General features: G+C 47.0%; 1 protein-coding gene across 1 annotated transcript; it reads right to left on the bottom strand.

Annotated features, from left to right (window-relative positions):
* Positions 1-32,208: 32,208 nt before the first annotated feature.
* Positions 32,209-136,978, bottom strand: LOC144683186 (cyclic nucleotide-gated channel alpha-2-like). The gene is made up of 7 exons (XM_078546148.1): positions 136,884-136,978; positions 135,348-135,458; positions 72,876-73,050; positions 64,255-64,265; positions 59,706-59,810; positions 37,413-37,519; positions 32,209-33,629 (listed from the first exon to the last, which is right to left on the bottom strand). The coding sequence occupies exons 1-7, from the start codon at positions 136,976-136,978 to the stop codon at positions 32,209-32,211; spliced, it is 2,025 nt and encodes a 674-aa protein (XP_078402274.1).
* Between the last annotated feature and the right edge of the window lie 7,201 nt (positions 136,979-144,179).

The raw sequence follows: 144,179 nt of genomic DNA, 5'->3' as shown, positions 1-144,179 counted from the left end.
AGAAGGTGGTCTCTGGTCACAGAGAACGAGGAGGGGGGCCTCTCATCACGGAGAGCGAGGGGGGTCTCTGATCACAGACAGCGAGAGGGGAGGGGGTTCCCCGATCACAGAGACTGAGGGAGGTCTCTGATCATAGAGAGCAGGAGGTGGTATCTGATCACAGAGAGCAGTGGGGTTCCCTCATCACGGAGACCGAGGGGGCGCCTCTGATCGCAGGGAGCAAGGGGGGGGTCGCTGATCAGTTAGAGTGAGGTGGAATTTCTCTGATCACAGTGACTGAGGGAGGGGTCCCTGATCACAGAAAGTGATGGGATGTCTCTGATCACAGAGAGCGAGGGGAAGCTCTCTGATCATAGAAAGTGGGGGGGGGTCTCTGATCACAGAAAGTGAGGGGATGGGTTCCCCGATCACAGAGAGTGAGGGGGGTCTCTGATCAGTTAGAGTGATGGGGGCTTCTCTGATCACAGAGAGTGAGGGATGGGTCCCTGATCACAGAGAGTGAGGGGTGTCTCTTATCGCAAAGAGCGATGGGGGGTCTCTGATCACTGAAATGGAAGGGAAGGTCTCTGATCACAGAGAGCGAGGGGGATGGGTTCCCCGATCACAGAGTGAGGGGTGTCTCTTATCGCAAAGAGCGATGGGGGGTCTCTGATCACTGAAATGGAAGGGAGGGTCTCTGATCACAGAGAGCGAGGGAGATGGGTTCCCCGATCACAGAGAGTGAGGGTGGCGTCCCTGATCACAGAAAGTGAGGGGTTTCTCAGATTGCAGAGAGTAGGGGGCCTCTCTCATTACAGAGAGCTAATCGGCGCTTTGATCACAGAGAGCGAGGAGGGGTCTCTGATGACGTAGAGCGAGGGGAGGTCTCTGATCAAAGAGAGCGAGGGGGGGTCTCTGATCAAAGAGAGCGAGGGGGGGTCTCTGATCACGGAGAGCGAGGGGGGGTCTCTGATCAGTTCGAGTGAGGGGGGTCTCTGATCACAGAGAGTGAAGGGTGGTCTCTGATCACAGAAAGTGTGGGGGTGTCTCTGATCAGTTCGAGTGAGGGGGGTCTCTGATCACAGAGAGTGAAGGGTGGTCTCTGATCACAGAAAGTGTGGGGGTGTCTCTGATCAGTTAGAGTGAGGGGGGTCTCTGATCACAGAAAGTGAGGGGGGTCTCTGATCACAGAAAGTGAGGGGTGTCTCTGATCACAAAGAGCGAGGGTGGGGTCTCTGATCATTGAAAGTGAAGGGAGGGTTTCGGATCGCAGAGAGCGAGGGCGGTCTCTGATCACATAAAGCGAATGGGGGTCTCTGATCAATTCGAGTGAGGGGAGGCTCTCTGATCACAGAGAGTGAAGGGTGGTCTCTGATCACAGAAAGTGTGGGGGGGTTTCTGAATGTAGAAAGTGAGGGGGGGTCTCTGATCACAGAAAGTGAGGGGGGGTCTCTGATCACAGAAAGTGAGGGGGGGTCTCTGATCACAGAAAGTGAGGGGGGGTCTCTGATCACAGAAAGTGAGGGGGGGTCTCTGATCACAGAAAGTGAGGGGGGGTCTCTGATCACAGAAAGCAGGAGGTGGACTCTGATCACAGAAAGTGAGGGGTGATCCTGATCACAAAAAGCGAGCGGGGGAGTCTCTGATCTGAAAGGGAAGGGAGGTTCTCTGATCACAGAGAGCGAGTGGGGTCTCTGATCACAGAGAGCAGAAGGTAGTCTCTGGTCAGGGAGAGCGAGGTGGAGTGGTCTCTGATCATAGAGAGCAGGAGGTGGTCTCTGGTCACGGAGAGTGAGATTGGGTGTCTGATCACAGAAAGCCAGGGGGGTCACTGGTCATGGAGAGCGAGTGGGCCTCTCTCTTCACGGAGAATGAAGGGGGTCTCTAATCACAGAGAGTGAGGGGGGTCTATGATCAGTTAGAGTGAGTGGGGGGGGCTTCTGTGATCACAGAGAGTGAGGGAGGGGTCTCTGATCACAGAGAGCAATGGGGGGTCTCTAATCACAGAAAGTGAGGGAAGGTCTCTGACCACAGAAAATGAGGGGGTCTCTGATCAGTTAGAGCAAGGGGGGGCTTCTCTGATCACAGAGAGTTAGGAGAGGCCTCTGATCACAGAGAGTTAGGGGAGGCCTCTGATCACAGAGAACGAAAGGTGGGGTCTCTGATCAATTAGAGCGAGGGGGGGCTTCTCTGATCACAGAGAGTTAGGGGAGGCCTCTGATCACAGAGTAAGGAGAGGCCTCTGATCACAGAGAGTTAGGGGAGGCCTCTGATCACAGAGTAAGGAGAGGCCTCTGATCACAGAGAGTTAGGGGAGGCCTCTGATCACAGAGAACGAGGGGGTGGGGTCTCTGATCATTTATAGTGAGGGGAGCCCTCTGATCACAGAGAGCGAGGGGGGTCTGATCACAGAGTGAGGGGAGCCCTCTGATCAAAGAGAGCGAGGGGGGGTCTCTGATCACAGAGAGTAAGGGGGGGTCTCTGCTCAGTTAAATTGGGGGGCTTCTCTGATCACAGAAAGTGAGGGCGGTCTCTGATCACAGAATGTGAGGGGGGTCTCTGATCACAGAATGTGAGGTAGGTCTCTGATCACAGAGTGTGAGGGGGGTCTCTGATCACAGAAAGTGTGGGGGGTCTCTGATCACAGAAAGCAGGAGGTGGACTCTGATCACAGAAAGTGAGAGGTGTCTCTGATCATAAAGAGTGAGGGGGGGTCTCTGATCACTGAAAGTGAAGGGAGGGTTTCTGATCACAGAGAGCAAGGGGGGGTCTCTAATCACAGAGAGCAAAGGGGGTCTTTGATCCCAGGCAGTGACTGCGGTCTGGGATCACAGAACGTGAAGGGAGATCTCTGATCACGGAAAGTGAGGGTAGGTCTCTGGTCACAGAGAGCAGATGGTCTTTGAGCAGTTAGAGTGACGGGGGGCTTCTCTGATCATAGAGAGTGAGGGGGGTCCCTGACCCCAGAGAGTGATGGGAGGCCTCTGATCACAAAGAGCGACAGGAGGGTTTCTGATCAGTTAGAGTGAAGGGGGCTTCTCTGATCATAGAGAGTGAGGGGAGGGCTCTGATCACAGAGAACAAGGGGGGGGTCTCTGATCAGTTAGAGTGAGGCGGGCCTTAACTCATCACAGAGAGCGAGAGGGGTCTCTGATCACAGAGAGCGAGGGGGGAGGGGGTTCCCCGATCACAGATAGTGAGGGGGGTCTCTGATTAGAGAGAGCAGTGGGGTTCCCTCATCACGGAGAGCGAGGGGGCGCCTCTGATCGCAGGGAGCGAGGTGGCGGTCTCTGATCAGTTAGAGTGAGGGGGGGCTTCTCTGATCACAGAAACTGAGGGTGATCTCTGATCACAGATAGCAAGAGGTGGTCTCTGATTAAAGGCGGTGAGTGCAGGACCTCTGGCCACAGCTAGTGAGGTTGGGTGGTCTCTGATCATAGAGAGGTGGTCCTTGGTCACGGAGAGCGAGGGTGGGTCTCTGATCACAGAGAGCGAGGGGGGTCTCTGATCATAGACAGCAGAAGGTAGTCTCTGGTCACGGAGAGTGAGATTGGGTCTCTGATCACAGAGAGCGAGGGGGGCACTGGTCATGGAGAGCGCGTGGGGCTCTCTCTTCACGGAGAGTGAAGGGGGTCTCTAATCACAGAGAGTGAGGGGGGTCTCTGATCAGTTAGAGTGAGTGGGGGGGGGGCTTCTGTGATCACAGAGAGTGAGGGAGGGGTCTCTGATCACAGAGAGAAATGGGGGGTCTCTAATCACAGAAAGTGAGGGGAGGTCTCTGATCACAGTAAGTGAGGGGGTCTCTGATCAGTTAGAGCGAGGGGGGGCTTCTCTGATCACAGAGAGTTAGGAGAGGCCTCTGATCACAGAGAGTTATGGGAGGCCTCTGATCGCAGAGAACGAAAGGGGGGGTCTCTGATCAATTAGAGCAAGGGGGGCTTCTCTGATCACAGAGAGTAAGGAGAGGCCTCTGATCACAAAGAATGAAAGGGGGGGTCTCTGACCAATTAGAGCAAGGGGGGGCTTCTCTGATCATTTAGAGTGAGGGGAGCCCTCTGATCACAGAGAGTAAGGAGAGGCCTCTGATCACAGAGAACGAGGGGGTGGGGTCTCTGATCATTTAGAGTGAGGGGAGCCCTCTGATCACAGAGAGCGAGGGGGGTCTGATCACAGAGTGAGGGGAGCCCTCTGATCAAAGAGAGCGAGGGGGGGTCTCTGATCACAGAGAGTAAGGGGGGGTCTCTGCTCAGTTAGATTGGGGGGGCTTCTCTGATCACAGAAAGTGAGGGTGGTCTCTGATCACAGAAAGCGAAGGGGGGTTGGTATCTGATCAGTTCGAGTGAGGGGGGTCTCTGATCACAGAGAGTGAAGGGTGGTCTCTGATCACAGAAAGTGTGGGGGGGTTTCTGAACGCAGAAAGTGAGGGGGGGTCTCTGATCACAGAAAGTGAGGGGGGTCTCTGTTCACATAAAGTGAGGGGGGGTCTCTGATCACAGAAAGTGAGGGGGGGTCTCTGATCACAGAAAGTGAGGGGTGGTCTGTGATCACAGAAAGCAGGAGGTGGACTCTGATCACAGAAAGTGAGGGGTGTCTCTGATCAGAGAGAGCGAGCGGGCGGGTCTCTGATCGCAGGCAGTGAGGGCGGCCTCTGGTCACAGAGAGTGAGTGGAGGGTCTCTGGCCACAGAGCGTGAGGGGGAGGGGGTCTCTGATCATAGAGAGCAGAAGGTAGTCTCTGGTCACGGAGAGCAAGGGGGGGTTCTCTCATCACAGAGAGCGAGGGGGGTCTCTGATCACAGAGAGCAAGGTGGGGTCTCTGCTCAGTTAGATTGGGGAGGCTTCTCTGATCACAGAAAGTGAGGGGGGTCTCTGATCACAGAATGTGAGGGGGGTCTCTGATCACAGAATGTGAGGGGGGTCTCTGATCACAGAATGTGAGGTAGGTCTCTGATTACAGAGAGCGAGGGGGGTCTCTGATCACAGAAAGTGAGGGGGGGTCTCTGATCACAGAAAGCAGGAGATGGACTCTGATCACAGAAAGTGAGGGGTGTCTCTGATCATAAAGAGTGAGGGGGGTGGTCTCTGATCACTGAAAGTGAAGGGAGGGTTTCTGATCACAGAGAGCAAGGTGGGGTCTCTAATCACAGAGAGCGAAGGGGGTCTTTGATCCCAGGCAGTGACTGCGGTCTGGGATCACAGAACGTGAAGGGAGATCTCTGATCACGTAAAGTAAGGTTAAGTCTCTGGTCACAGAGAGCGGGTGGTCTCTGATCAGTTAGAGTGACGGGGGGCTTCTCTGATCATAGAGAGTGAGGGGGGTCCCTGACCCCAGAGAGTGATGGGAGGCCTCTGATCACAAAGAGTGACGGGAGGGTTTCTGATCAGTTAGAGTGAAGGGGGCTTCTCTGATCATAGAGAGTGAGGGGAGGGCTCTGATCACAGAGAACAAGGGGAGTCTCTGATCCGTTAGAGTGAGGATGGGCTCTCTGATCACAGAAAGTGAGGGGGGTCTCTGATCACAGAGGGAAGGAGGGGGTCTCTGATCACAGAGAGCGAGGGGGGTCTCTGATCACAGATAGTGAAGGGGGGTTTCTGATCACAGCGAGTTGGGAGGGGGTCTCTGATCGTAGAGAGCGAGGGGGGTCTCTAATCGCAGAGAGCAAGGCAGGGGTCCCTGATCAGTTAGAGTGAGGGGGGGGCTTCTCTGAACACGGAGAGCAAGAGGGGGGGGGTCTCTGATCAGTTAGAATGAGGGTGGGTTCTCTGATCACAGAGTGTGAGGGTGGTCTTTGATCACAGATAGTGAAGGGGGGTTTCTGATCACATAGAGCGAGGGGGATCTCTGATCACCGAGAGTGGGGAGGGGGTCTCTGATCGTAGAGAGCGAGAGGGGGTCTCCGGTCATGGAGAGCGAGGCTGGTCTCTGATCACAGAGAGCAAGGGGGGTCTCTGATCACAGGGAGCGAGGGTGGTCTCTCATCACAGAGAGCAAGGGGGGTCTCTGATCACAGAGAGCGAGGGTGGTCTCTCATCACAGAGAGCGAGGTGGGTCTCTGATCACAGAGGGAATGAGGTGGTCTCTGATCACAGAGAGCGGGAGGTCTCTGATCACAGAAAGTGAGGGGAGGGTCTCTGAACAGAGAAAGCGAGGAGGGGTCTCTGATCACAGAGAGCGAGGGTGGTCTCTCATCACAGAGAGCAAGGGGGGTCTCTGATCATAGAGAGCGAGGGTGGTCTCTCATCACAGAGAGCGAGGTGGGTCTCTGATCACAGAGGGAATGAGGTGGTCTCTGATCACAGAGAGCAGGAGGTGGTCTCTGATCACAGAAAGTGAGGGGAGAGTCTCTGAACAGAGAGAACGAGGAGGGGTCTCTGATCACAGAGGGAATGAGGTGGTCTCTGATCACAGCGAACAAGGGGGTTCTCAGATTACAGAGTGCGAGGGGGTTCTTCTCATCACAGTGTGATGGGGGGGTGTCTTGATCACACAGAGCGAAGGGGGATCTCTGACCCCAGAGAGCCAGGTGGGGTCTCTGATCACAGGAAGCGAGGGGAGGGTCTCTGATCACAGAGATAGGGCGGGGTCATTGATCACAGAGAGTGTGGGGAAAGGTCTCTGTTCACAGAGAGCGAGGGGGGCCTCTGATCACAGAGAGTGTGGGGAGAGGTCTCTGATCACAGAGAGTGTGGGGAGAGGTCTCTGATCACAGAGAGCGAGGGGAGGGGCCTCTGATCTCAGAGAGTGAGGCAGGGGGGTTCTCTGATCAGTTAGAGTGAGGGAGGGATTTTCTGATTACAGAGAGTGAGTGTCTCTGATCAGATCAAATGAGGGGTGTGTTCTCTGATCACAGAGATTGAGGGAGTCTCAGATCACAGAAAGTGAGGGGAGGGTCTCTGATCACAGAGAACGAGGGGGGACTCTGATCACAGAAAGCGAGGGGGAGAACTCTGATCAGTTAGAGTGACGGAGGGTCTCTGATCACAAAGAGCGAGGGGGGGTCTCTGATCACAGAGAGCAAGAGGTGGTCTCTGATCACAGAAAGTGAGGGGTGGTCTCTGATCACAGAGGGAAGAAGGTGGTCTCTGATCACAGAGAGTGAGGGGTGTCTCTGATCACAGAGAGTGAGGGGTGTCTCTGATCACAGAGAGTGAGGGGTGTCTCTGATCACAGAGAGCGAGGGGGGTCTCTGATCACAGAGAGCGAGGGGGGTCTCTGATTACAGAGAGAGAGGGCGGTCCCTGATCCTAAAGAGTGATAGCGGTATCTGATCACCGAGAGCGACGGGTGGTCTCTGACCACAGAGACCGGGGTGGGGGGGCCGTCTCTGATCACAGAGAGTGAGGGGGTGTCTGATCACAGAGGCCGAGTAGGGGCCTCTGATCACAGAGACTGAAGAGGGGTCTCCGATCTCAGAGACTGGGGAGGGGTCTCCGATCACAAAGACTGAAGAGGGGTCTCCAATCACAGAGACTGAGGAGGGGTCTCCGATCACAGAGACTGAGGAGGGGTCTCTGATCACAGATACCGACGAGGGGTCTTTGATAACAGAGAACGAGGACGGGTCTCTGATCACAAGGAGCAGGAGGTGGTCTCTGATTACAGGGTGCGAGGGAGGGTCTCTGATAACAGAGACCAAGGAGGGGTCTCTGATCACAATGACTGAGGAGGGGTCTCTGATCGCAATGACTAAGGAGGGGTCTCTGATCTCAGAGAGCAGGAGGTGATCTCTGATTACAGGGAGCGAGTGGGGCGGTCTCTGTTGAGGAGTTATCTCTGATCACAGAGTGCGAGTGGGAGGCGATAGCATAGTGATATTGTCACTGGATTAGCACTCCAGAGACACACAATAATTCCCTGGGGACCTGGATTTGAATCCCACTACGGCAGATGGTTAAATTTGTATTCAATAAAAAATCTGGAATTAAAAGTCTAATGATAACCATTGTTGATTGTCGTAAAAGCCCACCTGGTTCACTCATGTCCTTTAGGGAAGGAAATCTGCTGCCCTTACCTGGTCTGGCCTATACATGACTTCAGACCCACAGCAATGTGGTTGACTCTGAAATGGCCTAGCTAGCCACTCTGTTTTTGAGGCCCAGCCAGCGATGCCCACATTCTATGAACAAATAAAAAAGGAGCTGATCATAGAGGGTGGGGGTCACTGACCCATGACTGAGAGAGTGTTTCCTCAGCTTTAAAACACTGGTTGTAGGGTTATGAAATTGCAGTGTTGTGGGTTTGTAAAGCTGGAAGCTGTTGACTGCTCTCCTTTGTCACTTCTGTTCCTGACTTTCTCTTGTTTTGCAGTAAACTGGGATTACACCTGCCCCATCTTGTGGATAGTAAGAATGGAAAAGCTCAGTTCATCACTGACACTCATACACTGGAAGTGACCTTAACTATGAAGAGGGAGTTTGATTTCATTAACTTCGCTTGAGCCAACTAATGAGGATGAGGAACTTCAGGTGGAATAGAGGTGGATTAAAATTGGTGTCAGATGCTTCGGGGATTACAGTGTATCAGTTTGTGCACCAGGACTGTCTAATTTAATATTTATTTTTTAAAGAGGCAGTTTCATGTAACCTCCCCATTCAGAAAGTAAGATGGGAGTAAAAGAATGTAATTACCATCTTAGCTCTGTGCAATAAAATCATAAACTGATTGCAGAAAACAAATGTAGAATTTCACACACAGAACACAGGATGTTTCTGCTGAAGAATAGTTCAATTTGTTTTGAGAGGAGACCTGAGGGTGTTAATGATAAAACCTTTCACATTGATTGGGATCTCATCCTTTTTTGAATATTCTGAGGAGCCCTGGTTTGTTATGCTCCATTGCTGTGTTACAGCTATTTTTTGTTATCTGCTCTGTGAAAGTGTAGAACAGTTTGATAAATGCTAATCCTTTAATGACAATAGTGCTGTAGTTTTGATTGATGTTAAAATAAGTGGGGATGAGGTATTGAGCCAGGTTAGCTTTTCAGCTCACAGGCTTGGATTTGAAGCAAAACTGATGAGATGGATGCCCCTTGCAGGGTGTGAATGGCCCCTGGTGAAGTGAATAACCCGAGTCCAGGTCCCTAATGACACCTGTCCATAACACAAAGCTCTGCATCGTTCAGCACAAAATGACAACTTCACACCTTGGGTTGATGTGAAAATGAAAATGGTCAGACAGGTGGGTATTGTGAGGCTAAGCCAAAAGGCATTGTTAGAGAATCTTTCTCTCTCTTAGGCAGTCCCTCAGGATTGAGGATGACTTGCTTCCACTCCAGTTCGATGGGTTCTGAGATGGCTGATAAGTCCAATGTGCGCTCTGCAAACTCTGCCACATGTGGGGCAGGTGCTACTTGAAGGGTTGGGTAGATGGGTTGTTCGGAGGTTTGTGTACTCCCTCCGATGCCTCGACTTCACCTCTGCACATTTCATTGAAGCCTCTCGATGTATTCGGTGCCTTCCCAAATGAGCCTTCTTCATTTTGGTTAGTCACAAACCAGGGCCTCCATTGAGTCAGTGGGGATGTGTGACATCTTCAGGGATATTTGAGGACATCCCTAAAGCATTCCACTGTCCACCCAGGAGTCTCCTGCCATGACCGAGCTCCGAGTAGAGCAGTTGCTTCTGGAATCTGGTATCAGGCAAATAAATGACATGTCACCTGACGGATCTGATTTTGAATGATTAGCATCTTGATTCTGGGCATGTTGGCTTGGGAGACAATGCCATCAGACCACCTTTCTTTCCACTGCATTCAGAGGCTGTTGAGAATCTCACACCCATGTCTACCTGACACTGATGTGTTCCCTTCCCCAGCAGTGGTCAGCCCTCACCCTGACCAACACAAAATTCATACTGATGAGATGGATGTCTACTGCTGAATATGCGTCCCTTGTGAAATAAGTAGTCTGAGTTCAAAAAAAGGGAATCCAAGTGTGTGATATATAGCTTGAGCATTAAACTGGGGAAGTAGCAAGCAGCTGGAGATCCTTCTGTTAACCCTGCCGCGCACAGCCTTGCAGAGGAAGTGACAGGCTTGTTGTATCAACAACAGGGAAAATGGAGCACCAATCACTTACTCGCTGTCACAACCGTTTTGAATTTACACACCTATTCTGCAAATTTATTAATGTTTTCTTGCTTTTCTCATGTTTTTCCTCAGCACAAACCATACTCTGCAATTTGGTTTTTGCACAAATTTTAAAATGCTACTTCTGATTCTTGAATCTAAAGCATCCGTGTATATGGTGAACAGTGTTTTGAGCACCAATTCCAGGGAGCAAGACTTCCCACCTATTGCCCACCTGATTTACTCCCCTTAACTCCTTCTCACTGTTTTCTGTTCTGTAGACAGCTTGCAATCCATCCTCCTCCTTGTCCATCCTTCTGCCTCTCCATCCTCCTGCCTCTCCAAACTTCTGCCTGTCCATCCTTCTGACTCTCCACCCTCCTGCCTGATCATCCTCCTGCCTGTGCACCCTCCTGCTTGATCATCCTGCTACCTGGCCATCCTGCTGACTGCCCACCCTCCTGCTTGTCCACCCTCCTGCCTGATCATCCTGCTACCTGTCCATTCTGCTGCCTATCCATTCTGCTGCCTGTCCATCCTGCTGCCTGTCCATCCTTCCGCCTCTCCAACTTCCTGCCTGTCCATCCTCCTGCCTGTCCATCCTCCTGCCTGTCCACCCTCCTGCCTGTCCATCCTCCTGCCTGATCATCCTTCTGCCTGGCAATCCCCCTACCTGTCCATCCTCCTGCCTGGTCATCCACCTGCCTGGTCATCTTCCGGCCTGTCCATTCTGCTGCCTGTCCATCCTCCTGCCTGTCCATCCTCCTGCCTGTCCACCCTCCTGCCTGTCCATCCTCCTGCCTGTCCATCTTCCTGCCTGATCATCCTCCTGCCTGGCAATCCCCCTGCTTGTCCATCCTCCTGCCTGGTCATCCTCCTGCCTGGTCATCCTCCTGCCTGGTCATCCTCCTGCCTGTCCATCCTCCTGCCTGATCATCCTCCTGCCTGGCAATCCTCCTGCCTGTCCATCCTGTTGCTTGTCCATCCTGCTGTCTGTCCATCCTCCTGCCTGACCATCATGCTGCCTGTCCATCCTGCTGTCTGTCCATCCTCCTGCCTGATCATCCTCCAGCCTGTCCAACCTGCTGTCTGTCCATCCTGCTGCCTGACCATCCTGCTGCCTGCCCATCCTCCTGCCTGTCCATCCTCCTGCCTGTCCATCCTCCTGCCTGATCATCCTCCTGCCTGGCAATCCCCCTGCCTGTCCATCCTCCTGCCTAGTCATCCTCCTGCCTGGTCATCCTCCTGCCTGTCCATCCTGCTGCCTGTCCATCCTCCTGCCTGTCCACCCTCCTGCCTGTCCACCCTCCTGCCTGCCCATCCTCCTGCCTGTCCATCCTCCTGCCTGATCATTCTCCTGCCTGATCATCCTGTTGCCTGTCCACCCTGTTGTCTGTCCATCCTGCTGTCTGTCCATCCTCCTGCCTGATCTTCCTCCTGCCTGCCCATCCTGCTGTCTGTCCACCCTCCTGCCTGTCTATCCTTCCGCTTCTCCATCCTCCTACTTGTCCATCCTCCTGCCTGTCCATCCTCCTGCCTGACCATCCTGCCTGTCCATCCTGCTGTCTGTCCATCCTCCTGCCTGATCGTCCTCCTGCGTGTCCAACCTGCTGTCCGTCCATCCTCCTGCCTGATCATCCTGCTACCTGTCCATCCTGCTGCCTGTCCATCCTGCTGCCTGTCCATCCTTCTGCGTGTCCATCCTTCTGCCTGTCCATCCTCCTGCCTGTCCATCCTCCTGCCTGTCCACCCTCCTGCCTGCCCATCCCCCTGCCTGGTCATCCTCCTACCTGGTCATCTTCCTGCCTGTCCATTCTCCTGCCTGATCATCCTCCTGCCTGGCAATCCCCCTGTCTGTCCATCCTCCTGCCTGGTCATCCTGCTGCCTGGTCATCCTCCTGCCTGTTCATCCTCCTGCTTGTCCACCCTCCTGCCTGTCCACCCTCCTGCCTGTCCACCCTCCTGCCTGTCCACCCTCCTGCCTGTCCACCCTCCTGCCTGTCCATCCTCCTGCCTGTCCATCTTCCTGCCTGATCATTCTCCTGCCTGATCATCCTGTTGCCTGTCCATCCTGCTGTCTGTCCATCCTCCTGCCCGACCATCATGCTGCCTGTCCATCCTGCTGTCTGTCCATCCTCCTGCCTGATCTTCCTCCTTCCTGCCCATCCTGCTGTCTGTCCACCCTCCTGCCTGACCATCCTGCCTGCCCATCCTGCTGTCTGTCCATCCTGCTGCCTGTCCACCCTCCTGCCTGTCTATCCTTCCGCTTCTCCATCCTCCTACTTGTCCATCCTCCTGCCTGTCCATCCTCCTGCCTGGTCATCCTCCTGCCTGGTCATCCTCCTGCCTGTCCATCCTGCTGCCTGTCCATCCTCCTGCCTGTCCACCCTCCTGCCTGTCCACCCTCCTGCCTGATCATCCTCCTGCCTGGTCATCCTCCTGCCTGTCCATCCTCCTGCCTGTCTATCCTCCTGCCTGATCATCCTTCTGCCTGTCCATCTTGTTGCCTGTCCATCCTGTTGCCTGTCCATCCTGCTGTCTGTCCAACCTCCTGCCTGATCTTCCTCCTGCCTGCCCATCCTGCTGTCTGTCCATCCTCCTGCCTGACCATCCTGCCTGTCCATCCTGCTGTCTGTCCATCCTCCTGCCTGATCTTCCTCCTGCCTGGCAATCCCCCTGCCTGTCCATCCTCCTGCCTGGTCATCCTCCTGCCTGTCCATCCTCCTTCTTGTCCACCCTCCTGCCTGTCCACCCTCCTGCCTGTTCACCCTCCTGCCTGTCCATCCTCCTGCCTGCTCATCTTCCTGCCTGATCATTCTCCTGCCTGATCATCCTGTTGCCTGTCCATCCTGCTGTCTGTCCATTCTCCTGCCTGACCATCTTGCCTGTCCATCCTGCTGTCTGTCCATCCTCCTGCCTGTCCAACCTGCTGCCTGACCATCCTGCTCCCTGCCCACCCTCCTGCTTGTCCACCCTCCTGCCTGACCATCCTGCTGTCTGTCCACCCTCCTGCCTGACAATCCTGCCTGCCCATCCTGCTGTCTGTCCACCCTCCTGCCTGTCTATCCTTCCGCTTCTCCATCCACCTGCCTGTCCATCCTCCTGCCTGTCCATCCTCCTGCCTGACCATCCTGCCTGTCCATCCTGCTATCTGTCCTTCCTCCTGCCTGATCGTCCTCCTGCGTGTCCAACCTGCTGTCCGTCCATCCTCCTGCCTGATCATCCTGCTTCCTGTCCATCCTGCTGCCTGACCACCCTGCTGCCTGCCCACCCTCCTGCTTGTCCACCCTCCTGCCTGACCATCCTTCCGCCTCTCCATCTTCCTGCCTGTCCCTCCTCCTGCCTGGTCATCCTCCTGTCTATCCTTCTGCATGTCCATCCTGCTGCCTGTCCATCCTCCTGCCTGGTCATCCTCCTGCCTGGCCATCCTCCTGCCTGTCCATCCTCCTGCTTGATCATTCTCCTGCCTGTGCATCTTCCTGCCTGCCCATCCTGCTGTCTGTCCATCCTCCTGCCTGACCATCCTGCCTGCCCATCCTGCTGCCTGTCCATCCTCCTTCCTGTCCATTCTCCTGCCTGATCATTCTCCCGCCTGTCCATCCTCCCGCCTGTCCATCCTCCCACCTGTCCATCCTCCCCCCTGTCCATCCTCCCCCCTGTCCATCCTCCCCCCTGTCCATCCTCCCGCCTGTCCATCCTGCTGCCTGATCATCCTGCTGCCTGTCCATCCTGCTGCCTGTCCACCCTGCTGCCTGTCCACCCTGCTGCCTGTCCACCCTGCTGCCTGTCCACCCTGCTGCCTGTCCATCCTGCTGCCTGTCCATCCTCCTGCCTGTCCATCCTGCTGCCTGTCCATCCTCCTGCCTGATCATCCTTCTACCTGTCCAAACTGCTGCCTATCCATCCTCCTGCCTGTCCATTTTAGTTTATCAATTATCTCCCTCTTTTTTTGTCTGAAATGTCTTTATAACTGTATTTGATCCCTTCTGTTAATATCATATTCTCCCTGCTAATCTCCCAGTTAACTATTCACTGGGCAGAATTTTCCCAAATTTGCACTAAGTGCAGTAGTGGGTGGGTAAACCAACTTTTTACCCGCCGGCAATGATGGCGGGTTTTCATGACATATCGTCACGAACCCGCCTCATTATTTATGTACTCCCAGGAAACACGGTGTTTCCATGGCGGGTGGACTCTCATTTGCCTGCCCGCCATCACCCCACCGCTGCATCACGCCGGCCGCCATGCTTAAGTCCAGCCGCAAGCATACATCTCCATGCTTCCAGCTCACCACTGCTGCATGGAAGACATGGCCCTGAAAGACTGCAGCCCCTAGGTTCAGCAATGTGTCCCTTGAGCGACTTTTGGGTGCCGTGGAGCCCCGCCAGGGTGTCCTCTACCCCCACGCTGGCCGTAGGATGGGCAGCAACAACACTAACCCGACTTGGGAGGCGGTGGCAGCGGTGGTCAGCGGCAGCGCCCTGCAAAAGAGGACAGCCACCCATTGCCACAAGAGGATGAATGATCTCCTTCGTTCTGCCAGGGTAAGTCAAACTTCACATCAACCACAGCACACACACTCACAAGCCCAGCACACATAAACAAGTTAAAAGCAAAAAACTGCGGATGCTGGAAAAGCACAACAAAAACAAATATACGTGGAAAAACTCAGCAAGTCTGGCAGCACCTGCGGAGAGGAGCACAGTTAACGTTTCAAGTCCGAATGACCCTTCAACGGAACTAAGTAAAAATAGAAGAGAGGTGAAATATAAACTGGTTTTGGGCTGGGGGGTGGCGGGGGGGACAAGTAGAGCTGGATAGAGGGCCAGTGATAGGTGGAGATAACCAAAAGATGTCACAGACAAAAGGACAAAGAGGTGTTGAAGGTGGTGATATTATCTAAGGAATGTGCTAATTAATGGTAGAAAGCAGGACAAGCAAGGTACAGACAGCCCTTGTGGGGTTGGGGTGGGGTGAAGGCATCGAAAAAGGCTAAAAGGTAGAGATAAAACAATGGATGGAAATACATTTAAAAATAGCGGGAAAAGAAAAATCTATATAAATTATTGGGGGGAAAAAAGGGGGGGAATCGGAAAGGGGGTGGGGATGAAGGAGAGAGTTCATCATCTAAAATTGTTGAACTCAATATTCAGTCCGGAAGGCTGTAAAGTGCCTAGTCAGAAGATGAGGTGCTGTTGCTCCAGTTTGCGTTGAGCTTCACTGGAACAATGCAGCAAGCCAAGGACGGACATGTGGGCATGAGAGCAGGGTGGAGTGTTCAAATGGCAAGCGACAGGGAGGTCTGGGTAATGCTTGCGGACAGACCGAAGGTGTTCTGCAAAGCGGTCACCCAGTCTGCATTTGGTCTCTCCAATGTAGAGGAAACCGCATTGGGAGCAACGAATGCTGTAGACTAAATTGAGGGAAGTGCAAGTGAAATGCTGCTTCACTTGAAAGGAGTGTTTGGGCCCTTGGACGGTGAGGATAGGGGAAGTAAAGGGACAGGTGTTGCACCTTCTGTGGTTGCATGGGAAAGTGCCGTGGGAGGGGGTTGAGGTGTACGGGGTGATGGAGGAGCGGACCAGGGTGTCCCGGAGGAAAAGATCCCTGTGGAATGCTGCCAAGGAGGGTGAAGGGAAGATGTGTTTGGTGGTGGCATCATGCTGGAGTTGGCGGAAATGGCGGAGGATGATCCTTTGAATGCGCAGGCTGGTGGGGTGATAAGTGAGGACAAGGGGGACCCTATCATGTTTCTGGGAGGGAGAAGAAGGTGTGAGGGCGGATGCGCGGGAGATGGGCCGGACGCGGTTGAGGGCCCTATCAACCACCGTGGGTGGAAAACCTCCGTTAAGGAAGACATGTCAGAGGAACTGTTTTTGAAAGTGGCATCATCAGAACAGATGCGACGGAGGCGAAGGAACTGAGAGAATGGGATGGAGTCCTTGTGGGAGTTGGTAGGCTTGTAATGGATATTGGTGGACAGTCGATCACCAGAAATTGAGACAGAGAGGTCAAGGAAGGGAAGGGAAGTGTCAGAGATGGACCATGTGAAAATGATGGAGGGGTGGAAATTGGAAGCAAAATTAATAAATTTTTCCAGGCCAGACGAGAGCATGAAGCAGCACCAAAGTAATCATCGATGTACCGGAGAAAGAGTTGTGGGAGGGGGCCGGAGTAGGACTGGAACAAGGAATGTTCCACATACCCCATAAAGAGACAGGCATAGCAGAGCCCATGCGGGTACCCATAGCCACACTTTTATTTGGAGGAAGTGAGAGCAGTTTAAGGAGAAATTGTTCAGTGTGACAACAAGTTCAGCCAGACGGAGGAGAGTAGTGGTGGATGGGGATTGTTCGGGCCCCTGTTCGAGGAAGAAGCGGAGAGCCCTCAGGCCATCCTGGTGGGGGATCAAGGTGTAGAGGGATTGGACGTCCATGGTGAAGAGGAGGCGGTTGGGGCTAGGGAACTGGAAATTGTTGATTTGATGTCAGAGGAATCACGGATGTAGGTGGGAAGGGACTGGACAAGGGGAGAGAGAATGGAGTCAAGATAGCAAGAAATGATGTTCCATGGGGCAGGAACAGGCTGACACGATCGGTCTGCCGGGACAGTCCTGTTTGTAGATTTTGGGTAGGAGGTAGAAACGGGCCGTCTGAAGTTGGGAGACTATCAGGTTGGAAGCTGTGGAAGGAAGATCTCCAGAGGAGATGAGGTCAGTAACAGTCCTGGAAACAATGGCTTGATGTTCAGTGGTGGGGTCATAGTCCAGGGAGAGGTAGGAGGAAGTGTCTGCGAGTTGACGCTCAGCCTCTGCAAGGTAGAGGTCAGTGCGCCAGACAATAACAGCACCACCCTTGTCAGCGGGTTTGATTACAATGTCAGGGTTGGACCTGAGAGAATGGAGTGCAGCAAGTTCAGAGAGAGACAGGTTAGAGTGGGTGAGAGGAGCAGAGAAATTGAGATGACTAATGTCACGCCAACAGTTCTCAATGAAAAGATTCAGAGAAAGTAAGAATCCAGAGGGAGGGGTCCAGGTGGAGGGAGAATACTGGAGGTGGGTAAAAGGATCCGTTGAACGGGGAGAAGACTCCTGCCCAAAAAAGTGAGCATGGAGACGAAGGCAGCGGAAGAAGAGTTCAGCATCGTGCCGAGCCCAAAATTCATTGAGATGAGGGCATAAGGGTATGAAACTAAGTCCTTTCCTGAGCACTGAACGTTCAGCGTCGGAGAGGGGAAGGTCAGGGGGTATGGTGAATACACGGCCGGGGCTGGGATTGGAAGACGGGATGGGGACAGAGGGACAGGCAGGGGTGGAGGGTCCTGGATGGGTGTTGGTGTCGATGAGTTGTTGGAGCTTGCATTCCTTTGCACCTGAAAGAAAGAGACAAAGTTTCTTGTTGAGGCGTCGGATGAGACGAAGAATAAAATGAAACTGGGGGCGTGCGCAGCTTTGAAAAAGGGTGCGGCGGTGCTGCTGGAGGGAGAGGTCGACTGTGTTCATATGGCGGCGCATGGCATTGAGTGTAGATCTCAGAATGCGAGAAGAACAGCAGTCCGAGGAGCGTTGTATGTCCCGGAGATACCTGTAATCCTGGGTGGGTTTGAAACACGAGGGATGGAACTTCAGTTGGAATCCACATGGGGTAAGTTGGAGACGGAGACAGTCACAGAGGAAGGAAATATGGCTGTGAAAGCGGGTTTTAGTAAACACCTTGTCAAACCAGGAGAGAAATGGAAAGTAATGAAGATGAACAAGGCAAAAGAGAGATACGAAAATCCTGACGGAGAGAAGAGCAATACTTCTTCAAGGTAGGCATTCCTTGAAGAGACGTGGCAGCCAATTAAACACTAAGATAAAAGCAAAAAACTGCGGAGGCTGGAAATCCAAAACAAAAACAAAAATACCTGGAAAAACTCAGCAGGTCTGGCAGCATCTGCGGAGAGGAACACAGTTAATGTTTTGAGTCCGAATGACCCTTCAACAGAACTAAGTAAAAATAGAAGAGAGGTGAAATATAAGCTGGTTTAAGGGGGCGGGGGTGGGGCTGGGACAAGAAGAGCTGGATAGAGGGCCAGTGATAGGTGGAGATAACCAAAAGATGTCACAGACAAAAGGACAAAGAGGTGTTGAAGGTGGTGATATTATCTAAAGAATGTGCTAATTAATGGTAGAAAGCAGGACAAGCAAGGTACAGATAGCCCTAGTGGGGGTGGGGTGGGGTGAAGGAATCAAAAAAGGCTAAAAGGTAGAGATAAAACAATGGATGGAAATACATTTAAAAATAGTGGGAAAAGAAAAATCTATATAAATTATTGGGGAAAAAAAGGAGGGAGGGGAATCAGAAAGGGGGTGGGGCTGGAGGAGAGAGTTCATCATCTAAAATTGTTGAACTCAATATTCAGTCTGGAAGGCTATAAAGTGCCTGGTCGGAAGATGAGGTGCTGTTGCTCCAGTTTCTGTTTAGCTTCACTGGAACAATGCAGCAAGCCAAGGACAGACATGTGGGCATGAGAGCAGGGTGGAGTGTTCAAATGGCAAGCGACAGGGAGGTCTGGGTAATGCTTGCGGACAGACCGAAGGTGTTCTACAAAGCGGTCACCCAGTCTGCGTTTGGTCTCTCCAATGTAGAGGAAACCGCATTGGGAGCAACGAATGCAGTAGACTAAATTGAGGGAAGTGCAAGTGAAATGCTGCTTCACTTGAAAGGAGTGTTTGGGCCCTTGGACGGTGAGGATAGGGGAAGTAAAGGGGCAGGTGTTGCACCTTCTGCGGTTGCATGGGAAGGTGCCGTGGGAGGGGGTTGAGGTGTAGGGGGTGATGGAGGAGCAGACCAGGGTGTCCCAGAGGGAACGATCCCTGCGGAATGCCGCCAGGGGGGGTGAAAGGAAGATGTGTTTGGTGGTGGCATCATGCTGGAGTTGGCGGAAATGGCGGAGGATGATCCTTTGAATGCGGAGGCTGGTGGGGTGATAAATAAGGACAAGGGAGACCCTCTCATGTTTCTGGGAGGGAGAAGAAGGTGTGAGAGCGGATGCACAGGATATGGGCCGGATACGGTTGAGGGCCCTGTCAACCACCGTGGGTGGAAAACCTCGGTTAAGGAAGAAGGAGGACATGTCAGAGGAACTGTTTTTGAAAGTGGTATCATCAGAACAGATGCAACGGAGGTGAAGGAACTGAGAGAATGGGATGGAGTCCTTACAGGAAACGGGGTGTGAGGAGCTGTTGTCGAGGTAGCTGTGGGAGTCGGTAGGCTTGTAATGGATATTGGTGGACAGTCTTATCACCAGAAATTACATCAACAAGTCCCTCACTCACTGCCAGTTTAAGGGATATCACTATTCACTCTTCCACACTCACCATCATTGTCCATGGGACCACTCACCACCTACACAGGCCAGGCATACTTATCATCTGGCCTGGCAGGCGTCCTGATTACACTGTCTCTATCTCTCTTCATGCAGGAGAAGGTGGCACACAACAAGAGAGAGAGGTCGCAGACTGGTAGAGGAATACCTGAAATCAAGGTTCTCACGGACTTTGAAAATAGAACCATCCAGCTGGCCGGCGATGACCTGGGCTGGTCCTGTGCTGACGGTGAGGTCGGCGCTGCTCTACCAAGTAAGGATCCAGCAGTGCAACATCCATCAACCATGCCGTGACTGATGTGTCCTCTTTCACAGGCCACTGTCATGCATTAATTATCTCTCCTTGCTTTCGCAGGCACGACTGCTAAACAGCCGACAGAGTCCAAGTCCCAGGGCCTCCAATCAAGACCTGAAGAAAACTCAGAAGAGGAATCAGAGGCACCCTCCCTGAAGTCCCATCACAGCACTCGCCCACACCTTCCACCAGTCACCTCAGAGACAGGGCTGCCCTTAACCACCACCACACCCCACCCCTCCTGCCACCAGTCACCTCAAAGGCAAGGCTGCACTTGCCCCCTGCTCCCCCTTACCCTCAAAAGTCACCCCAGAGGCAAGGCTGCACTTGCCCCGTTTCTCCTCCCCACCCCACCACCAGTCGGGCAAGGTGGCACTTAACCCCAACCCCCGGCGCCCCTGATGCCTGCAAAGCAACTGGCGACCCAGGTGAGCCCTGCAGAACATTGTTGTGCACTCACTTCCAGTTCACCCAAAGTGCAGGCCGCCAAGTGCACTGTTGTGAAACACGTTGGTGTGCTTTCATGCCGATGTGTACGGACGATCCAGCGGGGGTGCAAGAGCCTGGTAGGATGGCCCGATAATGATATGCTGGTATATTATAATGAGATTCCCGATGGAAATGCAGCCCACCATCGGCGGTCTGAGCGGACAATCGCAACCTGCCTTCCTGCTGCCGTGAAACTGATCTCGCCATATTGCCCGCTCATGCCACCAATCATGCCCACTGCCAGCAGGCAAAGGAAACTCCACCCAATGATTCTTAAGGTTCATTGCCATTGCCTGTGAATTTGTTGTGCCCATCCCTGAGCGGCCTCATCCTTATCTTAATTTTCCTTTTGTTATTTATGTGCCTGTCGAATATTACACTACTTATTTTTATATTTTTGATGGTTTTATTTTGTAATTTATCTTTGCCTTCCAGTAACATTACACAGAGAGCATAAGACCATAAGACATAGGAGCAGAAATTAGGCCATTCGGCCCATCGAGTCTGCTCCTCCATTCAATCATGGCTGATAAGTTTCTCAACCCCATTCTCCTGCCTTTTCCCTGTAACCTTTGATCCCCTTACCAATCAAGAACCTATCTATCTCGGTCTTAAATACACTCAATGACCTGGCCTCCACAGCCTTCTGTGGCAATGAATTCCATAGATTCGCCACTCTCTAGCTAAAGAAGTTTCTCCTCATCTCTGTTCTAAAAAGTCTTCCCTTTACTCTGAAGTTGTGCCCTCGGGTCCTAGTCTCTCCTACTAATGGAAACATCTTCCCCACGTCCACTCTATCCAGGCCTTTCAGTATTCTGTAAGTTTCAATCAGATCCCCCCTCATCCTTCTAAACTCCATCGAGTATAGACCCAAAGTCCTCAAACTTCCTCATATGTTAGGCCTTTCATTCCTGGGATTGTTCTCGTGAACCTCCTCTGGACCCTCTCCAGGGCCAGCACATCCTTCCTGAGATATGGGGCCCAAAATTGCTCACAATATTCTAAATGTGTTCTGACCAGAGCCTTATAAAGCCTCAGCAGCACATCCCTGCTTTCATATTCTAGTCCTCTCGAAATAAATGCCAACATTGCATTTGCTTTCCTAACTACCGACTCAACCTGCAAGTTAACCTTAAGAGAATCCTAGTCAATGCCTCTATTCTTCCTACCAAAGTGCATTACCCCACACATCCCCACGTTGTATTCCATCTGCCACTTCTTTGCCCATTCTCCTAACCTGTCCAAATCCTTCTGCAGCCTCCCCGCCTCCTCAATACTACCTGTCCCTCCACCTATCTTTGTATCATCTGCAAACTTAGCAAGGATGCCCTCAGTTCCTTCATCTAGATCATTAATGTATAAAGTGAAAAGTTGTGGCCCCAACACTGACCCCTGCGGAACTCCACTAGTCACCGGCCGCCATCCTGAGAAGGACCCCCTTATCCTCACTCTCTGCCTCCTGCCAGACAGCCAATCTTCTATCCATGCTAGTACCTTGCCTCTAACACCATGGGCTCTTATCTTCCTGAGCAGCCTCCTGTGCAGCACCTTGTCAAAGACCTTCTGGAAGTCCAAGTAGATAACATCCATTGGCTCTCCTTTGTCTAACCTACTTGTTACCTCCTCAAAGAATTCTAACAGATTTGTCAGGCATGACCTCCCCTTGATGAAACCATGCTGACTTTGCCCTATTTTATCATGCACTTCCAAGTATTCTGAAATCTCATCCTTAATAATGGACTCTAAAATCTTACCAACGACCGATGTCAGGCTAATCGGCCTGTAATTTTCTGTCTTTTGCCTCATTCCCTTCTTAAACAGGGGGATTACATTAGCGATTTTCCAGTCCTCTGGGACCCTCCCTGACTCCAGTGATTCCTGAAAGATCACCACCAAAGCATGCCCTCCTGTGAATGAAGTTAACAAAATGAGAAAACATGTCTGACCTTTTAGTTGAAAGTCATATGGATATGACCTGCCTTTTCTCTTCACTCATTGCATTCTTTATTTATTTGCAATGGTTAGCTTCACAAAACAAAGTTCTTTAAAAAAATAAAATGAAACCTGACAGGCAAACTTCAGTGATCAGGGTGAAACATGCAACCCTTACCATGGATAAACAGTGAAGATTATTTCATTGCTGGGCGAATGGGAACAAGGCAACAAAAACCATGATCCTCACTGGAAGGAGGAAGGGAGCAAGAAGGAGGTAGGTTCTTGACTACGGGCACTTAAAACAATGGACTATTTTGACCATATGGCTATTGAGGTAGAGATGAGGGGCTAAAAATTGGCTTGCCCTGGTTTTTTGTGCATAAGAATCGCAATTCTCAACCGGCATTGCTTTAGTTGGAGGTGGTAAACTTTGTGCTTCCGCTTCATTACCGTGGTGTAATGTGGGGCCTAACCACATAATGGTTGGTGGGTGGAGGGGCATCCAAATAGTGTTTGAGATTAACATATGGTTCTAGCTGCTAGCCTCCAACCCTTTAAAGGCAGACTGTTCTCTGTTAAAGGGGAGCACACTGCTGAACTGAAGGCTCGCAGAAAGAGATTTTGGCCATCAGGCCAAAGCTCAAGCTTCAGTGAGGCATCAATCAAGGAGAGAAGCCATGTTTCCTTGGGAGCTAGGAGACCCTCATGCAACAGCCTCTGAAGGGAGTGGTCACCAGGAGCAAGGAAGGTCAGTGGACAGTAGTGCTGCAAGCAGTTTAATGACCTCATGCATGTGGTCAAGGGGAGTGAATGCATCCTCAAGTAACATCTCACAACCACCACATCACTAACCTTTCAAACTGTTCAGTGCACTGCACCTCCCATCACTCACCCAGCAGCACTCACAAACGCACAAGACTCATACATTACATTCACCCCACTCACCTTCCAATGATGCCAGCTTCACATCCATCTTTCACTGCCCCCACATACCTTCAATTATTCAGTTGTGACAGGAACACCACTCAAACAAGCACTGGCATTCTACCCACACTCTTGCAGGAGAAGGCCGCAGGGAGAGCCAGTGACCAGGAGCTGACCTCACTCCATCCTGAGCCCCCTCAAGGAGATGGTGCTGGGAATCATGTGGCCAGTTGCAGCAGAGCCCATGGTTTCCAGTGTCACTAAAACCATTCAGGATGATTATAAGTGACTGCCTTGTGTACCTTCTCAACTCTCCTCACTCTCATCCTGAGAAGTGACATGAAGTGAAAGCCGCAGATGATGTGGGAGTTGAACACCTGCCTTCCTCGCCACCTCCCCATCTCCTCTTCTGCTTTTATAATTTCAGATACCCAAGAAATGCTGCCTGGACAACCTCAACACAGCCGGGAAGAAGAGGAAGAGCAATCCCATTCCAGTGAGGAGGAGGCACCCTCACTTGATCTCACAATCTTCGCCACTAGCTCAGATAATGGTACCGTGTGTATTTTAGAAGGTAGTACAGTTGAAATCGATATGTGGTCAACCACCAGGCATGAGTGGCCTACAGCCAGGCCAATGGAAAAGATAGCTCATGTGCCTTGAAGGATGAGGTCACAGACTGGTTCTGCTGCAAGGGCACAGTTGAAGACTTCAATGGGGCAGAATACAGGCCATGTTGATGGCCATGCACACCAAGACACTTGGTGCATTTGCAGGCTTTCCAGGCAGCCTCCGGTTACTATCTAAGAGCTTGGAGGACTCCAACTCTAATATGACAGGGGCCAGTGCACAGATCTTGGAGCCCATCCTTTCCAATGTGGAAATAGTGGCCAAGTCCAAAAGAATACAAGCAGACTCACTCATAATGTGTCTGATGAACGCTATCGCAGCTCCTGCTGCAGCACTGGCGGGAGGCATGTAATGTAATGTCTCAGGTAAAAACAAAAAACCGCGGATGCCGGAAATCTGAAATAAAAACAGAAAATGCTGGAAAAACTCAGCAGGTCTGACAGCGTCTGTGGAAAGAGAAACAGAGTTAACGTTTCGAGTCCATATGACTTCTTCAGAGCTAAAGAGAAGTAGAAACATGATGAAATTTATACTGTTTATGGGGGGTGGAGCAGATGAAGCTGGATAGAAGGTCAGCGATAGGTGGGGGCTAAGGAAAGATTAACCAAGATGTCATGGACACAAGACAAAGGGAGTGTCAATTGTAGTGATAAGGACTAAAGAAAGTGCTGTTAGTGGCATAAAGGTAAGAAAGCAGAATGTGTTAATAGCAGAACAAGGATCAGCACTCCATTCCAATTAGGCAATTTACAGCCTTCTGGACTTAACATTGAGTTCAACAACTTCAGACCTTGAACTCTCTGCTCTTTCTTCACCCCTTTTTTATCACTTTCTAAAAAAATTATTTTTATTTACTTATTTTTATTTTTATTCATTTATTCCTGTTTTAATCCTTTTTTCTATCCTTTTTCCCCAACCACCCCCAAAAAGGCCATCTGTCACTTGTTCCATGTTGTTCTTTCACAGAGTGCTGACCCTTGTTCTGCTATTAACACATCCTGCTTTCTTAGGTGCCACTATCCCATTCCTTCTTTAACCCTTATCACTACAATTAACACTTCCTTTGTCTTGTGTCCATGACATCTTAGCCAATCTCTCCTTAGCCCCCACCTATCACTGACCTTCTATCCAGTTTCACCTGCTCCACCCCCTTCAACATTATAAATTTAATCACATTTCTCTTTAGCTCTGAAGAAGTCATATGACTCGAAATGTTAACTGAGTTTTTTCCAGCATTTTCTGTTCTTATTTTAGACATGAAATCTCTGCTTGTTGCTTTGTAGGTTCACAATGGTGCCATGATGGTTGCAGCTCTCAGTGCTTAAAGAGGCATTCAGCCTGTCACTAGCAGTCTATCCTCTAAACAATTACTAGGATTACTGTGGCACCATGCCAGGGGAGTAGAGGTGGCAATATTGAGGATGAACCTGCTGTATTCTCTCAGCATTTGCACTTCCCACATTGCCAGTGAGTACTGTCAAACAGACCAGCCTACTGCTGCCCACAACAAGGTGGTGCAGTCTGAAGCCTCAAAGCCCAGAGTTGTTCGAGGGTATTCTCAAAGGCCATCTGCAGTCTCCCCCAGTGAAAGTCAGCCACCTTCCACCAGCCACACTGCAGACACTGGGTAGGCACTGCATAGAAGCACTAGGACAGGCAAAGGCACACATAAGACAGACACTAAGTATTGCACTAAGGATAGTGCGCTGTAATGTTAAGCCCCACTGCTCCCCGAGCCATGACAAATGAGAGAAAGTTTAATCAGACCACCAAATTGCCCCAATTTTACCTAACTGTGTAATTTAATTTAAATTAGATTAACAGAATACCAGCACCAGGTTTGTAAACTTAATTTGTTTAATAAAAAGTTATTTACTTGTTTTTAACCAGTGACATAAGAAAGCAATATGAACTGCTAACTTTTAACTCTATAACTTACTCAACCCTTTATAACTCCTATACACAAATACACACACACATAAAACACACAAAACAAGGATTTTAAGGAGATGTAAAAACAGTTCAATAGCATCAACCCGGAATACAGGATTAGATGAGTTCCAAGTTCCTTGTAGACTTGTACTGCTGACACGAGGTGATCTTTCAGCACTTCCAGTCTGTAGTTTACTAGTTGAAAACCTGATTTTAATGCCTTTACAAGTGATTTCTCCCCTTTTCCTCCTGACAGGGGATTCTCAAAGAAAGCAGCATATAGTGATGTGAGGGATAGCCAGCTAATTACTATGGCAGAATTACTGGAGTCTTACAAAACACAGGAGAGAGAGGTTTCAGGTATGTCCTCTTTGCAGGCTAGCTGTTTTCTGCTCGCTGGTTCCTGATCAGGTGACCAGGGTTGTGTGATAGCAATCAGAATGCTGTTGCTATCACACAACCCTGGTCCCTCATGGCAGACTGGTACATAAAGTAAAGTCGCACAGGATCAGAGGTGAGCTGGCAAGATGGATACAGAATTGGCTTGGTCATAGAAGACAGAGGGTAGCAGTGGAAGGGTGCTTTTCTGAATGGAGAGCTGTGACTAGTGGTGTTCCGCAGGGATCAGTGCTGGGACCTTTGCTGTTTGTAGTATACGTAAATGATTTGGAGGAAAATGTAACTGGGCTAATTAGTAAGTTTGCAGACGACACTAAGGTTGGAGGAGTTGCAGATAGTGAAGAGGATTGTCAAAGGATACAACGGGATATAGATCGGTTGGAGACTTGGGCGGAGAAATGGCAGATGGAGTTTAATCCGGACAAATGCAAGGTAAGGGTTCTGCCATTTACTGTATAATTCCTACCTGTATTAGACCTTCCAAAATGCATTAAGTGCATCGACGGGCAGAGGGATCTGGGTGTACAGGTCCACAGGTCACTGAAAGTGGCAACGCAGATAGATAAGGTAGTCAGAAGGCATATGGCATGCTTGCCTTCGTCGGCAGGGGTATTGAGTATAAAAGCTGGGAAGTCATGCTGCAGCTGTATAGAACCTTGGTTAGACCATAATTGGAATATTGCGTGCAATTCTGGTTGCCACATTATCAGAAGGATATGGAGGCGTTGGAGAGGGTGCAGAGGAGGTTTACCGGGATGCTGCCTGGTCTGAAGGTTATTAGATATGAGGAGAGGTTGGAGAAACTTGGATTGTTCTCACTAGAGCGAGGGAGATTGAGGGGCGACTTGATAGAAGTTTACAAAATTATGAGTGGCATGGACAGAGTAGATAGTCAGAAGCTTTTTCCCAGGGTGGAAGAGTCAATTACTAGGGGACATAGATTTAAGGTGAGAGGAGAAAACTTTAGAGGAGATGTGCGGGGCAAGTTTTTATGCAGAGGATAGTGAGTGCCTGGAATTCGCTGCCAGAGGAGGTGGTGGAAGCAGGTACCATAGTGGTGTTTAAGAGGCAGCTTGACAAATACATGAATAGGATGGGAATAGAGGGATACGGACCCCAGAAGTGCAAAATGTTTTAGTTTGACAGGCAATATGATCGGCGCAGGCTTGGAGGGCCGAAGGGCCTGTTCCTCTGCTGTACTTTTCTTTGTTCTTTGTTCTTGCTAGGCAATTCCCCTTTCCAGCCGCATGCTGTCCAACTTGGCACCCTCTGTTCCTGGAGATCACAACATTGCTTATGCCACATCCTGTTTCAGGGGCAGAAACAGAAATACCTGGAAAAACTCAGCAGGTCTGGCAGCATCGGCGGAGAAGAGCACGGTTGACGTTTCGAGTCCTCATGACCCTTCAACAGAACTAAGTAAATATAGGACTTAGCTCTGTTGAAGGGTCATGAGGACTCGAAACGTCAGCCGTGCTCTTCTCCGCCGATGCTGCCAGACCTGCTGAGTTTTTCCAGGTATTTCTGTTTCTGTTTTTGTTTTGGATTTCCAGCATCCGCAGTTCTTTGCTTTTATCTCTCTGTTTCTGGGGCAAGCCTTTCAACTGCAACCCTGGCAGTTTTAAAGCCACAATCCAATCTTAAAGTCCAAGAAAAAAATTGTTCTTTACAGTATGAAGATTGTATAACTGGATGTGTTGTTGGATAAAGATGTTAATGAAAAGATTTTTGCTGGCTTTCATTGTTAGATGAAAGGGGATCATTATGATAGTGCATTTCGGAAGGATGTAATGGTGGAGGGTGTTGGGTTCATGTTGGAGGTTGCATAAATGTGGAGGTTGCATGAATGAAATCGGAGCTTGATAATCTGCTCTCTCAAGGCCCGGCTGGTTAAAAGGGTCCAGGATACCACAAGGCTCACATGGTACCACCTCCAGTGGGGTAGGGAATAGGATATATATTGGGAATATATATAATGGGAATGGAATATATATTTAAAAAGGAGCAATGCAAGAAGCCTTTTCCCCATAGGGTTCTTCAATGGGGGGAAGTAGATTTAATACTATCAGGCAGTGCTTTCTGAATCACAACTCACAGCTTAAAAAATTTGGCATCTTCTCTGTTTTCCCAATTACCTGTATCCTCTGGTTACTGGTCCCACTTTTGTGTGCTCATTGACATGAATCTGCACCCGGTCAACTGGCAGCCGCACCTTCAGCTATCTGTAATCCAACCTCTGGATTCCCTCCCTAAACCCATACCTCTTCCTGATCACTTCTACTGATGCTTGGTTTAGTGAGAGAGGGGAATGCAGCCAGGGTTCCTGCTCCTGATCACTGTCCAGTGATCCCTGGGTTAGAGAAAGAGGGGAATTCAGCCTGGGTTCCTGTTCCTGATCACTGTCCAGTGCCCCCTGGGTTAAAGAGAGAGGGGAAAATCAGAGGGGAAAATCAGCCAGGGTTAATGTTCCTGATCACTGTCCAGTGATTCTTGTGTTATAGAGAGCGGAAATCAGCCAGCGTTCCTGTTCCTGATCACTGTCCAATGACCCCTAGCTTAGAGAGAGACAGGGGAAATCAGCTGAGGTTCCTGCTCCTGATCACTGTCCAATGATCCTTGGGTTAGGGAGAGGGGAATTCAGCCAGGGTTCCTGTTCCTGATCACTGTCCACTGATCCTTGGGCTATAGAGAGAGGGGAATTCAGCTGAGGTTCCTGCGCCTGATCACTAACCCAAGGATCACTGGATAGAAAGATGGGAAATCAGCCAGGGTTTCTGCTCCTGATCACTGTCCAGTGATCCTTGGGTTAGAGAGAGACAGGGGAAATCAGCCAGGGTTAATGTTCCTAATCACTATCCAGTGATTCTTGTGTTATAGAGAGGGGAAATCAGCCAGGGTTCCTGCTCCTGATCACCTTTCAGTGACCCTTGGGTTATAGAGAGAGGGGAAATCAGCCAGGGTTCCTGCTCCTGATCACTTTCAGTGATCCTTGAGTTAGAGAGGGATGAGAAATCAGTCAGGATTCCTGCTCCTGATCACTGTCCAGTGACCCTTGGGTTAGAGAGAGACAGGGGAAATCAGCCAGGGTTAATGTTCCTAATTACGTTCCAGTGATTCTTGTGTTATAGAGAGGGGAAATCAGCCAGGGTTCCTGCTCCTGATCACCATTCAGTGACCCTTGGGTTATAGAGAGAGGGGAAATCAGCCAGGGTTCCTGATCACTGTCCAGTGATCCTTGGGTTAGGGAGAAGGGGATTCAGCCAGGGTTCCTGGGGTTAAGGAGAGGGGAAATCAGCCAGGGTTCCTGCTCCTGATCCCTGCTAGAACCTGTGCGCAGGCATCAATGGAAAGCAGGAATGGTCATGGTTGGGTTATTCAACAGTCATCGATTAGAAGTGTAAAAATAATAGGGTAGCAATAGTGGGGGATTTCAACTTCCCCAACATTAACTGGGTTAGTCATAGTGTGATAGGTTTAGAGGGAGTGGAGTTCTTAAAATGCATCCAGGAGATGCATTTTAAGCCAGTATGTAGAAGGTCCTTCAAGAGGTCCTGGACTTAATTTTAGGGAATGAAGCTGGGCAAGTGGTAGAGGTATCAATGTGGGAACATTTTGCAGATAGTGATCAGAACTCTGGATAAAGAGAAAAAGGGAGGCTTATGGCAGATACTGAGAGCTTAAAAACAGCGGAAGCCCTAGAGGAGTATAGAATGTGTATAGGGAAACTTAAAAAGGAAATTAGGAGAGCAAAAAGGGGCATAAAAAAGCATTGGCAGGTAAAACAAAGAAAAATCCAAAGTTATTTTACAAGTGCATTAAGAGTAAGAGGATAACTAGGGAAAGGGTAGGGCCCATTAAGGACCATAGTGGTAATTTGTGTGTTGAGCCAGAAGACTCTAAAGGGTTCTAAATGAATACTTTGTCGGTGTTCACAAGTGAGAGGGACGATGTGGGTATGGAAATCAGACAGAAGGACTGTGATATAATTAAAGAAATTAGCATAGAAAGGGAGGAGGCTCTAAGTGGTCTGGCAGGCTTAAAAGTAGATAAATCTCCAGGCCCGGATGAAATGTATCCCAGGCTGTTGAGTGAGGCAAGGGAGGAGATAGCAGGGGCGCTGGCAATAATTTTCAATACCTCTCTGGCCACAGGAGAGGTGCCAGAGGACTGGAGGACAGCCAATGTGGTACTGTTATTCAAGAAGGGAGGAAGGGATAAACCAGGGAACTACAGCCAGTCAGTCTAACCTCAGTGGTGGGGAAACTATTGGAGGCAATTCTGAGGGACAGAATTAATCTACACTTGGAGAGGCAGGGATCAATCAAGGATAGTCAACATGGTTTTGTTAAGGGGAGGTCATGTCTGACTAATTTGATTGAATTTTTCAAAGAGGTGACCAGGTGTGTAGATGAGGGCAATGAATTTGACGTAGTCTACTTGGACTTCAGCAAGGCTTTTGATAAGGTCCCGCATGGGAGACTGATAACAAAGGTAAGAGCCCATGGGATCCAAGGCAATTTGGCAAATTGGATCCAGAATTAGCTGAGTGGCAGGAAGCAGAGGGTGATAGTCGAGGGGTGTTGTTGTGACTGGATGCCTGTGTCCATTGGGGTTCCACAGGGATCAGTGTTGGGTCCCTTGCTGTTTGTGGTATATATAAACGATTTAGACTTGAATGTAGGAGGGTTGATCAGTAAGTTCACGGATGACACAAAAATTGACGGGGTGGTAAATAATGAGAAGGATAGCCTTAGATTACAGGAGGATATAGACGGGCTGGTCAGATGGGCTGATCAGTGGCAAATGGAATTTAATCCAGATAAGTGTGAGGTGATGCACTTGGGCAGGACAAACAAGGCACGGAAATACACAATGAACGATAGGACCCTGGGAAGTACCGAGGATGAGAGGGACCTTGGTGTGCATGTTCATTGGTCCCTTAAAGTAGCGGGAAAGGTAGATAAGATGGTTAAGGAGGCATATGGGATACTTGCCTTTATTAGCGAGGCATAGAATGTAAGAGCAGGGAGGTTATGCTGGAACTGTATAAAACACTGGTTAGGCTACAGCTAGAGTATTGCGTGCAGTTCTGGGATCCGCATTATAGGAAGGATGTGATTGCACTAGAGAGGGTGCAGAGGAGATTTACCAGGATAAAAACAAAAAACTACTGCGGATGCTGGAAATCCAAAACAAAAACAGAAGTACCTGGAAAAACTCAGCAGGTCTGGCAGCATCAGCGGAGAAGAAAAGAGTTGACGTTTCGAGTCCTCATGACCCTTCAGCAGAACTGCTGAAGTTCTGCTGAAGGGTCATGAGGACTCAAAACGTCAACTCTTTTCTTCTCCGCCGATGCTGCCAGACCTGCTGAGTTTTTCCAGATTTACCAGGATGTTGCCTGGGCTGGAGAATTCTAGTTATGAGGAGAGATTGGATAGACTGGGGTTATTTTCCCTGGAGCAGAGGAGATTAAGGGGGGACATGATTGAGGTGTATAAAATTATATGGGGCATAGATAGGGTATACAGGAAGGAGCTTTTCCCCTTGGTGGAGGGATCAATAACCAGGGGGCATAGATTTAAGGTAAGGGACAGGAGGTTTAGATGGGATGTGAGGAAGAATTTTTTCACCCAGAGGGTGGTGGGAACCTGGAACTCACTGCCTGAAAGGATGATAGAGGCAGAAACTCTCATAACATTTAAGAAGTATTCGGATGTGCACTTGCGATACCATGGCATATAAGGCTATGGGCCTAGTGCTGGAAAATGGGATTCGAATAGTTAGGTACTTGTTTGACCGGCATAGACTCAATGGGCCGAAGGGCCTTTTTCTGTGCTGTAGACCTCTATGATTCTATGATTGACCTTAATTCTAAAGAATGCGCTGATGTAGGGTGAGGGTGCGCAGTGCCCCTGGAATCGGAGTTTAGAAAGAAATGAGCCCAGAATAAAGAAAGCAGCATACAGTAGAGATATAATACCATTTTGTTCGCGATAGTTCTCAATATATTTTTATTAATTGCTCCATCCCTTTTGAGGATGTTGTCCTGGTGCTACATCACACTGAGTGTCATACAATGTAAAGGGCAGATTTGATGACACCTTCAAATATTTGGTTTAGCTCGCCCAGGATGCTGAGCTGAGCAGACTGGTGTCCACCTGCAGCTTGTTTCAGTGAACACGGCAGCATTCTCACTGATTCTCATTCTCATGTTTAGTTCCCTCAGTCTCGTTCACACTATCTGAGCAATCAGATACAGATCCAATATCGAACTGCTTTAGTTTCTTCTCAATGATTGTGATTCTCTGTTTTAATTTCTGCTGAGTTGAGTTGTACTCATTTAATAGCCTTGCAAATCGTGTCTGTAAGGTATCGAGGTTTGATTCAAGTCTCTCCACTTTCTCCTCCATGTCTTTCTCTCCCATTACCACTTCCACATGCCCTTCATCCAGCAGTCCCTCTTTTATTAAAATCTCCTTGCCTCGCTCTTCTAGAACTTTCTTAGCTTCTGGAAACTCTATCAAAGCTTCCATTAGGTCATCTTTGGACAGACAGAAGAGATCAGAGTATCCAATGCTCCGGATATTTGCTGTTCTTCTGTTCCCCATCTTACTGCCCTCGATGTTTAAGATACTGATCTCTCCAAAGCAGCTGCCAGTGCTCAGGATGACATACTGTGTTACCCCATCATCAGCCACCACTGCCAGCTTCCCTTCCTTAATGATGTACATTTCTTTCCCGATATCCCCCTTGCGACAGATGTAATCTCCAGGACTGAAGACCTGAGGTCTTAGCTTTAATACTAACTCCACCAACAGGCCAGCCTCACAGTCTTGAAAGATTCGCACTTTCTTCACAGTCTCTAGATGGACATTGATGGCGATTTCTGCCTTTAGTTTATCTGGCAGACTTCTCAACACTTCACGCTCATCAACCGTTTTTTTGTTAGCCCAGAGGTAATCAAACCATTTAATGACACGGGCTTCGACCTCCTTGCTGACCTTTCGGAACTGCATGTAGTGTTTGATGGCATCGACTTTGGCCTGAAAATCTGCACGAGCTGCATTCATGTTGGATATCATTGACCCGACATTACCCACAATCGTGGCAAAGATGAGAACTCCCACCAGAAAATCAAACACTACAAACAAGAACTCTACATCCAGGACAGGCGCTGGTGTCTCCCCAATTGTGGTGAGTGTGAGCATTGACCAGTACAGAGAGTAAATATATTCTCTTGCTAGATAGCCGTGGTAAGGGTCAGAGATGTTTGGGTACACCCAGCTATCAGAACCAAAGCCAATGGTCTTGGAGATAGCGTAGTAAATACAGGCATTCCAGTGAATGATAATCAGCAGATAGAGCAGCAGGTTGCCGATTCGAAATACATTGGGGTAGTTTGTTCTGGTTTCTGTACGATCACAAAACTCAAACATCCGTGGCAATTTCAGGAGGCGATTGAATCGGAGTTGTGGGTAATTGAGTCCCATTGCCAAGTAACCCAGATCTGTCGGTAAGATCGAAATGATGTCCAACTTAAACTGCAAGCTTTTGACGCAATTATCTTGTAATTTCTTCAAGTCTGTGACAAGCAGACCCTGTTCAAGAAATCCTGCCCAAGAATAAGTGGGTAATGTTAATGATACAAGGAGAGCAAAGCCAGTCTGAATAAACCTTTCTGAATTTAGTACAAATTTTCAGCTCCTTCTGCTATCACTTTCCCACAGAATCATAGAAACTTACAACATAGAAGGAGGCCATTTGACCCATCACGCCTGTGCTGGTTCTTTGAAAGAGTAGTCGTGCTTAGTCCCACTTGTCCACGTTTTGTCTCCTGACAATTATTTATCCTCAAATACCCATCCCGGTCCCTTTCAAAATGATTATTGCATTCCAGACTCGATAACTCAGAGGAAAATATAATTCTCACCAAGGTGTCTAGATCTCTTCCAAGTGATATAACCTCTGACTATTGACACTTGCTCCCCTACCCCACCCCTCAACCCCTGTTCCAGAGAACAGTGCTAATGTTTCTATTTTCACATATCTGAAATCCCTCAGCGCTGGCAACACCATGGAAAAACTCCTTGCTGACCTTTCTAAGGCCTTTGCATCTATCCTGAAGTTTGGTGTCCAAAATAGTCCACAATACTCCAGCTGATGGCTAGCCAGTGATTTAAAATGGTCTCTCTGCTTTTATATGTAACTTTGCAGAGGGTTGATATAACAGTGCAGTGCCCCCACAGTCACTGGCGACAGTGTAGTATCCTCACCACTGTCAACAGTGTAGTGCCCCCCACCGTCACTGTCAACAGTGCAGTAATCCCCACCATCACTGGCAACAATGCAGTGCCCCCCCCGCCCCATCATCACTGGCAACAGTTTTTAAAAAAATTTATTCATGCCGTGTGGGCTTCGCTGGCTGGGCCAGCATTTATTACCCATCCCAAATTGCCGTTGAGATGGTGGTGGTGAGCTGCCTTCTTGAACCGCTACAGTCCATGTGGTGTAGATATAACCAGAATACTGCTAGGAGGGGAGTTCCAGGATTTTGACCCAGCGATAGTGAAGGAACGGTGATATATTTCAAAGTCAGGATAGTGAGTGACTTGGAGAGGAACTTCCAGGTGGTGGTGTTCCCATCTACCTGCTGTCCTTGACCTTCAAGGTGGTAGTGGTCATGGGTTTGAAAGGTGCTGTCAAAGGAGCCTTGGTGAATTGCTGCAGTGTATCTTGTAGATGGTACACACTGCTGCCACTGTGCGTCAGTGGTGGAGGGAGTGAATGTTTGTGGATGGGGTGCCAATCAAGTGGGCTGCTTTGTCCTGGACGGTGTCCAGCTTCTTTAGTGTTGTTGGAGCTGCGCTCATCCAGGCAAGCGGAGAGTATTCCATCACACTCCTGACTTGTGCCTTGTAGATGGTGGACAGGCTTTGGGGAGTCAGGAGGTGGGTTACTCGTCACACAATTCCTAGCCTCTTGTAGCCACAGTATTTATATGGCTAGTCCAGTTCAGTTTCTGGTCAATGGTAACCCCCAGCATGTTGATAGTTGGGGGTTCAGTGATGATAATGACATTGAACATCAAGGGGTGATGGTTGGATTCTGTCTTGTTGGTGATGGTCATTGCCTGATACTTGTGTGGCGCGAATGTTACTTGCCACTTGTCAGCCCAAGCTTGGATATTGTCCAGGTCTTACTGCATTTGGACATAGACTGCTTCAGTATCTAAGGAGTCACTAATAGTGCTGAACATTGTGCAATCATCAGTGATCATCCCCACTTCTGAACTTATGATGGAAGGAAGGTCATTGATGAAGCAGCTGAAGATGGTTGGGCCGAGGACACTACCCTGAGGAACTCCTGCAGTCATGTCCTGGAGCCGAGATGACTGACCTCCAACAACCACAGCCATCTTCCTCTGTGCTAGGTATGACTCCAGCCAGTGGAGAGTTTTCTCCGATTCCCATTGACTCCAGTTTTGCTGGGGCTCCTTGATGCCACACTCAATCAAATGCTGCCTTGATGTCAAGGGCAGTCATTCTCACCTCACCTCGGGAGTTCAGCTCTTTTGTCCATGTTTGAGCCAAGGCTATAATAAGGTCAGGAGCTGAGTGGCCCTGGCGGAACCCAAACTGGGCATCAGTGAGCAGGTTATTACTAAGCAAGTGCCACTTGATAGCACTGTTGATGACCCCTTCCATTACTTTACAGATGATGGAAAGTTGACTGAAGGGGCAGTAATTGGCCGGGTTGGATTTGTCCTGCTTTGTGTGTGCTGGACATACCTGGGCAATTTTCCACATTGCCAGGTAGATGCCAGTGTTGTAGCTGTACTGGAACAGCTTGGTTAGAGGTGCGGCAAGTTCTGGAGCACAAGTCTTCAGTGCTATTGCTGGAATATTGTCAGGGCCCATAGCCTTTGCAGTATCCAGTGCCTTCAGCCATTTCTTGATATCACATGGAGTAAATCGAATTGGCTGAAGACTGGCATCTTTGATGCTGGGGACCTCCGGAGGAGGCCGAGATGGATCATTTAACCGACACTTCTGCCTGAAGATTGTTGCGAATGCTTCAGTCTTATCTTTTGCACTGATGTGCTGGGCTTCTCCATCCTTGAGGATGGGGATATTTGTGGAGCCTCCTCTTCCAGTGAGTTGTTTAATTGTCCACCACCATTCACGACTGGATGGGGCAGGACCGCAGAGCTTAGATCTGATCTGTTGTTTGTGGGATCGCTTTGCTCTGTCTATCATTTGCTGCCTATGCTGTTTGGCATAGAAGTAGTCCTGTGTTGTAGCTTCACCAGGTTGACACCTCATTTTTAGGTATGCCTGGTGCTGCTCCTGCACTCTTCATTGAACCAGGGTTGATCCCCTGGCTTGATGGTAATGGGAGATATGCCAAGCCACTAGGTTACAGATTGTGTTCGCGTATAATTCTGCTGATGCTGATGGCGCTCAATACCCAGTATTGAGTTGCTAGATCTAGATCTGTTCAAAATCTATCCCATTTAGCACGGTGGTCGTGCCACACAACTCAATGTGAAGGCGGGACTTCGTCTCCACAAAGACTGTGCGGTGGTCACTCCCACTGATACTGTCGTGGACAGATGCACCTGCGGCAGGCAGATTGGTGAGGATGAAGTCAAGTATGTTTTTGCCCCTTGTTGGTTCCCTCACCACCTGCCGCAGACTCAGTCTAGCAGCTATGTCATTTAGGACTCGGCCAGCTCAGTCAGCGCAGCGTCCCAAAACCATCGTTGTTGACAGTGCAGTAACCGCACCCCTGTCAACAGTGCAGTATCCCAACCACCACTGTTGGCAATGCCGTAATCTCATTGCCACTGTTGACACTACAGTATTCCCACCATCATCGTGCTGTCCCCACTGTCACTGTTGTCACTCCTATCTGGGTTTAGTCAGTTCATCTCAGCCAGAGCATGGATTCAGGAGTTACTGTGACTCTCAATGCCCCTGTGTTCATTGTGGTTCAGTGCTGCAGCCCTTATCAAAATCAACAGGCTATTTCTTCAAATTGTTTTCGATCTAGAAGGAGGCAGGTGGAGAAGGCATATATTTCCTCTCTGATGTGCAGATGTGAGGCCATGTAGCAAATGGGAATGTGTCACACTGGGAACAAATAGGCTGCAAACCTGCAATGCTCCCTTGAAGTTATGTGTATGCATGGCTGCAGTAAAATAAGCCAGTCACACACAGCAAGCACAAGTTAAGAGGGGACAGTGGTCCCTTTGTTCCTCAGGGTGAAAGCCATTTCTTCAATTAGCATTTACCCTCACAATTGTCACCATTACATTGCCGGGGCTGATGGGGTTGTGTTACTCCACAAAGCAGCATGAGGGTGGGCCGAGTTTGTTAGAGGAAAGCAAACAAACCTGTTCTGAGTTGGACTAAGAGGTCGAGAATATAAATGACATCTGAGATGTAGTCAATAGTCAACCAGACGGTCAGATGTTTGATCTGAAGAGTGTCAAAGCAAGCCCTGTGGAAAAAACGTGCGGGTAAACACACATGATCATAATCACATGCAAACAACATGCAGGCAAACACATGACCAGAGAGAAGCAAATGCTCACACAAACTCTAATGTCATGAAGCTATTAATGTTTTTAATATTATTGGAAAATATTGGTTTAGTCTATGTGTGTCTTAATTGGATTAAAGACAGCTAGTCTGGGTGCTTTGATGTGTACTAGTTTTGAGATGTAAGAGAGATAGAGTGCATTTGTATTTTTTGAATAGAGCATTCAAGAAGTGGGGTGAAAACTAGCACCTACCTAGCAGATGCCAAGCAATATGTTTATATTACTAATAAGATTGGTACTATGAAAGTGGCTTTATTGTTAGAGAGGTTAAGTTCAGTTTTCACCCTACTTGAATGCTCTATTCAAAAAATGCAAATACACGCTATCTCTCTTCCATATCAAAACTAGTACACATCAAAGCACCCAGACTAGCTGGCTTTAATCCAATTAAGACACACTCACAGACTAAAAGAAAAGTATTTTCCAATAATATTATGTACATTAGTAGCTTCATGACACACACAGAAACACACACATGCACAAAAACAAACATGCACAGAAACACACACGCACAGAAACACACACGCACAGAAACAATAGTAATCTGATGTGTTATTTAAGATAAGTGTTGTAATGGAAGATCATGTGGTCTTGGTACTCAATAACAGAGTAGCACAGGCTACCTCTGCAATCAGTAGCCTTGAGTTAGAGTCTGAAGAGTAAAGTTTTGTGAGTTGTAAGCACAAAAGTGTAGCTGCTGAGTTCCTTTTGTAAATAAACAGAGTATGTTTAGCCTAAGAACAGTCTACTGATCATCTGTCTTGGTACCAACTTGGTCACCTGGAAATAAGCATGCGACCTGGATTCTTTAGCCCCAACAAACCAGGGAACTGGATGCAACAAACTGGCAACGAGAGTAAAAAGCAGGGAAGGACAAGAAAGGATGAGGTAAAAATCAAGAACGAACGAAGGAAATCAGAAGAACCAAAATCGGGCCATACCTTGCACGATAGTTCTAAGTAAAGAATAATTTTCGTCCTGATCATCGAAGCAATCCCCTCAGAACATGCCGGAATTTGGGAGAGTGGAGCCTTTCGATCCAACCTTAGACAGTTGGCCTCACTATGTTCTTCTTCCAGGCAAACAACATTGCAGGGGAGGAGAAGAGGCACACGATCCTCTTATCCACGTGTGGGAGTAAGACATATGGATTAATTCGAAATTTGTTGGCACCCAGTGCCCCAGATTCATAAAGTTTTGATGACTTAGTGATCCTTGTAAGATTCATTACCAGCCCAAACCCTTGGTGATGATGCAATGGTTCAACTTTAATTCCAAGAATAGAGCCACGGGAAAGACAGTCGCTTGTTATGTGGCAAGTCGGAAACAATTAACTGAATAGTGGGAGTTTGGTACATCAATGATGTGCTTAGAGATCGTTTGGTGTGTGGTATAAATGGAGATGCGATTCAGACGAGATTACTACCTAAAACAAATTTAGATTTTCAGAAGGCATTGGAAATCAAACTGGCAATGGAAGGTGCAGTGCGAGACTCGAAAACCATTCAGGGAGCACAAAATAATGAGCCTCAGCCAAAGAGAGCGTGAAAGTGCAAAGTTTTACCCAGAAGCGGAAAATAGCCACCGCTAGCAGACAAATTAAAAGAGATAACTTAGCAGCAAAAACATAGCATCATGGTAACAGAGGTGGAAGCAGACAACCATGTAATGAAAGCAAAATATTCTGGATGCTAGAAATCTGAAACAAAAACAGAAAATGCTGGAAAAACTCAGCAGGTCTAACAGCATCTGTGGAGAGAAAAACAGAGTTAATGTTTCGAGTTTGTATGACTCTCTGAAGAAGTGTCATACGGACTCAAAACGTTAACTTCGTAATAAATCTCAGTTTAAAAAGATCGAATGTTATTTCTGTCATCGAAATGGACACCTCATGAGGCATTATAAAGATAGAATCAGGCAGACTTTTCAGACAAAAGCAAAAACTCAATGAGATCAACAACGTTGAAAAGCCTGAAGTAATGGATTCAGATATTTATTTATTATATAATTTAAAGGTAGGAAGAACAGAACCTATCTACGTAACGAGAGAGTGAATGAGAGCCCTATCAGAATAGAGGTGGATACTGGAACAACCATTACGGTGATAGGTGAACATAATTTTAAATACCTGAATCATGGGGAACGTAAACTAAATTTGGAAGAAACTGATGCCAAAATGAAAACTTACATGGGAGAAGACATAAAGGTCAAGGGCATAAGTAAAGTCACAATACGCTACAGAGGTCAAACAGTGAAATTACCCTTAATGGTAATAGCAAGTGAGGGACCTGGTCTCCTTGGATGAAACTGGCTGAAAGAAATTAAATTGGAATGGACTGAAATCTTCCAACTGAGAACCAATGGGCTATCAGAGCTACATCAAAAATATGCCTCAGTTTTCAAGGACTAATTTGGAAAAATTGAGGGGCTACAAACAAAAATTCATGTAGGTCCAGAGGCAACACCAAGATTCTTGAAGACAAGACCAGTACCTTATGCAATGCAAGATAAGGTAGATGCCGAACTGGACAGATTAGAAAACCTGGGAGTGATACAACCAGTGCAGTTTTCAGAGTGGGCAGCACCAATTGTACCTGTTCTCAAACCAATCGAAGCATTCGAATATGTGGGGACTACAAATTAACAGTTAATAAAGTGGCAAAATTGGTTAGACACCCCATACCTGAAATGGAAGACTTGTACACTAAACTGGCAGGTGGAACTGCCTACACGAAGCTTAGATATGAGTCATGCTTATCAGCAATTGGAATTAGAGAAGGCCTCCCAGAAATTTGTCACTATTAGTACACACAAGGGATTGTACCAATCCACCCATTTACCATTTGGCGTACCTTCAGCTTGTGCCATATTCCGAAGAATCATGAAAAGTTTATTACAGGGATTGCCCCATGTTGTAGTTTATTTGGATGACGTTCTCGTGACTGGACTCACTGAAAAGGAACATTTGATGAACTTGGAAGGAGTGTTGAAACGTTTTTCGCAGGCTGGAGTGCGGTTGAAAAACGAAAAGTGTACATTCTAGGCGAAAAAGAGGTAACTTACCTAGGTCACAAGGCCTACATCCAGTTGAAGAAAAAAAGTGAAAGCCATTAAAGAAGCCCCAGCACCAAGGAATACATCTGAACTGAAATCATTCTTGGAGATGATCAATTACAATGGACGCTTCTTGCCTAATTTGTGGATAAAACAGGCACCCCTGTATTACTTACTCAAGAAAAGCCAAAGGTGGTCATGGCAAACACCACAAGAAGAATCTTTCATAAAAGTGAAACAGTTTAATACAAACTTCCAGTACATTTTGACCCCAAAAAGCGATTTGATATTAATGTGTGACACTTCTCCCTATGGAGTGGGAGCAGTGCTTTCCCATTGAATGGATGATGGATCAGAATGACTATAGGATGTGTGTCGAGAACACTCAGTGCTGCAGAGTAAAAGTGTACTCTCAAATTGAAAAAGAAGGCCTGGCGATCAGTTTTGGTGTTAAGTAATATGTAGACGGCCATCATTTTACTATCATATTGGACCACGAGCCCTTGCTGGGATTGTTCAGTGAAGACAAGGCTGTACCCCTTATAGCCTCAGCATGAGTACAAAGATGGGCACTGATCTTAGCAGCGGATGACTATACTTTCATTCATAGATCCGGAAGTCAAATTGCAAAATGCAGATGTACTCAGTCATTTGCCCTTGCAAGTAAAAGATGAGGATGTTCCAAATCCTCAGGAACTCGTTTTATTATTGAACTTCCTGGACTCATCACCGATATGCACTAAAAAATTAAAGATTCGACAAATCGAGACCCAGTCTTATCCAAAGTGAGAAATCAAGTTCTTCATGGTTGATCACTGAAATGAAACTGTATTTCCAGACAAGATACGAGATAACCAGTCAGGAAGGTATTTTATTGTGGGGAGCTCGAGTGATTGTTCCTCCAAAAGGACGAAAGCCATTGTTATCTGAACTTCACAGTGCACATCCCGGAATTTCCAAAATGAAGGCAATAGCACACAGATATATGTAGTGGCCTGAGACGGATGGAGGAATAGAGAGTTTGGTGAAGAATTGTGTGCAGTGTCAGCAAGTACAAAAGAGTGTGGGAGTAAGACAGCTTCAACAGCTCCACTACACCCCTGGGAGTAGCCAGGAAGGCCATGTGTGCAGTTACACATTGACTATGTGGGATCTTTTATGGGAACAATGTTTCTATTTATCGATGCACATTTAAAACGGATGGACATATATGAAGTGAAGTCGCCGACATCTGCTACAATAGACAAACCTTGACAAAGGTTCGCAGTCAATGGACGAGCAGAAGTGGTCACATCAGACAATGGAACAGTATTCACGAGTGCTGAATTTCACCGATTTATCAGCCTCAACGTTACTACTCATGTGAAAACATTACCATACCCCCTTCTTCAAATGGACTGGTCCAGAGAGCAGTTCAGACATTCAAACCTGGTATGAAGAAATTGTTTGGAGATTCTATAGCAACTAAACTAGCACGTTTTCTTTTCCATTATAGAACCAGCCCTCATACAACAACAGGTGTCACACCTGCGGAATTGTTGATAAAGCGCTGTCTCTAATCGAGACTGAGCCTAATTATGCCAAACTTGGGGTTGGAAAGTGGAAAGAAGTCAGGTAAGTCAGAAAATTGGACATGACTGTCACAGCCATGACAGGATGTTTAATATAGGAGAGAAAGTCTTTGTGAAAAATTTTAGAGAAATACCAGCATGGTTGTTTGGTGAAACCCAACCCCTCAATCATTTGCAGAAAGTTCTTTGCATGCACCACCCATGCTAGCGCTGTTTGTAATTTACAATCTGGTTGATCAGCCGATATTTTATGTAACGTCATTTATTACCATATTGTTTCTTTCACAAAGACCATTGCAAAATGGGCTCTCAGCTGCAGTGTACATAACTATGATGTTTAAATTTTCGCACATATCTCAAAATTCCTCATTGGCGAATTCCCCACCATTATTTACGAGGAACTTCATTGGTGTTCCTAATCCTGTTCCTACCCATTTCTCCATTACCTTATCGACAATGGTCCTTTTGACTTTACTATGTACCACAGTGGATAGGCTAAATCTGGTTGCCATATCTATGAAGTGTAGTAAAAAAATACCCCTCCAAGTCTCAGCCCTCCAGAGGACGCCCGCCGATGTCATCACAGACAGGGCGTCACAGTCAGCAGGCTGCCTCCAACTCCACTGTGGATGTCCGGGGAGCACCAAGACGTAACGGCAGGGTTAGGACAGTTAAGGAGAATTAGTTGCACAGTCTGGGCGCAGGTATTAATCACTTGTACATAATATTCACTCCTGTCAATAAGCTCCCAAGAATGTCACCCTGCCTGTGGCTCCTTGTTCTGACGAGCAGTGTTCATGTCACTCAGATGTGAAACCTTTCTGCACAAGATAAAGGCAGGTGTCTCAGTCCAGGGCTTCTTCCTGTGCTCTGTGCAGCCTTCAGACCACAGTGATAGTCCAACCTCACAACTCCCTGGAAACATTACTGATACCTGCACCTCAGCGGTGCTGGTCATTGCTGCCAGAATGTAGTGGGCAGATACCACAGAGTTCCATCATTCTCTCGATGTGCTCTCAGCACCTTTAAGGAGGGGCTGGCCCCATCACACCAGCATCTGTGACTAGTGACACTATGCACCAGCTCCTGAAGGGCTGAGGTGCTGAAGGCGGACAAAGCATCAGATGCGTCTAATGTTTCATGGCTGCGTCTCTATGAGATGACCCTGATCACAGACCACAATTGAGTTGCCCTCGGCCAGACCAGAGTCAGACATTCTCAGAGGCTGTTTGAAGATTTATGGAGTGTCCTTACTGCATGTCGTCATCATCCTGCACAAATCCAGCAGCTATAAGGGCCCCCCGAGCATGCCTGCCTCGTCTAACCAGTGTGAGGGCCTCATCCTCATCATTGTTGCCTCCGAGGACCTCCTCAGCCTCATCCCCATCAGTGTACTCCTCACCAGAGGAGACGTGCAGCTCCTCCATCTCCTCCTCAGCCAGCTCATCTTCCCTGTTGCAGCGCCAGGTTGTAAAGGGCGCAGCAGGTGATGACCATGTGTGACACCCTCTGTGGCCTGTATTGCAGGGTCCCACCAGACTGGTCCAGGCACCGGAACCACATCTTCAGCATCCCAATGATCTGCTCCACCAAGTTGTGGGCATGAGCCTCATTATAGCGTCGCTCTGCTGCAGTCTGAGGCCGCCACACGGGTGTCATCAGCCTAGTCCTCTGCGGGTGGCCCTTGTCCCCAAGGAACCAACCCTGCAGCTTCTGTGGACCCTGGAAGACGTCAGGGATCTGCGAGCGACTGAGGATGTAGGAGTTGTGGACACACCCTGGAAACCGTGTGCACACCTGCAGGATGCATTTCTGGTGGTCACACACCAGCTGCACATTCAGCAAGTGGAAGTCCTTGCGGTTGATGAAGTTCACTGTGTGTTGCGAGGGAGATCTGAGCACCACGAGTGCAGTCAATCGCACCCTGCACCTGTGGGAAACCTGAGATCTGGGCAAATCCACTTGCTCCTGCATCCTGGCTGTCCCAGTCCCTGGCGAAATGTACAAAGTTGTGTGCCCTCACAAAGACAGCATCCGTGACCTCATGGATGTATTTGTGGGTGAAGAATTGTGAGATCCCACAGAAGTCACCTGTGGATCCCTGAAAGGAGCCACTGGTGTAGAAATTGAGTGTCGCAGTCACTTTCACAGCCACTGACAGTGGATGCCCTCCATGTCCCCTTAGCACCATGTCCGGCGGCAGCTGGCAGATGTGACTGACCAGTTACCTGGACATGCACAGTCTTCGGCAACACTGGTTCTCGGTCATCTACAGGAATGAAAGCTGGTGTCTATAGACCCTGGGTGTCGCTAGGCGCTGGCCTGCAATGGCTCACTGTGGCTCTTGGGCAACATGTGCAGGAGCCCCAGCCGCTCCATCTTCCTGAGGTTCTGCTTCTGCCTCTGCACAGCCAGGAGCCTCAGTTGCTCTCTCCTGCATCTTCTTTGGGCTCTGTAGGCCATCAGGCATGCAGCTAGTTCACTAGGCCCCATGATCCTGATGTACTCCTCCTGCACAATGAAAGAGAGAGACATGTGGTTAGCCTAGGTGTACTAAGAACCTGTCCTGGTTTTGTGTGATGGCCCCTTAATTCTTTCTGGAGAGTGCTGGCCACCACTCGGATGGCCAGAGATTAGTGCGCTGCATGGCTGCCCTTTAGCTTGAACCATGGAGGAGACTGGTCTAAACTGGGATGCTGACATTGCAAGAGGCTGTGAGCGCCTCCAGCAGTGACTGCACCATGGCCAGCTTTAGCGAGGAGATTGTATAACGTATGTAGTCCAACTGCTCTGCAGTTCACTAAAGTGCTCATGAATTTGCAGTTTTTGCAGAAGTGGGGGAGCTCTGGAGAACTTGGTGGCACTTTGATGCCTCTGCATTGCTTGAGTGGGCAGATAAGCTAGGAGCCCGACCCCAATCATATCAATGTGGCTGCGCCTGAACTGTCTCAGTTGCAGAGGAATGGTCATTTTATACAGGTTTCCCTAATGTGTGGCCACCTCACCCACCCTACCCCCCACCCCGAATGCTTGTGCGCTATATTCAATGGCAAGGCTGCCCTTGCCCCCCAACCCCCACCACCAGTCGCCTCAATGGCAGGATTGCACTTTCCCCCCCTCACAAGTCACCTCCGAGGCAGGGCGGCACTTAACCCCGAACCACCCCCCCCGCCCCCGGCACCCCTGATGCCTGCAAAGCAACAGGAGACCCTGGTGAGCTCTGTAGAACGTTGCTGTGCACTCACCTCCAGTTCACCCAAAGTGAAGGCCACCAAGTGCACGTCACTTCTGTGCTGTTGTGAAACACGTCAGTGTGCTTTCCTATTGATGTGGACGGACAATCCAGCGGGGTTGCAAGATGCTGGCGGGATGGCCTGATAATGATATGCTGATCTATTACAATGAGGTTCCTGATGACCAATGGCAGGAAATACGGTCTGCCGTCAGTGGGCTGAGTGGACAATCGCAACCTGACTTCCTGGCATCATGAAACCAATCGTGCCTTATTGTCATGAAAACACACTAACACAAACACACATACAGAAGCACACCCACACATACACACTCACACAAACACCCTCACAGAAACACATGCAAAACACACTCACAGAAACACACTCACAGAAACACACACACTGAAACTTAGAGTGTTTCTAGGTTTCAGTGTGTGTGTTTCTGTGAGTGTGTTTCTGTGAGTGTGTTTTTGTGTGTGTGTTTCTGTGAGAGTGTCTGTACGAGTGTGTCTCTGTGTGTGTTTCCATGAGTGTGTTTGTGTGTTTCTGTGAGTGTGTTTCTGCGTGTGTGTTTCTGTGTGTGTTTCTGTGTGTGTGTTTCTGTGTGTGTGTTTCTGTGTGTGTTTCTGTGAGTGTGTTTATGCATGTGTGTTTCTGCGTGTGTGTTTCTGTGCGTGTTTCTGCGTGTGTGTTTCTGTGTGTGTTTCTGTGTGTGTGTTTCTGTGAGTGTATTTGTGTGTGTGTTTCCATGTGTCTTTCTGTCAGCCTGTTTGTTTGTGTGAGTGTGTTTGTGTGTGTGCTCCTGTGTGTGCGTTTCTAGGTTTCAGTGTATGTGTTTCTGTGAGTGTGTCTCTGTGAGGGTGCTTGTGTGTGTGTGTGTTTGTGTGAATGTGTTTCTGTGAGTGTGTTTCCATGAGTGTGTTTTGCATGTGTTTCTGTGAGGGTGTTTGTGTGGGTGTGTTTCCGTGAGTGTGTTTGTGTGGGTGTGTTTCTGTGAGTGTGTTTCTGTAAGTGTGTTACACACAAAAACACACACACGGAAACACACTTACAGAAACACACTCACAGAAACACACAAACACACTCACGGAAACACACACACAGACACACTCACACAGACACTCTCACAGAAACACACACACAAAAACACACTCACAGAAACACACTCACAGAAAGACAGCTCACACATATCCGAATCCCAAACTCACTCATGGGTGAATGCTGCATTAAGATGGCTGAATGGATGCCTCTCTGTGCTGCACATTTACAGTGCCTCAGAGTGATCAGCACAGATAGTCCAGGAGGCAGCAGTGACACTGCATATGCATCTCCTTTCAGATTGTCAGACAGCATCAATGTACAGGAGATGGGGTGCCATTGTCCATGATGACACTTTTGGGGGAGGACGTCATGGAGATTAGATGGGTCAAGACATGACAGGTGTAAAAGCTATGGCGAGTAATGGTTGTGGCCATCATTCCCTCCTGTGTGCAGCTTTGGTTTCCTTACCTTAGGAAGGATGTTATTGCTGTAACAGGGGGATTGACGTATGGCATATGGGAATCATGGGATACTTGACTTGAAACTGAAAACTGCTAAACCTTATATATCTGTGAGGCAGAGAGTCATATGAGAAGATCTAATCAAGAGGAAACAAGATCAGGGAAAGAGACAGAATTAGGTGAAAAGACCTCATTAAAGATGAGGCAGTTGCACAAGTGAACTTTTTGTGACAGTATAAATCACCTGCACAAACATTGTACTGCAGACCCCCTACTCGTGAGAGTGCAACTTCTTGCATGCTCATAATAAAGATCGCTTGTTTGAACAAGACATCTGACTCTCGAGCAAGCCCTCGCCCTTTCAATTGCCATAGAGGGAGTGCAACGAAGGTTCACCAGACTTGTTCCTGGGATGGCAGGACTGTCTTATGAAGAGAGATTGGGGAAACTGGGCCTGTATTCTCTAGAGTTTCGAAGAATGAGAGGTGATCTCACTGAAACCTACAAAATACTTAAAGGGATAGACAGAATAGACACGATAAGATGTTGGTTGGATAATCTATATCCAGGGGACACAATTTCAAAATAAGGGGGAAGCCACTTAGGACCAAGATGAAGAGAATTTTTTTACTCAGAGGGTTGTGAATCTTTGGAATTCTCCACCCCAGAGGGCTGTGGAAGTTCAGTCATTGAGTATATTTAATGTAGAGATTGACAGATTTCTAAATGCCAATAACATAAAGGGATATGGGGATAGTGTGAGGAAAGGGCAACGAAGTGGATGATCAGCCATGATTGTATTGAATGGTGATGGGCTGAATGGCCTACTCCTGATCCTATGTTCCTATGTTCCAACAAGTGTTACTTGTGGCACCTTTAAAACCACTCCCTCACTAACTGCACTGTGGGCGTACCTACACCACAAGGACTGCAGCAGTTCAAGAAGGCAGCTCACCATCACCATCTCAAGGGCAATTAGGGATGGACAATAAGTGCTGGCCTTGCCAGCGACACCCTCATCCCGTAAATGAATAAAACAAAAACTGGAATCCTAACCAAGGGGAGGTAACAAGGGTTGTTTGAAGAAGCATCTGTTTCATTTAAATCATGTCTCTCCACTAGCTAGAGTTGTAGAAGATGTAGTCCAGGGCAGCTGCTACTCTGGAGAGCCCAGAGAACCCAATGTCACCTGAAGATACTGTGTTACTTTATTCCAGTGTACTCATGCTGGTGGGCTTTGTTGTACATGTAGAATGGGCGGCACAATTTGGTGAGCACTGCACGGATGCACAGGAGGTGGTAACGGTGGCAGTAACAGATGTAGCCTCTTGCCCTTGGAGAAATGAGGAGAGGCCCAGTGATGCTCAGCTCCATGCAGATTGCGAGCTTGGGTGTCACCAGCAAAGCAGCACACGGTTCAGCAGCTGAGTGAAATTTGGGGATATCTGTCAGAGTTCTAGAGGCAGTGCATTCCCATTCCTTGGTACCTCTGACTGTGTATGCTGGTTTGATGACTAAGACAGATAAAAGGAGCCTCAAGTGTGTCAAGCCCCAGTGGGGTTCAGGCACCTGGAGGAAGCAAGTCACAGTCATTGCATACACAGGAGAATGAAAGGCAGCACACTATCTCCAGATGGACTCCAGGCGCAGGGACAGCAGCCTACAGAAGTGACTGTAAGCAAGCATATAAATACATGGACCAGCACTTGTATTTAATCAGTGTTAAAGGTCTCAGCATTCAATGTATAATGACTCGTGTTTTTATTTTTATGCAACAATTGACAATGATCAGATGTAAAATCCAATTGATGGGTGATATGTAAAAGTGATAGCCTCAGGGGTACCTGTGTTGACAGAAGGCTGACAGGCACAGACAGAGTAAAAACAAAAAACTATTGCGGATGCTGGAAATCCTAAACAAAAACAGAATTACCTGGAAAAACTCAGCAGGTCTGACAGCATCGGCGGAGAAGAAAAGAGTTGACGTTTCGAGTCCTCATGACCCTTCAACAGAACTCAGAGTACCTGTGCTGATAGAAGGCTGACAGGCACAGACAGAGCACCTGTGCTGACGGAAGACTGACAGGCACAGACAGAATACCTGTGCTGACAGAAGGCTGACAAGCACAGACAGAGCACCTGTGCTGACGGAAGGCTGACAGGCACAGACAGAATACCTGTGCTGACAGAAGGCTGAAAGGCACAGACAGATGGTAAGGGTTTCTTATGAGAGGTCAGCATGTCCAGCTCTGGGAGGGATGAGAGAATCAAGAACCTGCCTGCCACGCATGTCACTGTCCTGTGAGCCAGGCTCTGCTGCGCCCCCTTCATCTTCAGTTGGCACCTGTGGAAATGCCGCATGCTCTTCCTGTTCTGAGGACACTGCTCATTCAGTGCCTTCCTGTGACTCCAGCGCTACTCCCTCTGGAGCACCAGGTTGTGTATGTACAACAGTCAACAATGATGCAGGATATCAAGATGCTTATAGCAGGGCTCCCCTGATCTACCGAGTTTCCTTGAAACCTCACACATGCCTGCACGATCTGCTTATACCAGTCACAAATGACTTGAACATGTTCACAAGGGCTGCTTTGAGGGAGCTTTGATGGCCACATGAGTACAGTCAATGACTTCCTGAACCTAGAGCAACCCAGCCTTGGACCCCGAAGCCAACTGCCCTCTCAGCCTTACTGGTCTGAGTAGTTGTGAACTTGATATATTGGCCAACCCAATGGTACGTGGCAGCTGACTGAGAGACACCACACCATTCTCCAGGCAATCCCTGGAACTAACCACAGGCAGAAAGGTTGTGTCAATGTCACCTTTAGGCCACAGGCATTGGGTGTCTGCCACTTCCCACTGGCACCAACTCCTGCTCCATACACTATACAGTTCCACCACCCCCAAGAGAGATACAGCCTTCATAGACATCGGTGCTCAGACCTTTCAATGAAGCTGAGCCTCTGATGCTATATCTTTTGTGTTGGTTAGTGCCTTCTGCTTCCCTCTTACCCCATCTCCCCACCTTCTCATACACATCCAATGGCACCAGAACTCCCCTGGTCATTACACAGCTGCTCCATGTGGCTGTATCTCCATCTCAAAGCCTGACAACATTGACCCCATATCCAAATGAAACCTCCACTGCAATGAGCCCCTCAAGAACCTTGTCCTGCCTCCAGTGGCTGCTTTGGACCTGGGAGACAGCTTTCCATTAGCAGCACTTCACTTTGGCCTCATCTTCTTGCTTCTTCAACATAGAGTCTGCAGCCAGCTCCACAGCATGACTGCAAGATGACTACACAATTCACATGATGTTCATATCTCATCTCACTTGAGTAGGCGACACTCTGAGCCTCTGGGGAGTTCAGAGAAAGGTAGGAAAATATGTGACAATTGTTTGTTTAACAACTGTAATTGCTTGCTGAAATGTCACCCACTTTACCTCTGGTAAAGTGACAGGAAGATGTTGGGGAGCTGATCCAATGTCATTTTACCAGCCCCACCCCTCCCACACCAGCCTCCATTCCCATTTCCACAGCACAAGTAAAATTCTGCCCTTAACTCTGTTTCTCTCTGCACAGATACTATTAGATTTGCTGAACAATTGCAGTATTTTCAGTTTTTATTTCTGCAGTTAAACATGATCATAATTGTATGTAGAAAACATACAAGTAAACACATGACAACATACAGATAAATATGTAACTGAGTGCAAAACTATATCATAATCATATGCAGTGAACATGTCAGCATACTCACAATCATATCACACATAATCATGTCAAACAGTATAAACATATGCAAACATGGATGTAAAATGAGGCAAAGCTGAAACACAAAATATGCATATCAACATGCGATCGAAAACCATGCAGAGAACCCACAGACAGTGAAACAGAGCAACAGGCACAGGCTCACAGACACTGAAACAGACCCAAAGACGCAGACACTGAAACAGAGCCACAGACACAGGCTCACAGATGCTGAAACAGAGCCACAGACACAGACTCACAGACACTGAAACAGAGCCACAGACTCACAGACACTGAAACAAACCCAAAGACACAGACTCACAGACACTGAAACAGAGCCACAGACACAGAGTCACAGACACTGAAACAGAGCCACAGACACAGGGTCACAGACGCTGAAACAGAGCCACAGACACAGGCTCACAGACACTGAAACAGAGCCATAGACAGAGTCATGACACTGAAACAGAGTCACAGACTCACAGACACTGAAACAAACCCAAAGACACACACTCACGGACACCGAAACAGAGCCACAGACACAGAGTCACAGACACTGAAACAGAGCCACAGACACAGACTCACAGACACTGAAACAAACCCAAAGAAAAAGACTCACAGACACTGAAACAGAGCCACAGACACAGACGCACAGACACTGAAATAGAGCCACAGACACAGGCTCACAGACACTGAAACAGCCACAGACACAGACTCACAGACATTGAAACAGAGCCTCAGACACAGAGTCACAGACACTGAAGAAGAGCCACGGACACAGAGTCACAGACACTGAAACAGAGCCAGAGGCACAGGCTCACAGACACTGAAACAGACCCAAAGACACAGAGTCACAGACACCGAAACAGTTCCAAAGACACAGACTCATCGACAGTGAAACAGAGCCACAGATAGTCACAGACACTGAAACAGAGCCACAGACACAGACTCACAGACACTGAAACAAACCCAAAGACACAGACTCACAGACCCTGAAACAGAGCCACAGACACAGACTCACAGACACTGAAACAAACCCAAAGACACAGACTCACAGACACTGAAACAGAGCCACAGACACAGACTCACAGACACTGAAACAGAGCCACAGACACAGAGTCACAGACACTGAAACAGAGCCACAGGCACAGGCTCACAGACACTGAAACAGAGCCACAGGCACAGGCTCACAGACACTGAAACAGAGCCACAGGCACAGACACACAGACACTGAAATAGAGCCACAGACACAGACTCACAGACACTGAAACAGACACAGTCACAAACTCACAGACATTGAAACAGAGCCACGGACACAGAGTCACAGACACTGAAACAGAGCCTCAGGCACAGGCTCACAGACACTGAAACAGACCCAAAGACACAGAGTCACAGACACTGAAACAGAGCCACAGACACAGACTCACAGACACTGAAACAGAGCCACAGGCACATACACACAGACACTGAAACAGAGCCACAGACACAGGCTCAGACACTGAAACAGAGCCACAGACACAGACTCACAGACACTGAAACAGAGCCACAGACACAGACTCACAGACACTGAAACAGACCCAAAGACACAGACTCACAGACACTGAAACAGTCCCAAAGACACAGACTCATCAACAGTGAAACAGAGCCACAGGCAGTCACAGACACTGAAACAGAGCCATAGACACTGAAACAGTCCCAAAGACACAGACTAATCGACAGTGAAACAGAGCCACAGTCACAGACACTGAAACAGAGCCACAGACACAGGCTCACAGATGCTGAAACAGAGCCACAGACACAGGCTCACAGACACTGAAACAGAGCCACAGACACAGGCTCACAGATGCTGAAACAGAGCCACAGACACAGACAGTCACAGACACTGAAACAGGCTCACAGATGCTGAAACAGAGCCACAGACAGGCTCACAGACACTGAAACAGAGCCACAGACACTGAAACAGAGCCACAGACAGTCACAGACACTGAAACAGAGCCACAGACACTGAAACAGACCCACAGACACAGACTCACAGACACTGAAACAGACCCACAGACACAGACTCTCAGACACTGAAAGAGAGCCACAGACACTTAATTAGATTGACATAGTAAAGCATTTATGAATATTCATATAAATTTTCAGATTAATATGCAATTTAATTCTGTTAGTTTTAAAAATACTGTATCACTGACTACCTTGCTAGAATTAGTTTGCATCGAGGAAATGCAGAAACAAATTGTGATACTGTGATGGTGATAAGATAGTTGAAAGTTTTAAAATATTGGTTTAATTCCCCCAGGGCCATGTCCAGGTTCAGGAATGAGAGATGTGGCTAGGGATGAAAATTTACCAAGCAAGTCTAATAATAATGTCTGCACCTCATGAGACACATAAGTAAGTGAGAAAGGTCCAATGTCTGGGACAAAATTTAAAGCTTAGAAATTTCCAGTTAGTTGTTAACCCGCATGCAGTTTGAAAAATGGAAAGTTTCAGCCCCAGGACAGCAATAAAATCAAAGCAGCGTTAGAAAGGTCAGATGTCAGTGTTTTGCTTTAATCCCCAACCTCACCTGCCCACTCTGCTGCTGATACTCTGCCATTTACTGAGCAATCACCTGACAGGGAATATAAGTGGCAGATTGACACACCTCAGTGCCAAGCAATGCTCAAGTGTGGAATGTCATTTAATTACAATGATCTAATACCGCTCTTCAAGATGCAGAAAGGGTTTAATAGGGCACACATAGAGAAGGCATTTCCACTTGTAGACGTAACTAGAATTACAGTCGTATCATAGAAGAACAGAAGGAGGCCATTCAACCTGTCATGTCTGTGTGTGCTGGCGCTCTGAAGGAGCAATTCACCTAGTGCTAATCCCCTGCCTTCTCCCCATAACCCTGCACATTCTTCCTTTTCAGATAATAATCCAATTCCCTCTTGAATGTCTTGATTGAACCTGTCCCAGACAAAAGGTTAATAAACAAAATTAGAGCACATGGGATTGGCGGTAATATATTGGGTGATGATTGGTTAACGGACAGAAAACAGAGCAGGAATAAACGGGTCATTCTCAAGTTGGCAGGCGGTCACTAGTGGTGTACCATAAGGATCGGTGCTTGGGCCCCGGCTATTCACAATCTATATCAATGATTTAGATGTGGGATTCAAATTTAATATTTCCAAGTTTGCTGATGACACAAAACTTGGTGGGAATGTGAGTTTTGTGGAGGATGCAAAGAGGCTTCAAGGAGATTTAGACAGACTAAGTGAATAGGCAAGAACATGGCAGATGGAATATAATGTGGAAAATGTGAAGTTATCCACTTTGTAAGGAAAAACATAAATGCAGAGTATCTCTTAAATGGGGAGAGATTGGGAAGTGTTGATGTCCAAAGATACCTGGATATCCTTGTTCACAAGTCACTCAAAGCTAACATACAGGTTCAGCAAGCGACGGGGAAGGCAAACAGTGGGAAAAATTGTGGGGTTGTGCGGGGGCAGGCGGGGGCGGGCGGGGGCGAATCTGATTGGCCATTTTATGTGGGCGGGCCACTTAAGGCCCGCCCAGCGTGACGCTCGCCTGGAAGTGCTGAGCGCTCCCTGTATGGCAGGGGAGGGTTCCCTGAGTTGGGGCCTGCACATGCGCGCAAAAGAGTACAGAAATCTCCCTGAGGCACTGTCATATGAGCTGGGACATGTCAAAGAATTACTTGAAAAATTTTTATTGAATGTTAAAACACTTCATGAAACCCCATCTCGCCCGTGGATGAGGTTTCGTGAAAAATGTGAAGGCCGCCTGGGCTCTTCGCCTGCCCATCAACCTTAATGTTGGACGAGCTGCTCAAGTTAGCTGCTTAAGTTAGTTTTTAACAGGTCTTAATAGGCCTTTGATAGTTTGGCAGGCGCGGAGCCGAATAGGCTGCCCCGCCAAACTGGAAATCTAAATGATGCGCAGTGACGTCAGGATGCCCGCTCAACGTCACCGCGTGTCATTTTACGCATCGGCAAACAGGCCTCACCTCCGCTCGTCGACCAGAGAATTCAGCCTGGTATGTTAGCGATTATTACAAGTGGATTTGAGTACAGGAGTAAGGAAGTCTTGCTGCAGTTGTATAGAACTTTGGTAAGACCACACCTGGAGTATTATGTACAGTTTTGGCCTCCCTATCTAAGGAAGAATATGGTTTGCATAGAGGGAGTGCAATGGACGTTCACCAGACTAATTCCTGCGACAGTGGGACTGTCCTATGAGGAGGGATTGAGAAGACTGGGTCTGTATTCTCTAGAGTTTAGAAGAATGAGAGGTGATCTCATTGAAGTGTATAAAATTCTTACAGGGCTTGACAGAGTAGATACAAGAAGGATGTTTCCCCTGGTCATGGAGTGTAGAACCAGGGGACACAGTCTCAGAATAAGAGGTACGCTACTTAGGACTGAGATGAGGAGTTCAGTGAGAGGGTGGTGAGTCTTTGGAATTCTCTACCCCAGAGGGCTGCAGAGGCTCAGTCATTGAGTACATTCAAGACAGAGATTGATAGATTTCTAGGTATTAAAAATATTAAGGGTTATGAGGAAAGTGCAGGAAAATGCTTTGAGGTAGAAGATCAGCCATGATCTAGTTAAATGGTGGGATAGGCTTGAGGGGCAAAATGGCCTCTTCCTGCTCCTGTTTCCTATGTTCCAATATTCCTATGAATCTGCATCCACCTTACTCTCAGGCCGTGCATTCCGGATCCCAGGCACTCGCAGTGTGAAAATGTTTCTGCTCATGTCGCCATTACTTCTCTCGCCAATTACCTCAAATCTGTGTCCTCTGGTTCTCAATCCTTCCACCAATGGGAACAATTCCTCCCTATCTACTCTGTCCAGACCCCTCATGGTTTTGAACACCTCTATCAAATCTCCTCTCAACCTTCTCTTCTCCAAGTAGAATAGTAAGCGTAAGAGAGTCACTAATAAATCTAATTGGGTATTCAATGGGGAGTCACTGGACTAGAATTCCAGAGAAAAAAACAAAAATAGCTGGAAAAACTCAGCAGGTCTGACAGCATCTGTGGGGAGGAATCCAGTTAACGTTTCGAGTCCGTATGACTCTTCATCAGAACTAAGGAAATATAGAAATGAGGTGAAATATAGCTGGTTGAGGAGGGTGGGACAGGTGGAGCTGGATTTTGATCCCTTCCCCCCACCCCACCCCCACTAGCGCTATCTGTCACTTGCTCCTCCTGCTTTCTACCCTTAATGTCACCATTAGCACATTTCTTAGCTAGTATCACCACCGTCAACACCTTTTTGTCCTTTTGTCTATGACATCTTTGGCAATCTCTTCTTTGCCTCCACCTATCACTGGCCCTCTATCCAGCTCAGGATAACTCTCTTCCTCTCCTCAGATGCTGTCAGACCTGCTGAGTTTTTCCAGCTATTTTTGTTTTTGTTTCAGATTTCCAACATGCGCAGTATTTTGCTTTTATCTATAGAATTCCAGAGATCCAGGGTATTGTTCTAGGGACCTGGGTTTGAATCCCACCATAGCAGCTGGCAGAATTTAAATTCAATAAGGGTCTGGAATTAGAAGTCTGATGATGACCACAAAACTATTGTCAATTGTCGGAAAATACCCATCTGGGTCTCTAATGTCCTTTAGGGAAGGAAATCTGCTGTCCTTACCTGGTCTGGCCGACATGTGACTCCAAACCCAAAAGCGATGTGGTTGACTTTTAAATGCCCTCTGAACAAGGGCAATTAGGGATGGGCAATAAATGCTGGCCTAGCCAGCGACGTCCACATCCCATGAATGAATAAATAAAAAAAAGGAGAAACTTTATCAGTGGTTAGAATATAGAACAAATACCATGAGGAGTCATGTGAATAACGTCGATTCATTTAAAGGGAAGCTAGCTAAGCTGTTGAGGGAGAAAGGAATAGAGGGTTATGCTGGTCAGCATTAGATGGAGGGTGCAGTGAGGTTGATGTGGAGCATATGTTTCTGTGTTATACACTCTATGTAATTCTGTGTAATACAATCATCATCCAATTCCCCAGCAGCATCAGAGCCAGAAGGCAGCACTGGAACATAAGTAACAGGAGGTGAAAATTCCTCAGAAAGGATAGCACTGATTGAGCAAAATTCACCATTTCAGCTCTGACAGTGAGTGGAATGAACACAGCTCACTGCTATCTGACAATTTGATTTTGTCATTATTGCAAGAACTGACCAAGCCAACAATATGACGATTCCAAAAACAAGACCATGACTATAAACCTAACCAGAACAAAAACCGATCCATGTTTTGACTTCTTAAAAAAAAATTATTCGGATGTGGGCATCACTTGCTGGGCCAGCATTTAATACCCATCTCGAGTTGCCCTTGAGAAGGTGGTGGTGAGTTGCCTTCTTGAACTGCTACAGTCCATGTGTTGTAGGTAAACCCACAGTGCTGTTAGGGAGGGAGTTCCAGGATTGCGATAAAAACTGTGAAGGAATGGCGATATAGTTGCAGGTTTGGAACGTGCTGCCTAAGGAACCTTGGTGAGTTGGTACAGTGCATCTTGTAGATGGTACACACTGCTGCTACTGTGCATCGGTGGTGGAGGGAGTGAATGTTTGTGGATGGGGTGCCAATCAAGCAGGTTGCTTTGTCCTGGATGGTGTAGAGCTTCTTGAGTGTTGCTGGAGCTGCAAGGGGAGAGTATTCCATCACACTCCTGACTTGTGCCTTGTAGATGGTGGACAGACTTTGGAGAGTTAGGAAGTGAGTTACTCACTGCAGGATTCCTAGCCTCTGGCCTGCTCTTGCAGCCACAGTATTTATATGGCAATTCCAGTTCAGTTTCTGGTCAATGGTATCCCCTAGGATGTTAATGGTTAATTCAGCGATGCAGTTGCATGTCATCAGAAGATGGTTAGATTCTCTCTTGTTGGAGATGGTCATTGCCTGGCACTTGTGTAGCACGGACATTACTTGCCACTTGTCAACCAAAGCTTTTAAGTTCACCAGGTCTTGCTACATGCTGCTCAGGAGTCAAGAATGGTGCTGAACATTGTGCAATCATCAGAGAACATCCTCAATTCTGACCTTATGATGGAAGGAAGATCATTGATGAAGCAGCTGAAGGGACACTACCCTGAGTAACTCCTGCAGTGATGTCCTGGAACCGAGATAATTGACCTCATACAACCACACCCATCTTCCTTTGTGCTAGGTATGACTCCAACCACGGAGAGTTTTCCCTCAATCCCATTGACTCCAGTTGTGCTAATGCTCCTGGATGCCACTCAGTCAAATACTGCCTTGAAGTCAAAGGCAGTCATTCTCACCTCACTTAACCATAGCTACATCTTAATGGTAACTAAACACTAACCATAATTGTGCTCCAATCGTGGCTATGTCCTAACTGCGACTATGTAATAACCACAAAGCCTCCAGCAGGGCACAGGGCACCTTCACACAATATCCACTTTGTCCCTCTGACTGTGATTTCTCTCACCACACTAAAAACTCTCTCAAATCAGCATCCCTTAAGTGTCAGCTGTGGCTCAGTTGGGAGCAACCTGGTTTCTGAATCAGAGTTAAGTCATATGGGACAAGCAGGAAAGTGGTACTGAGGCAAAGAAAAGATCAACCATGATAAAAGCAAAATACTGCAGATGCTGGAAATCTGAAACAAAAACAAAAACAGCTGGAAAAACTCAGCAGATCTGACAGCATCTTTGGAGAGGAACACAGTTAATCTTTCGAGTCCGTACGACTCTTCATCAGAACTGAGAAATATAGAAATGAAGTGAAATATAAGCTGGTTGAGGGGGGTGGGACAGGTAGAGCTGGATAGAGGGCCAGTGATAGGTGGAGGCAAAGAAGAGATTGCCAAAGATGTCATAGACAAAAGGACAAAGGGGTGTTGACGGTGGTGATATTAGCTGAGGAATGTGCTAATGATGACATCAAGGGTCGAAAGCAGGATGAGCAAGTGACAGATAGCCCTAGTGGGGGTGGGATGAGGGGAAGGGATCGAAATAGGCTAAAAGGTAGAGATAAAACAATGGATGGAAATACATTAAAAATAATGGAAATAGGTGGGAAAAGAAACATATATATATATTAAAAAAATTATAAATTATTGGAAAAGGGGGGATCAGAAAGGGGGTGGGGATGGAGAAGAGAGTTCATGATCTGAAGTTGTTGAATTCAATATTAAGCCTGGAAGGCTGCAAAGTGCCTAGTCGGAAGATGAGGTGCTGTTCCTCCAGTTTGCGTTGAGCTTCACTGGAACATTGCAGTAGGCCAAGGACGGACATGTGGGCATGAATGACAGAGCAGACTTGAGGGGCCAAATGGCTTACTCCTGTGCCTATTTCTTATATTATAGGACTTGAGCACAAAAATCAAGGATGACACTCCAGTGCAGTACTGAAGGAGTATACTGCACTGTCAAAGATGCATGAGATGTTAAACCGAGGCCCTTCAGCCAGCTTGGGTAAAAGCTCCCACAGTCCTATTTCGAAGAAGAGCAGGGGAGTTCTCACTGGTGTCCTGGGCAATGCAATCATTATTGCATTGCATTTGTGGGAGATTGCTGTGCATGATGTTGTACATTACAACAGTGGCAACACTTGAAAAGTACTTCATTGGCTGCAAAGCTGGCTGGGACATCTTGTAAACACAAAATTGCTACATAAATGTAAGACTGAAGGGTTAGTCTTCAAATTACTGCCAGAAAGGTTTGTGTGACAAATTGGGATTTTGGGCCAGTATGATTCTGGCATCACATGTGATTGAGTGAATATTCTGATGCAATGTTGTGGACAATCTACACTTCAAATGCCAGACTATCTCTGTACTACCACTGTGCGTCACTTAACACCATTCTCACGAACGGCTGAGGGTGCAACAAGCAATGATCTACATTCAGTATTCTTCCTACATTGAGAGTATCTGAGCTACTGCTCAACACCATGCACTGCCTACCTGCACACCAGGAAACACCAGTTATAGACAACAGGCAGTGTGATGACAGCCAGCCAGTGGTAATACACATTCTCCGCAGGGTCTATCACAAACACTGAGCACTTCCTGTAAAACAAAAAAAAAAGAATCAAATCATGAAGGGTTGTGCAATGGGAGAAGAGAGAGCCAAATAAACACACACAGTCCATCTATTCTCATCCACAGACAAACACACACACAGTCTATGTATTCACATTCACAGACAAATAAACATATACAGCCCATGTATTCTCATTCACAAACATATAAACACACACACATTCCATGTAATCTCATTCATAGACAGATAAACACGCACAGTCCATGTATCCTCATTCACAGACAGATAAACACGCACAGTGCTTACATTCTCATTCACAGACAGATAAATAGACACAGTGCTTGTATTCTCAGTCACAGACGGGTAAACACACACAGCCCATGTATTCTCATTCAGGCAGATAAACAAACACATTCCATGTATTCTCATTCACAGACAGAGAAACACACACAGTCCTTGTATTCTCAATCACAGACAGAGAAACACACACAGTCCTTGTATTCTCACCCTGAAAGGTAGACATACATAGCCCATGTAATCTCATTCATTGACAGAACAACACACACAGAGCATGAAATCTCAATCACAGACAGATAAATACACACAGGCCATGTGTTCTCATTAACAGACAGATAAACACACTCTCTATCTTCTCAGTCACAGACAGGTAAACACACACAGTCCACGTATTCACATTCAGAAACAAAGAAACACACACAGTTCACGTATTCTCATACACAGACTGACAAATGCACACAGTCCGCGTATTCTCATTCAAAGACAGATAAACACACAGTCCATGTATTTTCATTCACATTCAGGTGAACACACATAGACCATGTATTCTCTTTCACAGGCACATAAACACTCAGTACAAATATTCTCATTTCACAGAAAGATAAACACACAGAGTACATGTATTCTCATTCACAGATACATAAACACACATACCCCGTGTAGCCTCATTCACAGACAGAGAAACACACACAGTCCATGTACACTCATTCACAGACAGATCAACACACACAGTCCATGTATTCTCATTCACAGACAGATAAACACACATAGTCCATGGATTCTCATTCAGAAACAGATACACACACAGTTCATGCATTCACATTGAGAAACAGATAAACACACAGTACATGTATTCTCATTCACCTACATAAACACAAACAGCTCATGTAGCCTCTTTCATGGAAAGATACAAACAGTACATGAATTCTCGTTCAGACTAATAAACAAACACACTCCAAATATTCTCATGCTGACAGCTAAACATGCACACTCCTTGTATTCTCATTCAGAGACCGATAAACACGCACAATGCATATATTCTCATTCACTTTCAGATAAACACACACAGTCCATCAATTCTCAATCAGACCAATAAACACACGCAGCCCATGCATTCTCATTCATAGAGAGAAAAACACACACAGTCCCTGTATTCTCATTCAGACAGATGAAACACAGGCCATGTATTCGCATTCACTGACAGATAAACAGACACAGTCCGTGTATTAAAGATAAATAAACACACACAGCCCATGTATTCTTATTCACAGACAGATAAACAGACACAATCCATGTATTCTCATTTAGACAGATCAAAACACGGATCACATATATTCTCATTCAGAGACAGGTAAACACACGCAATCCATGTATTCTCATTCAAAGACAGATACACAGACACAGCCTATGTATTCTCATTCACAGACAGATAAACACATTCAGCCCATGTATACTCATTCACAGGCAGATAAAGACAAACAGTCCACGTGTTCTCAATCAGGACAGATAAACAGACACAGTCCATACATTCTCATTCACAGACAGATAAACATACACAGTCCCTGAATTCTCATTCACAGACAGATAAACATACACAGTCCCTGAATTCTCATTCACAGACAGATAAACATACACAGTCCCTGAATTCTCATTCACAGACAGATAAACATACACAGTCCCTGAATTCTCATTCACAGACAGATAAACATACACAGTCCCTGAATTCTCATTCACAGACAGATAAACATACACAGTCCCTGAATTCTCATTCACAGACAGATAAACATACACAGTCCCTGAATTCTCATTCACAGACAGATAAACATACACAGTCCCTGAATTCTTATTCACAGACAGATAAACATACACAGTCCCTGAATTCTCATTCACAGACAGATAAACATACACAGTCCCTGAATTCTTATTCACAGACAGATAAACACACACAGTCCATGTATTCTCATTCATAGACAGCTAACCTCACACGGTTCATGTATTCTCACTCTGAAAGATAGGCCTGGACAGATAAACACACACATTCGATGCATTCTCATTCACAGAAAGATAAACAAACTCCGTCCAAGTATTTTCAATCACATACAGAGAAACACACACAGTCCATGTATACTCATTCAAAGACAAATAAACACACACAGTCCATGTATACTCATTCAAAGACAAATAAACACACACAGTCCATGTATACTCATTCAAAGACAAATAAACACACACAGTCCATGTATACTCATTCAAAGACAAATAAACACACACAGTCCATGTATACTCATTCAAAGACAAATAAACACACACAGTCCATGTATACTCATTCAAAGACAAATAAACACACACAGTCCATGTATACTCATTCAAAGACAAATAAACACACACAGTCCATGTATACTCATTCAAAGACAAATAAACACACACAGTCCATGTATACTCATTCAAAGACAAATAAACACACACAGTCCATGTATACTCATTCAAAGACAAATAAACACACACAGTCCATGTATACTCATTCAAAGACAAATAAACACACACAGTCCATGTATACTCATTCAAAGACAAATAAACACACACAGTCCATGTATACTCATTCAAAGACAAATAAACACACACAGTCCATGTATTCTCATTCACAGGCAAATAAACAAACACAATCCATGTATTCTCAATTATATAGATAAAAACACAGACCACATATGTTCTCATTCACAGACAGATAAACACACACAGCCCATGTATTCTCAGCCACAGACTGATAAACACACATAGTCCATGTATTCTCAATCAGAGACAGATAAGCACACACAGTCCATGTATACTCATTCACAGACGGATAAACACATACACAGTCCATGTATTCCCATTCAGAATCAGATAAATACACACAGTACATGCATTCTCATTCAGAAACAGATAAAAACACACAGTCCATATATTCTCATTCATAAAAAGATAAACACACACAGGCCGGATATTCTCATTCACAGACAGGTAAACACACACAGTCCATGTATTAAGATAAAAGCAAAAAATTGCGGATGCTGGAAATCAAAAACAAAAACAAAAATACCTGGAAAAACTCAGCAGGTCTGGCAGCATCTGTGGAGAGGAGCACAGTTAACGTTTCGAATCCGCATGACTCTTCAACAGAACTAAGGAAAAATAGAAAAGGGGTGAAATGTAAGCTGGTTTAAGGGGGGTGGGGGGTGGTTGGGACAAGAGAGCTGGATAGAGGGCCAGTGAAAGGTGGAGATAACCAAAAGATGTCATAGACAAAAGGACAAAGAGGTGTTGAAGGTGGTGATATTATCTGAAGGAATGTGCTAATTAAGGGTAGAAAGCAGGACAAGCAAGGTACAGATAGCCCTAGTGGGGGTGGGGTGGGGTGAAGGAATCGAAAAAGGCTAAAAGGTAAAGATAAAACAATGGATGGAAATACATTTAAAAATAATGGAAATAGGTGGGAAAAGAAAAATCTATATAAATTATTGGAAAAAACAAAAAGGAGGGGGAAAAATCAGAAAGGGGGTGGGGATGGAGGAGAGAGTTCATGATCTAAAATTGTTGAACTCAATATTCAGTCCGGAAGGCTGTAAAGTGCCTAGTCGGAAGATGAGGTGCTGTTCCTCCAGTTTACGTTGAGCTTCACTGGAACAATGCAGCAAGCCAAGGATGGACATGTGGGCATGAGAGCAGGGTGGAGTGTTGAAATGGCAAGCGACAGGAAGGTCTGGGTAATGCTTGCGAAAAGAACAAAGATATTCTGCAAAGTGGTCACCCAGTCTGCGTTTGGTCTCTCCAATGTAGAGGAAACTGCAATGGGAGCAACAAATGCAGTAGCCTTAGTTGAGGGAAGTACAAGTGAAATGCTGCTTCACTTGAAATGAGTGTTTGGGCCCTTGGACGGTGAGGAGAGGGGAAGTAAAGGGGCAGGTGTTGCATCTTCTGCAGTTGCATGGGAAGGTGCTGTGGGAGGGGGTTGAGGTGTAGCGGGTGATGGAGGAGTGGACCAGGGTGTCACGGAGGGAACGATCCCTATGGAATGCCACCAGGGGGGGGTGAAGGGAAGATGTGTTTGGTGGTGGCATCATTCGTTGCTCCCAATGCGGTTTCCTCTACATTGGAGAGACCAAACACAGACTGGGTGACCACTTTGCAGAATACCTTCTTTCTGTCTGCAAGCATTATCCAGACCTCCCTGTCGCTTGCCATTTCAACACTCCGCCCTGCTCTCATGCCCACATGTCCATCCTTGGCTTGCTGCATTGTTCCAGTGAAGCTCAACGTAAACTGAAGGAACAGCACCTCATCTTCTGACTAGGCACTTTACAGCCTTCTGGACTGAATATTGAGTTCAACAATTTTAGATCATGAACTCTCTCCTCCATCCCCACCCCCTTTCCGATCCCCCCCTTTTTTCCCAATAATTTATATAGATTTTTCTTTTCCCACCTATTTCCATTATTTTTAAATGTATTTCCATCCATTGTTTTATCTCTACCTTTTAGCCTTTTTTGATTCCTTCTCCCCACCCCACCCCCACTAGGGCTATCTGTACCTTGCTTGTCCTGCTTTCTACCCTTAATTAGCACATTCCTTTAGATAATATCACCACCTTCAACACCTCTTTGTCCTTTTGTCTATGACATCATTTGGTTATCTCCACCTATCACTGGCCCTCTATCCAGCTCTCTTGTCCCAACCCCCATCCCCCTTAAACCAGCTTATATTTCACCCCTTTTCTATTTTTCCTTAGTTCTGTTGAAGAGTCATGCGGACTCAAAACATTAACTGTGCTCCCTTCCACAGATGCTGCCAGACCTGTTGAGTTTTTCCAGGTATTTTTGTTTTTGCAGTCCATGTATTTTCATTCACAGAAAGGTAAACACACACGGCCCATGTATAAATACACACAGTCCATGAATTCTCAATCACGGACACAGAAACGGACACAGTCCATGTATTCTCACTTTGAAGGATAGATACACACTGCCATAGACAGATAAACACACACTTTCGATGTATTCTCAGTCTAAGAAAGATGAACAAACTCCATGTATACTCATTCACAGACAGAGCGACACACACAATTCATGTTTTCTCATTCAAAGACAAATAATCACACACAGGCCATGTATTCTCATTCACAGACAGATAAACACACAGATCACATATATTCTCAGTCACAGGCAGATGAACACACGCAGTCCATATATTTTCATTTGGGCAGATAAACAAACCATCCACATATTCTCATTCAAACTGATAAGCACACACAGTGCATGTATTCTCATTCACAGAAAGATAAACACACACAGTCCATGTAATCTCATTCAGACAGCTAAAAACACACGCCATGTATTCTCATTCACAGACAGATAAACACACAGTCTCTATCTTCTCGGTCACAGACAGGTAAACACACACAATTCAATCATTCTCATTCACAGACAGGTAACCACACACAGTTCATGTAATCTCAGTCACAGGCAGATAAACACATATAGTCCATGTATTCTCATTCAGAAACAGATAAACACACAGTATATGAATTCTTGTTCATACTAATAAATGAACACACTCCAAGTATTCTCATTCTGACAGCTAAACATGTACAGTCCTTGTATTCTCATTCACAGACAGATAAGCAAATAGAATCCATGTATTCTCATTCATAGACCCACAAACACACACAGGGCATATATTCTCATTCAGAGTCAGATAAACACACTTAGTCCACGTATTTTTATTCACAGACAAATAAAGAGACACAGCCCATGTATTCTCATTCACAGACAAATCAACAAACAAGGTCCATGTATTCGCATTCACAGACAGATAAACACACACAGTCCGTGTACTAAAGACAAATAAACACACGGGCCATGTATTCCATTCACAGACAGATAAACAGACACAATCCATGTATTCTAATTTAGACAGATAAAAACACAGATCATATGTATTCTCATTCACAGACTGATAAACACACATAGTTCATGTATTCTCATTCAAAGACAGATACACAGACACAGCCCATATATATTCAGTCACAGACTGATAAACGTACAAAGTCCATGTATTCTCAATCAGAGACAGATAAGCACACACAGACCATGAATTCTCATTCAAAGACAGATAAACAGACACAGTCCATGTATTCTCATTCGCAGACAGGTAAACACACACAGTACATGTATTCTCATTCACACTCAAATGAACACACATAGACCATGTCTTCTCTTCCACAGGCACATAAACACTCACAGTACAAGTATTCTGACTCACAGACAGATGAACACACAGTACATGTATTCTCATTCACAGGCACATAAACACACACAGCCCATGTTTCCTCATTTCACAGAAAGATAAACACAGACAGTACATGAATTCTCGTTCAGACCAATAAACAAACACAATCCGAGTATTCGCATTCTGACAGCTAAACAAGCACACTCCTTGTATTCTCATTCACAGACAGATAAACATGCACAATCCATGTATTCTCATTCACAGACAGATAAGCAAACACAGTCCATGTATTTTCATTCATAAACCTACAAACACACACAGAGCATATATTCTCATTCACGGTCAGATAAACACACCTAGTTCACGTATTTTTATTCACAGAGAAATAAAGAGACATGTATTCTCTCATTCATAGACTGACAAACACACACAGGGCATGTATTCACATTCATAGTCAGATAAACACACCCAGTCCATGTACTTTTGTTCACAGGCAAATAAACAAACCCAGTCCATGCATTATCATGCAAAGACAGGTATATACACACAATCCACGAATTCTCATTCAGACAGATAAACACACACAGCCCATTAATTCTCAATCAGACCAATAAACAAACACAGTCCATGTATTCTCATTCATAAAAAGATAAACACACACAGTCTATGTATTTTCTTTCACAGACAGATAAACACAACGGTCCCTGGATTCTCATTCAGACATGTAAAAACACAGGCAATGGATTCTCATTCAAAGACAGATCAACACACACAGTACATGTATTCTCATTCAAAGACAGAGAAAGAGACACAGTTAGTATATCAATGCTCATTTAGATGGATAAACACACCATCCATGTATTCTCATTCAGACAGAGAAGCACACAGTGTATGTATTCTCATTCACAGACAGATCAACAAACATAGTCCATATATCCTCATTCAAAGACAAATAAACATACACAGTCCATGTATTCTCATTCAGAAACAGATACACACACAGTCCATGTATTCTCATACACAGAAAGGTGAACACACACAGTCCATGTATTCTCATTCAGAAACAGACACACACACAGTCCATGTATTCCCATTCAGAAACAGAGAAACTACGTGAAAGTTCATGTATTCTCTTTGACAGACAGATAAACACACACAGTCCATGTATATTCATTCCAAGTCGGATGAACACACTGATCACATATATTCTCATTCACAGACAGGTAAACACACACAGTCCATGTATTCTCTTTCAGCGACAGATAGAAACACACAGCCCATCTATCCTCATTCACAGGATGATAAACACACACAGTCCTTGTATTCTCATTCACAGACAGGTAAGCACACGTTGTCCATGTATTCTTATTCAAAGACAGAGAAACAGACACAGTCCATGCATTCTCATTAACAGACAGCTAAACACACACAGTCCATGTATTCTCATTCACAGGCTGATAAACAAACACAGTCCATGTATTCTCATTCACAGACAAACACACACCATCCATGTTTCTCATTCATTTACAGAGAAACATACAGTCCATGTATTCTGATTCACAGACGGATAATCACACACACTCCATGTATTCTCATTCACATTCATATAAACACACACAGACCATATATTCTTTCACAGAATGAAAAACACACACAGTCCATGTATTCTCATTCACAGGCAGGTAAACACACACATTACATGTATCCTCATTCACACAGATTAACATACACAGCCCATGTATTCTCATTAACAGAATGATAAACACACATAGTCAATGTATTATTATTCACGTTCATATAAACAAACACAGTTCATGTGTTCTCATTCACAGGCAAATAAAGACATTGCCCATGTATTCTCATTCACAGACAGGTAAACACACACATTCCATGTACCCTCATTCACACAGATTAACACATACAGCCCATGTATTCTCATTCACAGTCAGATAAACAAACGCAATTGATGTATTCTCATTCGCATACAAATATACACAAACCCGTTACTGTATTCTCATTCACAGACAGATAAACACACAGAGGCCGTGTGTTCTCATTCACAGGCATTTAAACATTGTCCATGTATTCTCATTCGCAGACAGATAAATAAACACAGACCATGTTTTCTAATTCACAGATAGATAAATAAACACAATTCATGTTTTCTCATTCGCACACAGATAAACACACAGTTCATGTATTCTCATTCACAGAGAGTTAAACACGTACAGTCCATGTATTCTAATTCACAGGCAGATCAACAGACACAGCCCATGTATTCTCATTCAGTCACATAAGAACACAGTTCATGTATTCTGATTCATAGACAGATAAAAACACAGTCTATGTATTCTCATTCATAGACAGATGAATAGACACAGTCCATGTATTCTCATGCATAGACAGATAGACAGACACAGTCCATGTATCCTCATTCACAGACAGGTAAACAAACACAGTCCATGTATACTCACTGACAGTGATGAACACATACAGTCCATGTATTCTCATTAGGAGTCAGAGAAACAAACACAGTCCATGAATTCTCATTCACATACAGATATACACATGGTCCATGTGTTCTCATTCACAGACAGATAAACACACAGTCCAAATATTCTCATTCACAGACAATTCACAGGTAGATCAACAGACACAGTCCATGTATCCTCGTTCAGTCAGATAAAAACACGGTTCAAGAATTCTCATTCATAGAACGCACACAGTCAATGTATTATCATTCACATTCATATAAACAAACAGAGTCCATGTGTCCTCATTCATGGACAAATAAAGACAGTGTCTATGTATTCTCATTCACAGACATGTAAACACACACAGTCCGTGTGTTCTCATTCACAGACATAAACACAGTCCATGTGTTCTCATTCACAGACATAAATAAACACAGTCCATGTGTTCTCATTCACAGACATAAATAAACACAGTCCATGTATTCTCATTCACAGTCAGATAACGACACAGTCCATGTAACTCATTCTTAGACAGATAAACACACACAGTTGTTATGACCGATGCAGTTGATAAAGCAAAGTTATTTAAAAATCCCAGAGGGAAACTTTAAACAATTGTCATAACCCATAATTTTAAGTGTTATGTTTGAGATGCGACTCTAATTTCAGGAATTCGACCACCAGTTCTCGAGGTTTTACATTAAACTAAATGAAACATTTTATTAATTTACACAGGTTAAAATATATATACACATGGCTACAAATTACTATCATAACTTTTAATAAATTCCAAAACTAATCTCCATTAAGGCGACAGCAACCCATAGACTTAACCAGGTACCAGGCAAAGCATTTTCACCTTATGAATTCAAAATGAGGTTCTTTTCACTGTGGTTCCTGTGAAGCCAGTTGGAGGCTTACAGCTGCCTTTTGATCTCACATTACCTTTGCTCTGCACACACAAAACCATTGTCTTGTTATACCTACCACTGCCCATTGAATGTTAATTCTCATTGTATCAACAACCTCTGAACTAAACCTCTCTAACAATAAAATCCCTTTCATTGTACCAACTTAATTAATAATATAAACATATTGCTTGGTAGCTGCTAGATAGGTGTCCAATTTCACCCCACTTCTTGAATGCTCTATTCAAAAAATGCAAATGCACTCTATCTCTCTTACATATCAAAACTAGTACGCATCAAAGCACCCAGACTAGCTGGCTTTAGTCCAATTAAGACACACCCAAAGACTAAAGCTGTATTTTAAAAGAAAAATATTTTCCAAAATATTGTATGCATTAATAACTTCATGGCACAGGTCCATGTAATCTCATAAACAGACACATAAACAGACAGGACAAAAAATAAAAAATACCTGGAAAAACTCAGCAGGTCTGGCAGCATCGGCAGAGAAGATTACAGTTGACGTTTCGAGTCCTCATGACCCTTCAACAGAACTAAGTAAAAATAGGAGAGGGGTGAAATATAAGCTCTCTTATATAACCACTGTCCTATTTTTACTTAGTTCTGTTGAAGGGTTATGAGGACTCGAAACATCAACTGTACTCTTCTCCGCCGATGCTGCCAGACCTGCTGAGTTTTTCCAGGTATTTTTTATTTTCTGTTTTGGATTTCCAGCATCCGCAATTTTTTTGTTTTTACATAAACAGACAGTGCCCATGTATTCTCAATCACACTTCTGAACACACACATAGTCTATGTATTCTCATTCACAGAGAGATAAGTAAACATAGTCCATCTTTTCTCACTCACACACAGATAAACACATAGTCCATGTATTCTCATTCACAGACGGATAAACACGCACAGTCCATGTATTCGAATTCACAGGCAGATCAAAAGACATAGTCCATGTCTGTTCATTAAGTCAGAAAAAAACGCACAGTTCATGTATTCTCATTCACAGACAGGTGAACACACACAGTCAGTGTATTCTCATTCACACAGATGAACATACACAGTCCATGTGTTCTCATTCAATGTCAGAGAAACACACTGTCCATGAATTCTCATTCACAAACAGATAAACACACACAGTCCATGTATTCTCAATTAAAGACAGAGAAACACACACAGTCCATGTATTCTCATTGACAGAGAGATAGCGTCCATATATTCTCATTCACAGACAGATAATCACACACAGTCCATGTATTCTCTTTCATAAACAGATAAACTCACACAGGCCATGCATTTTCATTCTCAGACATTTAAACACATAGTCCATGTATTCTTATTCACAGAGAGATAAGTAAACAAAGTCCATCTTTTCTCACTCACACACAGATAAACACATAGTCCCTGTATTCTCCTTCCCAGACAGATAAACATGTTCAGTCCATGTATTCTAATTCACAGGCAGATCAACAGGCACAGTCCATGCACTCTCATTCACAGTTCATGTATTCTCATTCACACAGACGAACACACACAGTCCATGAATTCTCATTCAACATCAGAGAAACACACACAGTCCATGAATTCTCATTCACAAACTGATAAACACACACAGTCCATGTGTTCTCATTCACATGCAGATAAACACATCGTCCATATACTCTCATTCACAGACATAAATAATCACAGTCCAAGTTTTCTCATTCACAAACAGAAAAACACACAGCCCATATAACTCATTCACAGACAGATAAAGACACACAGTCCATATATTCTCATTCACAGAGAGATAAACAGACAGAGCCTATGTACCTCAATCACAGTCAGATAAACGCACGCAGTCCATGCATTCTCATTCACAGACAGATAAGCAAACACATTCCATGTATTCTTATTCACAGACAGGTAAACATGCACAATCGTTTATTCTCATTCACATGCAGATAAACACATCGTCCATGTACTCTCAATCACTGACAAATAAACACAGTGCATGTATTCTCATTCACTGACAGCTAAACAGACACAATCTATCTATTCTAATTCATAGACAGATCAACAGACACAGTTCATGAATTTGCATTCACAAACAGGTAAATACACACAGTCCATGTATTTTCAGTTGCAGACAGATAAACACACAGTCCATGTTTTCTCATTCACCAACATATAAACATGCATTGTCCATGTATTCTCATTCACAGTCAGATAAACACACACAGTCTGTGCATTCACATTCACAAAGTCCATGTATTCTCATTCACAGTCAGATAAACACACACAGTCCGTGAATTCTCATTCACAAACAGAAAAACTCACACGCTGCATGTATTCTCATTTAGAGTCAGAAGAAACACACATATTCCATGAATTCTCAATCACAGATAAACACACACAGTCCATGTGTTCTCATTTACTGGCAGATAAAGATATTGTCCATGTACTCTCATTCACAGAGAGTGAAAGACGCACAATCCATCTATTCTAATTCAGATCAACAGACAAAGTCCACGTATTCTCATTCACAGTCAGATAAACAAACATAGTCCATGTATTCTCATTCACAGTCAGATAAAGAAACACAATTCATGTATTCTCATTCACATACAGATAAACACATCATCCATATACTCTCATTCACAGACATAAATAATCGCAGTCCATGTTTTCTCATTCACAAACAGAAAAACACACAGCCCATGTAACTCATTCACAGACAGATAAAGACACACAGTCCATATATTCTCATTCACAGAGAGATAAACAGACAGAACCTATGTATCTCATTCACAGGCAGATAAACGCACACAGTCCATGTATTATAATTCACAGTCATATAAACACACAGTCCATGAATTCTTATTCGCAGTCAGATAAACACACACAGTCTCATTCACCAGCAGATAAACAGATATTCAATGTATTCTCATTCACAGACAGAAATATACACTATTTGTGAACGCCCAGCTGCCTGACTCCCTTCAGACCATACCCATTGGTCATTCCCACATTTAGTGCCCTTGAGCATACAGTGTTGCTGTATGCACTCAATGATCAACCCATTAATAGGGCCAGAGTCATCTGACTAACCAAGAGATCTAAGTTACGATATACTAATAGCTTTATACATGACCTGCCTTTTATTTCTTGTTTGCCCCTCTTCCAGAGCAGTGTTGTTGCTCAATCTGCTGACCACTGTCCGCAGCTCTGGACCCCGGAACCTCTCCAGGAATGAGTCTGGTCTCTGTTCCTGCTCCCGGAGACTTTTGTGTGCCCAGTCCCTCAGGACAACCACCAGGCGAACTAACCTGAGAGTGACACAAGGGGAGTACGTATTAGTGAGATTAACAGCACCACTGTGAGGGTGAGAGAGGTTGAAAGAGGGTTGAGGTTTAGATGAGAGATTAGCACAGGAGGGAGTGAAGGTTAGAGAGAGATTAACAAAAGGGAGTGAGGGTTAGAGAGAGATTAAAACAAGGTGAGGAGGGTTAGAGAGAAATTAACATGAGAATGAGGGTTAGAGAGAGATTACCACATGGGGAGTAAGGGTTAGAGAGAGATTAACATGTAGGGAGTGAGGGTCATCTGGAGATTAACACACAGGGAGTGAGTGTTAGAGAGAAATTATCACATGGGGAGGGAGGGGTGAAATCACAGAATCACAGAATCACATGGTGCAGAAGAGGCCCTTCAGCCCATCGAGTCTGCACCAACATGTGAGAAACACCTGACCTACCTACCTAATCCCATTTACCAGCACATGGCCCATAGCCTTGAATGTTATGACGTGCCAAGTGTTCATCCAGGTACTTTTTAAAGAATGTGAGGCAACCCGCCTCCACCATCCTCCCAGGCAGTGCATTCCAGACCGTCACCACCCTCTGGTTAAAAAAGTTTTTTCTCACATCCCCCCTAAACCTCCTGCCCCTCACCTTGAACTTGTGTCCCCTCGTGACTGACCCTTCAACTAAGGGGAACAGCTTCTCCCTATCCACCCTGTCCATGCCCCTCATAATCTTGTACACCCCGATCAGGTCGCGCCTCAGTCTTCTCTGCTCCAACAAAAACAACCTAACTCCATCCAACCTCTCCATAACTTAAATGTTTCATCCCAGACAACACCCTGGTGAATCTCCTCTGCACCCCCTCCAGTGCAATCATATCCTTCCTATAATGTGGTGACCAGAACTGAACACAGTACTCCAGCTGTGGCCTCACCAAGGTTCTATACAACTTCAACATGACCTCCCTACTTTTGTAATCTATACCTTGATTGATAAAGGCAAGTGTCCCATAAGTGTCCCAAATGGAGATCATCACATGGGGAGTGAGTGTTAGAGAGAGATTAACACACGTGGAGTGAGGGCTAGAGAGAGATTAGCACATAAGGAGTGAGGGTTAAAGAGGGATCAGCATGCGGGGAGTGAGGGTCAGATGGAGGCTAACACTCGGGGAGTGAGGGTTATACAGAGATTAACACACAGGGAGTGAGGGTTAGAGAGATATTAGCACATGGGGAATGAGGACGAGAGTGAGTTTAACATATGGGGAGTGAGGTTCAGAGAGAGATTAACATGCAGGGAATGAGGGTCACATGCAGGGAATGAGGGTCGAATGTAGATTAACACACGGGGAATGAGTGTCAGGGAAATATTAACAGACAAGGATTGAGGGTTAGACAGATATTAACACACAGGGAGTAAGGGTTAGAGAGAGATTAACACACGGGAAGTGAGGGTTAGAGAGAGTTTAGCACATGGAGAGTGAGCATTAGAGAGAGATTAACACACAGGGAGTCAGGGTTAGAGAGATTAGTACACAGGGAGTAGGGGTTACAGAGAGATTAACACATGGACAGTGGGCATTTGAGACACATTAGCACAGGTGAAGACAGGTTCAGATGGAGATTAACAAAAGGGAAGTGAGGGTGAAATGGAGATTATCACATGGGGAGTGAGGGTCAGAGAGAGATTAGCACATGTGTAGTGAGGACTAGAGAGAGATTAGCTCATGGAGAGTGAGGGTTAGAGAGAGATTAGCACGTGGAGAGTGAGGGTTAGAGAGAGATTAACACACAGGGAGTCAGGGTTAGAGAGATTAGCACACAGGGAGTCAGGATTAGAGAGAGATTAGCACATGGGGAGGGAGGGTTAGAGAGAGATTGACACGAGGGGAGTCATGGTATGAAAGAGATTATTACACTGGGAAGGAGAAGTAGAGAGAGACTAGCATACGGGGAGTGAGGGTTAGGGAGCGATTAACATGTGGGGAGTTTTTTTTATTCATTCACAGGATGTGGGCTTCGCTGGCTGGGCCAGCATTTATTGCCCATCCCTAGTTGCCTTTGAGAATGTAATGGTGAGTTGCCTTCTTTAACTGTTGTAGTCCCTGTGGTGTAGGTACACCCACAGTGCTGCTAGGAGGGGAGTTCCAGGATTTTGACCCAGCGACAGTGAAGGAACGGTGATATATTTCCAAATCAGGATGGTGAGTGACTTGGAGGGAAACTTCCAAGTGGTTGTGTTCCCATCGATCTGCTGCCCTTGTCCTTCTAGATGGTAGTGGTCATGGGTTTGGAAGGCGCTGTTGAAGGAACCTTGGTGAATTCCTGCAGTGCATCTTATAGATGGTACACTCTGTTGCTACTGTGCGTCAGTGGTAGTGGGAGTGAATGTTTGTGGATTTGGTGCCAATCAAGTGGGCTGCTTTGTCCTGGACACTGTCAAACTTCTTGAGTATTGTGGGAGCTGCACGCATCCAGGCAAGTGGGCAGTATTCCATCACACTCCTGACTTGTGTCTTGCAGATGGTGGACAGGCTTTGGGGAGTCAGGAGGTGGGTTACTCATCGCTGGATTCCTAGCTTCTGACCTGCTATTGTAGCCATAGTATTTATATGGCTAGTCCAGTTCAGTTTCTGGTCAATGGTAACCCACAGGATGTTGATAGTGGGGAATTCATTGATGGTAATGCCATTGAACATCAAGGGGCAATGGTTGGATTCTCTCTTGTTGGATTTGGTCATTGCCTGACACTTGTGTGACGCAAATGTTACTTGCCACTTGTCAGCCCAAGCCTGGATATTGTCCAGGTCTTGCTGCATTTGGAAATGGCCTGCTTCAGTATCTGAGGAATCGCGAATGGTGCTAAACATAGTGCAATCATCAGTGAACATCCCCACTTCTGACCTTATGATGGAAGGAAGGTCATTGATGAAGCAGCTGAAGATGGTTGGGTCGAGGGCACTGCCCTGAGGAACTCCTGCAGAGATGTCCTGGAGCTGAGATGACTGACCTCCAACAACCACAACCATCTTCCTTTGTGCTAGGTATGACTCCAACCAGCGGAGCATTTCCCCTGATTCCCAATGACCCCAGTTTTGCTAGGGCTCCTTGATGCCACACTCGGTTAAATGCTGCCTTGATGTCAAGAACAGTCACTCTTACCTTACCTCGAGAGTTCACCTTTTTGGTGAAGGCCAAATGGAGATTAACAAATGGGGGAGTGAGGGTTGGAGAGGGATTAACACACGAGGAGGGAGGGTTAGAGAGATTAGCACGAGGGAGCGCGGATCAGATGGATTTAACACATGGCGAGTGGGGTTAGAGAGAGATTTACACACGGGGTGGGGTTAGAGAGAGATTTACACATGGGGAGCGAGGGATAGAGAGAGAGATTTACAGATGAGGGTGGGGTTAGAGAGAGTTTTACACACGGCGGGGTTAGAGAGAGATTTACACACACAACAAAGAACAAAGTGCCGGGACAGGAACAGGCCCTTCGGCCCCCCAAGCCTGCGCCGATCATATTGCCTGTCAAACTAAAACATTTTGCACTTCCAGGGTCCGTATCCCTCTATTCCCATCCTATTCATGTAGAGCTGCCTCTTAAACACCACTATCGTACCTGCTTCCACCACCTCCTCTGGCAGCGAATTCCAGACACTCACTACCCTCTGCGTAAAAAACTTGCCCCGCACATCTCCTCTATAGTTTTCTCCTCTCACCTTGAATCTATGTCCCCTAGTAATTGACTCTTCCACCCTGGGAAAAAGCTTCTGACTATCTACTCTGTCCATGCCACTCATAATTTTGTAAATTTCTATCAAGTTGCCCCTCAATCTCTGTTGCTCTAGTGAGAACAATCCGAATTTCTCCAACCTCTCCTCTTAGCTAATAACCTCCAGACCAGGCAGCATCATGGTAAACCTCCTCTGCACTCTCTCCAGCACTTCCATATCCTTCTGTAATGTGGTGACCAGAATTACACGCAATTTTCCAAGTGTGGCCTAACCAAGGTTCTATACAGCTGCAGCATGACTTCCCAGCTTTTATACTCAATACCCCTGCTGATGAAGGCAAGCATGCCATATGCCTTCCTGACTACCTTATCCACCTGCATTGCCACTTTCAGTGACCTGTGGACCTGTACACCCAGATCCCTTTGCTTGTCAATGCATTTAAGGGTTCTGCCATTTACTGTATAATTACTACCTGTATTAGACCTTCCAAAATGCATTACCTCGCATCTGTCCGGATTAAACTCCATCTGTCATTTCTCCACCCAAGTCTCCAACCGATCTATATCCCGTTGTATCCTTTGACAATCCTCTTCACTATCTGCAACTCCTCCAACCTTAGTGCCATCTGCAAACTTACTAATTAGCCCAGTTACATTTTCCTCCAAATCATTTATGTATACTACAAACAGCAAAGGTCCCAGCACTGATCCCTGCGGAACACCACTAGTCACAGCTCTCCATTCAGAAAAGTACCTTTCCACTGCTACCCTCTGTCTTCTATGACCAAGCCAATTCTGTATCCATCTTGCCAGCTCACCTCCGATCCCGTGCAACTTTACCTTCTGTACCAGTCTGCCATGAGGGACCTTGTCAAAGGACTTACTGAAATCCATGTATATAACATCCACTGCCCTTCCATTGTCGATCATCTTTGTCACTTCCTCGAAAAAAATCGATCAAGTTAGTGAGACATGACCTCCCCTTCACAAAACCATGCAGCCTCTCACTAATACACCCATTTGCTTCCAAATGGTAGTAAATCCTGTCACGAAGAATCTTCTCCAATAATTTCCCTACCACTGACGTAATGCTCACTGGCCTGTAATTTCCTGGATTATCCCTGCTACCCTTCTTAAACAATGGAACAACATTGGCCATTCTCCAGTCCTCTGGGACCTCACCCGTAGCCAGTGAGGATACAAAGATTTCTGTCAAGGCCCCAGCAATCTCCTCCCTTGCCTCCCTCAGTACTTTGGAATAGATCCCATCTGGCCCTGGGGACTTATCCACCCTAATATTCTTCAAGATGCCTTTTAGCCCTCCTGACTCCTTGCTTAAGTTTCTTCCTACTTTCTTTATATTCTCCACGGGCTTCATCAGATCCCAGCCTTCTAGCCCTTATGAATGCTTCCCTTTTCTTTTTGACTAATCTCACAATATCCTTCGTTATCCAAGGTTCCTGAAACTTGCCATACTTATCCTTCCTCCTAGCAGGAACATGCCGGTCCTGAATTCTTATCAACTGACGTTTGAAAGCCCCCCACATGTCAGTTGTTGATTTGCCCTCAAACATCCACCTCCATTCTAGATTCCTCAGTTCCTGCCTAATATTGTTATAATTAGCCTTCCCCCAATTAAGCACCTTCACCCAAGGACTCCTGTTATCCTTCTCCACCAGTACCTTGAAACTTACTGAATTATGGTCACTTCTCCTGAAATGCTCCCCAACTAAAACTTCGACCACCTGGCCGGGTTCATTCCCTAATACCAGGTCCAGTATTGCCCCTTCCCTAGTTGGACTATCTACATATTGTCTCAGGAAGCCCTCCTGGATGCACCTTACAAATTCTGCACCATCCAAACCCCTAGCACTAAGTGATTCCCAGTCCATATAGGGAATATAGGATTTACACACAGGAGGGGTTTAGAGTGAGATTTACACACAGGAGGGGGTTAGAGAGTGATTTATACAGGAGGGGGTTAGAGAGAGATTTAAACATGGGTGGAAGGGTTAGAGAGAGATTTATACACAGGAGGGGGTTAGAGAGAGATTTATACACAGGAGGGGGTTAGAGAGAGATTTACACACAGGACGGGGTTAGAAAGAGATTTACACACAGGAGGGGGTTAGAGAGAGATTTACACATGGGTGAGGAGGTTAGAGAGGGATTTACACACGGGGAGTGACGGTCAGATGGAGATTAGCACACGGGAAGTGAGGGTTAGAGAGAGATTAGCACACAGAGAGTGAGGGTTCAAAAGAGATTAGGATAAGTGGAGTGAGAGTTGCAGAGAGATTAACACATGGGGATTGAGGGTTCAAGAGAGGTTAGCACAAGTGGAGTGAGAGTTGGAGAGAAATTAACGGAATGGGGAGTTTGGGTTAGTGAGAGATTTACAGACAGGGAGCAGACATTAGAGGGACCAATCAGGCATATAATGGGACACTGAGATATTTGGAAGTGTAACCAAAAGTTTTATAAAATAGTTGGATTCAAGGAAGATTTGAAGGAGAGTGTGGAAAAAGGGAGGTACAGAGACCATTCCAAAATGTACGGCTTAGGTGTCTGGAGACAGTGCTACCAGTGATGCTTTGAAGAGAGGGCTATACAGGCAAAAGCACAGGATTAGAGTTGGACAGGGTGTTGTATTGCTGAAGGAGGTTACAGATTTGGAGCTTGTAAGATCATAAGAGGGATTTGTAAACAAGGTTGAGAATTTTAAAATCAATATATTGCTGTACTGGGATCCAAGGGGTCAGCAAAGACAGTGTTGATGGGTAAACGGGACTTAGTGAAAGTTCGAACATAGCAGCAGATGAGCTCAAGTTTATGTAAGATAAAAGAAGGAAGGTCAGCCAAGAGAGCAGTAAAGAATAGTGGTAACAGCAGCATGGCAGGAACTTCAGCAGCAGGTGATGGGTGGAGTTGAGCAATGTTACTGTGTCGCAGTCTTAGTGATGACATATATATGTGGTTGGGAGCTCATCTCCGGGTCAAATAGGAAGGAGGTGAACAGTCTTGGTCAGCCTCAGGCAGTGACCAGGGGGAGATGGAATCAGTGACTAGGGAATGGAGTTTGTGATCGGGTCTGAAGACAATGGCTATTTAGTTGGAGAAAATTTCTGCTCATCAGTCATCCTGGATGTCAGACAAGCAGTTTGACAATTCGGAGACGGTGGAGTGGTCAGGGGAGTTGGTGGTGAGGTACAGGTCAGACTCATGAGAGGAACCTGTCGCTAAGGGGCAGCATGTAGATGAGAAACAGGAAGAAACCAAGGAATAAAGACATCAGGGCTAACAGTGCAGGAACAGGAAGAGAAGCTACTGAAGGTGAATCCCTGGCTAAAACTGAATAGATTAACATCGAACAAAATGAATGCAGTCCCACCCAGCCGAGTGATGGAGGAGAGGCTTTTCAGGATGATGGCATGGTCAAAGGCTGCAAACCGGTTTAGAGGATTGAGGAGGTGTAGTTTACCATGCTCATAGTCACATAGAATGTCATTTATGATGCTGACAAAGGTTGTGTCCGTCTTGTGGGAGCAGTGAAAACCTGATTAGATGGGTTCAAAAATAGACTTGTGGAAAAGTTTGGAAGGTAACAACATGTTCAAGAACTTTGGAGAGAGGAAGTTTGGAGATTGGAGATCAGTTTGCAAGGATGGAGGGATCAAGGATGAATTTTTTTTCAGTAGATGGTTGATGATGACAGGTTTGAAGAGAAGGAATCTTTAACAGTTTCAGCCAACATTGGGGGGCAGGAAGTGGGTGTAAGGAGTCAGCAGGTTGGGGGGAATAGAGTGAAGGAGCAGGAGTTGAAGCTCATGGTCAAGATGAGTTTCAATAAGTTGAGGGGACAGATGTGGTGCCAGAAGACTAGACGACTGCGAGAAACAGAGTGCTGTTTAATAAGCATGGAAGATTGAAACAAGATAGGTCACTTTCAGATCTGTCAGCCAAACGTCACTGACTGGAAAATTATGGAAAAACTTCTGAGGGAGAGGAGAAACTGCCATTTAGAAATGGAGTAATCAAGACTAGTCAGCATGGAATTCTCAAGCAAAAACAATAATTGCTGGAAAAACTCAGCAGGCCTGTCAGCATCTGTGGAGAGAGAAACAGAGTTAACATTTTGAGTCCGTATGACTCTTCATCAGAACTAAAGAGGAGTAGAAATGTGGTGAAATATAATCTGTTTAAGGGGGGTATTAAACAGTATAAGTTTCACCACATTTCTACTTCTCTTTAGCTCTGAAGAAGAGTCATACTGACTCGAAACGTTATCTCTATTTCTCTCTCCATAGATGCTGTCAGACCTGCTGAGTTTTTCAAGCAATTTTTGTTGTTGTTTCAGATTTCCAGCATCCGCGGTATTTTGCTTTTATCTTATAGAATTCTTAAGGGAAGGTTGGGATTGACTAACATGATTGAATTTTTTGTGAAACCAACAAGGATCATTGATCAGGGTAGGGCTTTCAATATAGTCTACATGGATTTCAACAAGGCTTTTCACTAGGTTCCAAATGGCAGGGTGGCCAGAAAGTTAGAGAACCCAGTGAGAGTCAGTGTGTGTGGGACTGTACCCCAGTGAGAGTCAGTGTGTTTGGAATTGTGCCCCAGTGAGTGTCAGTATGTGTGGAACTGTACCCCAGTGAGAGTCAGTGTGTGTGGAACCCGTGTCCCATTGAGAGTCAGTGTGTGTGGGGCCTGTACCCTGTGAGAGTCAGTGTGTGTGGAATTGTACCCCAGTGAGAGTCAATGTGTGTGTGGAACTGTGCCCCAGCGAGTGTCAGTGTGTGTGGAACTGTACCCTGTGAGAGTCAGTGTGTGTGGAACCCGTGTCCCATTGAGAGTCAGTGTGTGTGGAACTGTGCCCCAGTGAGAGTCAGTGTGTGTGGAACTGTGCCCCAGTGAGAGTCAGTGTGTGTGGAACTGTACCCCAGTGAGAGTCAGTGTGTGTGTGGAACCCAGACCACAGTAAGAGTCAGTGTGTGTGTAACTGTACCCCAGTGAGAGTCAGTTTGTGTGTGGAATTGTACCCCACTGAGAGTCAGTGTGCGTGGAATGTACCCCAGTGAGATGCAGAAGTGTGAGAAACTGGGATAGAGACTGCTCCAGATACAGGAGTGTAAGAGAGAGGGTTGGAGGGTCCTTCCCAGATAAAGGAATTTGAGGGAGGGGTAAAGGGAGCTCTCCAGATACAGGAGTGTGAGAGGGGTAAAAGTGACCTCTCCATATACAGGCGTGTGAGAGGGGTTAAAGCGACCTCTCCAGATACAGGAGTGTGAGAGGGGTAAAAAAAAAGTGGCATCACGGTAAATCTGTGACCTGATTGGCTGGTAGAGAATCTACACTGAATTTGAAATGAAAATATTGTTAAACTAATTAAACCAAATAAATTAACCACTTAATTAATAAGTAAAGGGTATCTAGACCAGAATCAGAGGATTACTGTTCTTAGAATTTAGCATTTATAGTAGAAATCTAGCTCTAGGGAATGTATAGTTAATAAGGTGTCAATAAGCAGTTATTAGATTTAAATTAATTTATTAACTAGTTCTAGAATTGGCAGTTGCTGGGGTGAAGTGCTTCACCTGTGGGATGTGGGAAATCTGTGACGCTTCAAGTGTCCCAGACAACTACATCTGCAGGAAGTGTACCCAATTGCAGCTCCTCACAGACCGCATGGATTGGTTGGAGCAGCAGTTGGATGCACTTAGGAGCATTCAGGTGGCGGAAAGCGTCATTGACAGGAGTTTTGCAGACGTGGTCACACCCAAGGTACAGACAGATAGATGGGTGACCGCTAGAAGGGGCAGGCAGTCAATGCAGAAATCCCCTGTGGCTGTCCCCCTCTCTAACAGGTATACCGTTTTGGATACTGTTAGGGGAGATGGCCTATTGGGGGAAAACAACAGCAATAGCCAGAGCAGTGGCACCACGGCTGTCTCTGTTGTTCAGCAGTGGGGGGGGTCAAAGCACAGAAGAGCAATTGTCATAGGGGACTCTATAGTCAGGGGCTCAGATAGGCACCTCTGTGGTCGTGAAAGAGACACCAGGATGGTATGTTGCCTCCCTGGCGCCAATGTGTCTCTGATCGGGTACAGGACATTCTGAAGGGGGAGGGAGAACAGCCAGAGGTCGTGGTACACATTGGTACTAACGACATAGGCAGGAAGAGTGACGAGGTCCTGCAGCGGGAGTTCAGGGAGTTAGGCAGAAAGTTAAAAAACAGGACCTCTAGGGTTGTAATCTCAGGATTACTCCCTGTGCCACGTGCCAGTGAGGCTAGAAATAGGAAGATAGTGCAGCTGAACACACGGCTGAACAGATGGTGTAGGAGGGAGGGTTTCCGATATCTGGATCAGTGAGATCTCTTCCGGGGCAGGTGGGAACTGTACAAGAAGGACGGGTTGCATCGAAAAGGGAGGGGCACTAATATCCTTGCTACGATGTTTGCTAGTGTCACTCGGGAGGGTTTAAACTTGTATGGCAGGGGGGTGGGAACCAGAGCAATAGGTCAGCAGGTGAAATAAATAACTGGGAACCAGTGAATATGGCCAGTAGGACTAAGAGGAAGAGCAGGCAGGGAGAAATTACTGAACACAGTGGGACTGGGGGTCTGAAATGCACTTGTTTCAATGTGAGAAGTATAACAGGCAAGGCAGATGAGCTTGGAGCTTGGATTAGTACCTGGGACTATGATGTTATTGCTATTACAGAGACTTGGTTGAAAGATGGACAGGATTGGCAGATAAACGTTCCAGGATTTAGATGTTTCAGGCAGGATAGAGAGGGATGTAGAAGAGGTGGGGCAGTTGCACTGCTGGTTAAGGGGAATATCACAGCTGTACATCAGGAGGACACCTCGGTGGGCTCATGCAGCGAGGCAATATGGGTGGAGCTCCGGAATAGGAAGGGTGCAGTCACAATGTTGGGGGTTTACTATAGGCCTCCCAATTGCCGGCGGGAGATTGAGGAACAGTTATGTAGGCAGATTTTGGAAAGATGTAAAAGCAATAGGGCTGTTGTGGTGGGTGATTTTAATTTTCCATATATTGACTGGGAATCATTAAGTACTAGGAGTTTGGATGGTGCAGAATTTATAAGGTGCACCCAGGAGAGCTTCCTGAGACAATATGTAGATAGTCCAATTAGGGAAGGGGCAATACTGGACCTGGTATTAGGGAATGAACCCAGCCAGGTGGTCGAAGTTTCAGTAGGGGGAGCATTTCGGGAAAAGTGACCATAATGCAGTAAGTTTCAAGGTACTGGTGGATAAGGATAACAGGAGTCCTCGGGTTAAGGTGCTTAATTGGGGGAAGGCTAATTATAACAATATTAGGCAGGAACTGAGGAATCTAGACTGGAGGTGGATGTTTGAGGGCAAATCAACAACTGACATGTGGGGGGCTTTCAAACGTCAGTTGATAAGAATTCAAGACCGGCATGTTCCTGCTAGGATGAAGGATAAGTTTCTGGCAAGTTTCAGGAACCTTGGATAATGAAGGATATTGTGAGATTAGTCAAAAAGAAAAGGGAAGCATTCGTAAGGGCTAGAAGGCTGGGAACAGATGAAGCCCATGGAGAATATAAAGAAAGTAGGAAGAAACTTAAGCAAGGAGTCAAGAGGGCTAAAAGGGGTCATGAAAAGTCACTGGCAACCAAGATTAAGGAAAATCCCAAGGCCTTTTATACATATGCAAAAAGCAAGAGGGTAGCCAGGGAAAGGATAGGCCCACTCAGGGACAGAGGTGGGAATCTGTGTGTGCAGCCAGAAGAAATGGGAGAGATACTAAATGAGTACTTCTCATCAGTATTCACCAAAGAGAAGGACTTAGCGGTCGATTTGTCTAGGGAAGAGTGTGTAGATAGCCTGGATCATGTTGAGATCAAAAAAGAGGAGGTGTTAGGCGTCTTGAAGAATATTAAGGTGGATAAGTCCCCAGGGCCAGATGGGATCTGCCCCAGAGTACTGAGGGAGGCAAGGGAGGAGATTTCTGGGGCCTTGACAGAAATCTTTGTATCCTCACTGGCTATGGGTGAGGTCACAGAGGACTGGAGAATGGCCAATGTTGTTCCATTGTTTAAGAAGGGTAGCAGGGATAATCCAGGAAATTACAGGCTGGTGAGCCTTACATCAGTGGTAGGGAAATTATTGGAGAAGATTCTTCGTGACATGATTTACTACCATTTGGAAGCAAATGGGCATATTAGTGAGAGGCAGCATGGTTTTGTGAAGGGGAGGTCGTGTCTCACTAATTTGATTGAATTTTTCGAGGAAGTGACAAAAATGATCGACTATGGAAGGGCAGTGGATGTTATCTACATGGATATCAGTAAGGCCTTTGCCAAGGTCCCTCATGGCAGACTGGTACAGAAGGTAAAGTTGCACGGGATCAGAGGTGAGCTGGCAAGATGGATACAGAATTGGCTTGGCCATAGAAGACAGAGGGTAGCAGTGGAAGGGTGCATTTCTGAATGGAGAGCTGTGACTAGTGGAGTTCCGCAGGGATTAGCGCTGGGACCTTTGCTGTTTGTAGTATATATAAATGATTTGGAGGAAAATATAACAGGGCTAATTAGTAAGTTTACAGACGACACTAAGGTTGGAGGAGTTGCAGATAGCAAAGAGGATTGTCAAAGGATACAACGGGATATAGATCAGTTGGAGACTTGGGCGGAGAAATGGTAGATGGAGTTTAATCCGGACAAATGCGAGGTAATGTATTTTGGAAGGTCTAATACAGGTCGGAATTATACAGTAAATGGCAGAACCCTTAAATGCATTGACGGGCAGAGGGATCTGGGTGTACAGGTCCACAGGTCACTGAAAGTGGCAACGCAGATAGATAAGGTAGTCAGGAAGGCATGTGGCATGCTTGCCTTCATTGGCAGGGGTATTGAGTATAAAAGCTGGGAAGTCATGCTGCAGCTGTATAGAACCTTGATTAGGCCACACTTGGAATATTGCGTGCAATTCTGGTTGCCACATTACCAGAAGGATATGGAGGCATTGGAGAGAGTGCAGAGGAGGTTTACCAGGATGCTGCCTGGTTTGGAGGTTATTAGCTATGAGGAGAGGTTGGAGAAACTCGGATTGTTCTCACTAGAGCGAGGGAGATTGAGGGGCGACTTGATAGAAGTTTACAAAATTATGAGTGGCATAAACAGAGTAGAAGTCAGAAGCTTTTTCCCAGGGTGGAAGAGTCAATTACTAGGGGACATAGATTCAAGGTGAGAGGAGAAAACTATAGAGGAGATATGCGGGGCAAGTTTTTTACGCAGAGGGTAGTGAGTGTCTGGAATTCGCTGCCAGAGGAGGTGGTGGAAGCAGGTACGATAGTGGTGTTTAAGAGGCAGCATGAAAAATACATGAATAGGATGGGAATAGAGGGATACGGACCCCGGAAGTGCAAAATGTTTTAGTTGACAGGCAATATGATCGGCGCAGGCTTGGAGGGCCGAAGTGCCTATTCCTGTGCTGTACTTTTCTTTTTTCTTTGTTCTTTGTTCTAAAGCGACACCTCCAGATGCAGGAGTGTGAGAAGGGTTAAAGCGGCCTCTCCTGATACAGGAGTGTATACACGATTATGTGAGGGGTTAAAGCGAGCTCTCCAGATACAGGAGAGTGTGAGGGGTTAAAGCCACCTCTCCAGGTACAGGAGTGTGTGAGGATTTCATCCGGATTATCCAGGTAAAGGGGTGTTTGAGAGCAGTGTGAGCGGCCTCTCCAGATAGAGGTGTGAGTGAGGGGTTAAAGCGACCTCTCCTGATACAGGGATAAAAACAAAAAACTACTGCGGATGCTGGAAATCCAAAACAAAGACAGAATTACCTGGAAAAACTCAGCAGGTCTGGCAGCATCGGCGGAGAAGAAAAGAGTTGACGGTTCGAGTCCTAATGACCCTTCAACAGAACAGTATCTCCTAATACAGGAGTGTGTGAGCCGTTAAAGAGACCTCTCCAGATAAAGGATTGTGTAAGGGGTTAAAGCGACCTCTCCAGATACAGGAGTGTGTGAGGGGTTAAAGCGACCTCTCCTGATACAGGAGTGTGTGAGGGATTAAAGCGACCTCTCCAGATGCAGGAGTGCGTGAGGGGTTAAAGTGAACTATCCAGATACAGGAGTGTGTGAGGGATTAAAGCGACCTCTCCAGATACAGGAGATGTGAGAGGGGTTAATGCGGCCTCTCCAGACACAGTAGTGAGAGAGGGGTTAAAGCGAACACTCCTGATACAGGAGTGTGTGAGGGCTTAAATTGATCTTTTCAGATACAGGAGCGTGTGAGGATTTAAACCGACATCTTCAGATACAGGGGTTAAAGGGGTTAAAGCGAACTCTCATGATACAGTAGTGAGAGAGGGCTTGAAGAGAGATCTCTTGAAATAATAGTTTGTCAGGGCTTAAAACAACCTCTCCAGATACATGAGTGTGTGAGGGGTTAAGGCGACCTATCTAGATACAGGATTTTGTCAGGGGTTAAAGCGGACTCGACAGATACAGGACTGTGTGAGGGGTTAAAGCGACCTCTCCAGGTATAGGAGTATGTGTGAGTGGTGTGAGCGACTTCTCCTGATACAGGAGTGTGTGAGTGGTTAAAGCGACCTCTCCAGATACAGGAGTGTGTGAGGTTTTTAAGTGACCTCTCCAGATACAGAAGTTTGTGAGGGGTTAAAGCGGCCTCTCCAGGTAGAGGAGTGTGTGACGAGTTAAAAGGGACTATCCAGATACAGGAGTGTGTGAGGGGTTAAAGCGGCCTCTCCAGATACAGGAGTGTGTGAGGGGATGAAGCGGCCTCTCCAGATTCAGGAGTGTGTGAGCCATTAAAGCGACCTCTCCAGATACAGGAATGCTTGAGGCGTTAATGCGGCCTCTTCAGATACACGAGTGTCTGAGGGGATAAAGTGACATCTCCAGATAAGGAGTGTGTGAGGGGTTAAATCAGCATCTACAGATACAGGAGTGTGTGAAGGCTTACAGTGTGCTTTCCAGATGCAGGAGAATGTGAGGGGTTAAAGCGAACTCTCATGATACAGTTGTGAGAGAGGGGTTGATGAGAAATCTCTTGAAACAATAGTTTGTCAGGGCTTAAAGCGACATCTCCAGATAAAGAGTGTGTGAGGGGTTAAATCGGCACCTACAGATACAGTAGTGTGTGAGTGGTTAAAGCGACCTCTCCAGATACAGGAGTGTGTGAGGTGTTTAAGCGACCTCTCCAGACACAGACGTTTGTGAGTGGTTAAAGCGACCTCTCCAGATACATGAGTGTGTGAGGAGTTAATGTGACCTATCTAGATACAGGATTTTGTGTGGGGTTAAAGTGGCCTCTACAGATACACGAGTGTGTGAGGGGTTAATGCGACCTATCTAGATACAGGATTTTGTGTGGGGTTAAAGCGGCCTCTACAGATACAGGTCTGTGTGAGGGATTAAAGCGACCTCTCCAGGTATAGGAGTGTGTGTGAGCGGCGTGAGCGACCTCTCCTGATACAGGAGTGTGTGAGGTGTTTAAGTGACCTCTCCAGATACAGAGGTTCGTGAGAGGTTAAAGCAGCCTCTCCAGATAGAGGAGTGTGTGACGAGTTAAAACGGACTATCCAGGTACAGGAGTGTGTGAGGGGTTAAAGCGACCTCTCCAGATACAGGAGTGTGTGAGAGGTTAAAGTGACATTTCCAGGTACAGGAGTGTGCGAGAGGTTAAAGTGACATTTCCAGATACAGGAGTGTGCGAGAGGTTAAAGTGACATTTCCAGGTACAGGAGTGTGTGAGAGGTTAAAGTGACATTTCCAGGTACAGGAGTGTATGAGGGGATGAAGCGGCCTCTCCAGATCGAGTAGTGTGAAATGGGATATAGCGGACTTTCCAGATTCAGGAGTGTGTGATGGTTTAAAGCGACCTCTCCAGGTCCAGGATTGTGTGATGGGTTAACGCGACCTCTCCAGATACAGGTGTGTGCGAGGGGTTAAAGCGACCTCTCCTTATACAGGAGTGTCTGACGCGCAAATGGACCTGTCCAGATACAGAAGTGTGATAGTGTTTAAAGCGACCTCTGCAGATAACGGAGTGTGTGAGGGCTTAAAGCGACCTCTCCTGATACAGGAGAATGTGAGGGGTTAAAGCGACCTCTCCAGGTACAAGAATGTGTGGGAGCAGTCTGAGCGACTTCTCCAGATACAGGAGTGTTTAAGGGGTTAAATCGACCCCTCCAGATACAGGAGTGTGTGAGGGGTTAAAGTGACCTCTCCAGATACAGGAGTGTGTGAGGGGTTAACGTGACCCCTCCAGATACAGGAATGTTTGAGGGGTTAATGCGGCTTCTCCAGATACAGGAGTGTGTGAGGGGTTAACGTGACCCCTCCAGATACAGGAATGTTTGAGGGGTTAATGCGGTCTCTCCAGATATAGGAGTGTGTGAGGGGTTAACGTGACCCCTCCAGATACAGGAGTGTGTGAGGGGTTAATGCGGTCTCTCCAGATATAGGAATGAGTGAGAGGGTAAAGTGGTTTGTCCAGATACAGGAGTGTGTGAGCGGTTAATACGACCTCTCCAGATACACGAGTGTGAGAGAGGTTAAAGTGACATTTCCAGATACAGGAGTGTGTGAGAGGTTAAAATGACATTTCCAGATACAGGAGTGTGTGAGGGGTTAAAGCGACCTCTCCAGATACAGGAGTGTGTGAGGGGTTAATACGACCTCTCCAGATACATGAGTGTGTGAGAGGTTAAAGTGACATTTCCAGGTACAGGAGTGTGTGAGGGGATGAAGCGGCCACTCCAGATGGAGTAGTCTGAAATGGGATAAAGCGGACTCTCCAGCTTCAGGAGTGTGTGAGGGGTTAAAGTGACCTCTCCTGATACAGGAGTGTGTGAGGAGTTAACACAACCTCTACAGATACAGGAGTGTGAGAGTGGTTAACGTGAACTCTCCAGATACAGGAGTGTGTGAGGGGTGAAAGCGACCTCTCCAGATCGAGTAGTGTGAAATGGGATAAAGCGACCTCTCCAGATACAGGAGTGTGTGAGGGGTGAAAGCGACTTCTCCAGATCGAGTAGTGTGAAATGGGATAAAGCGACCTCTCCAGGTACAGGAGTGTGTGAGGGGTTAAAGTGACATTTCCAGGTACAGGAGTGTGTGAGGGGTTGAAGCAACCTCTCCAGATACAGGAGTGTGTGAGAGGTTAAAGTGACATTTCCGGGTACAGGAGTGTGTGAGAGGTTAAAGCGACCTCTCCAGATACAGGAGTGTGTGAGAGGTTAAAGTGACATTTCCAGGTACAGGAGTGTGTGAGAGGTTAAAGTGACATTTCCAGGTACAGGAGTGTGTGAGAGGTTAAAGTGACATTTCCAGGTACAGGAGTGTGTGAGGGGTTAAAGCGACCTCTCCAGATACAGGAGTGTGTGAGAGGTTAAAGTGACATTTCCAGGTACAGGAGTGTGTGAGGGGTTAAAGCAACCTCTCCAGATACAGGAGTGTGTGAGAGGTTAAAGTGACATTTCCAGGTACAGGAGTGTGTGAGAGGTTAAAGTGACATTTCCAGGTACAGGAGTGTGTGAGGGGTTAAAGCGACCTCTCCAGATACAGGAGTGTGTGAGAGGTTAAAGTGACATTTCCAGGTACAGGAGTGTGTGAGGGGTTAAAGCAACCTCTCCAGATACAGGAGTGTGTGAGAGGTTAAAGTGACATTTCCAGGTACAGGAGTGTGTGAGGGGTTAAAGCGACCTCTCCAGATACAGGAGTGTGTGAGAGGTTAAAGTGACATTTCCAGGTACAGGAGTGTGTGAGAGGTTAAAGTGATATTTCCAGGTACAGGAGTGTGTGAGGGGATGAAGCAGCCTCTCCAGATGGAGTAGTGTGAAATGGGATAAAAACGGACTCTCCAGCTTCAGGAGTGTGTGAGGGGTTAGAGCGACATCTCCAGATCCAGGATTGTGTGAAGGGTTAAAGCGATCTCTCCAAATACAGGTGTGTGTGAGGGGTTAAAGCGACCTCTCCTTATACAGGAGTGTGTGAGGGGCAAAGGGATCTCTCCAGATACAGGAAAGTGAGGGATTAAAGCGGCCTCTCCAGATACAGGAGTGAGTGTGTGGTTAAAGTGGTTTCTCCAGATACAGGAGTGTGTGAGGGGTTAAAGCAACCTTTACAGATACAGGAGTGTCTCAGGGGATAAAGCGGCCTCTCCAGATAAGAAGTGTGTGAGGAGTTAAATCGGCATCTCCAGGTACAGGAGTGTGTGAGAGCGGTTTGAGCAACTTCTCCAGACAGAGCAGTGTGTGAGGGGTTAAAGCGACCTCTCCAGACTCAGGTGTGTGCGAGAGGTTAAAGTGACCTTTCCAGAAACGGGAGTGTGTGAGGGGTTGAAGCGGCCACTCCAGATGCAGCAGTGTGAGATGGGTTAAAGCCGACTCTCCAGATTCAGGATTGTGTGAGGGGTTAAAGTGACCTCTCCAGATAGAGTTATAAGTGAGGGGTTAAAGCGACCTCTCCTGATACACGATTATGTGAGGGGTTAAAGCCGCCTCTCCAGGTACAGGAGTGTGTGAGGAGTTCATCCGGATTATCCAGGTAAAGGGGTGTTTGAGAGCAGTGTGAGCGGCCTCTCCAGATAGAGGTGTGAGTGAGGGATTAAAGCGACCTCTCCTGATACAGGAGTGTGTGAGCCGTTAAAGAGACCTCTCCAGATAAAGGAGTGCGTGAGGGGTTAAAGTGAACTATCCAGATACAGGAGTGTGTGAGGGGTTAATGCGGCCTCTCCAGACACAGTAGTGAGAGAGGGGTTAAAGCGAACACTCCTGATACAAGAGTGTGTGAGGGCTTAAATTGACCTCTACAGATACAGGAGTGTGTGAGGATTTAAACCGACATCTACAGATAAAGGAGTGTGTGAGGGATTAAAGCGACGTGTCCAGGTACAGGAATGTGTGAGAACGGTGTGAGCGACTTCTCCCGATACAGGAGTGTGTGAGGGGTTAAAGCAAACTCTCCATATACAGGACTGTGTGAGGGTTGAAAGCGGCCTCTCCAGATACAGGAGTGTGTGAGGGGTTAAAGCGACGTGTCCAGGTACAGGAATGTTTGAGGGGTTAATGCGGCCTCTCCAGATAGAGGAGTGAGTGAGTGGTTAAAGCGACCTTTACAGATACAGGAGGGTCTCAGGAGATAAAGCGGCCTCTCCAGATAAGGAGTGTGTGAGGGGTTAAATCGGCATCTATAGATACAGGAGAGTGTGAAGGCTTAAAGTGTGCTTTCCAGATACAGGAGAGTGTGAGGGGTTAAAGCGAACTCTCATGATACAGTAGTGAGAGAGGGCTTGAAGAGAAATCTCTTGAAACAATAGTTTGTCAGGGCTTAAAGCGACCTCTCCAGATACACGAGTGTGTGAGGGGTTAATGCGACCTATCTAGATACAGGATTTTGTGAGGGGTTAAAGCAGCCTCTACAGATAAAGGTCTGTGTGAGGGGTTGAAGCGAACTCTCCAGGTATAGGAGTATGTGTGAGCGGTGTGAGTGGTTAAGGCGTATGTGGGGGGTTAAAGCGACCTCTCCACATACAGGAGTGTGTGAGGGGTTAAAGCGACATCTCCAGATTCAGTAGTGTGTGAGGGGTTAAAGTGACCTCTCCAGATACAGGAGTGTGAGAGTAGTTAACGTGAACTCTCCAGATACAGGAGTGTGTGAGGGGTTAAAGGTATCTCTCCAGATACTGGAGTGTGTGAGGGTTTAAAGTGGCCTTTCCAGATACAGGAGTGTGTGAGGGGTTAAAGCGTCATCTCCAGATACAGGAGTGTGTGAGGGGTGAAAGCGGCCTCTCCAGATCGAGTAGTGTGAAATGGGATAAAGCGGACTCTCCAGATACAGGAATGTGAGAGGGGTTAAAGCGTCATCTCCAGATACAGGAGTATGTGAGGGGTGAAAGCGACCTCTCCAGATCCATGATTTTGTGATGGGTTAAAGTGACCTCTCCAGATAAAGGAGTGTGCGAGGGGTTAAAGCGACCTCTCCAGATACAGGAGTTTGAGAGGGTTTCAAGCGTACTCTCCAGATGCAGGAGTGAGTGAGGGGTTAAAGCGATCTCTCCTAATACAGGAGTGTGTGAGGGGTTTAAGCGATCTCTCCTGATACAGGAGTGTGTGAGGGGTTAAAGCGACATCTCCAGATACAGGAGTGTGTGAGGGGTTAAAGCAATCTCTCTGGATACAGGAGTGTGTGAGGGGTTAAAGCGACATCTCCAGATACAGGAGTGTGTGAGGGCTTAAAGCAATCTCTCTTGACACAGGAGTGTGTGAGGGGTTAAAGCGACATCTCCAGATACAGGAGTGTGTGAGGGGTTAAAGCGACATCTCCAGATACAGTAGTGTGTGAGCCTTTATAGCAACATTTCCAGATACAGTAGTGTGTGAGGGGTTAAAGCGATCTCTCCAGAGACAGGAGTATGACAGGGGTTAAAGCGAACTCTCCAAATACAGGAGTGTGTGAGGGTTTAAAGTGATCTTTCCAGATACAAGAGTGTAAGAGGGGTGAAATCGGACACTCCAGATACAGGAGTTTGAGAGTGGTTAAAGCGACTTCTCCAGATACAGGAGTGTGTGAGGGATTAAAGCGACTTCTCCAGATACAGGAGTGTGTGAGGGATTAAAGCGACTAATCCAGATACAGGCGTATGTGAGGGGTTAAAGCGAACTCTCATGGTACAGTAGTGAGAGAGGGGTTGAAGAGAAATCTCTAGAAACAATAGTTTGTCAGGGCTTAAAGCGACCTCTCCAGATACACGACTGTGTGAGGAGTTAATGCAACCTCTCTAGATACAGGATTTTGTGAGGGGTTAAAGCGAACTCTCCAGGTATAGGAGTGTGTGACGAGTTAAAACGGACTATCCAGATACAGGAGTGTGTGAGGGGTTAAGGCGACCTCTCCAGATACAGGAGTGTGTGAGGGGTTAAAGCGACCTCTCCAGATACAGGAGTGTAAGAGTGGTTAACGTGAACTCTCCAGATACAGGAGTGTGTGAGGGGTTAAAGGTATCTCTCCAGATACAGGAGTGTGTGAGGGGTTAAAGGTATCTCTCCAGATACAGGAGTGTGTGAGGGGTTAAAGGTATCTCTCCAGATACAGGAGTGTGTGAGGGTTTAAAGTGGCCTTTCCAGATACAGGAGTGTGTGAGGGGTGAAAGCGACCTCTCCAGATCCAGGATTTTGTGATGGGTTAAAGCGACCTCTCCAGTTAAAGGTGTGTGCGAGGGGTTAAAGCGACCTCTCCAGATACAGGAGCGTGTGAGAGGTTAAAGTGACCTCTCCAGATTCAGGAGTGTGTGAGGGGTGAAAGCGACCTCTCCAGATCCAGGATTTTGTGATGGGTTAAAGCGACCTCTCCAGTTAAAGGTGTGTGCGAGGGGTTAAAGCGACCTCTCCAGATACAGAAGTGTGATAGCGGTTAAAGGGATCTCTCCAGATATAGGAGTGTGTGAGTGCCTAAAATGATCTCTCCAGATACAGGAGTGTGAGAGGGCTTCAAGCGTACTCTCCAGATGCAGGAGTGTGTGAGGGGTTAAAGTGGCCTTTCCAAATACAGGAGCGTGTGAGGGGTTAAAGCGGCATCTCCTGATACAGGAGTGTGTGAGGGGTTAAAGTGGCCTTTCCAGATACAGGAGTGTGTGAGGGGTTAAAGCGACCTCTCCTGATACAGGAGTGTGTGAGGGGTTAAAGCGATCTCTCCTGATACAGGAGTGTGTGAGGGGTTAAAGCGACCTCTCCTGATACAGGAGTGTGTGAGGGCTTAAAGCGATCTCTCTTGATACAGGAGTGTGTGAGGGGTTAAAGCGACATCTCCAGATACAGTAGTGTGTGAGCCTTTATAGCGACCTCTTCAGATACAGGAGTGTGTGAGGTGTTAAAGCAACATTTCCATATACAGGAGTGTGTGAGGGGTTAAAGGTATCTCTCCAGATACTGGAGTGTGTGAGGGTTTAAAGTGGCCTTTCCAGATACAGGAGTGTGTGAGGGGTTAAAGCGTCATCTCCAGATACAGGAGTGTGTGAGGGGTGAAAGCGACCTCTCCAGATACAGGAGTGTGTGAGGGATTAAAGCGACTTCTCCAGATACAGGGGTGTGTGAGGGATTAAAGCGACTAATCCAGATACAGGCGTATGTGAGGGGTTAAAGCGAACTCTCATGGTACAGTAGTGAGTGAGGGGTTGAAGAGAAATCTCTAGAAACAATAGTTTGTCAGGGCTTAAAGCGACCTCTCCAGATACACGAGTGTGTGAGGAGTTAATGCAACCTCTCTAGATACAGGATTTTGTGAGGGGTTAAAGCGAACTCTCCAGGTATAGGAGTGTGTGACGAGTTAAAACGGACTATCCAGATACAGGAGTGTGTGAGGGGTTAAGGCGACCTCTCCAGATACAGGAGTGTGTGAGGGGTTAAAGCGACCTCTCCAGATACAGGAGTGTAAGAGTGGTTAACGTGAACTCTCCAGATACAGGAGTGTGTGAGGGGTTAAAGGTATCTCTCCAGATACAGGAGTGTGTGAGGGTTTAAAGTGGCCTTTCCAGATACAGGAGTGTGTGAGGGGTGAAAGCGACCTCTCCAGATCCAGGATTTTGTGATGGGTTAAAGCGACCTCTCCAGTTAAAGGTGTGTGCGAGGGGTTAAAGCGACCTCTCCAGATACAGGAGCATGTGAGAGGTTAAAGTGACCTCTCCAGATTCAGGAGTGTGTGAGGGGTGAAAGCGACCTCTCCAGATCCAGGATTTTGTGATGGGTTAAAGCGACCTCTCCAGTTAAAGGTGTGTGCGAGGGGTTAAAGCGACCTCTCCAGATACAGAAGTGTGATAGCGGTTAAAGGGATCTCTCCAGATATAGGAGTGTGTGAGTGCCTAAAATGATCTCTCCAGATACAGGAGTGTGAGAGGGCTTCAAGCGTACTCTCCAGATGCAGGAGTGTGTGAGGGGTTAAAGTGGCCTTTCCAGATACAGGAGCGTGTGAGGGGTTAAAGCGGCATCTCCTGATACAGGAGTGTGTGAGGGGTTAAAGTGGCCTTTCCAGATACAGGAGTGTGTGAGGGGTTAAAGCGAACTCTCCAAATACAGGAGTGTGTGAGGGTTTAAAGTGATCTTTCCAGATACAAGAGTGTAAGAGGGGTTAAATCGGACACTCCAGATACAGGAGTTTGAGAGTGGTTAAAGCGACTTCTTCAGATACAGGAGTGTGCGAGGGATTAAAGCGACTTCTCCAGATACAGGAGTGTGTGAGGGTTTAAAGCGACTAATCCAGATACAGGCGTATGTGAGGGGTTAAAGCGAACTCTCATGGTACAGTAGTGAGAGAGGGGTTGAAGAGAAATCTCTTGAAACAATAGTTTGTCAGGGCTTAAAGCGGCCTCTCCAGATAAACGAGTGTGTGAGGAGTTAATGCAACCTCTCTAGATACAGGATTTTGTGAGGGGTTAAAGCGAACTCTCCAGGTATAGGAGTGTGTGACGAGTTAAAACGGACTATCCAGATAAAGGAGTGTGTGAGTGGTTAAGGCGACCTCTCCAGATACAGGAGTGTAAGAGTGGTTAACGTGAACTCTCCAGATACAGGAGTGTGTGAGTGGTTAAGGCGACCTCTCCAGATACAGCAGTGTGTGAGGGGTTAAAGCGACCTCTCCAGATACAGGAGTGTAAGAGTGGTTAACGTGAACTCTCCAGATACAGGAGTGTGTGAGGGGTTAAAGGTATCTCTCCAGATACAGGAGTGTGTGAGGGGTTAAAGGTATCTCTCCAGATACAGGAGTGTGTGAGGGGTGAAAGCGACCTCTCCAGATACAGGAGCGTGTGAGAGGTTAAAGTGACATTTCCAGATACAGGAGTGTGTGAGAGGTGAAAGCGACCTCTCCAGATGGAGTAGTGTGAAGTGGGATAAAGCAGACTCTCCAGATTCAGGAGTGTGCGAGGGGTTAAAGTGACCTCTCCAGATTCAGGAGTGTGTGAGGGGTGAAAGCGACCTCTCCAGATCCGGGATTTTGTGATGGGTTAAAGCGACCTCTCCAGATAAAGGTGTGTGCGAGGGATTAAAGCGACCTCTCCAGATACAGAAGTGTGATAGCGGTTAAAAGGATCTCTCCAGACATAGGAGTGTGTGAGTGGCTAAAATGACCTCTCCAGATACAGGAGTGTGAGAGGGCTTCAAGCGTACTCTCCAGATGCAGGAGTGTGTGAGGGGTTAAAGTGACCTTTCCAGATACAGGAGTGTGTGAGGGGTTAAAGCGGCATCTCCTGATACAGGAGTGTGTGAGGGGTTAAAGTGGCCTTTCCAGATACAGGAGTGTGTGAGGGGTTAAAGCAACCTCTCCTGATACAGGAGTGTGTGAGGGGTCAAAGCGATCTCTCCTGATACAGGAGTGTGTGAGGGGTTAAAGCGACCTCTCCTGATACAGGAGTGTGTGAGGACTTAAAGCGATCTCTCTTGAAACAGGAGTGTGTGAGGTGTTAAAGCGACATCTCCAGATACAGTAGTGTGTGAGCCTTTATAGCGACCTCTCCAGATACAGGAGTGTGTGAGGTGTTAAAGCAACATTTCCATATACAGTAGTGTGTGAGGGGTTAAAGCGATCTCTCCAGATACAGGAGTGTGACAGGGGTTAAAGCGAACTCTCCAAATACAGGAATGTGTGAGGGTTTAAAGTGATCTTTCCAGATACAAGAGTGTAAGAGGGGTTTACGCGACCACTCCAGATACAGGAATGTGTGAGGGGTTAAAGCGACTTCTCCAGATACAGGCGTATGTGAGGGGTTACAGTGTGCTTTCCAGATGCAGGAGAGTGTGAGGGGTTAAAGCGAACTCTCATGATACAGTAGTGAGAGAGGGCTTGAAGAGAAATCTCTTGAAACAATAGTTTGTCAGGGCTTAAAGCCACCTCTCAAGATACACGAGTGTGTGAGGGGTTAATGCGACCTATCTAGATACAGGATTTTGTGAGGGGTTAAAGCGGACTCGACAGAGACAGGACTGTGTGAGGGGTTGAAGCGAACTCTCCAGGTATAGGAGTATGTGTAAGCGGTGTGAGCGACTTCTCCTGATACAGGAGTGTGTGAGGGGTTAAATCGACCTCTCCAGATACAGGAGTGTGTGAGGTGTTTAAGCGACCTCTCCAGATACAGAAGTTTGTGAGCGGTTAAAGTGGCCTCTCCAGGTAGAGGAGTGTGTGACGAGTTAAAACGGACTATCCAGGAACAGGAGTGTGTGAGGGGTTATAGCGACCTCTCCAGATACAGGAGTGTGCGAGAGGTTAAAGTGATATTTCCAGGTACAGGAGTGTTTGAGGGGCTAAAGCAACCTCTCCAGATACAGGAGTGTGCGAGAGGTTAAAGTGACATCTCCAGATACAGGAGTGTGTGAGGGGATGAAGCGGCCACTCCAGATGGAGTAGTGTAATGGGATAAAGCGGACTCTCCAGATTCAGGAGTGTGTGAGGAGTTAAAGCAACCTCTCCAGATAAATGTGTGTGTGAGTGGTTAAAGTGACCTCTCCAGATAAAGGAGCGTGTGAGGGGTGAAAGCGACCTCTCCAGATACAGGAGTGTGTGAGGGGTTAAAGTGAGCTCTCCTGATACAGGAGTGTGTGAGGGGTTAAAGCGACCTCTCCAGATCCAGGATTGTGTGATGGGTTAAAGCAACCTCTCCAGATACAGGAGTGTGTGAGTGGTTAAAGCGACCTCGCCAGATACAGGAGTGTGTGAGGGGTTAAAGCAACCTTTCCAGATACAGGAGTGTGTGAGGGGTTAACACAACCTCTACAGATACAGGAGTGTGTCAGTGGTTAAATGTGTCTCTCCACATACAGGAGTATGTGGGGGGTTAAAGCGACCTCTCCAGATACAGGAGTGTGTGAGGGGTTAAAGCGACCTCTCCAGATACAGGAGTGTGAGAGTGGTTAACATGAACTCTCCAGATACAGGAGTGTGTGAGGGGTTAAAGTGGCCTTTCCATATACAGGAGTATGTGAGGGGTTAAAGCGTCATCTCCAGATACAGAAGTGTGTGAGGGGTTAAAGCAACCTTTCCAGATACAGGAGTGTGTGAGGGGTTAACACAACCTCTACAGATACAGGAGGGTGTCAGTGGTTAAATGTGTCTCTCCACATACAGGAGTGTGTGAGTGGTTAAGGCGACCTCTCCGGATACAGGAGTATGTGGGGGGTTAAAGCGACCTCTCCACATACAGGAGTGTGTGAGGGGTTAAAGGTATCTCTCCAGATACTGGAGTGTGTGAGGGTTTAAAGTGGCCTTTCCAGATACAGGAGTGTGTGAGGGGTTAAAGCGTCATCTCCAGATACAGGAGTGTGTGAGGGGTGAAAGCGACCTCTCCAGATACAGGAGTGTGTGAGGGGTTAAAGTGACCTCTCCAGATACAGGAGTATATGAGGGGTGAAAGCGGCCTCTCCAGATCGAGTAGTGTGAAATGGGATAAAGCGGACTCTCCAGATTCAAGAGTGTGTGAGGGGTTAAAGCGAACTCTCCAGATAAAGGAGTGTGTGAGGGGTGAAAGCGACCTCTCCAGATCCAGGATTTTGTGATGGGTTAAAGCGACCTCTCCAGATAAAGGAGTGTGCGAGGGGTTAAAGCGACCTCTCCAGATACAGGAGTGTGAGAGGGCTTCAAGCGTACTCTCCAGATGCAGGAGTGTGTGAGGGGTTAAAGCGCCATCTCCAGATACAGGAGTGTGTGAGGGGTTAAAGCGATCTCTCTTGATACAGGAGTGTGTGAGGGGTTAAAGCGACATCTCCAGATACAGGAGTGTGTGAGGGCTTAAAGCGATCTCTCTTGACACAGGAGTGTGTGAGGGGTTAAAGCGACATCTCCAGATACAAGAGTGTGTGAGGGGTTAAAGCGACATCTCCAGATACAGTAGTGTGTGAGGGGTTAAAGGTATCTCTCCAGATACAGGAGTGTGTGAGGAGTGAAAGCGACCTCTCCAGATACAGGAGCGTGTGAGGGGTTAAAGGTATCTCTCCAGATACAGGAGTGTGTGAGGGGTGAAAGCGACCTCTCCAGATACAGGAGCGTGTGAGAGGTTAAAGTGACATTTCCAGATACAGGAGTGTGTGAGGGGTGAAAGCGACCTCTCCAGATGGAGTAGTGTGAAGTGGGATAAAGCAGACTCTCCAGATTCAGGAGTGTGCGAGGGGTTAAAGTGACCTCTCCAGATTCAGGAGTGTGTGAGAGGTGAAAGCGACCTCTCCAGATCCGGGATTTTGTGATGGGTTAAAGCGACCTCTCCAGATAAAGGTGTGTGCGAGGGATTAAAGCGACCTCTCCAGATAAAGGTGTGTGCGAGGGATTAAAGCGACCTCTCCAGATACAGGAGTGTGTGAGGGGTTAAAGCAACCTCTCCAGATAAAGGTGTGTGCGAGAGGTTAAAGTGACATCTCCAGATACAGGAGTGTGTGAGGGGTTAAAGCGACCTCTCCAGATCCAGGATTGTGTGATGGGTTAAAGCAACCTCTCCAGATACAGGAGTGTGTGAGTGGTTAAAGCGACCTCTCCCGATACAGGAGTGTGTGAAGGGTTAAAGCAACCTTTCCAGATACAGGAGTGTGTGAGGGGTTAACACAACCTCTACAGATACAGGAGTGTGAGAGTGGTTAAAGCGACCTCTCCAGATACAGGAGGGTGTCAGTGGTTAAATGTGTCTCTCCAGATACAGGAGTGTGTGAGTGGTTAAGGCGACCTCTCTAGATACAGGAGTATGTGGGGGGTTAAAGCGACCTCTCCAGATACAGGAGTGTGTGAGTGGTTAAGGCGACCTCTCTAGATACAGGAGTATGTGAGGGGTTAAAGCGACCTCTCCAGATACAGGAGTGTGAGAGTGGTTAACGTGAACTCTCCAGATACAGGAGTGTGTGAGGGGTTAAAGTGGCCTTTCCAGATATAGGAGTGTGTGACGGTTTAAAGCGGTCTCTCAAGATACAGGAGTGTGTGAGGGGTTAAAGCGATCTCTCCTGATACAGGAGTGTGTGAGGGGTTAAAGCGACATCTCCAGATACAGGAGTGTGTGAGGGGTTAAAGTGGCCTTTCCAGATATAGGAGTGTGTGACGGTTTAAAGCGGTCTCTCAAGATACAGGAGTGTGTGAGGGGTTAAAGCGATCTCTCCTGATACAGGAGTGTGTGAGTGGTTAAAGCGACATCTCCAGATACAGGAGTGTGTGAGGGGTTAAAGTGGCCTTTCCAGATATAGGAGTGTGTGACGGTTTAAAGCGGTCTCTCAAGATACAGGAGTGTGTGAGGGGTTAAAGCGATCTCTCCTGATACAGTAGTGTGTGAGGGGTTAAAGCAACATTTCCAGATACATTAGTGTGTAAGGGGTTAAAGCCACCTCTCCAAATACAGGAGTGTGTGAGGGTTTGAAGTGATCTTTCCAGATACAAGGGTGTGTAAGAGGGGCTAAAGCGGAGACTCCAGATACAGGAGTGTGTGAGGGGTTAACGTAACCTCTCCAGATACAGGAGTGTGTGAGGTGTTAAAGCGACCACTACAGATATAGGAGTGTGAGGGTTTAAAGGGACCTCTCCAGATACAGGAGTGTGAGAGGGGTTAAAGCGGTCTCTCCAGATACTGGAGTGTGTGAGGGTTTAAAGCGACCTCTCCGAAACAGCACTGTGTGAGGGGTTAAAATGAACATTCCAGATAGAGTACTGTGGGAGGGGTTAAGGCAACCGTCCCAATACAGGAGTGAGCGAGGGGTTAATGCGACGTCTGCAAGTAGCGGAGTGTGAGAGGGTTTAAAGCGAACTTTCCAGATGCAGGAGTGTGTGAGGGGTTAATGCGACCTCTCCAGATTCAGGAGTGTGTGAGGGGTTAAAGCGAACTCTCCAAATACAGGAGTGTGTGAGGGGTTAAAGCGAACTCTCTAAATACAGGAGTGTGTGAGGGTTTAAAGTGATCTTTCCAGATACAAGAGTGTAAGAGGAGCTAAAGCAGACACTCCAGATACAGGAGTTTGAGAGTGGTTAAAGCGACCTCTCCAGATACAGGAGTGTGTGAGGTGTTAAAGCAACTTCTCTAGATACAGGAGTGTGTGAGTGGTTAAAGCGACCTCTCCAGATACAGGAGTGTGTGTGGGGTTAAACCGACCTCTCCAGATACAAGAGTGTGTGATTGGCAAAGGGAAATCTCCCGATACAGAAGTGTGAGAGCGTTTTAAGCGGCATATCTAGGCACAGGAGCATGTGAGGTGTTAAAGCGACCACTCCAGATATAGGAGTGTGAGGGGTTAAAGGGACCTCTCCAGATACAGGTGCGTGAGAGGTGTTAAAGGGGTCTCTCCAGATACAGGAGTGAGTGAGGGTTTAAAGCGACCTCTCCAGATATAGGCTGTGAGAAGAGTTAATGCGGCCTTTCCAGATACCGGAGTATGTGAGGGTTTAAAGCGACCTCTCCGAAACAGCACTGTGTGAGGGTTTAAAACGAACATTCCAGATCGAGTACTGTGGGAGGGGTTAAGGCAACCTCTCCCAATACAGGAGTGAGTGAGGGGTTAACATGACCTCTGCAGATAGAGCAGTGTGAGAGGGTTTAAAGCGACCCCTCCAGATACTGGAGTGTGAGCGGTGTAAAAGCGTAATCTCCAGATATAGGAGTATGCGAGGGGCTAAAACAACTTCTCCAGATACAGGAGTGTGAGAGGGCTTCACACGTGCTCTCCAGATACAGAAGTGTGAGAGGGCTTCACACGTGCTCTCCAGACACAGGAGTGTGTGAGGGGTTAAAGCGGCCTCTCCAGATAAAGGATTGTGTGAAGGATTAAAACGACCGCAGCTGATACAGGAGTGTGTAAGGGTTTAAAGTAACCTCTCCAGATACAAGAGTCTCAGAGGGGTTAAAGCGAACATTCCAGATACAGGAGTGTGTGAGGGGTTAAAGCGGCCTCTCCAGATACAGGAGTGAGAGAGGGCTTAAAGCGATCTCTCCTGATACTGGAATGTGTGAAGGATTAAAGCGACCGCAGCTGATACAGGAGTGTGTGAGGTTTTACAATGGCCTCTCCAGATACAGAAGTGTGAGAGGGGTTAAAGCGATCTCTCCAGATACAGGAGTGTGTGAGGGGTTAAAACGGACACTCCAGATACAGGAGTGTGTGAGGGGATTAAAGCGACATCTCCAGATACAGTAGTGTGTGAGGGGTTAAAGCGAACTCTCCAGGTGCAGGAGTGTGTTAGGGGTTAAAGCGACATCTCCAGATACCATAGTATGCGTGGCGTTATAGCGACCTCTCCAGATACAGGAGTGTGTGAGGTGTTAAAGCAACATCTCCAGATACAGTAGTGCGTGAGGGGTTAAAGCGATCTCTCCAGATACAGGAGTTTGTGAGGGGTTAATGCGGCCTCTCCAGGTAGAGGAGTGTGTGATGAGTTAAAACGGACTATCCAGGTACAGGAGTGTGTGAGGGGTTAATACGACCTCTCCAGATACAGGAGTGTGCGAGGGGATGAAGCGGCCTCTCCAGATGGAGTAGTGTGAAATGGGATAAAAACGGACTCTCCAGATTCAGGAGTGTATGAGGGGTTAAAGCGACCTCTCCAGATACAGGAGTGTGCGAGCCGTTAAAGCGACCTCTCCAGATAAAGGTGTGTGCGAGGGGTTAAAGCGACTTCTCCAGATACAGAAGTGTGATAGTGGTTAAAGGGATCTCTCCAGATACAGGAGTGTGTGAGTGGTTAAAGCGACATCTCCAGATACAGGAGTGTGTGAGGGGTTAAAGCGATCTCTCCAGATACAGGAGTGTGTGAGGGGTTAAAGCAACATCTCCAGATACAGGAGTGTGTGAGGGGTTAAAGCGATCTCTCAAGATACAGGAGTGTGTGAGGGGTTAAAGCAACATCTCCAGATACAGGAGTGTGTGAGGGGTTAAAGCGATCTCTCCAGATACAGGAGTGTGAGAGTTGTTTAAGCGACCTTTCCAGATACAGAAGTTTGTGAGGGTTTAAAGCGACCTCTCCAGGTAGAGGAGTGTGTGACGAGTTAAAACGGACTATCCAGGAACAGGAGTGTGTGAGGGGTTAAAGCGGCATCTCCTGATACAGGAGTGTGTGAGGGGTTAAAGTGGCCTTTCCAGATACAGGAGTGTGTGAGGGGTTAAAGCAACCTCTCCTGATACAGGAGTGTGTGAGGGGTCAAAGCGATCTCTCCTGATACAGGAGTGTGTGAGGGGTTAAAGCGACCTCTCCTGATACAGGAGTGTGTGAGGGCTTAAAGCGATCTCTCTTGACACAGGAGTGTGTGAGGGGTTAAAGCGACATCTCCAGATACAAGAGTGTGTGAGGGGTTAAAGCGACATCTCCAGATACAGTAGTGTGTGAGGGGTTAAAGGTATCTCTCCAGATACAGGAGTGTGTGAGGAGTGAAAGCGACCTCTCCAGATACAGGAGCGTGTGAGGGGTTAAAGGTATCTCTCCAGATACAGGAGTGTGTGAGGGGTGAAAGCGACCTCTCCAGATACAGGAGCGTGTGAGAGGTTAAAGTGACATTTCCAGATACAGGAGTGTGTGAGGGGTGAAAGCGACCTCTCCAGATGGAGTAGTGTGAAGTGGGATAAAGCAGACTCTCCAGATTCAGGAGTGTGCGAGGGGTTAAAGTGACCTCTCCAGATTCAGGAGTGTGTGAGAGGTGAAAGCGACCTCTCCAGATCCGGGATTTTGTGATGGGTTAAAGCGACCTCTCCAGATAAAGGTGTGTGCGAGGGATTAAAGCGACCTCTCCAGATAAAGGTGTGTGCGAGGGATTAAAGCGACCTCTCCAGATACAGGAGTGTGTGAGGGGTTAAAGCAACCTCTCCAGATAAAGGTGTGTGCGAGAGGTTAAAGTGACATCTCCAGATACAGGAGTGTGTGAGGGGTTAAAGCGACCTCTCCAGATCCAGGATTGTGTGATGGGTTAAAGCAACCTCTCCAGATACAGGAGTGTGTGAGTGGTTAAAGCGACCTCTCCCGATACAGGAGTGTGTGAAGGGTTAAAGCAACCTTTCCAGATACAGGAGTGTGTGAGGGGTTAACACAACCTCTACAGATACAGGAGTGTGAGAGTGGTTAAAGCGACCTCTCCAGATACAGGAGGGTGTCAGTGGTTAAATGTGTCTCTCCAGATACAGGAGTGTGTGAGTGGTTAAGGCGACCTCTCTAGATACAGGAGTATGTGGGGGGTTAAAGCGACCTCTCCAGATACAGGAGTGTGTGAGTGGTTAAGGCGACCTCTCTAGATACAGGAGTATGTGAGGGGTTAAAGCGACCTCTCCAGATACAGGAGTGTGAGAGTGGTTAACGCGAACTCTCCTGATACAGGAGTGTGTGAGGGGTTAAAGTGGCCTTTCCAGATATAGGAGTGTGTGACGGTTTAAAGCGGTCTCTCAAGATACAGGAGTGTGTGAGGGGTTAAAGCGATCTCTCCTGATACAGGAGTGTGTGAGGGGTTAAAGCGACATCTCCAGATACAGGAGTGTGTGAGGGGTTAAAGTGGCCTTTCCAGATATAGGAGTGTGTGACGGTTTAAAGCGGTCTCTCAAGATACAGGAGTGTGTGAGGGGTTAAAGCGATCTCTCCTGATACAGGAGTGTGTGAGTGGTTAAAGCGACATCTCCAGATACAGGAGTGTGTGAGGGGTTAAAGTGGCCTTTCCAGATATAGGAGTGTGTGACGGTTTAAAGCGGTCTCTCAAGATACAGGAGTGTGTGAGGGGTTAAAGCGATCTCTCCTGATACAGTAGTGTGTGAGGGGTTAAAGCAACATTTCCAGATACATTAGTGTGTAAGGGGTTAAAGCCACCTCTCCAAATACAGGAGTGTGTGAGGGTTTGAAGTGATCTTTCCAGATACAAGGGTGTGTAAGAGGGGCTAAAGCGGAGACTCCAGATACAGGAGTGTGTGAGGGGTTAACGTAACCTCTCCAGATACAGGAGTGTGTGAGGTGTTAAAGCGACCACTACAGATATAGGAGTGTGAGGGTTTAAAGGGACCTCTCCAGATACAGGAGTGTGAGAGGGGTTAAAGCGGTCTCTCCAGATACTGGAGTGTGTGAGGGTTTAAAGCGACCTCTCCGAAACAGCACTGTGTGAGGGGTTAAAATGAACATTCCAGATAGAGTACTGTGGGAGGGGTTAAGGCAACCGTCCCAATACAGGAGTGAGCGAGGGGTTAATGCGACGTCTGCAAGTAGCGGAGTGTGAGAGGGTTTAAAGCGAACTTTCCAGATGCAGGAGTGTGTGAGGGGTTAATGCGACCTCTCCAGATTCAGGAGTGTGTGAGGGGTTAAAGCGAACTCTCCAAATACAGGAGTGTGTGAGGGGTTAAAGCGAACTCTCTAAATACAGGAGTGTGTGAGGGTTTAAAGTGATCTTTCCAGATACAAGAGTGTAAGAGGAGCTAAAGCAGACACTCCAGATACAGGAGTTTGAGAGTGGTTAAAGCGACCTCTCCAGATACAGGAGTGTGTGAGGTGTTAAAGCAACTTCTCTAGATACAGGAGTGTGTGAGTGGTTAAAGCGACCTCTCCAGATACAGGAGTGTGTGTGGGGTTAAACCGACCTCTCCAGATACAAGAGTGTGTGATTGGCAAAGGGAAATCTCCCGATACAGAAGTGTGAGAGCGTTTTAAGCGGCATATCTAGGCACAGGAGCATGTGAGGTGTTAAAGCGACCACTCCAGATATAGGAGTGTGAGGGGTTAAAGGGACCTCTCCAGATACAGGTGCGTGAGAGGTGTTAAAGGGGTCTCTCCAGATACAGGAGTGAGTGAGGGTTTAAAGCGACCTCTCCAGATATAGGCTGTGAGAAGAGTTAATGCGGCCTTTCCAGATACCGGAGTATGTGAGGGTTTAAAGCGACCTCTCCGAAACAGCACTGTGTGAGGGTTTAAAACGAACATTCCAGATCGAGTACTGTGGGAGGGGTTAAGGCAACCTCTCCCAATACAGGAGTGAGTGAGGGGTTAACATGACCTCTGCAGATAGAGCAGTGTGAGAGGGTTTAAAGCGACCCCTCCAGATACTGGAGTGTGAGCGGTGTAAAAGCGTAATCTCCAGATATAGGAGTATGCGAGGGGCTAAAACAACTTCTCCAGATACAGGAGTGTGAGAGGGCTTCACACGTGCTCTCCAGATACAGAAGTGTGAGAGGGCTTCACACGTGCTCTCCAGACACAGGAGTGTGTGAGGGGTTAAAGCGGCCTCTCCAGATAAAGGATTGTGTGAAGGATTAAAACGACCGCAGCTGATACAGGAGTGTGTAAGGGTTTAAAGTAACCTCTCCAGATACAAGAGTCTCAGAGGGGTTAAAGCGAACATTCCAGATACAGGAGTGTGTGAGGGGTTAAAGCGGCCTCTCCAGATACAGGAGTGAGAGAGGGCTTAAAGCGATCTCTCCTGATACTGGAATGTGTGAAGGATTAAAGCGACCGCAGCTGATACAGGAGTGTGTGAGGTTTTACAATGGCCTCTCCAGATACAGAAGTGTGAGAGGGGTTAAAGCGATCTCTCCAGATACAGGAGTGTGTGAGGGGTTAAAACGGACACTCCAGATACAGGAGTGTGTGAGGGGATTAAAGCGACATCTCCAGATACAGTAGTGTGTGAGGGGTTAAAGCGAACTCTCCAGGTGCAGGAGTGTGTTAGGGGTTAAAGCGACATCTCCAGATACCATAGTATGCGTGGCGTTATAGCGACCTCTCCAGATACAGGAGTGTGTGAGGTGTTAAAGCAACATCTCCAGATACAGTAGTGCGTGAGGGGTTAAAGCGATCTCTCCAGATACAGGAGTTTGTGAGGGGTTAATGCGGCCTCTCCAGGTAGAGGAGTGTGTGATGAGTTAAAACGGACTATCCAGGTACAGGAGTGTGTGAGGGGTTAATACGACCTCTCCAGATACAGGAGTGTGCGAGGGGATGAAGCGGCCTCTCCAGATGGAGTAGTGTGAAATGGGATAAAAACGGACTCTCCAGATTCAGGAGTGTATGAGGGGTTAAAGCGACCTCTCCAGATACAGGAGTGTGCGAGCCGTTAAAGCGACCTCTCCAGATAAAGGTGTGTGCGAGGGGTTAAAGCGACTTCTCCAGATACAGAAGTGTGATAGTGGTTAAAGGGATCTCTCCAGATACAGGAGTGTGTGAGTGGTTAAAGCGACATCTCCAGATACAGGAGTGTGTGAGGGGTTAAAGCGATCTCTCCAGATACAGGAGTGTGTGAGGGGTTAAAGCAACATCTCCAGATACAGGAGTGTGTGAGGGGTTAAAGCGATCTCTCAAGATACAGGAGTGTGTGAGGGGTTAAAGCAACATCTCCAGATACAGGAGTGTGTGAGGGGTTAAAGCGATCTCTCCAGATACAGGAGTGTGAGAGTTGTTTAAGCGACCTTTCCAGATACAGAAGTTTGTGAGGGTTTAAAGCGACCTCTCCAGGTAGAGGAGTGTGTGACGAGTTAAAACGGACTATCCAGGAACAGGAGTGTGTGAGGGGTTAAAGCGGCATCTCCAGATACAGGAGTGTGCGAGAGGTTAAAGTGATATTTCCAGGTACAGGAGTGTTTGAGGGGCTAAAGCAACCTCTCCAGATACAGGAGTGTGCGAGAGGTTAATGTGACCTCTCCAGATACAGGAGTGTGTGAGGTGTTAAAGCGACTTCTCTAGATACAAGAGTCTGTTAGTGGTTAAAGCGACCTCTCCAGATACAGGAGTGTGTGAGGTGTTAAAGCGACCACTACAGATATAGGAGTGTGAGGGTTTAAAGGGACCTCTCCAGATACAGGAGTGTGAGAGGGGTTAAAGTGGTCTCTCCAGATACTGGAGTGTGTGAGGGTTTAAAGCGACCTCTCCGAAACAGCACTGTGTGAGGGGTTAAAATGAACATTCCAGATAGAGTACTGTGGGAGGGGTTAAGGCAACCGCTCCCAATACAGGAGTGAGCGAGGGGTTAATGCGACGTCTGCAAGTAGCGGAGTGTGAGAGGGTTTAAAGCGAACTTTCCAGATGCAGGAGTGTGTGAGGGGTTAATGCGACCTCTCCAGATTCAGGAGTGTGTGAGGGGTTAAAGCGAACTCTCCAGATACAGGAGTGTGTGAGGGTTTAAAGTGATCTTTCCAGATACAAGAGCGTAAGAGGAGCTAAGGCGGACACTCCAGATACAGGAGTTTGAGAGTGGTTAAAGCGACCTCTCCAGATACAGGAGTGTGTGTGGGGTTAAACCGACTTCTCCAGATACAGGAGTGTGTGTGGGGTTAAACCGACCTCTCCAGATACAGGAGTGTGTGATTGGCAAAGGGAAATCTCCCGATACAGAAGTGTGAGAGCGTTTTAAGCGGCATATCTAGGCACAGGAGCATGTGAGGTGTTAAAGCGACCACTCCAGATATAGGAGTGTGAGGGGTTAAAGGGACCTCTCCAGATACAGGTGTGTGAGAGGTGTTAAAGGGGTCTCTCCAGATACAGGAGTGAGTGAGGGTTTAAAGCGACCTCTCCAGATATAGGCTGTGAGAAGAGTTAATGCGGCCTTTCCAGATACCGGATTGTGTGAGGGTTTAAAGCGACCTCTCCGAAACAGCACTGTGTGATGGTTTAAAATGAACATTCCAGATCGAGTACTGTGGGAGGGGTTAAGGCAACCTCTCCCAATACAGGAGTGAGTGAGGGGTTAACATGACCTCTGCAGATAGAGCAGTGTGAGAGGGTTTAAAGCGACCTCTCCAGATACTGGAGTGTGAGCGGTGTAAAAGCGTAATCTCCAGATATAGGAGCATGCGAGGGGCTAAAACAACTTCTCCAGATACAGGAGTGTGAGAGGGCTTCACACGTGCTCTCCAGATACAGGAGTGTGTGAGGGGTTAAAGCGGCCTCTCCAGATACTGGATTGTGTGAAGGATTAAAACGACCGCAGCTGATACAGGAGTGTGTGAGGGTTTAAAGTAACCTCTCCAGATACAAGAGTCTCAGAGGGGTTAAAGCGAATATTCCAGATACAGGAGTGTGTGATGGGTTAAAGCGGCCTCTCCAGATACAGGAGTGAGAGAGGGTTTAAAGCGATCTCTCCTGATACAGGAGTGTGTGAGGGCTTAAAGCGATCTCTCCTGATACTGGAATGTGTGAAGGATTAAAGCGACCGCAGCTGATACAGGAGTGTGTGAGGTTTTACAATGGCCTCTCCAGATACAGAAGTGTGAGAGGGGTTAAAGCGATCTCTCCAGATACAGGAGTGTGTGAGGGGTTAAAACGGACACTCCAGATACAGGAGTGTGTGAGGGGTTAAAGCGACATCTCCAGATACAGTAGTGTGTGAGGGGTTAAAGCGAACTCTCCAGGTGCAGGAGTGTGTTAGGGGTTAAAGCGACATCTCCAGATACCATAGTATGTGTGGCGTTATAGCGACCTCTCCAGATACAGTAGTGCGTGAGGGGTTAAAGCGATCTCTCCAGATACAGGAGTGTGACAGGGGTTAAAGCAAACTCTCCAGATACAGGAGTTTGTGAGGGGTTAATGCGGCCTCTCCAGATAGAGGAGTGTGTGATGAGTTAAAACGGACTATCCAGGTACAGGAGTGTGAGAGAGGTAAATGTGACATTTCTAGATACAGGAGTGTGTGAGGGGATGAAGCGGCCACTCCAGATGGAGTAGTGTGAAATGGGATAAAAACGGTCTCTCCAGATTCAGGAGTGTGTGAGGGGTTAAAGTGACATCTCTTGATACAGGAGTGTGCGAGCCGTTAAAGCGACCTCTCCAGATAAAGGTGTGTGCGAGGGGTTAAAGCGACTTCTCCAGATACAGAAGTGTGATAGTGGTTAAAGGGATCTCTCCTGACACAGGAGTGTGTGAGGGGTTAAATCAACATCTCCAGATACAGGAGTGTGTGAGGGGTTAAAGCGACCTCTCCAGATACAGGAGCGTGAGACTGGTTAAAGGGATCTCTCCTGATACAGGAGTGTGTGAGGGGTTAAAGCAACATCTCCAGATACAGGAGTGTGTGAGGGGTTAAAGCAACATCTCCAGATACAGGAGTGTGTGAGGGGTTAAAGCGACATCTCCAGATACAGGAGTGTGTGAGTGGTTAAAGCAACATCTCCAGATACAGGAGTGTGTGAGGGGTTAAAGCGACATCTCCAGATACAGGAGTGTGTGAGTGGTTAAAGCAACATCTCCAGATACAGGAGTGTGTGAGGGGTTAAAGCAACATCTCCAGATACAGGAGTGTGTGAGGGGTTAAAGCAACATCTCCAGATACAGGAGTGTGTGAGGGGTTAAAGCGATCTCTCCAGATACAGGAGTGTGAGAGTAGTTAAAGGGGTCTCTCCAGATACAGGAGTGTGCGAGGGGTTAAAGCAACATCTCCAGATACAGGAGTGTGAGAGGGGTTAAAGCAACATCTCCAGATACAGGAGTGTGTGAGGGGTTAAAGCAACATCTCCAGATACAGGAGTGTGAGAGGGGTTAAAGCGGTCTTTCCAGATACCGGAGTATGTGAGGGTTTAAATCGACCTCTCCGAAACAGCACTGTGTGAGGGTTTAAAACGAACATTCCAGATCGAGTACTGTGGGAAGGGTTAAGGCAACCTCTCCCTATACAGGAGTGAGTGAGGGGTTAACGTGACCTCTGCAGATAGAGCAGTGTGAGAGGGTTTAAAGCGACCTTTCCAGATGCAGGAGTGTGAGAGTTGTTAAAGCGTAATCTCCAGATACAGGAGTGTGTGAGGGGTTAAAGCGGCCTCTCCAGATACAGGAATGTACGAGGGGTTAAAGCGACCTCTCCTGATACAGGAGTGTGTGAGGGGTTAAAGTGAATTCTCCAGAAAAAGGAGTGTGTGATTAAAGCGACCTCTCCAGGTATAGGCTGTGAGAGGGGATAAAGTTGGCTCTCCAGATTCAGGAATGTGTGAGGGGTTAAAGCGACCTCTCCGGACACAGGATTGTGAGAGGGCTTCAAGGGTGCTCTCCAGATACAAGAGTGTGTGAGGTGTTAAAGCGACATCTCCAGATATAGGAGTGTGTGAAGGGTTAAAGCGACCTCTCCAGATGCAGGACTATGTGAGGGATTAAAGTGATCTCTCCAGATACAAAAGCGTGAGAGGGGTTAAAGCGACCTGTTCCGATACAGGAGTGTGAATGTTGTTAAATCGGCCTCTCCAGATACAGGAGTGTCTGAGTGGTTAAAACGACTTCTCCTGAAACAGGTGTGTGAGAGGGTTTAAAGCGACCTCTCCAGATACAGTAGTTTGAGAGTGGTTAAGGCATTCTCTCCAGATACAGTAGTTTGAGAGTGGTTAAGGCATTCTCTCCAGATACAGTAGTTTGAGAGTGGTTAAAGCATTCTCTCCAGATACAGTAGTTTGTTAGGTTTAAAACAGCCTCTCCAGATAGGGGAGTGTGTGAGGGGTTAAATCGACCTCTCCAGATACAGTAGTTTGAGAGTGGTTAAAGCATTCTCTCCAGATACAGGAGTGTGTGAGGGGTTAAAGCATTCTCTCCAGATACAGGAGTGTGTGAGGGGTTAAAGCATTCTCTCCAGATACAGGAGTGTGTGAGGTGTTAAAGCATTCTCTCCAGATACAGGAGTGTGTGAGGTGTTAAAGCGACCTCTCGAGATACCGGAGTGTGAGAGAGGCAAAGTGACCTCTCCAGACACAGGAGTGTGTGAGGGTTTAAAGCGACCTCACAAGATACAGGAGTGTGTGTGAGGCAAAGTGGCCTCTCCAGACTCAGGAGTGTTTGAGGCTTGAAGGCGTCCTCTCCAAATACAGAAGCGTGTGAGGTGTTAAAGCGACCTCTCCAGAATACAGGAGTGTATGAGGGATTAAAGCGACCTCTCCAGTTACAGGAGTGTGTGAGGGGTTAAAGCGACCTCTTCAGATACAGGAATGTGTGAGGGGTTAAAGCGACCTCACCTGATACAGGAGTGTGAGGTGTTAAAGCGAAATCTCCTGAAAAAGCAGTGTGTGAGTGTTTAAATCGACGTCTCCAGGTATAGGCTGTGAGAGGGGATAAAGTTAGCTCTCCAGATTCAGGAGTGTGTGAGGGGTTAAAGCGACCTCTCCAGATAAAGGATTGCGTGAGGGGTTAAAACGACCTGTCCAGATACAGGAGTGTGAGGGGTTAAAGCGACTTCTCCAGATACAGGAGTGTGTGACAGGTTAGCACGACCTCTGCAGAAAGAGGAGTGTGAGAGGGTTTAAAGCGACCTCTCCAGATACAGTAGTTTGAGAACGGTTAAAGCGTTCTCTCCAGATACAGTAGTTTTTTAGGGGTTAAATCAGCCTCTCCAGATACAGGAGTGTGAGAGCGTTTCAAGCGACCCCTCCAGATACAGGAGTGTGAGAGAGGCAAAGTGGCCTCTCCAGACACAGGAGTGTGTGAGGGTTTAAAGCGAATTCTACAGAAAAAGGAGTGTGTGAGTGACTAAAGCGACCTCTCCAGGTATAGGCTGTGAGAGGGGATAAATCGAACTGTTCAGATACAGGAGTGTGAGCGGTGTTAAAGCGGCCTTTCCATATACAGGATTATGTGAGGGTTTAAAACGACCTCTCCAGATACAGGATTGTGAGAGGGATTTAAAGCAGCCTCTCCCGATTCAGGAGTGTGTGAAGCTTTCAAGCGGCCTCTCCAGATACAGGAGTGTGAGAGGGGTTAAAGCGACATCTCCAGATACAGGAGTGTGTGATGGGTTAGCATGACCTCTGCAGATAGAGGAGTGTGAGAGGGTTTAAAGCGACCTCCCCAGATACAGTAGTTTGAGAGTGGTAAAAGCGTTCTCTCCAGATATAGGAGTTTGTTAGGGGTTAAATCAGCATCTCCAGATACAGGAGTGTGTGAGTTGTTTAAGCGACCTCTCCAGATACAGGAGTGTGTGAGTTGTTTAAGCGACCTCTCCAGATACAGGAGTCTGAGAGAGGCAAAGTGACCTCTCCAGATATAGACTGTAGGACGGGATAAAGTGAACTGTTCAGATACAGGAGTGTGAGCGGTGTTAAAGCGGCCTCTCCAGATACAGGATTATGTGAGGGGTTAAAACGACCTTTCCAGATACAGGAGTATGAGATTGGCTAAAACGGCCTCTCCAAATACAAGAGTATGTGAGTTTTTAAAGTGACCTCTGCAGATACAGGAGTGTGATAGGTGTTAAAGCGGTCTCACAGGGTACAGTTGTGTATGAGAGGTTAAAGCGACTTCTCCAGATACAGGAGTGTGTGAGGCTTTAAAGCATCCTCTCCAAATACAGAACCGTGTGAGGTGTTATAGCGAATTCTCCAGATTCAGGAGTGTGTGAGGCTTTCAAGCGGCCTCTCCAGATACAGGAGTGTGTGATGGGTTAGCATGACCTCTGCTGATAGAGGAGTGTGAGAGGGTTTAAAGCGACCTCCCCAGATATAGTAGTTTGAGAGGGTAAAAGCGTTCTCCCCAGATACAGGAGTTTGTTAGGGGTTAAATCAGCATCTCCAGATACAGGAGTGTGTGAGTTGTTTAAGCGACCTCTCCAAATACAGGAGTCTGAGAGAGGCAAAGTGACCTCTCCAGATACAGGAGTGTGAGAGAAGCAATGTGGCCTCTCCAGACACAGGAGTGTGTGAGGCTTTAAAGCGTCCTCTCCAAATACAGAAGCGTCTGAGGTGTTAAAGTGACCTCTCTCGAATACAGCAGTGTCTGAGGCTTCAAAGCGTCCTCTCCAAATACAGAAGTGTCTGAGGTATTAAAGTGACCTATCCAGATACAGGAGTGTGTGAGGGGTTAAAGCGACCTCTCCAGATACAGGAGTGTGTGAGGTGTTAAAGCGAATTCTCCAGAAAAAGGAGTGTGTGAGCGTTTAAATCGACCTCTCCAGGTATAGGCTGTGAGAGGGGATAAAGTTGGCTCTCCAGATTCAGGAGTGTGTGAAGGGTTAAAGCGACCTCTCCGGACACAGGATTGTGTGAGGGGTTAAAACAACCTTTCCAGATACAGGAGTGTGTGATGGGTTAGCGCGACCTCTGCAGATAGAGGAGTGTGAGACGGTTTAAATCGACCTCTCCATATACAGGAGTTTGAGAGTGGTTAAAGCATTCTCTGCAGATACAGTAGTTTGTTAGGGGTTAAATCAGCCCCTCCAGATTCAGCATTGTGTGAGGGGTTAAAGCGACTTCTCCTGATACAGGAGTGTGTGAGGGGTTAAAGCGTTCTCTCCAAATACAGAAGCGTGGGAGGGGTTAAAGCAACCTCTCCAGACACAGTAGCGTGTGAGGGGTTAAAGCGACCTCTTCAGATACAGGAGTGTGATAGTTGTTAAAGTGACCTCTCCAGATACAGGAGTGTGTGAGAAGTTAAAGCGGCTTCTCAAGATACAGGAGTGTGTGAGGGGTTAATGCGTTCACTCCAGATACAGTACTTTGTTAGGTGTTAAAGCAGCCCCTCCAGATAAAGGAGTGTGTGAGGGTTTAAAGCGTTCTCTCCAAATACAGGAGCATGTGAGGGATTAAAGTGACCTCTCCAGATACAGGAGTGTGTGAGGGATTAAAGTGACCTCTCCAGATACAGGAGTGTGTGAGGGATTAATGCGACCTCTCCAGATACAGGAGTGTGTGAGGGGTTAAAGCGACCTCTCCAGATACAGGAGTGTGAGAGGGGTTAAAGCGACATCTCCAGATTCAGGAGTGTGTGATGGGTTAGCACGACCTCTGCAGATAGAGGAGTGTGAGAGGGTTTAAAGCGACCTCTTCAAATACAGTAGTTTGAGATAGGTTAAAGCGTTCTCTCCAGATACAGTAGTTTGTTAGGGTTTAAATATGCCTCTCCAAATACAGGTGTGTGTGAGGGGTTAAATTGATAGAAGGATTTGGACAGGTTAGGAGAATGGGCAAAGAAGTGGCAGATGGAATGCAACGTGGGGAAATGTGTGGTCATGCACTTTGTTAGGCAGAATAGAGGCATAGACTATTTTCTAAATGGGGAGAGAATTCTGAAATCTGGATTGCAAAGGGACTTGTGAGTTCTAGTCCAGGATTCTCTTATGGTTGCAATGTTGGCATTTATTTCGAGAGGACTAGAATATAAAAGCAGGGATGTGCTGCTGAGGCTTTATAAGGCTCTGGTCAGACCATATTTAGAATATTGTGAGCAATTTTGGGCCCTGTATCTCAGGAAGGATGTGCTGGCCCTGGAGAGGAGGTTCACGAGAATGATCCCAGGAATGAAAGGCTTAACATATGAGGAACGTTGAGGACTCTGGGTCTATACTCGATGAAGTTTAGAAGGATGAGGGGGGATCTGACTGAAACTTACAGAATACTGAAAGGCCTGGATAGAGTGGACGTGGGGAAGATGTTTCCATTAGTAGGAGAGACTAGGACCCGAGGGCACAGCCTCAGAATAAAGGGAAGACCTTGTAGAACAGAGATGAGGAGAAACTTCTTTAGCCAGAGAGTGGCGAATCTATGGAATTCGTTGCCACAGAAGGCTGTGGAGGCCAGGTCATTGAGTGTATTTAAAACTGAGATAGATAGATTCTTGATTGGTAAGCGGATCAAAGGTTACGGGGAGAAGGCGGGAGAATGGGGTTGAGAAACTTATCAGCCATGATTGAATGGAGGAGCAGATTCGATGGGCCGAATGGCCTAATTTCTGCTCCTATGTCTTATGGTCTTATAGACCTCTCCAGATATAGGAGTGTGTGAGTGGTTAAATTGACCTCTCCAGATACAGGAGTGTGAGAGGGCTTCAAGCGTACTCTCCAGATACAGGAGTGTGTGAGGTGTTAAAGCGACCTCTCCAGATACAGGAGTGTGTGAGGGGTTAAAGCAACCTCTCCAGATACAGGAGTATGTGAGAGGCAATTTGGCCTCTCCAGACACAGGAGTGTGTGAGGCTTTAAAGCGTCCTCTCCAAATACAGAAGCATGTGAGGGGTTAAAGCAACCTCTCCAGATACAGGAGTGTGTGAGGCGTTAAAGGGACTTCTCCAGATACAGGAATGTGTGATGGGTTAGTACGACCTCTCCAGATACAGGAGTGTGTGAGGCTTTAAAGCATCCTCTCCAAATACAGAACGGTGTGAGGTGTTATAGAGACTTCTCCTGATACAGGAGTGTGTGAGGGGTTAAAGCGAATTCTCCAGATTCAGGAGTGTGTGAGTGGCTAAAGCGACCTCTCCAGATATAGGCTGTGAGAGGGGATAAAGTGACCTCTCCAGATTCAGGATTGTGTGAGGTGTTAAATCGACTTCTCCAGATACAGGAGTGTGCGAGGGTTTAAAGCGACCTCTACAGATACAGGAGTGTGAAAGAGGCAAAGTGACCTCTCCAGATACAGGATTGTGTGATGGGTTCAAGTGACCTCTCCAGATCCAGGAGTGTGAAAGAGGCAAATTGGCCTCTCCAGACACAGGATTCTGTGAGGTTTTAAAGCGTCCTTTCCAAATACAGAACCGTGTGAGGTGTTACAGCAACTTCTCCAGATACAGGAGTGTGTGAGGCTTTAAAGTGAATTCTCCAGAAAAAGGAGTGCGTGAGTGGCTAAAGCGACCTCTCCAGATATAGACTGTGAGATTCAGAGGTGTATGAGGGCTTAAAGCGACCTCTCCGGACACAGGAGTGTCAGTGGGTTTAAAGCAGCCTCTCCAGACACAGGAGTGTGAGAGGCTTTAAAACGGCCTCTCCAAATACATGAGTGTGTGAGGGTTTAAATCGATTTCTCCTGATACAGGAGTGCGTGATGGTTTAGCACGTCCACTGCAGATAGAGGAGTGTGAGAGGGTTTAAAGCAACCTCTCCAGATACAGTAGTTTGTTAGGGGTTAAATCGGCCTCTCCAGATACACGAGCATTTGAGGGGTTAAATCGACCTCTCCAGATACAGGAGTGTAAGAGGGCTTCAAGAGTGCTCTCCAGATACAGGAGTGTGTGAGGTGTTAAAGCGTCCTCTCCAGATACAGAAGTGTGAGAGAGGCAAAGTGGCTTCTCCAGACACAGGAGTGTGTAAGCGTTTAAAGCGAATTCTCCAGATATAGGCTATGAGAGGGGATAAAGTGGACTCTACAGATTCAGAAGTCTGTGTGGGCTTAAAGCAGCCTCTCCAGACACAGGAGTATGTGAGGTTTTAAATCGACTTCTCCTGATACAGGAGTGTGTGAGGGGTTAAAGCGACTCTCCAAATACAGGAGCGTGAGAGGGGTTAGCACGTCCACTGCAGATAGAGGAGTGTGAGAGGGGTTAAAGCGTTCTCTCCAGATACAATCGTTTGTTTGCGGTTAAATCAGCCTCTCCAGATACAGGATTGTGTGAGGGTTTAATGCGACCTCACCAGATACAGGCGTGTGAGAGAGGCAAAGTGACCTCTCCAGACACAGGAGTGTGTGAGGGTTTAAATCGACCTCTCCAGATACAGGAGTGTGTGAGGTGTTAAAGCGACCACTCCAGATACAGGAGTGTGTGAGGGGTTAAAGCGACCTCTCCATATAAAGGAGTGTGTGAGGGTTTTAAGCGAGAGCATGTGAGTGGTTAAAGCGACCTCTCCAGATTCAGGAGTGTGTGAGGGGTTAATGCAATTTCTCCCGATACAGGAGTATGTGAGGGGTTAGCACGACCTCTGCAGATAGAGGAGTGTGAGCGGGGTTAAAGTGCCTCTCCAGATATAGGAGTGTGACAGGGTTTTATGGGACCTCTCCAGATACAGTAGTGTGTGAGAGGTTTAAAGCGACGTCTCCAGATACAGGAGCGTGAGCGGGGTAATCCAACCTCGCCAGATACAGTAGGGTGAGAGGCGTTAAAGCCACCTCCTTCGATACAGGAGTGTGTGAGGGGTTAAAGCCACCTCTCCTGAGAGTGAGAGTGAGCGTGTGAATGGTGTGATTGTGAGTGTAACAGTGTGAGTGTGACAATCTGAATGTTGTGAGTGCGAGAGTGAGTCTGTGAATGGTGTGAGTGTAACATTGCATGTGTGACAGTAGGAATGTTGTGAGTGTGAATGTTGTGAGTATGAGAGTGAGAGAGAGTGTGTGAATGGTGTGAGAGTGTGCATGGTGTGAGTGTGTGAATGCTGTGTAAGTGCGACAGTGTGAATGGTGTGAGTGTGAGAGTGTGAATGCTGTGAGTGTGAGTGTGGCAGTGTGTATGGTGTGACAGTGTGACGGTGTGACAGAATGACGTTTGAATTGTGTCAGAGTGACTGTGACAGTGTGAATGCTGTGAGCATGACAGTGAGAGTGTGAATTGTGTGAGTATGAGAGTGAGAGTGTGAATGGTGTGTGAGTGTGAATGGCATGAGAATGAGACTATGAATGATGTGAGTGTGACAGTGTGAGTGTGAAAGTGTGAATGGTGTTAGTGTGACAGTGTGAATTGTGTGACTGTGACAGTGTGATAACATGAATTGTGTGAATCATGTGAGTGTGACAGCATGAATGGTGTGTGACAGCATGAATGGTGTGTGTGACAGCATGAATGGTGTGAGTGTGACAGTGTGAATGATATGAGTGTGACAGTGTGGCAGTGTGAATGTTGTGAGTGTGATGGTGTGACAGTGTGACGGTGTGACAGTGTGAATAGCAGTGTGACAATGTGAATGGTGTCAGGGTGACAGTGTGAATGGTATGAGTGTGAGAGTGAGAGTGTGAATGGTGTGACAGTGTGAATGGTGTGAGAGTGAGTGCAAATTGTGAGTGTGACAGTGTGAATTGTGTGAATGGTGTGATTATGAGAGTGAGAGTGTGAATGGTGTGAGAGTGAGAGTGTGAATGGTGTGAGGATGAGGGTGACAATGTGAATGATTTGAGTGTGAATGGTGTGAGTGTGAATGGAGTGAGAGTGTGAATGGAGTGAGAGTATGAATGATGTGACAGTGTGAATGGTGTGAGAGTGAGAGGGTGAATGGTGTGAGTATGGCAGTGGGACAGTGTGAATTGTGTGAATGGTGTGATTATGAGAGTGAGAGTGTGAATGGTGTGAGAGTGAGAGTGTGAATGATGTGAGTATGGCAGTGGGACAGTGTGAATTGTGTGAATAGTGTGAGTGTGACAGTGTGAATGGCATGAGTGTGACAGCATGGATAGTGTGAGTGTGACAGTGTGAATGTTGTAAGTATGAAAGTGATGATGTGAGAGTGACAGTGACAGTGTAAATGGTGTGCAAGTGGCAATGTGAGACAGACAGTGTGAATAGTGTGAGCATGACAGTGTGACAGTGTGAATCGTGAGAGTTTGACAGTGTGACAGTGTGAATGGTGTGAGTGAGAGAGTGTGAATGGTGTGAGCATGACAGTGTAAATGCTGTGTGTGAGAGTGAGAGTGTGAATGATGTGAGAGTGAGAGTGTGAATGGTGTGAGAGTGAGAGTGTGAATGATGTGAGTGTGAGAGTGTGAATGGTGTGAGAGTGAGATGGTGAGTGCGGCAGTGCGGCAGTGTGACAATGTGAGCATGACAGTGTGAGTGTGGCAGTGTGGGTGTGAATGGTGTGAGAGTAACAGTGTGAATTGTGTGAGTGTAACAGTATGACAGTGTGAAAGCGTGAATGGTGTGAGTGTGGCTGTGTAAAAGTGTGAAAGTGTGATGGAGTGACAGTCTGACAGCCTGACAGTATGGATGGTGTGAGTGTGACAGTGTGAATGGTGTGAGTGTGACATTGTGAATGGTGTGAGTGTGACAGTGTGAATGTTGGCAGTGTGACAGTGTGAATGGTGTGAGTGTGGAAATGTGATAGGGTAAGTGGGGCATTGTGAATTGTGTGAGTGTGACAGTGTGAATGTTGTCAGTGTGACAGTTTGAATAGTGTGAGTGTGACAGTGTGAATGGCATGAGCATGACAGCATGGATGGTGTGAGTGTGACAATGTGAATGTTGTAAGTGTGAAAGTGATGATGTGAGAGTGAGAGTGACAGTGTAAATGGTGTGCGAGTGACAGTGTGAGACAAACAGTGTGAATAGTGTGAGCATGGCAGTGTGACAGTGTGAGTCGTGAGAGTTTGACAGTGTGACAGTGTGAATGGTGTGAGTGAGAAAGTGTGAATGGTGTGAGCATGACAGTGTAAATGCTGTGTGTGAGAGTGAGAGTGTGAATGATGTGAGAGTGAGAGTGTGAATGGTGTGAGAGTGAGATGGTGAGTGCGGCAGTGCGACAGTGTGACAATGTGAGCATGACAGTGTGAGTGTGACAGTGTGGGTGTGAATGGTGTGAGAGTGACAGTGTGAATTGTGTGAGTGTAACAGTATGACAGTGTGAAAGTGTTAATGGTGTGAGTGTGACATTGTGAATGGTTTAAGTGTGACAGTGTGAATGTTGGCAGTGTGACAGTGTGAATGGTGTGAGTGTGGAAATGTGATAGTGTAAGTGGGACAGTGTGAATGGTGTGAGAATGGCAATGTGAATGACGTGAGAGTGAGAGTGGCAGTGTAGATGGTGTGAGAGTGACAATGTGAATGGTGTGAGCATGACATTGTGAATGGTTAGAATGTGATGGTGTGACAGTGTGAATGGTGTGCATGTCAGTGTGACAGCCTGAATGGTGTGAATATGACATTGTGAATGGTGTGAGTGTGACAGTGTGAGAGAGTTAATGGCATGAGTGTCAGTGCGTCAGTGTGAAGGCGACAGTGTGAATGGTGTGAGTGCGAGAGAATGAATGGTGTGAGAGTGTGAATGGTGCGAGTGTGACAGTGTGACTGGTGTAAGAGTGAGAGCATGAATGATGTGAGTGTGACAGTGTGAGTGTGACAGTGTGAATGGCGTAAGTGTTACAGTGTCAATGGTGTGATTGTGACAGTGTGAATTGTGTGAATGGCGTGAGTGTGCCAATGTGAATGGTGTGAGTGTGACAGTGTGGCAGTTTGAATGGTGTGAGTGTGACAGTGTGACTGTGTGGCAGTGTGAATGGTGGGAGTGTGACAGTGTGAGAGAGTTAATGGCATGAGTGTCAGTATGACAGTGTGATAGTGTGAAAGGGGTGAGTGTGACAGTGCAGATGAGTTTCAGTGTGACAGAATGACAGGTGTGAGTCTGAGAGTGATATTGTGAATGGTGTGAGAGTATGAATGGTTGAGTATGAGAGTGAGAGTGTGCCTGTTGTGAGGGTGAGAGTGAGAGTGTGAATGGTGTGAGTGTGACAGTGTGAATGGTGTGAGTGTGACAGTGTGGCAGTGTGAATGGTGAGACTGTGACAGTGACAGTGTGAATGGTTTGAGTGTGAGATTGACAATGCAAATAGCATGAGTGTGAGAGTGACAGTGTAAATGGTATGAGAATGACAGTGTGAATTGTGTGAGTGTGACAGTATGACAGTGTGAATTATGTGAATGGTGGGAATGTGACAGTGTGAATGGTGTGAGTGTGACAGCATGGATGGTGTGAGTGTGACGGTTTGAGTGTGAGACAAACAATGCGAATATTGTGAGCATGTCAGTGTGAATTGTGCATTGTGACAGTGTGACAGTGTGGATGGTATGAGTATGACAGTATGAATGGTGTGAGTGTGGTTGTGTGACCGTGCGAATGGTGTGAGTGTGAAAGTGAGTGGTGTGAATATGGCAGTATGAATGTTACAAGAGTAGAAGTGTGAAAGTGATGATGTGAGAGTGAGAGTGACAGTGTAAATGGTGTAAGAGTGACAGTGTGAGGCAGACAGTGTGAATGGTGAGAGTATGACAGTGTGACAGTGTGAATGGTGTGAGTGACAGTGTGAATGGTGTGACTATGACAGTGTGACAGGGTGAATGGTGCGAGTGTGACCATGACAGTTTAAGAGGTGTGAGTTATAGTGTGAATGACGTGTGTGTGTGGCAGTGTGACAGTGTCAGGATGACAGTATGAGTGTGACAGTGTGAGTGGTGTGAATGTGACAGTATGACAGTGTGAATTGTGAGAATGATGTGAGTGTGACAGTGTGAATGGCTTGAGTGTGACAGCATGGATGGTGTGACAGCTTGAAGGTTGTAAGTATGAAAGTGCGAGTGGTGTGAGTGTGGCAGTGTGAATGTTGCAAGAGTAAAAGTGTGATGGAGTGACGGAGTGACAGTCTGACAGTATAGGTGGTGTGAATGTGAAAGTGTGAATGGTGTGAGTGGTGACAGTGTGACAGTGTGAATGGTGTAAGTGTGACAGTGTGAATGGTGTGAGAATGGCAGTGGGAATGATGTGAGAGTGAGAGTGACAGTGTAAATGTGGTGAGAGTGACGGTGTGCATGGTGTGAGCATGACAGTTTGACAGTGTGAATGGTTAGAGTGTGACGGTGTGACAGTGTGAATGGTGAGTGTCAGTGTGAATGGTGTGAGTATGACAGTGTGAATGGCATGTGACAGTGACCGGTTGACAGGTGTGAGAGTGATAGTGTGAATGGTGTGAATGTGGCAACGTGACAGTGGCAGTGTTACAGGTGTGAGTGTGAGAGTGATAGTGCGAGTGGTGTTAATGTGAGAGCAACAGTGCTAGTGTGAGTGGTGTGATTCTGAGAGTGATAGTGCAAATAGTGTGAGTGTGACAGTGACTGTGTGAAGTCTGAGTGTGCGAGTGACAGTGTGAATTGTGTGTGTGTGTGAGAGAGAGAGAGACAGTGTGAATGGTGTGAGTGTCAGTGTGACAGCATAAATGGTGTGAGAATGACAGTATTAATGGTGTGAGTGTGAGAGTGGCAGTGTTAATGGTGTGCAGGTGGGAGTGGTAGCATAAATGGTGTTAAAGTGTCAATGTTAGTGTGAGACCAACAGTTTGAATAGTGTGAGTGTGACAGTGGAACAGTGTAAATGGTGTGAGTGTGAGCATGATAGTGTGAATGGTGTGAGTGAGTGTGACAGTGTTAATGGTGTGCGTGTGGGAGCGACAGTGTATATGGCGTGAGAGTGCCTGTGTTAGTGTGAGACCAACAGTGTGAATGCTGTGATGGCCAGTGTGAACAAGTGAATAGTGTGAGTGTGACAGTGACAGTGTGACTGCTGGGAGTGTGAAAGTGACAGTGTGAATGGTGAGAGTGTGAGAGTGACAGAGTAAATGGCATGAGTGTGAGAGTGACTGTGTAAATGCTGTGAGAGTGACAGTATGAATTGTATGAGTGTGACAGTATGACAGTCTGACAGTGTGAATGGTGTGAGTGTGAAGGTGACATTGTGAATGGTGTGAGTGTGAAAGTTTGAATGGTGTGAGTGTGAGAGTGTGAAAGGTGTGACTGTGACAATGTGATTGTGACAGTGTTAATGGTGTGAGTGTCAGTGTGACGGTGTGACAGTGTGAAAGTTGGGAATGTGACAGTGTACATATGACAGTGTGAATGGTGTGAGACTGAGAATGACAGTGTAAATGGTGTGAGAGTGAGAGTTACAGTGTAAATAGTGTGAATGGTGTGAATGGTGAGAGTATGATGGTGTGACAGTGTGAATGGTGGGAGTGTGAAAGTGTGCATAGATTGAGTGTGACACTGTGACAGTGGGAGTGATATGAGTGTGACCATGTGAATGGTGTCATTGGGTCATTGTGAATGGTGTGAGTGTGGCAGTGTGACAGGTGTGAGTGTGAGTGACAGTGTGACCGTTGTGAGTGTAAGAGTGACAGTGAGAATGGTGTATGAGAGTGACAGTGTGACTGTTGCGAGTGTGAATGGTGTGTGTCAGTTTAACAGTGTGACAGTGTTCATAATGTGAGTGCAACAGTGTGACAGTGGGAGTGGCGTGAGTTTGACAGTGTGAAAGTATTATTGGTGTGAGAGTGGCAGTGTGAATGGTGTGTGTGTGTGACAGTGTGAATTGTGTGAGTGTGGCATGTGAATGGGGTGTGTCAGTCTAACAGTGTGATAGTGTGGCAGTGTGAATAGGGTGTGTCAGTTAACAGTGTGGCAGTGAGCATAGTGTGAGTGTGACAGTGGGAATGGTGTGAGTATGACACTGTGAATGGGGTCATTGGGACAGTGTGAATGGTGTGAGTGTGACAGTGTGAATGGTGTGAGTATGGCAGTGTGACCGTGTGACAGTTACAGTGTGACAGGTGTGAGTGTGAGTGACAATGTGACCATTGTGAATGTGAGTGACAGTAAGAATGGTGTGAGAGTGGTGGTGTAAATTGTGTGAGTGCGAGTGTAACAGTGCAAATGGTTTGAGAGTGACAGTGTGAGTATGAGACTGACAGTGTGAATGGTGTGAGTGTGACAGTGTGAATGGTGTGAGTGTCAGTATGACAGTGTGAATGGTGTGAATTTGGCAGTGTTACAGTGTGACAGTGACAGGTGTGATTGCGAGAGTGACAGTGTGACTGGTTTGTAATGTGAGAGTGACAGTGTGAATGGTGTGAGTGTGAGAGTGACAATGTAAATGGTGTGAGTGTGAGAGTGCCAGTGTTAAAGAGTGTGAGAGTGAGTGCGTGTGTGAGGCCAGCAGTATGAATGGTTTAATAGTGACAGTATGAGTGGTGTGAGTGTGTTTGTGTGGCAGTGTGAATGGTGTGAGTGTGACAATGTGCCAGAGTGAATTGAGTGTGTCAGTTTAGCAGTGTGACAGCATGTATAGTGTGAGTGTGGCAGTGGGAGTGCTGTGATTGTGACAGTGTTACTGTTTGAATGGTGTCAGCGTGACAGTATGAAAGGTGTGAGAGCGACAGTGTGAATGGTGAAAATGTGACAGTGTGAATGGTGTGTCAGTGTAACAGTGTGACAGTGTGAATGGTGTGAGAGTGACAGTGTGAATAGTGTGAGTGTGGCAGTGTTAAAGTTGTGAGTGCCAGTGTGTCAGTGTGAAAGATGGGAGTGTGGTAGTATGAATAGTTTGAGGGTGACAGTGGCAGTGTGACAGGTGTGAGTGTGACAGTGACAGTGTGAATGGTATCAGTGTGAGTGTGACAGTGTAAATGACATCAGTGTGACAGTGTGAATGGCTTCAGTGTGAGTGACAATGACAGTATGACAGGTGTGAGTGTGAGAGTGACAGTGTGACAGCTTGAATGGTGTGAATGTGGTAATGTGAATGATGTGATTGCGAGAATGTGACAGTGTTAATGGTGTGAGTGCCAGTGTGTGGACGTGACCATGTGAATGGTGTGAGTGTGAAAGTATGAATGGTGTGAGTGTGACAGTATGACAGTGTGAATGGTGTGTCAGTGCAACATTGTGACAGTTTGAATGGTGTGAGTCTGACAGTGTTAATGGTGTGAGTGCCAGTGTGACAGTGTGAATGGTGTGAGTTTGGCAGTGTGAGTGGTGTGAGTGTGACAGTGTGAATGATGAGAGTGTGACAGTGTGAATACTGTGAGAGTAGCAGTGTGAATGGTGTGAGAGTGACAGTGTAAATGGTGTGAGAGTGACAATGTGAGTATGAGACAGACAGTGTGAATGGTGAGAGTGTGATGGTGTAACAGTGCGAATGGTGGGAGTGTGACAGTGTGACAGTGTGAATGGTGTGAATGTGAGCATGACAGTGTGAGTAGGACATTGTGAATGGTGTGAATGTGACAGTGTGAATCATGTGAGTATGAGCATGACCGTGTGAATGATGTTAGTGTGACTATGTGAATGATGTGAGTTGAGTGTGAATGGCATGAGTGTGAGAGTGTGAAAGTGTGACAGTGACAGTGTAACAGATGTGAATGTGAGAGGTACAGAGTGAATGGTATGAACGTGAGAGTGACAGTGTAAATGATGTGAGTGTGACCGTTTGAATCCTGTTAGTGTGACAGTGTGAATGGTGTGTCAGTGTAACAGTGTGACAGTTTGAATTGTGTGAATGTGCCAGTGTGAATGGTTTGAGTGTGGCAGTGTGAATGGTGTGAGTGTGACAGTGTGACAGTATTAATGGTGTGAATGCCAGTGTGTCAGTGTGATTGGTGTTAGTGCCAGTGTATCAGTGTGACAGTGTGAATGGCGTGAGTGTGTCAGTGTGACAGTATGAATGGTGTGTCAGCATAACAGTGTGACAATGTAGATGGTGTGAGTGTGACAGTGTGAATGGTGTGTCAGCATAACAGTGTGACAATGTAGATGGTGTGAGTGTGACAGTATGAATGGTGTGTCAGCATAACAGTGTGACAATGTAGATGGTGTGAGTGTGACAGTGTGAATGGTGAGTATGGCAATGTGAATGGTTTGAGTGTTACAGTGTGACTGTATTAATGGTGTGAGTGCCAGAATGTCAGTGTGACAGCGTGAATGGTGTGAGTGTGGCAGTGTGAATGGTGTGAGTGTGACAGTGGGACAGTGTGAATGCTGTGAGCATGACAGTGTGAATGGTGTGAGTTGTGTGTGAATGATGTGACTGTGAGACTAACAGTGTGAATGATGTGAGTGTGTGTGAGAGTGACAGTGAGCATAGTGTGTGAGCGACAGTGTGAGGGCAAGACCAACAGTGTGAATGGTGTGAGGGTGATGGTGTGAATGCTTTGAGTGTGACAGTGTGACAGCATTAATGGTGTGAGTGTGGCAGTGTGAATGGTGTGAGTGTGACAGTGTGACAGCGTGAATGGTGCGGGTGTGACAGTGGGACAGTGTGAATGCTGTGAGCATGACAGTGTGAATGGTGTGAGTTGCGTGTGAATGGTGTGACTGTGAGACTAACAGTGTGAATGATGTGAGTGTGTGTGAGAGTGACAGTGAGCATGGTGTGTGAGTGACAGTGTGAGGGCAAGACCAACAGTGTGAATGGTGTGAGGGTGAAGGTGTGAATGCTTTGAGTGTGACAGTGTGACAGCATTAATGGTGTGAGTGTGCCAGTGTGAATGGTTTGAGTGTGACAGTGTGACAATGTTAATGGTGTGAGTGCCAGTGTGACAGCGTTAATGGTGTGAGTTCCAGCGTGTCAGTGTGAATGGTGTGATTGTGGCAGTGTAAATGGTGTGTGACAGTGTGACAATGTGAATGCTGTGAGCATGACAGTGTGAATGGTGTGACTGTGAGACTAATAGTGTGATTGATGTGAGTGTGAGAGTGACAGTGAGCATAGTGTGAGAGTGACAGTGTGAGTGCGAGACCAACAGTGTGAATGGTGTGAGGGTGACAGTGTGACAGCATTAATGGTGTGAGTGCCAGTGTGTCAGTGTGACAGTGTGAATGGTGTGTCAGCATAACGGTGTGACAATGTGGATGGTATGAGTTGACAGTGTGAATGGTGTGAGTGTGTCAATGTGATAGTGTACATGGTGTGAGAGTGACAGTGTGATAGTGCGAATGGTGAGAATGGGATATTGTGACAGTGTGCATGGTATGGGTGTGACAGTATGCATGCTGTGAGTGTGACAGTGTGAATGGTGTGTGTGACAGTGTGAATGTCCTGAGTCGCGTGTGTATGGTGTGAGAATGTGAGATTGACAGTGTGAATGGCGTGACTGTGAGAGCAATAGTGTGACTGGTGTGAGTGTGAGACCAACAGTATGAATGGTGTGAGGGTGACAGTGTGAATGGTGTGTCAGTGTAACATTGTGACAGTTAGAATGGTGTGCGTGACAGTGTGAATGGCATGAGTGTGACAGTATTAAAGGTGTGAGTGCCAGTGTGTCAATGTGACAGTGTGAAAGTTGCGAATGTGACATTGTACATGGTGTGAGAGTGAGCATGACAGTGTGAATGGTGTGAGTGTGACAGTGTGAATTGTATGAGTTGTGTGTGAATGGTGTGAGCATGAGTGTGACAGTGAACATGGTGTGAGAGTAATAGTGTGAATGATGTCAGATCAACAGTGTGAATGGTGTGAGTGTGCCAGTGTGAATGGTTTTGGTGTGGCAGTGTGACAGTGTTAACGGTGTGAGTGCCAGCGTGTCAGTGTGACAGTGTGAATGGTGTGTGTGTGGCAGTCTGAATGGTGTGAGTGTGACAGTGTGAATGGTGCAGATGTGACAGTGTGACAGTATGAATGCTGTGAGCATGACAGTGTGAATGGTGTGACTGTGAGACTAATAGTGTAAATGACGTGAGTATGTGTGTGAGAGTGACGGTGAGCATGGTGTGAGAGTGACAGTGTGTGAATCCAACAGTCTGAATGGTGTGAGGATGACAGTGTGAATGCTTTGCGTGTGACAGTGTGAATGGTGTGAGTGTGAGTATGATAGTGTGCATGGTGTGAGAGTGACAGTGTGCATGGTGTGAGAGTGACAGTGTGCATGGTGTGAATGTGGCAGTGTGAATATTCTGAATTGCATGTGTATGGTATGAGAGTGTGAGACCGACAGTGTGAATGGTGTGATTGTGAGACCAATAGTGCGAATGGTGTGAGTGTGAGAGTGACAGTGAGCATGGTGTGAGAGTGACCTTGTGAGTGTGAGACCAACAGTGTGAATGGTGTGAGTGTGACAGTGTGAATAGTGTTTGTGACAGTGTGACATGAATGGTATGAGTGTGAAAGTGACAGTGCAAATGGTGAGTGAGAGTGACAGTGTAAATTGTGTGAGAGTGACAGTGTGAGTGTGACAGTGTGAATGGTGAAAGTGTGACAGTGTGACAGGTGTGAGTGTGAGACAGACAGAGTGAATGGTATGAGCGTGAGAGTGACAGTGTAAATGATGTGAGTGTGAGAGTGACAGTGTAAATAGTGTGAGAGTGACAGTGTGAGTGTGACAGTATGCCAGTGTGAATGGCGTGTCAGTTTAACAGTGTGACAGTTTGAATGGTGTGAGCGTGACAGTGTGACAGTGTTAATGGTGTGAGTATGGCAGTGTGAATTGTGTGAGTGTGACAGTCTGAATGGTGTGAATGTGACGGTGTGATTATATGACAGTGTGACAGTGTGAATAGTGTGAGAGTGGCAGTGTGAATGGTGTGAGTGTGATAGTGTGACCATAGAACCATAGAACCATAGAAAAGGTACAGCACAGAAGGAAGCCATTCAGCCCATCTTGTCCATGCCAGCCCAAGGACACCCAGGTGCCCTTTCTAATCCCACCTTCCTGCACCCGGCCCATAGCCCTGCAGCTTACAGCAATTTAGGTGCAAATCCAGGTACTTTTTAAAAGAGTTTCTGCCTCTACCACCAACTTGAGCAGCGAATTCCAGACACCCACTACCCTCTGCATAAAAAAGTTCTTCCTCATGTCCCCCCTACAGTGTGAATGTATGTGACTGTGTGAGTGTGAGACCGACAGTGTGAATGGTGTGTGTGACAGCATGAATGGTGTGAATGTGACAGTGTGAATGATGTGAGTGTGACAGTGTGAATGATGTGAGTGTGACAGTGTGATAGTTACAGGAGTGTGTGTGAGATTGACAGTGTAAATCGTGTGAGAGTGACAGTGTGAGTGTGACAGTGTGAATGGTGTGAGTGTGTCCGTGTGAATGTTGTGAGTTGTGTGTGAGTGGTGTGAGTGTGAGAGTGAGTATGAACATGTTGTGAGAGTGGCAGTGTGAGTGTGAGACCAACAGCATGAATGGTGTCAGTGTGACAGAGTGACAGTGTGACAGATGTGAGTGTGAGCATGGCAGTGTGAATGGTATGGGAGTGAGAGTAACAGTATGAGTGTGAGACCAATGTGTGAATAATCTGAGTGTGACAGTGTGAATGCTGTGAGTGTGACAGTGTGACAGAGTAAATGGTGTGTCAGTGTAACAGTGTGAAAGTTTGAATGGTGTGAGTGCCAGTGTTTCAGTGTGACAGTGTGAAAGGTGTGAGTACAGCAGTGTGAATGGTGTGTGTGACAGTGTGAATGGTGTGAGAGTGAGAGTGACAGTGTACCTGGTGTGAGAATGACAGTGTGACAGTGTGAATGGTGTGAGTGTGATAATGTGAGTGGTGTGGGTGTGAGCATGACGGTGTGAAAGGTGTGATTGTGTCTGTGTGAATGTTGTGAGTTGCATGTGAATGGTGTGAGAGTGACAGTGTGAATGGTGTGACTGTGATTGCAATAGTATGAATGGTGTAAGTGTGAGCGTGAGAGTGACAGTGAGCATGTTGTGAGAGTGACAGTGTGAGTGTGAGCCCAACAGTGTGAATGGTGTGAGGTGACAGTGTGAATTGTGTGAGTGTGAGAGTGACAGTGTGAATGTCAGGCTGACAGTATGAAAGATGTGAATGTTACAGTGCAACAGTTTGAATGGTGTGAGTGTGTCCGTGTGAATGTTGTGAGTTGTGTGTGAATGGTGTGAGTGATAGTGTACATGGTGTGAGAGTGACAGTGTGAATAGTGTGAGTGTGACAGTGTGACAGTGACAGTGTGACAGGTGTGAGTGTGAGCATGACAGTGTGAATGGTGTGAATGTGTTTGCGTGAATGTTGTGAGTTGTGTGTGAATGGTGTGAGTGTGAGTGATAGTGTACATGATGTGAAAGTGACAGTGTGAATGGTGTGAGTGTGACAGTGTGAATGGTATGAGTGTGTCCGTGTGAATGTTGTGAGATGTGTGTGAATGGTGTGAGTGTGACAGTGACAATGTGACAGGCGTGAGTGTGAGCATGACAGTGTGAATGGTGTGAATGTGTCCACGTGAATGTTGTGAGTTGTGTGTGAATGGTGTGAGTGTGAGTGATAGTGTACATGGTGTGAGAGTGACAGTGTGAATGGTGTGAGTGTGACAGTGTGAATGGTGTGAGTGTGTCCGTGTGAATGTTGTGAGTTGTGTGTGAATGGTGTGAGCATGAGTGATAGTGTACATGGTGTGAGAGTGACAGTGTGAATGGTGTGAGTGTGACAGTGTGACAGTGACAATGTGACAGGTGTGAGTGTGAGCATGAGAGTGTGAATGGTATGAGTGTGAGAATCACAGTGTAAATGATGTAAGAGAGTGACAGTGTAAATCATGTGAGAGCGAGTGTGAGACCAACAGTGCTAATGGTGTGAGTCTGACAGTGTGACAGTGTTAATGGTGTGAGTGCCAGTGTGTCAGTGTGACAGTGTGAATGGTGTGAAATTGGCAGTGTGAATGTTGAGTGTGACAGTGTGAATGCTGTGATTATGAGAGTGACAGTGTACATGGTGTGGGAGTGACAGTATGGCATTGTGAATAATGTGATTGTGACAGTGTGAATGGTGTGAGCATGACAGTGTGAATGGTGTGAATGTGTCCGTGTGAATGTTGTGAGTTGTGTGTGAATGGTGTGAGTGTGAGTGATAGTGTACATGGTGTGAGAGTGACAGTGTGAATGGTGTGAGTGTGACAGTGTGACAGTGACAGTGTGACAGGTGTGAGTGTGAGAATGACAGTGTGAATGGTGTGAGTGTGTCCATGTGAATGTTGTGAGTTGTGTGTGAATGGTGTGAGTGTGAGTGATAGTGTACATGGTGTGAGAGTGACAGTGTGAATGGTGTGAGTGTGACAGAGACCATGTGACAGGTGTGAGTGTGACCATGACAGTGTGAATGGTATGAGTGTGAGAATCACAGTGTAAATGATGTAAGAGAGTGACAGTGTAAACCATGTGAGAGCGAGTGTGAGACCAACAGTGCTAATGGTGTGAGTCTGACAGTGTGACAGTGTGAATGGTGTGAAATTGGCAGTATGAATGGTGAGTGTGACAGTGTGAATGCTGTGATTATGAGAGTGACAGTGTACATGGTGTGAGAGTGACAGTATGGCAGTGTGAATAATGTGATTGTGACAGTGTGAAATGGTGTGAGTGTGACAGTGTGAATGGTGTGAGTGTGAGCATGGCAGTGTGAATGGTCTGAGTGTGTCTGTGTGAATGTTGTAAGTTGCATGTGAAGGGTGTGAGTGTGAGTGCGAACGTGACAGTGAGCATGTTGTGAGAGTCACAGTGTACATGTGAGATCGACAGTGTGAATGGTGTGATGGTGACAGTGTGACAGGTGTGAGTGTGAGAGTGACAGTGTGAATGGTGTGAGTGTGACAGTGACAGTTTGACAGGTGTGAGTGTGAGAGTGACAGTGTGAGTGGTAGGAGTGTGAGAGTGACAGTGTGAATGGTGTGAGTGTGACAGTGTGAATGGTATGAGTGTGTCTGTGTGAATGTTGTGAGTTGCATGTGAATGGTGTGAGTGTGTCTGTGTGAATATTGTGAGTTGTGTGTGAATGGTGTGAGTGATAGTGTACATGGTGTGAGAGTGACAGTGTGAATAGTGTGAATGTGACAGTGTGACAGTGACAGTGTGATAGGTGTGAGTGAGAGCATGACAGTGTGAATGGTATGAGTGTGGGAATCACAGCGTAAATGATGTAAGAGAGTGACAGTGTAAACCATGTGAGAGTGGGTGTGAGACCAACCGTGCAAATGGTGTGAGTATGGCAGTGCTAATGGTGTGAGTCTGACAATGTGACAGCATTAATGGTGTGAGTGCCAGTGTGTCAGTGTGAATGGTGTGAAATTGGCAGTGTGAATGTTGAGTGTGAAAGTGTGAATGCTGTGATTATGAGAGTGACAGCGTGCATGATGTGAGAGTGACAGTATGACAATGTGAATAATGTGAGTGTGACAGTGTGAACGGTGTGAGTGTGAGCATGGCAGTGTGAATGGTGTGAGTGTGTCTGTGTGAATGTTGTGAGTTGCGTGTGAGTGTGAAAGTGACAGTGTGAATGATGTGAGTGTGACAGTGACAGTGTGACAGGTGTGAGTGTTAGAATGACAGTGTGAGTGGTAGGAGTGTGAGAGTGACAGTGTGAATGGTGTGAGTGTGTCCGTGTGAATGTTGTGAGTTGTGTGTGAATGGGTTGTGAGTGTGGTAGTGGCAGAGTACATGGTGTAAGAATGACAGTGTGAGAGTGTGAATGGCATGAATGTGAATGGTGTGAGTGTGAGCATGACAGTGTGAATGGCATGAGGGTGACAGTGTGAATGCTGAGTGTGACAGTGACAGCGTGACAGGTGTGATTGTGAGAGTGACAGTGTGACAGGTGTGTGAGTGTGACAGTGTAAATGGTGTGTGTGATAATGACAGTGTGACAGGTGTGTGTGTGTGAGTGACAGTGTGACAGTTTGAATGGTGTGAATGTGACATTGTGAATGATTTGATTGTTACAGTGTGACAGCATTAATGGCATGAGTGCCAGTGTGTCAGTGTGACAGGTTGAATGGTGTGAGTATGACAGTGTGAATGGTGTGAGTGTGACAGTGTAACAGTGTGAATGGTGTGAGCGTGAGCATGGCAGTGTGAATGGTGTGTGTGATAGCATGAATGTTGTGAGTTGCATGTGAATGGTGAGTGCGAGAGTGACAGTGAGCATGGTGTGAGAGTGATAGTGTGAGTGTGAGACCGACAGTGTGACAGGTGTACGTGTGAGAGTGACAGTGTGTATAGTGTGAGTGTGACAGTGTAAATGGTGTTAGTGTGATAGTGACAATGGGAGAATGCTGAATGTACAAGTGATTGTGAATAGTGTGAATTTTAGAGTGACTGTGTGGGAATAGCTAATATGAGACTGGTAATGTGAATGGTGTGACTGTGAGAGTGACAGTGTGAATGGTATGAGTGTGAGAATGACAGTGTGAATAGCTTAAGTGTGAGAGTGACGGTGTGAATGGTGTGAGTGTGAGAGTGGAAGTGTGAATGGTGTGAGTGCGAGAGTGACTGTGGGGCAATCGTTAATATGTGACAATGTGAATGGTGTGAGTATGAGAGTATGAGTGGTGTAAGTGTGGGTGACATTGTGAGTGAGATACTGACAATGTGAATGGCGTGAGAGTTACAGCATGAGTGTGATACTGAGTGTGAATGGTGTGTGTGGGAGTGACTGTGAGGGAATAGTTATTATGAGACAGAATGTAAATGGTGACAGTTAGACTGACAGTGTTGGAATGTTGAATGTGTGGCTGTCAGTGTGAATGAGAGTGACAGCGTGAGTGGTGGGAGTGTGATACTGATAGTGAATGGTGTGAGACTGACAGTGTGATTGTTGCGAGTGTGATTCTGACAATGTGAATGGTGTGATTTTGCCACTGGCAGTGTGAATGGTGTGAATTTGCCACTGACAGTGTGAATGGTGTGATGTGTGAGAGGGACAGTGTGGGTAAGATACTGACAGTGTGAATAGTGTGAGTGCGAGAGTGATTGTGGGGGAATAGTTATTATGAGACTGAGAGTGTGAATGGTGACAGTTAGTCCGACAGTGGAGGAATGTTGAATGCGTGTCAGTGTGAGTGGGAGTGACAGTGTGTGTGACACTGACAGTGAATGGTGTGAGAGTGACAGTGTGAGAGGTGTGAGTGTGAGAGTGACAGTGTGAGTGAGATACTGACAGTGTGAATGGTGTGAGAGTTACAGCATGAGTGTGATACTGACAATGTAAATGGTATGAATGTGAGGGTGACTGTGGGGGAATAATGAATGTGAGACTGACAGTGTGAATGGTACATGTGTGATACTGACAGTGCGAATGGTGAGAGTGTGAATGATGTGGGTGTCAGAGTGACAGTGGGGGAATGTTTAATATGAGATTGACATTGTGAATGGTGAGTGTGAGTGAAAGTGTGAGAGTGACAGTGTGAGTGTGAGAGTGACAATGTGAGAGTGACAGTGTGAGTGTGAGAGTGACAGTGTGAGAGTGTGAGAGCGACAATGTGAGAGTGACAGTGTGAGAATGAGAGTGACAGTCTAAGAGTAAGAATGACAGTGTGAAAATAGTGAATGTGAGACTGAAATTGTGAATGGTGTAACTGTGAGAGTGACAGTTTGGATGGTGTGAGTGTGAGAGTGACAGTTTGGATGGTGTGAGTGTGAGAGTGACTGGAGTTTTGCACTGCAGACTGGCAGCCACCTGACCTGTGCACAAAGTTGTTCCATTTACCTGGACAGTGCTCCTTGACCTCGGAACGAATTCTGTGAGAACAATCCTCCTTGGTCCATTGCTGCTACCCTCTGCAGTTCAGAGCTTGTGTCATCAGAGGCAGATGCTGCTCTGTAACAGGAGTGAAACACAATATCATACAGTGTTATGATCCCATCTGATGTTACGACTGGACAAGTCAGATCCCAGGCTTGATAGATCCTAACTTTTATTTTTTTGTTTAGAAACATGAGAGTAGCAACTGAACAGACTGACAAGAGTCAGCTAATGAACTTTTAACAAAGGAAAAAAATCATTTATTAAACAAGGAAAGATGAACTATCTTACAATACTCCTTTACCCACAACTATACCTTTACAGTTAATATACAGATTTGTCCTTTACAGCTAATATGCAGATTTGTAAGGATAACCCAAGTTACAAAAGTTATATTATACTCTAATTTTTGCAGTAACTACACAGTCTATGTAAACCAATAGGCACTCTGTGGTCAGACACACCACACTATGAAACCAAGTGACAGATGCCACCCCAAACAGATGCTATGGATCCCTCATCAACTACCCCCAGACACTTATCACACCATGAGCCAACCATCTCACTGAACTCCATCTTTCACACGAGGTTTTCCAATCTCCACTCTTTTAAGAAATCACTTTGGAATCTTCCCCCAAACTGACGCTTTCTCTCGAATGCCTCCCACAAAGTTCCGCCACCAGGGTTTCAAGCTCTCCTTCCAATGTTCCTCTCCCCTGGATCACCACCTGCATTCAAGCTTTGCCTTCCATGCACTCTCTCTCATATACTTAGCCATCCCAAGACCATTGCTTCACATGCCCATAGTAAAGAGTCATAGACCGTCGGCTGTCTCCTTGGATCGTCTGGCTTCTCGCAAGCCTATTTTGCTTTCAGTCTGCATCTGCACTTTTCTCCCTTATAGCTTGCAGCCTTCCTTCTGCCCTTTGCTTTCACATCCACTGAACAGGTTCATGTTTCAAATTCCTGTCCTTGTACTTTGATTAAACTTGGCTTCTTGGGCCTTTCTCTTTTTCCTTTCCTACTCCCTGCAGTTCACTCTCTGAATGGACTGCTGACAACTTGGTAACTCCCTTGAGATCCAGACCTCATTAGATATTTACTGTTACTTTAATTCTAGAGCAACTCATCTAAGATACTTAAACTTATTTCCCTCAGCAGTCTGCTAGAATGTCCAGCTATAGAGAGACTTAAACTGCTCCCTTCACCTTAGAGCATAATCACCAACTGAACTCAAACTATTTTTGGTTCCTTTGCATGTGTGTGGTGCCTATCTCTCTCTGGACCCCTGTTGCTAGGCAACAGCATAGTTTTTTTTCTGCCTTGTTTGTTTTAGATCACCTTCAAGAATTATAAAATCTCATTCGAATGCAGGCATCTTTTAAAATAAAACTAAAAGTCAAATTTCCCATTTCATTAACATGCCAGCACAGAAATAAATGTTAAACTTCATTCCTACACACACAAATACAAATATAGCTAACTCAAACTCTGTAATACCGAACAAAAGGCATTAGAGCATAGGAAACCCAACAAGTCTCTGCCAGCTCCTTGTAGTGCGCAGTCCCACTCCGCCACTTTATCCGTGAAACCATGTCCCATTCCCCGACTTTATCCCTGCAACCGGGTCCCACTCCCGGCTTTATCTCTGTAACCGTGTCCCACTCCCCCGCTTTATCCCTGTACCCGTGCCGCACTCTCCCACTTTATCCCTGTAACCGTGTCCCACTCTCCCGATTTATACCTGTAAACGTGTCCCACTCTCCCGCTTTATCCCTGCAACCAGGTCCCACTCTCCCACATTAACCCTGTAACCGTGTCCCACTCTCCAGCTAATCCATGTAACCGTGTCCCACTCCCCCACATTAACCCTGTAACCGTGTCCCACTCTCCCGATTTATACCTGTAATCGTGTCCCACTCCTGTTTATCACTGTAACCGTATCCCAATCCCGCACTTGATTCCTATAAACGTGTCCCATTCTCACATGTATCCATGGAACTGTGTCCCACTTCGTGAATTTATCCCTGTAACTGCTTCCCACACACCCACCTTATTCCTGTAACCAGGTCCCTGCCCCCACTTTATCCATGGAACCGTGTCCCACTCCCCCAATTTATCACTGTAACCGTGTCCCAGTCTCCCGCCTATCCATGGAACCGTGTCCCACTTCCTGAATTTACCCCTGTAACTGTGTCCCACTCCCCTGCTTTATCCATGTAAACGTCTCCCACTGCCCCAATTTATCCCTGGAACCGTGTCCCATTCCCCCAATTCATTCCTGTAACCGTGTCCCACTCTCCCGCCTATCCATGGAACCGTGTCCCACTTACTGAATTTACCCCTGTAACCATGTCCCACTCTCATGCTTTATCCTTATAACCATGTCCCACTCCCCCGCTTTATCCTTATAACCGTGTCCCACTCCCCCGCTTTATCCTTATAACCATGTCCCACTCCCCCACTTTATCCCAGTAACCATGTCCCACTCACCCGCTTTATCCCTGTAACCATGTCCCACTCTCCCGCTTTATCCCTAGAACCGTGTCCCATCATCGACTTTATCCCTGGAACGGTATCCCATTCCCCCGCTTATCCCAGTAACCATGTCCCACTCACCCGCTTTATCCCTGTAACCATGTCCCACTCTCCCGCTTTATCCCTGGAACCGTGTCCCATCATCGACTTTATCCCTGGAACGGTATCCCATTCCCCCGCTTATCCCTGGAACCATGTCCCACTCTCCCACTTTATCCATGGAACCATGTCCCACTTCCTGAATTTATCCCTGAAACCGTATCCCACTCCCCGCTTTATGCCTGAAACCGAGACCCACTCCCTCACTTTGTCCCTGTAACTGTGTCCCATTCCACTTCTTTATCCCTGTATCCATGTCTAACTCTCCTGCTTTATCCCTGGAACCGGGTCCAACTTCCCCGCTTTATCCCTAGAACAGTGTCCAACAACCACACTGTATCCCTGTAACCGTGGAACACTCTCCAGCTTTATCCCTGTAACAGTGTCCCACTCTCCCACATTAACCCTTTAACCGTATCCCACTCCCACTTATCCCTGTAACCGTATCCCAATCCCACACTAGATCCCTGTAAACGTGTCCCATTCTCACATGTATCCATGGAACTGTGTCCCACTTCCTGAATTTATCCCTGTAACCGTTTCCTACTCCCCCACTTTATTCCTTTAACCGGGTCCCACTCCCCCACTTTATTCCTGTAATCGTGTCCCACAGACCCACTTTTTCCTAGAACCGTGTCCAAATCCCCCACTTTATCCCTGAAACCGTGTCCCACTCCCCCAATTGATTCCTGTAACCATGTCCCATTCTTCCGCTAATCCCTGGAAAAGTGTCCCATTCCCCCACTTTAATCCTGTAATTGTGTCCCACTCATCCGCTTTATCCCTCGAACCGTGGCCCACTCCCCCACCTTATCCCTGAAACTTTGTCCACTCTCCCGCTTTATCACTGTAACCGTGACCCACTCTCCCGCTTATCCATGGAACTGTGTCACACTTCCTGAATTTACCCCTGTAACCATGTCCCACTCCCTCACTTTATCCATGTAAACCTCTCCCACTCTCCCGCTTTGCCCCTGGAAACGTGTACCACTCCCACACTTTATCCCTGTAACCATGTCCCACTCCCCCACATTATCCATGGAACCATGTCCAACTCACCCACTTTATCCCTGTATCCGTGTCCCACTATCCTGCTTATCCCTGGAATCGTGAACCACTCTCCCGCTTATCCCTGGAACCGTGTCCCACTCCACGCTTTATCCCTGGAACCTTGTCCCACCCACCCACTTTATCCCAGGAACCATGTCCCACTCCCTGGCTTTATCCCTGGAACCATGTCCAACACTCCCACTTTATCCCTGTAATCGTATCCCACTCACTCTCTTTATCCCTGTAACCGTTTCCCACTCCCACACTTTATCCCTGTTACCGAGTCCCACTCCCCTGCGTATCACAGTAACCGTGTCCCACTCCCCTGCTTTATCCATGTAAACGTCTCCCACTCTCCCACTTTATCCCTGTACCCATGTCCCACCACCCCATTTTATCCCTGTAACCGTGTCCAACTATCCCACTTTAACTCTGTAACCGTTTCCAGTTAACTCGCTTTATCACTGTAACCGTGTCCCACTGAACCGCGTATCCATGCAGCCGTGTCCCACTTCCTGAATTTACCCCTGTAGCCGTGTCCCACTCCCCCGCTTTATCCATGTAAACGTCTCCCACTCTCCCGCAATATCCCTGTGAACTTGTCCCACTCCCCCACGTTAACCCTGTAACCGTATCCCACTCCCAATTATCCCTGTAACCGTATCCCAATCCCGCACTAGATTCCTGTAATCCCATTCTCACATTTATTCATGGAACTGTGTCCCACTTCCTGAATTTATCCCTGTAACCGTGTCCCACTCCCCCACTTTATTCCTGTAATCGTGTCCCAGTCCCCCACTTTTTCCTAGAACCGTGTCCAAATCCCTCACTTTATCCCTGAAACCGTGTCCCACTCCCCCAATTCATTCCTGTAATCATGTCCCATTCTTCCGCTAATCCCTGTAACCGTGTCCCACTCCCCCACTTTATTCGAGTAACCCTGTCCCACTCTCCCGCGTATCCCTGGAACTGTGTCCCACTCCCAAACTTTATCCCTGAAACCATGTCCCACTCCCCCACATTATCCATGTGAACCTCTCCCACTCTCCCGCTTTGCCCCTGGAAACGTGTCCCACTCCCACACTTTATTCCTGTAACCGTGTACCACTCCTCGACTTTATTCAAGTAACCCTGTCCCACTCTCCCGCGTATCCCTGGAACTGTGTCCCACTCCCCCATATTATCCATGGAACCATGTCCAACTCACCCACTTTATCCCTGTATCCGTGTCCCACTCTCCCGCTTATCCCTGGATCCGTGTCCCATTCCACGCTTTATCCCTGGAACCTTGTCCCACCCACCCACTTTATCCCTGGAACCATGTCCCACTCTCACACTTTATCCCTGTAACCGTGTCCCACTTCCCCACTTTATTCAAGTAACACTGTCCTACTCTCCGGCGTATCCCTGGAACTGTGTCCCACTCCCCAACTTTATCCCTGGAACCGTGTCCCAATCCTCCACATTATCCATGGAACCATGTCCAACTCACCCACTTTATCCCTGGAACCGTTTCCAACTCACACACTTTATCCCTGCATCCGTGTCCCACTATCCCGCTTATACCTGGATCCGTGACCCACTCCACGCTTTAACCCTGGAACCTTGTCCAGCCCACCCACTTTATCCCTGGAACCATGTCCCACTCCCCGGCTTTATCCCTGGAACCGTGTCCCACACTCCCACTTTATCCCTGCAATCGTATCTCAATCACTCTGTTTATCCCTGTTACCGTGTTCCGCTCTCCCGTGTATCAAAGGAACCGTGTCCCACTTCCTGAATTTATCACTGTAGCCGTGTCCCACTCCCCTGCTTTATCCTTGTAAACGTCTCCCACTCTCCCGCTTTATCCATGTACCCGTGTCGCACTCTCCCGCTTTATCTCTGTAACCGTGTCCCACTCAAACGATTTATAACTGGAACCGAGTCCCACTCCCGCTTATCCCTGTAACCGTATCCAAATCCCGCACTTGGTCCCTGTAAACGTGTCCCATTCTCACGTGCATCCATGGAACTGTGTCCCACTTCCTGAAGTTATCCCTGTAACCGTTTCCCACTCTCCCAATTTATCCCTGCAACCGGGTCCCAGTCCCCCACTTTATTCCTGTAATCGTGTCCCAGTCCCCCACTTTTTCCTAGAACCGTGTCCAAATCCCTCACTTTATCCCTGAAACCGTGTCCCACTCCCCCAATTCATTCCTGTAATCATGTCCCATTCTTCCGCTAATCCCTGTAACCGTGTCCCACTCCCCCACATTATCCATGTAAAGCTCTTCCACTCTCCCGCTTTGCCCCTGGAAATGTGTCCCACTCCCACATTTTATTCCTGTAACCGTGTACCACTCCCCGACTTTATTCAAGTAACCCTGTCCCACTCTCCCGCGTATCCCTGGAACTGTGTCCCACTCCCCCATATTATCCATGGAACCATGTCCAACTCACCCACTTTATCCCTGTATCCGTGTCCCACTCTCCCGCTTATCCCTGGATCCGTGACCCACTCCACGCTTTAACCCTGGAACCTTGTCCAACCCACCCACTTTATCCCTGGAACCATGTCCCACTCCCCGGCTTTATCCCTGGAACCGTGTCCCACACTCCCACTTTATCCCTGCAATTGTATCTCAATCACTCTCTTTATCCCTGTTACCGTGTTCCACTCTCCCGTGTATCAAAGGAACCGTGTCCCACTTCCTGAATTTATCACTGTAGCCGTGTCCCACTCCCCCGCTTTATCCATGTAAAGGTCTCCCACTCTCCCGCTTTATCCATGTACCCGTGTCACACTCTCCCGCTTTATCTCTGTAACCGTGTCCTACTCAAACGATTTATAACTGGAACCGAGTCCCACTCCCGCTTATCCCTGTAACCGTATCCAAATCCCGCACTTGGTCCCTGTAAACGTGTCCCATTCTCACGTGCATCCATGGAACTGTGTCCCACTTCCTGAAGTTATCCCTGTAACCGTTTCCCACTCTCCCACTTTATCCCTGCAACCGGGTCCCACTCCCCCAATTCATTCCTGTAATCATGTCCCATTCTTCCGCTAATCTCTGGAACCGAGTCCCACTCCCCCACTTTATTCCTGTAACCTTGTCCCACTCGGCCGCTTTATCCCTGGAACCGTGTCCCACTCCCCGACCTTATCCCTGTAACTTTGTCCACTCTCCCGCTTTATCCCTGTAACCGTGACCCACTCTCCCGCGTATCCATGGAACAGTGTGCCACTTCCTGAATTTAGACATATAACCATGTCCCACTCCCCCGCTTTATCCATGTAAACGTGTCCCACTCCACCACTTTATCCCTCTAACCCTTTCACACTTTCCCACTTTATCACTGGAACCGTGTCCCACTCCATCACTTTATCTTTGTACCCGTATCCCACTCCCCGAATTTATTCCTGTAACCGTGTCCCACTCTCCCACTATATCCCTGTAAACGTGTCCCACTCCTCTTCTTCATCCCTATAAACGTGTACCACTCTCCAGTTTATCCCTGGAATCGTGTCCCACTCCCCCACTTTATCCATGGAACCGTGTCACACTTACTGAATTTACCCCTGTAACTATGTCCCACTCCCCCGCTTTATTCATGTAAACGTCTCCCACTCTCCCGCTTTATCCCTGGAACCGTGTCCCACTCCACACTTTATCCCTGGAACCTTGTCCCACCCACCCACTTTATCCCTGGAACCATGTCCCACTCCCCAGCTTTATCCCTGGAACCGTGTCCCACACTCCCACTTTATCCCTGCAATCGTATCTCAATCACTCTCTTTATTCCTGTAACCGTTTCCCACTCCCACACTTTATCCCTGTTACCGTGTCCCACTCTCCCGCGTATCCAAGGAACCGTGTCCCACTTCCTGAATTTATCACTGTAACCGTGTCCCACTCCCCCGCTTTATCCATGTAAAGGTCTCCCACTCTCCCGCTTTATCCATGTACCCGTGTCCTACTGACCCGCTTTATCACTGGAACTGTGTCCCATTCAGACACTTTATCACTTGAACCTTGTCCCACTCCCCCATTTTATCCCTGTAAATGGGATCCGCTCTCCCGCGTATTCATGGAACTGTGTCCCAATTCCTGAATTTATCCCTGTAACCGTGTCCCACTGCCCCGCTTATCACTGCAACCGTGTCCCATCCTCCTCTTTATACCTGTAAACGTGTACCACTCTCCCGCTTATCCATGGAACCATGTCACATTCCCCCACTTTATCCATGGAACCGTGTCCAACTTCCTGATTTTATCCCTGAAACCGTATCCCACTCCCCCGCTTTATCCCTGTAACCGTATCCCACTCCCCCGCTTTATCCCTGGAACCGTGTCCCATCCCCTTTCTTTATCCCTGTAGCCGGGTCCCACTCCCCCACTTTATCCCTGTTACAGTTTCCCACTCGCAGGCTTATCACTGGAAACGTGTCCCAAACCCCCGCTCATCCATTTAACCGTATCCCACTCCCCCACTTTATCCCTGTAACCGTATCCCAATCCCGCACTTGGTCGCTATAAACGTGTCCCATTCTCACATGCATCGATGGAACTGTGTCCCACTTCCTGAAGTTATCCCTGTAACCATTTCCCACTCCCCCAATTTATTCCTGTAACGGGGACCCAGTCCCCCACTTTATCCCTGTAACCGGGTCCCACTCCCACACTTTATTCCTGTAACCATGTCCCACTCCCCCAATTCATTCCTGTAACCATGTCCCATTCTTCCACTAATCTCTGGATCCGTGTCCCACTCTCCCGCTTTATCCCTGTAACCGTGACCCACTCTCCCGCGTATCCACCGTGTGCCACTTCCTGAATTTACCCCTGTAACCATGTCCCACTCCCCCGCTTTATCCATGTAAACGTCTCCCACTCACCTGTTTTATCCCTGGAAACATGTCCCGCTCCCCCACTTTATCCCTCTAACCCTGTCACACTTTCCCACTTTATCCTTGTACCTGTGTCCCACTTCCCGAATTTATCCCTGGAACCGAATCCCACTCCACCACTTTATCCCAGTTACCGTGTCCCACTCAGCCACTTTATCCCAGTAACCGTGTCCCACTCACCCACTTTATCCCTGTAACCGTATCCCACTGATCCGCGT

The sequence above is a fragment of the Cetorhinus maximus genome, chromosome 8 (assembly GCF_964194155.1).
Source record: "Cetorhinus maximus chromosome 8, sCetMax3.hap1.1, whole genome shotgun sequence".
Taxonomy (NCBI): Eukaryota; Metazoa; Chordata; class Chondrichthyes; order Lamniformes; family Cetorhinidae; genus Cetorhinus; species Cetorhinus maximus.
Note: the sequence above shows the minus strand (reverse complement) of the source record. Positions and strands in the feature narration are given on the sequence as shown.

Excerpts from the sequence above, each read along its gene's own strand:
- LOC144683186 (XM_078546148.1), bottom strand. The coding sequence starts at position 136,978 with ATGGTTTCACGGATAAAGTGGCGGAGTGGGACTGCGCACTACAAGGAG. Across the intron at positions 135,459-136,883 it reads GCTCTAATGCCTTTTGTTCG|AGCAGCATCTGCCTCTGATG; the intron begins GTATTACAGAGT and ends CTCCTGTTACAG. Across the intron at positions 33,630-37,412 it reads CTTAGTCCAACTCAGAACAG|GATTTCTTGAACAGGGTCTG; the intron begins GTTTGTTTGCTT and ends ATTCTTGGGCAG.